Source organism: Cetorhinus maximus, chromosome 26 (genome assembly GCF_964194155.1).
Source record: "Cetorhinus maximus chromosome 26, sCetMax3.hap1.1, whole genome shotgun sequence".
Lineage (NCBI taxonomy): Eukaryota > Metazoa > Chordata > Chondrichthyes > Lamniformes > Cetorhinidae > Cetorhinus > Cetorhinus maximus.
In genome coordinates this window covers 38,952,496-39,096,674 of record NC_135904.1, presented here as the reverse complement: position 1 = coordinate 39,096,674, position 144,179 = coordinate 38,952,496, and the positions used below count along the sequence as shown (strand labels likewise).

At 46.5% G+C, this 144,179-nt stretch overlaps 2 protein-coding genes across 2 annotated transcripts in view; both read right to left on the bottom strand.

Moving 5' to 3' along the window:
- ankdd1a (ankyrin repeat and death domain containing 1A) overlaps positions 1-34,856 on the bottom strand; it is a 205,709-nt gene extending 170,853 nt beyond the window's left edge. Inside the window, exons 1-4 of the mRNA XM_078530501.1 lie at positions 34,757-34,856; positions 31,434-31,537; positions 12,858-12,956; positions 11,649-11,747 (exon numbers count right to left, since the gene is read on the bottom strand). Coding sequence (XP_078386627.1) covers positions 11,649-11,747; positions 12,858-12,956; positions 31,434-31,537; positions 34,757-34,790 — 336 coding nt within the window. The 5' untranslated portion in view covers positions 34,791-34,856. The remainder of the gene's footprint in view (positions 1-11,648; positions 11,748-12,857; positions 12,957-31,433; positions 31,538-34,756) is intronic.
- A 19,359-nt stretch (positions 34,857-54,215) lies between these two features.
- Positions 54,216-129,470, bottom strand: LOC144668165 (mitochondrial adenyl nucleotide antiporter SLC25A24-like). Its single transcript, XM_078529917.1, has 7 exons — positions 129,282-129,470; positions 119,681-119,848; positions 106,412-106,561; positions 97,287-97,394; positions 63,012-63,179; positions 61,353-61,503; positions 54,216-54,400 (listed from the first exon to the last, which is right to left on the bottom strand). Exons 1-7 carry the CDS (start codon positions 129,468-129,470, stop codon positions 54,216-54,218), a joined length of 1,119 nt encoding a protein of 372 aa, XP_078386043.1.
- Positions 129,471-144,179: the final 14,709 nt, after the last annotated feature.

The following is a 144,179-nucleotide window of genomic DNA, read 5'->3' as shown; positions in this document are numbered from 1 at the left end:
AAAGGAGGTTGACTAGATACCTGAAATGAGTGAGTTGTTTTATGAGGAAAGGTTGGACAGACTGAGCTTGTTTGAACTGACTTTAGAAGAGTAAGGGGTGGCTTGATTGAAGTATATAAGATCCTGAACAGACTTGGCAAGGTGGACATGGAAAGGATGTTTCCTCTTGTGGGTGAGTCCAGAACTAGGGGGCACTGTTTTAAAATTAGGAGTCACCCTTTTAGGACAGAGATAAGGAGAATTTTGTTCTTCAGAGGGTTGTGCAACTTTGGAAATCTCTGCCTCAGAAGGTGGTGGAGGCAGGGTCATTGAATATCTTTAAGGTGGAGGTTCTTGTTAGGCAAGGGAATTAAAGGTTATTGAGGGTAGATGGGAATGTGAAATTCGAAACACAAGCAGATCAGCCAAGATGTCATTGAATGGCAGAGCATGCTCAAGGGTTCGAATGTCTCATTTCTGCTCCCATTTCACATGTTCACTCGATGGACTGGTCACTGTGTCTGGATGGCAGAAAACCGCCTCCACTGCCAAGTCCTGTTTTCTCAACTCTCAAATGGCCAATGTTCCAGGGGAGGGAAAAGGAAATGCTTCAAACAAGCTCTTCTTGGAGCACGGCAGCATTGACATTAATGACTGGGAGGAGTTTGATGCCGATCATTGAAAAGGGAGACAACTTGTCCATCAAGCTGCATCATGCTTTGAGTCCAAGCATTTTAATGATGAGGCAGAGCAGCGACAGAGAAAGAAAGGAAAACAAGCAACATCCTGCACTCCAGATCCCACTACCTCATGGGATGTCCTGCCCCATGTGACCAAAGATCTGTGGGTTGAGAATCGGCCTGTTCAGTCACGTGAAGACTCATGAGAGAAACTGACGATCCTAAGTAGGCATCGTCCTCCAAGGGACATCATACCAACCACATTGCCATCATCTATCCTCTCTAATAGCTTATTAAAATATTCAATCAAATTAGTTAAAAAGGATTTGCCTTTATCAAGTCCATACTGCCTTACAATAATTAACACACATTTATCCAAATGTTGGCGAAGCATTTGCAGTTCTCCAGTCCTCTGGCACCACCCCTGTATCTAAGCAAATTTGGAAAATTATGACCAGCGCTTCTGAAATAGACTTAATGAATCAGAAAAAAATCTCCTAATTTCTGTCTTAAATGGGAGACCCCTTATTTTTAAATTGTGTCCCCTAGTTCTCATAGTCCTCTGTGCCTCTCTCAGAAGGGGAACATTCTCTCAGCATCCACCCTGTCAAGTTTCCTCATTGCTTCAATAAGATCATCTCTCATTCTTCTAAACTCTAATGGATACAGGCCCAATCGGTCCAAACTTTCCCCATAAGGTCACCCCTTCATCTTAGGAATCAGTTGAGTGAACATTATGAACTGTTTCTGGTGCAATTATATCCTTTGTTAGGTAAGGAGACCAAAACTGTACAATGAAAAATTTTTGCTCTGGGTTGCTGCTTCTCCTTTTCCATAGCTAATCTAAACCTTATGATACAATGATCACTGCCCCTAAATGTTCTCCTACTGACACTTGATCCACTTGGCCCACCTCATCCAGCAATGTCTCCTTCCTCGCCAGGTTGGAAACATACAGATGTAGACAATCTTCCTGAACACACTCTAGAAATTCTTGACCCCTCTGCCCTTTATAATATTACTATCTCACTCTATATTAGGATAATTAAAGTCCCCCATTATCACTACTCTATAATTTTTGCATATCTCTAATTTCCTTGCAACTTGTCCCTCTACAGCTTTCCACTAGTTGTGGCCTATAGAATACACCCAGCCATATCATGGTATGGTATCTCTATTGTTACTTAGCTCTATCTGAGTAGATTGTGTCTTTAATCTCTCTAGGACATTCTCTCTCTCCTCTCTCTTCGAATTTGGTCCGTGATCAGGGTCAGCGGGGTGTGACTATGTGTGAGGCAGGTACGGGGATCCAGAAGGTAGCAGTGGAGGAGCATCAACTCTTGCAATTGTTCAACAGGTTTGAGGTTCTTGAAGCTTGTGTGGACGAGAACAGGGAGGATGGGCAAACTGACCGTAGCATCGTGGCGTAGGGGGCCATTTAAATGGCGGAGTTAAAAGGAATGTAGATGCAGCAAAACTGGAGTCATTGGGAATCAGGGGCAAACTCTCCACTGGTTGAAGCCATACTTAGCACAAAGGAAGATGGTTGTGGTTATTGGAGATTAATTATCTCAGTCCCAGGACATCACTGCAAGAGTTCCTCAGGGTAGTGTCCAACCACCATCAGCTGCTTCATCAATGACCTTGCCTCCGCCATAAGGTCAGAAGTGGGTCAGACCCAATCACTGACGATTAAACAATGTTCAGCACCATTCATAACTCTTCAGATACTGAAGACGTCTGTGCCCATTTACAGCAAGACCTGGACAGCATTCAAGCTTGGGCTATAACATGGTAAGTAACATTTGTACCACACAAGTGCCAGGAGATGACCAGCTCCAACAAGAGAGAATCCACCCATCTCTCTTTGACATTCAATGGCATCATCATCGCTGAATTCCCCACTATCAAAATCCTGGGGGTTACCATTGACCAGAAACTGAACTGGACTAGCCATATAAATACTGTGGCTACAAGAGCAGGTCAGAGGCTAGGAATTCTGCAGACAGTAACTATAAGTCCATAAGACCATAAGACATAGGAGCAGAAATTAGGCCAATCGGCCCATCGAGTCTGCTCCGCCATTCAATCATGGCTGATAAGTTTCTCAACCCCATTCTCCCGCCTTCTCCCTGTAACCTTTGATCCCCTTACCAATCAAGAACCTATCTATCTCGCTCTTAAATACATTCAATGACCTGGCCTCCACAGCCTTCTGTGTCAATGAATTCCATAGATTCACCACTCTCTGGCTAAAGAAGTTTCTCCTCATCTCTGTTCTAAAAGGTCTTCTCTTCACTCTGAGGCTGTGCCCTCGGGTCCTAGTCTCTCCTACTAATGGAAACATCTTCCCCACGTCCACTCTATCCAGGCCTTTCAGTATTCTGTAAGTTTCAATCAGATCCCCCCTCATCCTTCTAAACTCCATTGAATATAGACCCAGAGTCCTCAAACGTTCCTCATATGTTAAGCCTTTCATTCCTGGGATCATTCTCGTGAACCTCCTCTGGACCCTCTCAAGGGCCAGCACATCCTTCCTGAGATACGGAGCCCAAAATTGCTCACAATATTCTAAATGTGGTCTGACCAGAGCCTTATAAAGCCTCAGCAGCACATCCCTGCTTTTATATTCTAGTCCTCTCAAAATAAATGCCAACATTGCATTTGCCTTCCTAACTACTGACTCAACTTGCAAGTTAACCTTAAGAGAATCCTGGACTAGGACTCCCAAGTCCCTTTGCACACCAGATTTCTGAATTCTCTCCCCATTTAGAAAATAGTCTATGCCTCTATTCTCCCTACCAAAGTGCATGACCTCACACTTCCCCACGTTGTATTCCATCTGCCACTTTTTTGCCCATTCTCCTAACCTGTCCAAATCCTTCTGCAGCCTCCCTGCCTCCTCAATGCTACCTGTCCCTCCACCTATCTTTGTATCATCTGCAAACTTAGCCAGGATGCCCTCAGTTCCTTCATCTAGATCATTAATGTATAAAGTGAAAAGTTATGGTCCCAACACTGACCCCTGCGGAACTCCACTAGTTACCGGCCGCCATCCTGAGAAGGAACCCCTTGTCCCCACTCTCTGCCTCCTGACAGACAGCCAATCCTCTATCCATGCTAATACCTTGCCTCTAACACCATGGGCTCTTATCTTACAGAGCAGCCTCCTGTGCGGCACCTTGTCAAAGGCCTCTTGGAAGTCCAAGTAGATAACATCCATTGGTTCTCCTTTGTCTAACCTACTCGTTACCTCCTCAAAGAATTCTAACAGATTTGTCAGGCATGATCTCTCCTTGATGAAACCATGCTGACTTTGCCTAATTTTACCATGCACTTCCAAGTATTCTGAAATCTCATCCTTAATAATGGGCTCTAAAATCTTACCAACGACCGAGGTCAGGCTAATCGGCCTGTAATTTTCCGTCTTTTGCCTCACTCCCTTCTTAAACAGGGGGTTACATTAGTGATTTTCCAGTCCTCTGGGACCCTCCCTGACTCCAGTGATTCCTGAAAGATCACCACTAATGCCTCCACTATCTCTTCAGCTATCTCCTTCAGAACTCTGGGGTGTAATCCATCTGGTCCAGGTGATTTATCAACCTTCAGACCTTTCAGTTTTCCTAGCACCTTCTCCTTGGTACTCACCTCTGCCCCCCGACTCTCTTGAACTTTGGGGATGTCACTCATGTCTTCCACTGTGAAGACTGACACAAAGTACCTATTCAGTTCCTCTGCCATTTCTTTGTTCCCCAGGTAGACTGGGAAAATCAGGTTGGTAGTGGATCCCAAGAAAAGGAATTTGTGGAATGTCTACGAGATGGCTTTTTGGAGCAGCTTGTGGTGGAGCCCACTAGGGAACAGGCAATTCTACATTTAGTGATGTGTAATGAGGCAGATTTGATAAGGGAGCTTAAGGTGAAGGAACCTTATTCATTTTCCAGTGGCCCAATGTCCGCTTTTGCCTCTCTCTTACCCTTTATATATCTAAAAAAAAAACTCTTGCAATCTTCTTTTATATTATTGGCTAGTTTACCCTCATATTTAATCTTCTCCCTCCTTATTTCTTTTTTAGTTGTCCTCTGTTGGTCTTTGTAGGCTTCCCAATCCCCCGGTTTCCCACTGCTCTTCGCCGCATTGTATGCTTTCTCTTTAGCTTTTCTGCTGTCCCTGACTGACTGACTGAATTTTTGCTGTGTCTCCCAAATTACTCCCAGAAACTCCTGTCATTGCTGCTCCACTGTCTTTCCTGCTAGGCTCATCTCCCAGTCAATTCTGGCCAGCTCCTCCCTCATGCCTCTGTAGTTGCCTTTATTCAACTGTAATACCGTTACATCTGATTCCAGCTTTTTCCTCTCAAATTGCAGGGTAAATTCTATCATATTATGGTCACTTCCTCCTAAGGGTTCCTTCACCTTAAGCTCCCTTATCAAATCTGCCTCATTACACATCACTAAATGTAGAATTGCCTGTTCCCTAATGGGCTCCACCACAAGCTGCTCCAAAAAGCCATCTCGTAGACATTCCACAAATTCCTTTTCTTGGGATCCACTACCAACCTGATTTTCCCAGTCTACCTGCATATTGAAATCCCCCATGATCACTTTCTTACACACCTTTTCTATCTCCTGGTGTATCTTGTGCCCCACATCCTGACTACTGTTCAGAGGCCTGTACATAACTCCCATTATGGTTATTTTACCTTTGCGGTTCCTCAACTCTATCCACACGGATTCTACATCATCTGTTCCTACATCATTTCTTGCTATCGATTTAATTTCATTTCTTACTAACAAAGCAACCCCACCCACCTGCCAACCTGCCTATCTTTTCAAGAGGATGTATATCCTTGGTTATTTAGCTCCCAGTCCTGATCCCCTTGCAGCCATGTCTCCGTAATGCCCACCACATCATACCTGCCAATTTCAATCTGCGCCACAAGCTCATTTACCTTATTTCGTATACTGCGTGAATTCAGATACAACACCTTCAGTCCTGTATTTCCCGTCCCCTTTCTCATTGTTGTCCCTTTATCTGATGTGCTTGAAGTTAGATTCCTAGCCCTTTCCAAACACTCTGTCCTATTTTGTGTTCTGGAGACTTTAATAGCCTCTCCTGGGCTCTACTTTCTTTTCAGTTTTTTCATAATTTTCCATGAAGTTGAATCCAACCCCTCACATGCTAACCTGCTGCTTTGTTTCCCATTAGTCATGCTTCTTGGAGTTTTACCCTCCCCCCCCCCCCCCCCCCCCCCACTTTCTAGTTTAAAGTCCTGTTGACCACCCTATTTACCCTTTTCACTAGAACATTAGTCCCAGATCGGTTCAGGTGGAGACCATCCCAACGGTACAGGTCCCTCCTGTTCCAATACTGATGCCAGTGCCCCACAAAATGGAACCCCTCTTTCCCGCACCACTCCTTTAGCCACATGTTTACTTCCCTTATTCTCGTGTCCCTATGCCAATTTGCACGTGGCTCGGGTAGTAATCCAGAGATTATAACCCTTGAGGACTTGTTCTTTAATTTAGTTCCTAGTTCCTGATAATGCCCAAACAGGTCCTCTTTCCTAGTCTTACCTATGTTATTTGTCCTGACGTGGACCACAACAACTGGATCCTCCCCCTCCCTCTCCAATACCCTTTCAAGCCGGTCAGAGATGTCCCTCACCCTGGCACCGGGCAGGCAACATACCATGCGGGACTCTCGATCCTGCTTACAAAGGATGCTATCAATTTCCTTAATTATAGAATCCCCTACAACTACCACTTGTCTTTTTGCTCCCCCCTCTTGAATGGCCTCCTGTGCCACGGTGCCGTGGTCAGCTGGCTCATCCTCCCTACAGCCCTCTTCCTCATCCACACAGGGAGCAAGTACCTCATACCTGTTGGACAAGGTCAAGAGCTGAGGCTCCTCTGTTCCTGAACACAGGATCTCTCTACCTGCCTCACTTGCAGTCACACCCTGCTGACCCTGACCACTGACCGAACTTGAGGTACTTAATCTACCGGGTGTGACCGCCTCCTGAAACAAGACGTCCAGGTAACTCTCCCCCTCCCGGATGTGCCGCAGCGTCCGGAGCTCTGACTCCAGCTCATCAATTCTGAGCCGAAGTTCCTCCAGCAACCAACACTTGCTGCAGATGTGGTCACTGCAGCTCGCAATGGGATCTGCCAGCTCCTACATCATACAGCTACAGCACATCACCTGCCCAGCCATCTCGACTTAGATAATTAATTTATTAATTAGCTTTGCAATTTTTTTTTTCAAACTTGGTGCAGATTTCCTCCCAACCAATCAGGTCACAGCTTTCCTGTGATGTCACTTTTTCAGTTTTGGCTTCAGTTACTCTGTGCCCCGAGGTCACCGCTCCGGTGCTCCTCCCTCCGAGTCTGCTCCCTAGAGACAAGGCCGCGAATCCCCGAGGTAAGCTTGATTTATACTCACCACTCTGGTGCTCCTCCCTGGAGACAAGGCCGCGAATCCCCGAGGTAAGCTAGATTTATACTCACCGCTCCGGTGCTCCTTCCTCTGAGTCTGCTCCCAGGATTACTCACCAATCAGCTGCTTTTTCTTTAAAATCCACTTTCAGAACAGTGTCCCTCGCAGGTCTGTTGCACTCCTGAAGGCACTGCCTCTTACTCTCTTTTTTTTAGGTTTGAGGAGGAGGGAGGGATGGAAACACTACAGCAATGTAATGTTTGGGGCCATTCTGTTCTTTGACAGTGGGTCCTCCTCGGTTCCCTCCTGAGTCGCGGTGGCTGTGATGACTTCTCCCAGAATGCTTCAGTCACTTCTCATCCGCGCCCTCTGTTGGATCACCTCCTCACTCCCCAAAGCCTTTCTCAAGGCTCAACTTTGGAGTGTGATGGAATGCTCTCCACTTGCCTGGATGCGTGCAGCTCCATCACACTCAAGAAGGTAACCTAGAAGGTCAAGGGCAGCAGATGCACAGAAACACCACCATCTTCAAGTTTCCCTCCAAGCCACTCACCATCCTGACTTGGAACTGTATTGCTGTTTATTCACTGTCGTTGGGTCAAAATCCTGGAAATCCCTCCCTAACAGCACTGTGGGTGTACCTACATCACATGGACTGCAGCAGTTCAAAGGTGGCTCACCACCACCTTCTCAAGGGCATTAGGGGTGGGCAATAAAAACGCTGGCCTAGCCAGCGATGCCCATGTCCTGCAAAAGTATAAAAAAGTAAGGGATAATATAGTTAGGGGGATAGATACAGTTCTCTGCGGCCAAAAGTGAGAGACCCAAAGGCTGTGTTGCCTGCTGGGACAAGGTTATGGACATCTCTCCAGGGCTGGTGAAGAATTTGGATTGGGAGAGCAAGGATGCAGTTGCCATGATCCACGAGGGTACCAACGGCAAGGGTAGGACTAAGAAGGAAGTTCCGCTGAGAGTCTATGACAAATTAAAAAGTAAATTAAAAAGCAAGAACCGGAAAGGTAATAATTTCCAGATTACTACCTGAGCTATGAACAAATTGGCATAAGGTAAACTAGATCAGAGAGTTGAATGTGTTGATCAAAGATTGGTGTGGGAGAAATGGATTTCAATTCATAGGACACTAGTACTGAGGAAAGAGGGAGCTGTACTTTTGGGATGGCCTTTACCTGAACTGTGCTGGGATCAGTGTATTGGCAAATCATATAACCAGTTCAGTGGAGATGGCTTTAAACTAAATAGTGCAAGGGAGGGTTCACATGAGGGGAGTTTCGAAAAGTTAAAGAAGAGCAGAAGGCAGGGTAATGACAGATGAAGTGATAGAGAAGATTCACTAAGCTGTTAGCTGCTAGTTCCAGGGAGCAGAGTCGGAGGGCGGAGTTCCAGAGCGGTGAGTATAAAAACCTTACCTCGGGGATTCGCAGCCTAGTTCCAGGGAGCAGAGTCGGAGGGCAGAGTTCCAGAGCGGTGAGTATAAAAAACTTACCTCAGGGATTCGCGGCCTAGTTCCAGGGAGCAGAGTCGGAGGGCGGAGTTCCAGAGTGGTGAGTATAAAAACCTTACTTCGGGGATTCGCGGACCTTGGGTCTTATAAAAAAAATTTAAAGTGGCGTCACGGTAAATCTGCGACCCGATTGACTGGTAGGGAATCTACACTGAATTTGAAACTAAAACATTGTTAAACTAATTAAACCAAATAAATTAATCAATAAGTAGGGGGCATCTAGACCAGAAGCAGGTGATTACTGTTCTTAGAAGTTAGCATTTATAGTAGAAATCTAGCCCTAGGGAACATATAGTTAATAAGGAGTCAATAGGCAGTTATTAGACTTAAATTAATTTATTAAATAGTTCTAGAAATGGCAGTTGCTGGGGTGAAGTGCTTCACCTGTGGGATGTGGGAAATCTGTGGCGTTTCAAGTGTCCCGGACAACTACATCTGCAGGAGGTGTACCCAATTGCAGCTCCTCACAAACCGCAGTAGTTGGATGCACTTAGGAGCATTCATGTGGCGGAAAGCGTCATAGACAGGAGTTTTGCAGACGTGGTCACACCCAAGGTACAGACACTTAGATGGGTGACCGCTAGAAGGGGCAGTCAGTCAGTGCAGAAATACCCTGTGGCTGTCCCCCTCTCTAACAGGTATACTGTTTTGGATACTGTTGGGGGAGATGGCCTATCAGGGGAAAACAACAGCAGTAGCCAGAACTGTGGCACCACGGCTGGCTCTGTTGTTCAGCAGAGGGGGGTCAAAGCACAAAAGAGCAATTGTCATAGGGGACTCTATAGTCAGGGGCTCAGATAGGCACTTCTGTGGTCGTGAAAGAGACACCAGGATGGTATGTTGCCTCCCTGGTGCCAGGGTCCAGGATGTCTCTGATCGGATACGGGACATTCTGAAGGGGGAGGGAGAACAGCCAGAGGTCGTGCTACACATTGGTACTAACGACATAGGCAGGAAGAGTGACGAGGTCCTGCAGCGGGAGTTCAGGGAGTTAGGCAGAAAGTTAAAAAACAGGACCTCTAGGGTTGTAATCTCAGGATTACTCCCTGTGCCATGTGCCAGTGAGGCTAGAAATAGGAAGATAGTGCAGCTAAACACATGGCTGAACAGATGGTGTAGGAGGGAGGGTTTCCGATATCTGGATCATTGGGATCTCTTCTGGGGCAGGTGGGACCTGTACAAGAAGGATGGGTTGCATCTAAACTGGAGGGGCACCAATAGCCTGGCTGCGAGGTTTGCTAGTGTCACTCGGGAGGGTTTAAACTAGTATGGCAGGGGGGTGGGAACCAGAGCAATAGGTCAGCAGGTGAAATAAATGACTGGGAACTAGTGAAAATGGCCAGTAGGACTAAGAGGAAGAGCAGGCAGGGAGAAATTACTGAACACAGTGGGACTGGGGGTCTGAAATGCATTTGTTTCAATGCGAGAAGTATAACAGGCAAGGCATATGAGCTTAGAGCTTAGATTAGTACTTGGGACTATGATGTTATTACTATTGCAGAGACTTGGTTGAAGGATTGACAGGATTGGCAGATAAACGTTCCAGGATTTAGATGTTTTAGGCAGGATAGAGAGAGATGTAGAAGAGATGGGGGAGGTGGAAATAGGTGGGAAAAGAAAAATCTATATAAATTATTGAAAACAAAAAAAAACAAAAGGGAGGGGGAGGAAACGGGGTGGGGATGGGGGGAGGGGGAGTTCAAGATCTAAAGTTGTTGAATTCAATATTCAGCCCGGAAGGCTGTAAAGTGCCTAGTCGGAAGATGAGGTGCTGTTCCTCCAGTTTGCGTTGGGCTTCACTGGAACAATGCAGCAAGCCAAGGACAGACATGTGGGCAAGAGAACAGGGTGGAGTGTTAAAATGGCAAGCGACAGGGAGGTTTGGGTCTTTCTTGCAGACAGACCGCAGGTGTTCTGCAAAGCGGTCGCCCAGTTTGCGTTTGGTCTCTCAGTTCGTTTTCAATAATTTATATAGATTTTTCTTTTCCCACCTATTTCCATTATTTTTAAATCTAAAACTAATACCTTGTCAGTCTTTCCACCCCACCCCCACTAGAGCTGTACCTTGTGTGTCCTGCCATCCATTCTTAATTAGCACTTTTCTTAGATAATATCACCACCTTCAACATCTCTTTGATCCTTTTGTCTGTGACATCTTTTGATTATCTGCTCCTATCACTGCTTGCTTATCCCTACAACCACCCCACCCTCAACTTCTCTCCCCCCGCCCCCCACCTTAAACCAGCTTATATTTCACCCCTCTCCTAACTATACTTCAGTTCTGTCGAAGGGTCGTGTGGACCCGAAACGTTGACTCTTTTCTTCTCCACCGATGCTGCCAGACCTGCTGAGTTTTTCCAGGTAATTCTGTTTTTGTATCAGATAAACCATGATCCTTTTGAATGGCTGAGCCGGTTCGAAAGGCTGAATGGCGTACTCCTGTTCCTATTTCTTATATTCTTCCAACCCTCCACCTTTCTCTCCTGCACGCCCTGTATCCAGAAATGTTTAGTACCTAGTCCAGCCTCTTCTGAGCCAGGACTCCATTATTGCCATAACATTATATTCCCATGAGACTCCCTGCGCATGCAGCTCACTGACCTTATTTACCAGGCTTCATGAGTTTACATATATGCACTGCAAATTTAGTTTAGACATTACTGCATTCCCTCTCACAATGACCCCACCTATTTCTTCCTCCAGTGCTTTCTGTCTCTCCCAATCCTTCATGCATCTTGCTTTTTCTTTCAAATGTTACATCCTCATTCCCATTATAAATGGGGAAAGGGAGGGGTAGGAAAAATAAAGTCAACTTACATAATGCCTTTAATCAACAAACATGCCCCAAAGGGGCAATTAGAAACAGCAACACCAAACCAAAGATACATCACCCCATGGGACAGATTGGCCCCTGGGAGATAGTCACACCTCACATCCTCTCTCCACCCCACGCCAGGACAAAGTGACCTCCCAGTAAATAGTCACACCCCTCCCGGACAGAGCGACCTGCAACCCAAAGATTTACTTACTTTGTTTTCAAAAGACAACTTGGCTCCAACGTTGACCAGTGTTCGAAGAACGTGGAGGTGACCAAACCAGGCAGCCAGAAGCAGAGCGTTCATCCCAAACTGTAGGAGCAAACTTACAGAACTCAACCAAATAGTGTCATTAACAACCTGACCCAGTTACACTGGGCTCCCTCTACATTCTCTGGAATACAGAATACAAAGAGTCACAAACAACTGAAGAAATTTCTCATCTCAGCCCAAAATGATGGACCCCTTACCCTGAAACTGTGCCCCACCCCCCACCCTCCCCCATCTCCCCCCCGTGTTCTAGTTTCCCCAGCTAGGGAAAACAACTTTTCAGTGTCTACTCTGACAACCCCCTTCAGAATCTTGTATGTTTCAGTGAGATCATCTCTCATTCTTCTAAACTCCAGAAAGTATAAGCCCAATTTAGAAAGCCTCTCATCACAGGACAACCCATTCATACTGGAACAAATCCAGTGAACCTTCACTGTACCGTGCGCATTGCGAGAATATCCTTCACTGTACCGTGCGCATTGCGAGAATATCCTTCACTGTACCGTGTGCATTGCGAGAATATCCTTCACTGTACCGTGCGCATTGCGAGAATATCCTTCACTGTACCATGCGCATTACGAGAATATCCTTCCTTCGAAATGGTGACCAAAAATGTGCACAGTTTTCCACAAAAGCCCTGTACAATTGTAGCAAAGACTTCCTTCTTATAGTACTCCATCGTCTTCCAATCTGTAACATGCCACTTGCCTTTCTAATTGTTTGCTATATCTGCATGCTAACTTTCTGTGCTCCTAGCTTTTCTGAAAATGAACATTTAGAAGTTTCACATCTTTTAATAAATATTCTGCATTTCTATTCTTACTGTCAAAGTGAATACCCTATAGATTGTAAATAGCTGAGGTCTCAGCACTGATCCCGGCAATAATTCCACTAGTCTGCCGGCACAGACTCGATGGCACTCTTTCAGCGCCATAAACTTTCTATGTTTCTATATTAACAGCCAGTTATAGGCTCCATCTACAATATGACCCAGTCACACTGGGGCTGCATCTATCTTGACTCAGTTACAGTGTTTGCGACTATATGCCTGCTGTGCTTGTGCTGATTTCTGGTGAGCAGATTGTTCCAAGTTAAACAGTCCAGAAATTGCAAAATTTCCATACATGAAGAGTGAATGTTTAAGTGACTTACACTGTCTTGATCATCCACTGAGGCATCATGGTCGAGAAGGAATTTCACAGCCTGTTCATGTCCAGCACCAGCTGCCCAGTGCAGAGCTGTCCGATCTATCTGAAAAACAACATTTGAAGAAGATTGGCTGTCTACAGTGCACCTCTCATCACTGCCCTCTTCATCAAACAAACAGGATTAGAAACTGGCACATCCAACATTTCACTCCATGCTCATCCTCCCACCTCACCCCCCAGGCACACCCCACCGCACCCACTCTCCCAACCCCAGTATGCCCAAGCCCACATCACTAGTCTGCCCACTCCTCAGGACACACACCAACCCTAAACCTGACAACACTCCAGCCCCAACCCAAACTCCTCTTCCTGATTCACTTGCCCTGCTGCTCAGCTCAAAATCCTAAAGATCAGCTGTAAAGGAGCTGGGATTAATTCATCCTGCCTCATTACCATGCAAGATTTACACCAATTACAATTCCCTGCACTGGGGAAACACACAAATATCCATGGCAGTGTAAAGGGCAGAGACCCCAATATCCAGGGCAGTGTAAAGGGCAGAGACCTCAATATCCAGGGCAGTGTAAAGGGCAGAGACCCCAATATCCAGGGCAGTGTAAAGGGCAGAGACCTCAATATCCAGGGCAGTGTAAAGGGCAGAGACCCCAATATCCAGGGCAGTGTAAAGGGCAGAGACCCCAATATCCAGGGCAGTGTAAAGGGCAGAGACCCCAATATCCAGGTCATGTAAAGGGCAGAGACCCCAATATCCAGGGCAGTGTAAAGGGCAGAGAACACAATATCCAGAGCAGAGACCCCAATATCCAGGGCAGTGTAAAGGGCAGACACCCCAATATCCAGGGCAGTGTAAAGGGCAGAGAACCCAATATCCAGAGCAGAGACCCCAATATCCAGGGAAGTGTAAAGGGCAGAGACCCCAATATCCAGGGCAGTGTAAAGGGCAGAGACCCCAATATCCAGGGCATGTAAAGGGCAGAGACCCCAATATCCAGGGCAGTGTAAAGGGCAGAGACCCCAATATTCAGGTCATGTAAAGGGCAGAGACCCCAATATCCAGGGCAGTGTAAAGGGCAGAGAACACAATATCCAGAGCAGAGACCCCAATATCCAGGGCAGTGTAAAGGGCAGACACCCCAATATCCAGGGCAGTGTAAAGGGCAGAGAACCCAATATCCAGAGCAGAGACCCCAATATCCAGGGAAGTGTAAAGGGCAGAGACCCCAATATCCAGGGCAGTGTAAAGGGCAGAGACCCCAATATCCAGGGCATGTAAAGGGCAGAGACCCCAATATCCAGGGCAGTGTAAAGGGCAGAGACCCCAATATCCAGGGCAGTGTAAAGGGCAGAGACCCCAATATCCAGGGCAGTGTAAAGGGCAGAGACCCCAATATCCAGGGCAGTGTAAGGGGCAGAGACCCCAATATCCAGGGCAGTGTAAGGGGCAGAGACCCCAATATCCAGGGCAGTGTAAAGGGCAGAGACCCCAATATCCAGGGCAGTGTAAAGGGCAGAGACCCCAATATCCAGGGCAGTGTAAAGGGCACAGACCCCAATATCCAGGGCAGTGTAAAGGGCAGAGACCCCAATATCCAGGGCATGTAAAGAGCAGAGACCCCAATATCCAGGGAAGTGTAAGGGGCAGAGACCCCAATATCCAGGGCAGTGTAAAGGGCAGAGATCCCAATATTCAGGGCAGTGTAAAGGGCACAGACCCCAATATCCAGGGCAGTGTAAAGGGCACAGACCCCAATATCCAGGGCAGTGTAAAGGGCAGAGACCCCAATATCCAGGGCAGTGTAAAGGGCAGAGACCCCAATATCCAGGGCATGTAAAGAGCAGAGACCCCAATATCCAGGGCAGTGTAAAGGGCAGAGATCCCAATATCCAGGGCAGTGTAAAGGGCAGAGACCCCAATATCCCAGGCAGTGTAAAGGGCACAGACCCCAATATCCAGGGCAGTGTAAAGGGCACAGACCCCAATATCCAGGGCAGTGTAAAGGGCAGAGACCCCAATATCCAGGGCAGTGTAAAAGGCAGAGACCCCAATATCCATGGCAGTGTAAAGGGCAGAGACCCCAATATCCCAGGCAGTGTAAAGGGCAGAGACCTCAATATCCAGGGCATGTAAAGGGCAGCGACCCCAATATCCAGGGCAGTGTAAAGGGCAGAGACCCCAATATCCAGGGCAGTGTAAAGGGCAGAGACCCCAATATTCAGGTCATGTAAAGGGCAGAGACCCCAATATCCAGGGCAGTGTAAAGGGCAGAGAACACAATATCCAGAGCAGAGACCCCAATATCCAGGGCAGTGTAAAGGGCAGAGAACCCAATATCCAGAGCAGAGACCCCAATATCCAGGGAAGTGTAAAGGGCAGAGACCCCAATATCCAGGGCAGTGTAAAGGGCAGAGACCCCAATATCCAGGGCATGTAAAGGGCAGAGACCCCAATATCCAGGGCAGTGTAAAGGGCAGAGACCCCAATATCCAGGGCAGTGTAAAGGGCAGAGACCCCAATATCCAGGGCAGTGTAAAGGGCAGAGACCCCAATATCCAGGGCAGTGTAAGGGGCAGAGACCCCAATATCCAGGGCAGTGTAAGGGGCAGAGACCCCAATATCCAGGGCAGTATAAAGGGCAGAGACCCCAATATCCAGGGCAGTGTAAAGGGCAGAGACCCCAATATCCAGGGCAGTGTAAAGGGCACAGACCCCAATATCCAGGGCAGTGTAAAGGGCAGAGACCCCAATATCCAGGGCATGTAAAGAGCAGAGACCCCAATATCCAGGGAAGTGTAAGGGGCAGAGACCCCAATATCCAGGGCAGTGTAAAGGGCAGAGATCCCAATATTCAGGGCAGTGTAAAGGGCACAGACCCCAATATCCAGGGCAGTGTAAAGGGCAGAGACCCCAATATCCAGGGCAGTGTAAAGGGCAGAGACCCCAATATCCAGGGCAGTGTAAAGGGCAGAGACCCCAATATCCAGGGCATGTAAAGAGCAGAGACCCCAATATCCAGGGCAGTGTAAAGGGCAGAGATCCCAATATCCAGGGCAGTGTAAAGGGCAGAGACCCCAATATCCCAGGCAGTGTAAAGGGCACAGACCCCAATATCCAAGGCAATGTAAAGGGCACAGACCCCAATATCCAGGGCAGTGTAAAGGGCACAGACCCCAATATCCAGGGCAGTGTAAAGGGCAGAGACCCCAATATCCAGGGCAGTGTAAAAGGCAGAGACCCCAATATCCATGGCAGTGTAAAGGGCAGAGACCCCAATATCCAGGGCATGTAAAGGGCAGCAACCCCAATATCCAGGGCAGTGTAAAGGGCAGAGACCCCAATATCCAGGGCAGAGTAAAGAGCAGAGACCCCAATATCCAGGGCAGGGTCCCCAAAATCCAGGGCAGGGTAAAGAACATAAAAACATACAACCCATCGAACCTGCTCTGCCATTAACTATGATCTTTGCTGATCTTGGGCTTAAACTCCACTTTCCCACCTGCTCCCATCCCTTGAATCCCAGAGAGACCAAAAATCTGACCATCTCATCCTTAAGTATGGATTCAAGAATACATTCAACGATGGTGCATCCACAACCCTCTCGGGTAGAGAATTCCAAAATCTCACAATCCTTTGAGTGAAGAAATTTCTCCTCATCTCAGTCCTAAATGATTGGTCCCTTGTTATATATTCCCCACTGAGGGCAAACAGCCTCTCAGTGTCTACCCTGTCAAGCCCCTTCAGATTTCTGATCCACTCCCATGTAAATAGTTTAAAAGTAATTATAAAACAAAGACAGCAACAGAATTACCTGGAAAAACTCAGCAGGTCTGGCAGCATCGGCGGAGAAGAAAAGAGTTGACGTTTTGAGTCCTCATAACCCTTCTACAGAACTGAGTAAAATTAGGAGGGGGTGAAATATAAGCTGGTTTAAGGCCGGGGGGGGAGGTGGTGGGGGGGGGGGTTGTAGGGACAAGCAAGCAATGATAGGAGCAGATAATCAAAAGATGTCACAGACAAAGGAACAAAGAGGTGTTGAAGGTGGTGATATTATCTAAGAAAATGTGCTAATTAAGAATGGATGGCAGGACACTCAAGGTACAGCTGTGGTGGGGGTGGGGTGGAAAGACTGACAGGGCATTACAGGTACAGATTTAAAAATAATGGAATTAGGTGGGAAAAGAAAAATCTATATAAATTATTGGAAAAAACAAAAGGGAGGGGGAAGAAACGGAAAGTGGGTGGGGATGGAGGAGCGAGTTCAAGATCTAAAGTTGTTGAATTCAATATTCAGTCCGGAAGGCTGTAAAGTGCCTAGTCGGAAGATGAGGTGCTGTTCCTCCAGTTTGCGTTGGGCTTCACTGGAACAATGCAGCAAGCCTAGGACAGACATGTGGGCAAGAGAGCAGGGTGGAGTGTTAAAATGGCAAGCGACAGGGAGGTTTGGGTCTTTCTTGTGGACAGACCGCAGGTGTTCTGCAAAGCGGTCGCCCAGTTTACGTTTCAGAATCTTGTAGGTTTCAATGAGCTCACCTCTCATTCTTCTTAACTCCAGAGAATATAGAATTACCTCAGCCTCTCATCATAGGACAACCTTCTCATCTTAGGACCATCTAGTGAACCTTTGCTGTACCATCTTCATTGCAAGTATATCCTTCCTTAAATATGGAGACCAAAACTGAACAAATTCTATGTAGAGACTTCAATATCCAGGGCAGTGTAAAGTGGCAAAGACCCAGGTATCACGGCAATGTAAAGGGATCACAGACACAGATATTTGGGACAATATAAAGAGGTAGAGTCTTAGCAGAATAAATCCCCATCCACTTTTTCCGAATTTATTTTCTCTTGCTCCCAGAGAATAGGGATCCACTCACTATGGAGCAAAGGTTAGGAAAATCTGCTCCCAAAAGTACAGATGGAACAGAATTTCCTTACAGAATAGTATTCTTTCCTTTTGAAATTCTACTTTATCAATAGTACTTGGACTGCAAAAAACCAATGATGGGAAAGCTATGATTAAGTTACTGATTTTACCATTCTGGACCCAAGGACTAAATGCTACTCCTTGCTCACAGTTCAGTTCCATCAATACCATTTTTAGATCTGCACTTTGCAGTGTGTATTTATATTGTACATTGCATGAACTCAGGACACCCTAAAGCACTATCTAACCAATGAAACACTATTGCAGTACAGTCACTGTAGTAACGTAGGAAACACAGCAGCCAATTTGCAAATAGCAAGTTTCCACAAACAGCAATATGATATTATACAATACAACTAAATAATCTATTTTTAGTGACATTGATTGTGGGATAAATATTGGCCTGAGCAACACTTCCCTGCTCTTCAACGTTAATAATCCTGATTGTGATGTGATCCAGCTTTTGATGAATGGGAGTAGCTGTGTGCAAATGAAAAGAATGGAAAATCCTGCTGTCTGTACAGAGTGGCAGAACTGAGCAGTGATGCACCTAGCTACCCTCCACCCACACTGAACATTAGTGTTTATATTACAGTCTTCCAGACTCAAACTGTGTTCTACAATTTCAGATCTTTCTGCTTCGTTTTATGTTTTTTTTAATTTTTGGACAGCAGCTGTTGGTGATTATTCTGCTTTTCCATTTATACCTCCTCGAGACAGTTTTTTCTCTGTCCCATTGCTTTGTCTTGACCATCATTCCTTTAGTCATTAATCTCTCCTGTCTTCAACACGATTATAGACCTTCTTGTGACCCCCTCCCCACTTTCTATACGTCTGTACACAAGTGTACAAGAATTAGGAGAAGGCCATTCAGCCCCTTAAGACTGCTCCGCTATTCAATAAGATCATGGCTGATCTGATTATGATCTCAACTCCATTTTCCTGTCCATCCCTATAACCCTTGACTCCCTTGTAGATCAAAAATTTGTCTAACTCAGCCTTGAATATATTCAATGACCCAACCTCCACTGCCCTCAGAGGAAGAGAATTCCAAAGACTAACAACCCTCAGGAAAAATTTCTTCCCATCTCTGTCATTGTGGGGAGATGTTGGCGTAGTGGTATTGTCCCTGGACTAGTAATCCAGAGGCTCAGGCTAATGCCCTGGGGACATGGGTTCAAATCCCACCATGGCAGCTGGTGGATTTTAAACTACATTGATAAATCTAGGCTATAAAGCTAGTCTCAATCACTGACTGTCATAAAAGCCCATCTGGCTCACTAATGTCCTTTAGGGAAAGAAAGCTGTTTATATCTGGTCTGGCCAACATGTGACACCAGACCCACAGCAATATGGTGAGTGGGAGCTGGATGAGTGTAGCTCCCACAACACTCAAGAGGCTTGACACTGTCCAGGACAATACAACCCACATGATTGGCACCCCATCCATAAACATTCACTCCCTCCACCACCGATGCACAGTAGCAGCAGTGTGTGTACCATTTACAAGACGCACTGCAGGAATTCACCAAAGCTCCTTAGACAGCATCTTCTAAACCCACGACCACTACCATCTGGAAGGACAAGGGCAGCAGATAGATGGGAAAAGCACCACCTGGAAGTTCCCCTCCAAGCCACACACCATCCTGACTTGAAAATATATCGCCGTTCCTTCACTGTCACTGGGTCAAAATCCTGGAACTCCCTCCCTAACAGCATTGTGGGTGTACCTACACCACATGGACTGCAGCGGTTCAAGAAAGAAGCTCATCACCACCTTCTCAAGGTCAACTAGGGATAGGTAATAAATGCTGGCCCAGCCAGCGAAGCCCACATCCCATGGATGGATAAAAAAAATGGTTGACTCTTAACTGCCCTCTGAAATGGCCTAGCAGGGCACTCAGTTCAACTGCAATTAGGGATGGGCAACAAACACTGGCTTTGCCAGCAATGCCCATATCTCAAGAAAGAATAAATAAATTAAAAAATGGGAGGCCCTATGTCCCCTAGTTCTGGATTAATTTTTAAACTATGTCCCCTAGTTCTGGATTAATTTTTAAACTATGTCCCCTAGAAACATCCTCCTGGTAGCACCCTATCAAGTCCCCTCACAATCTTAGGCATTACATAAGATCACTTCTCATTCTAAACTCCAATGGGTATTTGCTAGTACTGTGGGGGAGGGTTTAGCCTAGATTGGCAGAGGGATGGGAACCTGAGCGGAGAGACACAAGAGAGGGAAACAAAGATAGAAATGACGGACAGAAAAGTAGAAAGCAAAAGTGGAAGCCAGAAGAAAGGAGGGCTAGGAGCAACTAGGGCCATGACACAAAAAATGTGTAAATATGTGAAAAAGACAAGTCTAAAGGCACTGTATCTGAATGCATGGAGCATTCACAGTAAGGTAGATGAATTAACAAAGTAAATAGATGTAAATGGGTACGATATGATTGCAATTATGGAGACATGGCTTCAGGGTGACCAAGGCTAGGAACTGAATATCCAAGGGTACTCGATATTTAGGAAGGACAGGCAAAAAGGAAAAGCTGGGGTGGAGTTGTTAGTTAAGAATGAAATCAGTGTGATAGTGAGAGAGGATTATTGCTCAGAAAATCTAGATGTGGAATCAGTCTGGGTGGAGCTAAGAAGCAACAAGGGGCGGAAAACATTAGTTGGAGTTATATATAGGTCTCCAAACAGTAGTGCTAAGGTAGGAGATAGCTGAAGAGATAGTGGAGGCGTTAGTGGTGATCTTTCAGGAATCACTGGAGTCAGGGAGGGTCCCAGAGGACTGGAAAATCGCTAATGTAACCCCCCTGTTTAAGAAGGGATTGAGGCAAAAGACGGGAAATTACAGGCCGATTAGCCTGACCTCGGTCGTTGGTAAGATTTTAGAGTCCATTATTAAGGATGAGATTTCAGAATACTTGGAAGTGCATGGTAAAATTGGGCAAAGTCAGCATGGTTTCATCAAGGGGAGGTCATGCCTGACAAATCTGTTAGAATTCTTTGAGGAGGTAAGGGGTAGGTTAGACAAAGGAGAGCCAATTATCTACTTGGACTTCCAGAAGGCCTTTGACAAGGTGTCGCACAGGAGGCTGCTCAGTAAGATAAGAGCCCATAGTGTTAGAGGCAAGGTACTAGCGTGGATAGAAGATTGGCTGTCTGGCAGGAGGCAGAGAGTGGGGATAAGGGGGTTCTTCTCAGGATGACGGCCGGTGACTAGTGGAGTTCTGCAGGGGTCAGTGTTGGGACCACAACTTTTCATTTTATACATTAATGATCTAGATGAAGGAACTGAGGGCATCCTGGCTAAGTTTGCAGATGATACAAAGACAGGTGGAGGGACAGGTAGTATTGAGGAGGTGGGGAGGCTGCAGAAGGATTTGGACAGGTTAGCAGAATGGGCAAAGAACTGGCAGATGGAATACAACGTGGGGAAGTGTGAGGTCATGCACTTTGGTAGGAAGAATAGAGGCATGGACTATTTTTTAAATGGGGAGAGAATTCAGAAACCTGGAGTGTAAAGGGACTTGGGAGTCCTAGTCCAGGATTCTCTTAAGGTTAACTTTCAGGTTGAGTCGGTAGTTAGGAAGGCAAATGCAATGTTGGCATTTATTTCGAGAGGACGACAATATAAAAACAGGGATGTGCTGCTGAGGCTTTATAGGGCTCTGGTCAGACCACATTTAGAATATTGTGAGCAATTTTGGGCCCCGTATCTCAGGAAGGATGTGCTGGCCCTGGAGAGGGTCCAGAGGAGGTTCATGAGAATGATGCCAGGAATGAAAGGCTTAACATATGAGGAACGTTTGAGGACTCTGGTTCTATACTCGATGGAGTTTAGAAGGATGAGGGGGGATCTGATTGAAACTTACAGAATACTGAAAGGCCTGGATAGAGTGGACGTGGGGAAGATGTTTCCATTAGTAGGAGAGACTAGGACCAGAGGGCACAGCCTCAGAGTAAAGGGAAGACCTTTTAGAACAGAGATGAGGAGAAACTTCTTTAGCCAGAGAGTGGTGAATCTATGGAATTCATTGCCACAGAAGGCTGTGGAGGCCAGGTCATTGAGTGTATTTAAGACCGAGATAAATAGGTTCTTGATTGGTAAGGGGATCAAAGGTTACAGGGAGAAGGCGGGAGAATGGGGTTGAGAAACTTATCAGTCGTGATTGAATGGCGGAGCAGACTCGATGGGCCGATTGGCCTAATTTCTGCTCCTATGTCTTATGGGACGGTATTAAACAGGAAATTATATATGCTACAGTATTATACAATTATACACAAGGGTGCTACAGTAATCATGGGTGACTTTAATCTACATCTTTAATCTACACAGACTGGGCAAACCAAATTAGCATAATACTGGGGTGGATTAATTCCTGGAGTATGTACGAGATTTTTTTTCAGACCGGAACGTGGAGGAACCAACTAGAGGACAGGCTATCCTAGATTTGGTATTGTGCAATGAAAGGGGGTTAAGCAATAATCTTGTTGTTTGGGGTCCTTTAGGGAAGAGTGACCATAACATGACAGAATTCTTCATTAGGATGGGAAGTGAAGGAGTCCAATCAGAAACTTTGGTCCTAAATCTTAACAAAGGAAACTACAAAGGTATGAAGCATGAGTTGGTTAATATAGATTGGGGAACTTCATTAAAGGCGTGACAGTGGATAGGTAATGGCCAATTTTTAAGGAATGAGTGCATGCATTGCAACAGTTATACATTCCTTTCTGGTACAAAAATAACAGGAAAAGCGGCCCAACCATGGCTAACAAAAGAAAGATCCAAAGCAGAGTCATATAAAGCTGCTAGAAAAAGTAGCAAGCCTGAGGATTGGGAGCAGATTAGAATTCAGTAAAGGAGGACCAAGAGATTGATTAAGAGGAAAAAAATAGAATATGGGAGTAAACTCACAAGGAACATAAATGCGGACTGTAAAAGCTTCTATAAGTATGTAAAGAGAAAAAGATTAGTAAAAACAAATATAGGGTCCTTACAGTCTGAAACGAGTGAATTTATAATAGAGAACACGGAAATGGCACAGCAATTAAACAACTACTTGAACCATAGAACACTACAGCACAGAAAACAGGCCATTCGGCCCTTCTAGTCTGTGCCAAAATATTATTCTGCTAGTCCCATTGACCTGCACCCAGTCCATAACCCTCCAGACCTCTCCCATCCATGTATCTATCTAATTTATTCTTAAAACTTAAGAGTGAGCCCGCATTTACCACGTCAGATGGTAGCTCGTTCCACACTCTCACCACTCTCTGAGTGAAGAAGTTCCCCCTAATGTTCCCCCTAAGCCTTTCCCCTTTCACCCTAAAGCCACGTCCTCTCGTGTTTATTTCTCCTAATCTAAGTGAAAGAGCCTACTCGCATCTTCTTTGTCTATACCCCTCACAATTTTGTAAACTTGTATCAAATCTCCCCTCATTCTTCTATGCTCCAAGGAATAAAATCCTAACCTGTTTAATCTTTCCCTGTAACTCAACTCCTTAAGACCCGGCAACATCCTAGTAAATTGTAACACCTCACACTTTTCCGCTTGAGTTCTGTCTTCACGGAGGAAGACACAAATAATTTCCCAGAAATACTCGGGAACCAAGGGTTTAGTGAGAAGGAGGAATTGAAGGATTAGTATTAATAAAACAATAGTGCTGGAGAAATTAGTAACTGAAACTGAAAATTAGAAACCGAAAGCTGATAAATCCCCACTGCCTAATAATCTACATCCCAGGGTACTAAAGGAGGTGGCTTTGGAAATAGTGGATGAGTTGGTTGTGATCTTACAAAATTCTATGGATTCTGGAACAGTCCCGGCAGATTGGAGGGTGGTAAATGCAACCCCACTATTTAAAAAAGGAGGGAGGGAGAAAACAGGGAACTATAGACCGGTTAGCCTAACGTCAGAGGTGGGGAAAATGCTAGAGTCTATCACAAAGGATGGTATAACAGGACACTTAGATCAACACGATTAGACAAAGTCAACATGGATTTATGAAAGGGAAATCATGTTTGACAAACATACTGGAGTTTTTTGAGGATGTAACTAACAGAATAGATAAGGGAGAACCAGTGGATGTGGTGTATTTGGATTTTCAGAAAGCTTTTGATAAAGTCCCACATAAGAGGTTAGTATGCAAAATTAAAACAGAGGGATTAGGGGTAATATATTGGCATGGGTTGAGAATTAGTTAACAGCCAGGAAACAGAGAGTAGGAATAAATGGGTCTTTTTTGGAATGGCAAGCGATGATTAGTGGGGTACCCCAGTGACCAATGCTTGGGCCCCATCTATTCACAATAGATATCAACGATTTGGACAAGGGAACCAAATGTAATATTTCCAAGTTTGCACAACACAAAACTAGGTAGGAATGTGAGTGGTGAGGGGAATGTTAAGAGGCTTCAGGGTAATTTAGACAAGTTCAGTGAGTGGGCATTTTTAAAAATTCATTCATGGGATTTGGGCATCACTGGCTAGGCCAGTATTTATTACTCATCCCTAATTAGCCCCGAGATTTGGCGAGCTGCAGCCTATGTGGTGTAGCTACACCCACAGTACTGTTAGAAGTGTCTTTTAGTGCAAATAAAATGCAAGCAGAAGAGAGAAGAACTGAAGATTAGCAGACGTACTCTGGACAGGATAAAGAATGAGACAAACCAGTTACTGGAGCAAAAGGCAAGGTCAGGGAGTGCAGGGAATGGTTTACCATGTGATTGTAAGCTGACAAGATTCGACATAACGTAAGGGAAGTAGAGTTAAGACATGGCAGGGCAACTCAGTCAAGTGGAATGCGTGGCCTGTAATATGTGGGAAGTCATGGACAATACTGGTGTCCTAGGTGACCACATGTGCAGGAAGTGCTGTCAGCTGCAGAAACTTGAGCTCTGGATTTCAGAGCTTGAGCGACCACTGGAGTTACTGTGGCACGTCCGCGAGGCTGAGAGCTACGTGGATAGCGCTTTCAGAGAGGTGGTCACAGGGCAGCTTAAGGGTCTGGAGACAGAGAGGGAATGGGTGACCACCAGGCAGTCCAAGAGAAGTAGGCAGGTAGTGCAGGAGTCCCATAGGGTCCCGCTCACAAATTGGTTTTCTATTTTGGAAGTTGGTGAGGGTGCTGGTTCCTCAGAGGAGTGCAGTCAGAGCCAAGTTTGTGGCAGCACAAGCGGCTCGGCTATACAGAAGGAGAGGAAGAAGTAAGGAAGAGCTATAGTGAGAGGGGATTCATTGGTTAGGGGAACAGGCAGGTATTTCTGTGCCCATAGACGTGACTCCAGGGTGGTATGTTGCCTCCCTGGTGTCAGAGTCAAGGATATCACAGAGCGGCTGCAGGACATTCTTCTAGGGGAGGGTGAATAGCCAGAGATCGTGGTCCACATTGGTACCAATTAGTTAAGTAGAAGGAGGATGTGGTCCTGCAATCAGAATTTGGGGAGCTAGGTAGAAAATTAACAAGCAGGACCTCTAATGTGGTAATCTCCAGATTGCTCCCAGTGCCACGTTACAGTGAGTACTCAAACAGGAGGATAAAGCAGATGAATGTGTAGCTGGAAAGATGGTGCAGGAGTTTTAGGTTCCTGGGGCACTGGGACTGGCTCTGGGGGAGATGGCACTTGTACAAGCCGAAAGGGTTGCAGCTGAACAAAGCTGGGACTGAAGTCCTTGCGAGATGTTTTCCCAGTGCTGTTGGGAGGGCTTTAATCTAACTCAGCAGAGGTGTGTGAAGCAAGGAAAAATATTAGAGAGGAATAGCAGGGTGCACAAAATACTGGGAGGGATAGATAGCACTAGTATAGAGAATAGTAAGTACTGGGTGAAGTCAGGGTAAGGGAGAAAGTAAAAAAATCTAAATCAGGGTTACTATGCATGTGTGTGAATGCACAGAGTATAGTAAATAAGATTGGGGAGTTCCAGGTGCGGGTTTCCATGTGGAAATATGATGTTGTGGCGATAATAGAGACCTGGCTCAAGGAAGGGCAGAACTGGGTGTTAAATATTCCTGGGTACAAGGTGTTCAGAAGAGATAGGAAAGGAAGGAAAGGAGGAAGGGTGGCAGTTTTGGTTAAGGAGAGCATTGCAGTGCTGGAGAAAGAGGGTTCCAAGGGTTCAAAGACAGAATCAATTTGGCTCGAGCTATGGAACCAAAAGGGTTCAATTACATTACTCAGTGTAGTTTATAGACCACCAACTGGTGGGAAGGATGTAGAAGAATAAATCTGCAGGGAAATTAGAGAGACATTATACAGTTATAATGGGGGACTTTATTTACCCGAATGTAGACTGGGATAGTGGCAGTGTAAAGAGTGGAGAGGGGCAAAAGTTCCTAGATTGTGTTCAGGAGAATTTTCTACAGCAGTATGTGTCCAATCCACAATCCAAAACAACCAGTTGGATCCGGTTCTTGGAAATGAGGTGGGCCAAGTAGATCAAGTGTCAGTGGGGGAACATTTAGGAGACAGTGATCATTGTATTGTACGTTTAAGATGATGGCAGAAAGGATGTTGGGCAATCCAGGGTAAAAATAATTAACTGGACAAGGGCTGAGTTCGATGGGGCAAAAACAGAGCTGGGCCAGATGGACTTAAACGAAAGATTGGTGGGAAAAACTGTAGCTAAACAATGGGCTACCTTCAAAAAAGAATTGTTCAGGCATAGTCAAGGTATATTCCATTGAAAGGGAAAGGTAGGACAAACAAATCCAGAGCTCCCTGGATGAAAAAGGAGATTGAAATTAAGATAAAGAAGAAAAAGTGCACTTATGACAGGTGTCAGGTGGGAAATATAATTGAGGACCAAGGTTCAGAGGGGAGGTGAAAAAGCATATTGGACAAGCGAAGAGGGATTATGAGAAAAGACTGGCAGCCAACATAAAGAGGAATCCCAAAGTCTTCTATAGGCATATAAATAGCAAAAAGGTGGTAAAAGGAGTAGGGCTGATTAGGGGTCTAAAAGGGAATTTACACATGGAGGGTTAAACATGGCTGAGATATTATATGAATACTTTGCATCCATCTTTGCCAAGGAGATAGATGCTACCCAAGCCATGGTGCCAGACGAGGTAACTCTGTCACTACAAGGGTTCAAAACTGATAAGGAGGACACTCATTAGATTTCAGCTGGAATATTGTGTACAGTTCTGAGCTTCATATTATAGGAAAGATGTGAACACATAGGAAAGAGTGCAGAAGAGGTTTACAAGAATGGTTCCAGAGGTGAGAAAATTCAGCTATGAGGATAGATTGAAGAGGTTGGGGCTGTTCTCCTTGGAGAGAAGAGGGCTAAGAGGAGATTTGATAGAGATGTTCAAAATCATGAGGGGGCTGGACAGAGTAGATAGGGAGAAACTGTTCCATCTCGTAAAATGATCAAGAATGAGAGGGCACAGATTTAAAGTGATTTGCAAAAGAAGCAAGAGCGACATGAGAAAAAACTTTTTCCACACAATGAGTGGTTCAGGTCTGGAATGCACTGCCTGGAAGTGTGGTGGAGGCAGGTTCAATTGAGGCTTTTGTTTCTCTCTCAACAGGTGCTGCTAGACCTGCTGAGTTTATCCGGCATTTTCTGTTTTTGTTTCAGATTTCCAGCATCCGCAGTGTTTTGCTTTTATGACATTAAGTGATTATTTGAATAGAAACAATGTGCAGGGGTACAGGGAAAAGGCAGGGCAATGGCACTAGGTCATAATGCTCGTTTGGAGAGCCGTTGCAGACATGGTGGGCCAAATGGCCTCCTTCTGTGCCATTAAAATTCTGTGATTCTGTAAATTGAGGAATGCTATGTGTACGTGACTTAAGGTGTATATAAGGAGTGAATACTTGTTCAGTTGAACAAGTTGAGTGAACATCCGTGATTCCTCTGACACCCTACATCATATCAACAATTTCCAGTTCCCTGGCCCCAACCGCTTCCTCTTCACCATGGACGTCCAATCCCTCTACACCTCCATCCCCCACCAGGATGGTCTGATGGCTCTCCGCTTCTTCCTCGAAGAGGTCCGAACAATCCCCATCCACCACTACTCTCCTCCGTCTGGCTGAACTTGTTCTCACACTGAACAATTTCTCCTTTAACTCCTCTCACTTCCTCCAAATAAAAGGTGTACCCACATGGGCCCCAGCTATGCCTGTCTCTTTATGGGGTATGTGGAACATTCCTTGTTCCAGTCCTACTCCGAACCCTTCCACAGCTCTTTCTCCAGTACATCGATGATTACTTCGGTGCTGCTTCATGCTCTCGTCTGGACCTGGAAAACTTTATTAATTTTGTTTCCAATTTCCACCTCTCCATCATTGTCACATGGTCCATCTCTGACACTTCCCTTCCCTTCCTTGACCTCTCTGTCTCAATTTCTGGTGATAGACTGTCCACCAATATCCATTACAAGCCTACCGACTCCCACAGCTACCTCGACTACAGCTCCTCACACCCCGCTTCCTGTAAGGACTCCATCCCATTCTCTCAGTTCCTTCGCCTCCGTCGCATCTGTTCTGATGATGCCACTTTCAAAAACAGTTCCTCTGACATGTCTTCCTTCTTCCTTAACTGAGGTTTTCCACCCACGGTGGTTGACAGGGCCCTCAACCGTGTCCGGCCCATCTCCCGCGCATCTGCCCTCACACCTTCTTCTCCCTCCCAGAAACATGATAGGGTCTCCCTTGTCCTCACTTGTCACCCCACCAGCCTCTGCATTCAAAGGATCATCCTCCGCCATTTCCGCCAACTCCAGCATGATGCCACTACCAAACATATCTTCCCTTCATCCCCCCCGGCGGCATTCCGTAGGGATCGTTCCCTCCGGGACACCCTGGTCCACTCCTCCATCACCCCCACACCTCAACCTCCTCCCACGGCACCTTCCCATGCAACCGCAGAAGATGCAACACCTGCCCCTTTACTTCCCCTCTCCTCACCGTCCAAGGGCCCAAACACTCCTTTCAAGTGAAGCAGCATTTCACTTGCACTTCCCTCAACTTAGTCTACTTCATTCGCTGCTCCCAATGCGGTTTCCTCTACATTGGAGACACCAAATGCAGACTGGGTGACCGCTTTGCAGAACACCTTCGTTCTGTCTGCAGGCATTACCCAGACCTCCCTGTCTCTTGCCATTTCAACACTCCACCCTGCTCTCATGCCCACATGTCCGTCCTTGGCTTGCTGCATTGTTCCAGTGAAGCTAAACGCAAACTGGAGGAACAGCACCTCATCTTCCGACTAGGCACTTTACAGCCTTCCGGACTGAATATTGAGTTCAACAATTTTAGATCATGAACTCTCTCCTCCATCCCCACCCCCTTTCTGATTTCTCCCCCTCCTTTTTGTTTTTTCCAATAATTTATATAGATTTTTCTTTTCCCACCTATTTCCATTATTTTTAAATGTATTTCCATCCATTGTTTTATCTTTACCTTTTAGCCTATTTCAATTCCTTCACCCCACCCCACCCCCACTAGGGCTATCTGTACCTTGCTTGTCCTGCTTTCTACCCTTAATTAGCACATTCTTTAGATAATATCACCACCTTCAACACCTCTTTGTCCTTTTGTCTGTGACATCTTTTGGTTATCTCCACCTATCACTGGCCCTCTATCTAGCTCTCTTGTCCCAAACCCCCCCCTTAAACCAGCTTATATTTCACCCATTTTCTATTTTTCCTTAGTTCTGTTGAAGAGTCATGCGGACTCAAAACGTTAACTGTGTTCCTCTCCACAGATGCTGTCAGACCTGCTGAGTTTTTCCAGGTATTTTTGTTTTTTTGAGTACTGTCTTAGATTGCCTAAGACGGGCTCTCCCTGCATACACTTCAATAAATGATCGTAACTTGTACCTGAGTCTCCTAGTGGTTTACTGAGTAGCATCACAACAGTGTGATCAGCAAATTAAGCGACCATACATTTTATATTTGCTTAAAAACTGTAAAATTTTTCCAGTTCTGATGTAAGGTCCTGAAATATTAACTTTGCTTCTCTCTTCGTTTTACGAGATGGAACAGTTTCTCCCTATTTACTCTGTCCAGCCCCCTCATGACTTGTGTGCAGTTTTGGTCCCCTTATCTGAGGAAGGATGTACTCACCATCACCTCATACCACAGCTCCCACCACCACCTCCCCTATGAAGAGAAACTGGGGAGGCGAAGGCTGTTTTCCTTGGAGCAGAGAAGGCTGAGAGGGGACCTGAGAGAGGTGTACAAAATTATGAGTGACAGAGATAGGGTAGATAGGAAGAAACGTTTCCCCTTAGTGGAGGTGTCAATAACTAGGGCGCATAGATTTAAGGTAAGAGGCAGGAGGTTTAGAGGGAATTTGAGGAAAATATTTTTCACCCAGAGTGTGGTTGGAATCTGGAACACACTGCCTGAGGGGGTGGTAGAGGCAGGAACCCTCGCAACATTTTAGAAGTTTAGATGAGCACTTGAAACGCTATAGCACACAGGCCTATGGGCTAAATGCTGGAAAATGGGATTAGAATAGGTAGGTGCTTGATGGTTTAGATATTAATGATTTAGATGAGGGAATGAAATGTAATATCTCCAAATTTGCAGGTGACACAAAGCTGGGTGGGAGGGTGAGCTGTGAGGAGGTTGCAGAGATGCTTCAGTGTGATTTGGACAAGCTGAGTGGGTGGGCAAATGCACGGCAGATGCAGTATAATGTGGATAAATGTGAGGTTCTCCATTTTGGTAGCAAAAACAGGAAGGCAGATTATTATCTGAATGGCTATAAATTGAGAGAGGGGAATGTGCAACCTTGTACACCAGTCGCTGAAGGTAAGCATGCAGGTGCAACAGGCGGTAAAGAAGGCAAATGGTATGTTGGCCTTCAGAGCCAGAGGATTCGAGTACAGGAACAAGGATGTCTTGCTGCAATTGTACAGGGCCTTTGTGAGACCATACCTGGAATATTGTGTGTAGTTTTGGTTTTCTTATCTGAGGAAGGATGTACTTGCTATAGAGGGAGTGCAGCGAAGGTTTATCCGACTGATTCCTGGGATGGTGGGACTGACATATGAGGAGAGATTGAGTTGATTAGGAATATATTCGCTGGAGTTCAGAAGAATGAGGGGGGATCTCATAGAAAATTCTCTATAAAATTCTAACAGGATTAGACAGGGTAGATACAGGATGTTCCCGATGGTGGGGGAGTCCAGAACCAGGGGGTCACAGTCTGAGGATACGGGGTAGACCATTTAGGACTGAGATGAGGAGAAATTTCTTCACCCAGAGAGTGGTGAGCCTGTGGAATTCATTAACACAGAAAGTAGTTTAAACCAAAACATTGTATGTTTTCAAGAAGGAGTTAGATATAGCTCTTGGGGCGAAAGGGATCAAAGGATATGGGGAGAAAGCGGAAGCAGGCTATTGAGTTGGATGATCAGCCATGATCATAATGAATGGCGGAGCAGGCTCGAAGGGCCGAAAGGCCTACTCCTGCTCTTAGTTTCTATGTTTCACAGATGTCGCCTAATCTGCTTCCAGCAATTTTTGCTTCTGTTTCCAGAATGGACATTGTGCACTAAAAGTATTCATGTGATACACTGTAAATACTCAGTATGTCTTCCTTCAATGCTGTTCAACCTGGATATTAATGTACATCCCTGGTTATGGAAAAATTAATATTTCACCTACATTGTTTTTGACATTGATATTCACTCCCTTCTTCAAAAGCAGCTCCATTCTGGTCAGGTCATTCCTCTTTGCTGCATCATGAAAATCCTGCTCTGACCGCAGCACTTCAGGAAAGAAAAAAAAAGTTAAATATCAGCACGAGACAGAATCTTACAATAGCCCAGCAGAAAATTACAATTAACAGGAAAGAGTGGAGCCTTCTTAGACCATAGACCATAAGACATAGGAGCAGAAATTAGGCCATTCGGCCCATCAAGTCTGCTCCGCCATTCAATCCGCCTTCTCCCTGTAACCTTTGATCCCCATACCAATCAAGAACCTATCTATCTCGCTCTTAAATACACTCAATGACCTGGCCTCCACAGCCTTCTGTGGCAATGAATTCCATAGATTCACCACTCTCTGGCTAAAGAAGTTTCTCCTCATCTCTGTTCTAAAAGGTCTTCCCTTTACTCTGAGGCTGTGCCCTCTGGTCCTAGTCTCTCCTACTAATGGAAACATCTTCCCCATGTCCACTCTATCCAGGCCTTTCAGTATTCTGTAAGTTTCAATCAGATCCCCCCCTCATCCTTCTAAACTCCCATCGAGTATAGAACCAGAGTCCTCAAACGTTCCTCATATGTTAAGCCTTTCATTCCTGGGATCGTTCTCGTAAACCTCCTCTGGACCCGCTCCAGGGCCAGCACATCCTTCCTGAGATACTGGACCCAAAATTGCTCACAATATTCTAAATGTGGTCTGACCAGAGCCTTATAAAGCCTCAGCAGCACATCCCTGCTTTTATATTCTAGTCCTCTCGAAATAAATGCCAACATTGCATTTGCCTTCCTAACTACCGACTCAACCTGCAAGTTAACCTTAAGAGAATCCTGGACTAGGACTCCCAAGTCCTTTTACACTCCAGGTTTCTGAATTCTCTCCCCATTTAAAAAATAGTCCATGCCTCTATACTTCCTTCCAAAGTGCATGACCTCACACTTCCCCACGTTGTATTCCATCTGCCACTTCTTTGCCCATTCTCCTAACCTGTCCAAATCCTTCTGCAGCCTCCCCACCTCCTCAATACTACCTGTCCCTCCACCTATCTTTGTATCATCTGCAAACTTAGCCAGGATGCCCTCAGTTCCTTCATCTGGATCATTAATGTATTATTCTTCTTAAGAAAAGAATAGATTCAGAGATGACCTGACCAACATCATTTAAATTATAAATGTTTTGGTCAGTTAATATGGAATGTTTTCACTAGCAGAAGAATCCAAAACTAGGGCCTTAAAGACAGGGTGTTTATTAATCAATCCAGAAACTGGGGGAAACCTCTTTACTTCGAGAGAGGAGATGAGGTGGATGGAATGGCAGTAAATAGGAGCACAGGTTAGTTGGGTCAAATGGCTTGTTTCTGTGCTGTAGATTGTAGATAGTTCTATGCAATGGCTCACTCCAACCAAAACTCTCCTTCAGTGTTTCTCTGCACTAGTTATCAAGTCTGATCCCATTTCTTTTTCACTCCCCACTAGCTTCCACAGTATACCCAGACTAATCCCCAAATCTCCTGCTATTGACAATGTCTACACATTAACTTTTCTTTATTCTTTCAGGGGATGTGGGCGTTGCTGGCTAGACCAGCATTTTTATTGTACATCCCTAATTTCCCTCAAGAAGGTGGTGCTATTCCGATTCCACACACCCAGAACAACGGTGCCCAGAGGAATCTGTGCCCTCCTCAAAACCACACCAGCCGTACCTGACTCGCTAACTACTGCACCATTTCCCACATCCCATTCCTCTGCAAAGTCCTCAAAAAGTTCTGACATTTCTCAAATTTGTGCCCTCCTTTCCCACAACTCCATGTTTGATCCTTCGTAATCAGGTTCTCTCACAGCACTGAAACAAATCTAATCCAAATCGTAAATGCTATCCTATCTAACCTATCCAATTTCAGTATGAGCCATATTCAACCTAGCTACACCATTAGTCTGGAGGCCCTCAAGGATCTATCCTGAGCTCCTTCCTCCTCCACATATTGGCCCTCAGCGATGTCATGCACAGACTGTGGTGTTAAACGTATGCTTACTCTGCCAAGTTCTATTTCACTGCCATCTTCCTTGATCCCTCCATTTTCTACCAGTGAAACACTGGGAAGACCAGTCATCCATCCTGTTGGGCCATGGCCACACACACCCTACCTGCAAAATTGATTGCCTTCTCCGCCCTTCTCACGATCCCAATATCCTATTTGTTCCATGCTGAACTTTCAATCATTCAGCTTAATATATTGCCATTAATAGAAGAGGCATTGATCTTGAATAGAAGTCTTTTGTGCAATACCTCGTCAAATGCAATTCCAGTTTGTGTATCCCCCACTTTCTTCATCCCACTGCCTGCTTTTCTTCCTTTAATCCTCCCAAAAACTCTCTTCTCCTCTACCCCCTCACTCCTTGAGAACCCTTCATGAAGCCGACTTTTGACAAAGGTTTAGTTATCCGTGGCAAGAATGGAAGGTGTTGGGGTTGGGACAGAAGCAGAGAGAGGGAATAGAGAATGAATAGATGTAGAGCAGGGGTAGGAATGCTCAATGCTGGAGTATATTCTCATATAGGACCAGGACCAGGAGCCATTCAGCCCATTGGGCCAGATACCCACAGTGAACAATGACCCCCATCCCTTCAGCTTTCCTGCTGACCCTCTGAGCTTTGATCCATCTGATCCCAGGATTGTCTCTCTGGATTATTACAGCCCCCAGATTTCCTGTAAATGTCGCCTCAGGTCCGAGCTCCTCATTCCCTCGGATTCTCCATCAGGTTTTATATTTATTAAATTAATCAGCAGCTCGAGCTCACTGACCGGGTCAGGGGGAGGGAGGGGGGGAGGGGGCTGAGCAAAACCCCGACACCCCGGAACCCACCCCCCCCGGCGACCCGAGACCCGGACCCGGACCCCGGACACTCGGACCCCCCAGACCCGGACACTCGGACCCCCCCAGACCCGGACACTCGGACCCCCCCAGACCCGGACACTCGGACCCCCCCAGACCCGGACACTCGGACCCCCCCAGACCCGGACACTCGGACCCCCCCAGACCCGGACACTCGGACCCCCCCAGACCCGGACACTCGGACCCCCCCAGACCCGGACACTCGGACCCCCCCAGACCCGGACACTCGGACCCCCCCAGACCCGGACACTCGGACCCCCCCAGACCCGGACACTCGGACCCCCCCAGACCCGGACACTCGGACCCCCCCAGACCCGGACACTCGGACCCCCCCAGATCCGGACACTCGGACCCCCCCAGACCCGGACACTCGGACCCTCCGGACACTCACGCGCCTCTCCCTCCGACACTAAACCATCCGCCATTCTCTCCGCCGCGTCCCCGCCTCCCGGGCCCAGCGCGGGGCGGAGCCTCAATCCGAGCGCGGGGCGGGGGGGAGGGGAGGAATATAACACACTGACCCCGCCCCCGCCCCGCCCCGTCACTCCCCCCGCCCCCCCGACACTCCCCCCCCCCCGTCACTCCCCCCGCCCCCCCCACACTCCCCCCCCGTCACTCCCCCCGCCCCCCCGACACTCCCCCCCCGTCACTCCCCCCGCCCCCCCGACACTCCCCCCGCCCCCCCGACACTACCCCCCCTCCCGACACTCCCCCCCGTCACTCCCCCCGCCCCCCCCACACTCCCCCCCCCCTCCCGACACTCCCCCCCCTTCCCGACACTCCCCCCCCCGACACCCCCCGCCCCCGTCACTCCCCCCGCCCCCCCGACACTCCCCTCCCCCCCCTACAACACTCCCCTCCCCCACCACAACACTCCCCTCCCCCTACAACACTCCCCTCCCCCACTTCAACACTCCCCTCCCCCACTTCAACACTCCCCTCCCCCACTACAACACTCCCCTCCCCCACTACAACACTCCCCTCCCCCACTTCAACACTCCCCTCCCCCACTAGACACCCACCACCTTGGACACTTCCTGCCCCCCGCCCCAGACACCAACCCCTCCAGACACTGCCCCCCCGCCTCCAAACTCTCCCTCCCCAAACACTCACCACTCCACCCCCCCCCCCCAGACACTCACCCCAGGACCCTTCCCAGCCCATGGCACTTCTCTTCCAGAACACACCCCTCACCCCCAACAACTCTCTACTCCTCCCCGCCAGACAATTCCATCTACCCTGCTCCCTTACCCCTCCCCCCACCCATGGACACTCCCCCTAGACACACTCCCGAATACTGCACCCACCCCCCCCCCCCGAGACACTCCCCAATGCCTCCCCGCCCCCAAGACACCCACGGCCCTGGACAAAGCACCCCCCGAACACTCCACCCCCACTCCACGGACATTCCCTCCACGAACACACACCCACCCCCCCCCCACCGGGCACTACCCCTCCACCCCACCCTCCCCAGGACACTCCCCCCAGACACTCACCCCCAAACACTCCCAGCCCCATAGGACACTCCTCTGCACCAAACTATACCCCCTCCCAAAAAATAACTCCCCCAAACTGTACCCCTCCCCCCGTCGAACAACCCCCTCCAGAACATATGCCTCCCCCAAACCCTACTGGCTGAAAACCAGCCCAAACGCCACAAAACTCCACACCCCCCAAGATGCTGTCTCGCCCCAAGATGCTCACGTTGCCCCACAACACTCCACCCCCCCAAAAAACAACATTCCCCTCGCTCAACACTCCCCCCCCACCCCATGACACACCCTCCCCACCAAGGCACTCCCCCTGCCCAACAACAGCCCCGTGTGTACTGGATGTGTGTTTGCGTTGGATGTGTGTGTGTGAGCTGGATGTGCGTGTGTACTGGATGTGTGTGTGTGTGTGTGTGTTGGATGCATGTGTGTTGGATGCATGTGTGTGCTGGATGCGTATTTGTGGTGCGTGTGTCTGTGTGTGCTGGACGTGTGTGTGTGTGCACTAGATGCATATGTGTACTGAATGTGTGTGTGTGTGTTTTGGATGTCTGTGTCTACTGGATGTGTTTTTGTGCTGAATGTGTGTGTGTGCTGGATGTGTGTGTGTTGGATGTGTGTGTGTTGGATGTGTGTGTGTTGGATGTGTGTGTGCTGGATGTGTTTTTGCACACGCAGGCAACACCACCCCCACCACCTGCACAGATTTTTCCGGGTTTAATTGGCCCGCCCACTTAAAATGGCAGCGCGGCCCCGATCGGGGGCACTAATTGGGTTCACGCCCGCCCCTTAACAACCCCCCCAACAGAGAGAGATTTCTGCCCTATGTGCTTGCTGGACATGTGTGTGCGTTGGACGTGTGTGTGTGTGCTGGACGTGTGTGTGTGTGCTGGACGTGTGTATGTGTGCTGGACGTGTGTGTGTGTGCTGGACGTGTGTGTGTGCGCTGGACGTGTGTGTGTGCGTTGGACGTGTGTGTGTGCTGGACGTGTGTGTGTGTGCTGGACGTGTGTGTGTGTTGGACGTGTGTGTGTGTGCTGGACGTGTGTGTGTGTGCTGGACGTGTGTGTGTGTGCTGGACGTGTGTGTGTGTGCTGGACGTGTGTGTGTGCTGGACGTGTGTGTGTGTGCTGGACGTGTGTGTGTGCTGGACGTGTGTGTGTGTGCTGGACGTGTGTGTGTGCGTTGGACGTGTGTGTGTGCGTGCTGGACGTGTGTGTGTGCGCTGGTCGTGTGTGTGTGCGTTGGACGTGTGTGTGTGTGCTGGACGTGTGTGTGTGTGCTGGACGTGTGTGTGTGCGTTGGACGTGTGTGTGTGCGTGCTGGACGTGTGTGTGTGTGCTGGACGTGTGTGTGTGTGCTGGACGTGTGTGTGTGTGCTGGACGTGTGTGTGTGTGCTGGACGTGTGTATGTGCTGGACGTGTGTATGTGCGCTGGACGTGTGTGTGTGCGTTGGACGTGTGTGTGTGTGCTGGACGTGTGTGTGTGTGCTGGACGTGTGTGTGTGTGCTGGACGTGTGTGTGCTGGACGTGTGTGTGTGTGCTGGACGTGTGTGTGTGTGCTGGACGTGTGTGTGTGCTGGACGTGTGTGTGCTGGACGTGTGTGTGTGTGCTGGACGTGTGTGTGCTGGACGTGTGTGTGTGTGCTGGACGTGTGTGTGTGTGCTGGACGTGTGTGTGCTGGACGTGTGTGTGTGTGCTGGACGTGTGTGTGTGTGCTGGACGTGTGTGTGCTGGATGTGTGTGCATGTTGAATATGTGTGCTGGATGAATGGTGGTGTGATGAATGCAGTTTTGCTGGGTGTAGATGTCTTGGATAGATATTGATAGGGTAGATATATGAAGGATGGAGCACAGAATGGTTGTGAAAGAGTGTTTTGTTAATAGAGTGCTAAAGCAGGAATTTGGTGCAACTGGATATTGGGCGCAGAAGGTGACGGAAGTGCTGCTTTTATCTCTTTGTTTTACTTCTACTGGCTGGTGAGTTTACAGCTGGGAAACTGTGACTTGCTATTACTTTATTAAATTGGTAACTTAACTAGATAAACCAATTAATCAAACTAAAAGTGTCAAAATAATTTTTAAAAACAATGAATTAAGTATAAACAAGGTTAGTTAGACATGGTAGGGCTGGTGGTTGTGCCACTGCTGTGGCATGTCAGGGTTTTAGCATTTCAATTCTGGACAAACAGGTCTGTTGTAAACAGCTCAAGGAACTTCAGCTCAGAGTTGTTGAGCTGGGGCCCGATGTAGACATTGCAGGAGATTAAGAGGGGAAAGCGTTACCTGGACACTTGGTTCCAGGAAGCAATTGTACTTTGTGTTGGTCCATGGGCAGGAGGGTGTGACCTGCCAGTCAGACAGGTGTGTGATTCCAGGATGTAGTAATGGAGGAGCCTCAGTCCTTGATATTGAGAAACAGGTATGAGGTACTTATTACCAGTGTGGATAGAAACAGGTACTGAGGGATGGATGGGAAAACTGACCATACCACCATAGTGCAGGAAGCCATTCAAGTGTTGGAAGTGAAGAGAAATATATTAGGAATAGTATAGACAGGGGATACTGTTCTCTGCAGCTGTGAATGGGAGTTCCAAAGATTGTGTTGCCCTCCCATTGCCAGGGTTAAACACTTCCACTGGTGTTGTATGATGTTGTATGTGCCTGCATGCCATTGTAATGTAAAAGTGCTCAGCAGAGCAAGGGTTAAAGTGGGACTGGGGAGAATAGCACCACCCATGATATGTATAAAGTCACATGGTAATAGATTCAGAGAGAACACTCTAGAAGCAGCCCCCTGCATGGCAGCAGCACCAGGCATGACATTAAGTGGGATCTGTACATAGTTAAACATTAAGAATAAATGATTCATGTTTAAACATACAAGTCTCAAGTTCTCATAATTGAGACACCACAGCAATGGCACCTTAACACAACATGGTGGCAGCAGTGAATATGAAAGGTGGAATTTTAAACAAAAGCCTAGCTAAAGAGGTGTGTGCCTAAGAAGAAAAATTGAAGAAACAGTTGAAGAAGCTTTACTACAGATTTGGAAGTTGAGCAATCCACCAGGGTGAGTGGAAGTCCATTGCAAGCCCCCTGAGTGACACAGAGTAAAAAAGAAAAAAAAACCTGGTCAGATCACAAATGAGCAAAAATGCAAAATGTTCAAGACCCTGAGTGACGCAGTGTGAAGAATACTGGCTAGTTCAAAGATGGTGAGCAAAATTTTAAAAATGGCAAGACTCTAAGTGACGCAATGTGAAGATTACTGGTCAGTACACAAGACAGTGAGCAAAACTACAATAATTGCAAGACCCTGAGTAATTTAGAGTCAAAGAACCTCGTCAGTTCACAAGACGGTGAGCAAAAAAAATTGAAAAAGAAGTTTTAATTGCAATGTAGAATAGGTGGTGGTCCCAAGGGCTTATTGGGTTGCAGTTGCTGGAAGACAGCTACAAGTTTTTTTAAAAACTGCAAAATAAAAAGGCAGGTAGAGGAGAAGAAAAACTGCAGAGTGAAGGGAGAAACCTGCAGAGCACAGTAAATAAAAAGAGTGGGGGGGGAGCCTGCAGAGTGTAGGCAAAAGGGAACCTTCTCCATCAGGTCCCTGGCAAAAGGGAACCTTCTCTATCAGGTCCCTGGCGAAAGGGAACCTTCTCCATCAGGTCCCTGGCGAAAGGGAACCTTTTCCATCAGGTCCCTGGCGAAAGGGAACCTTCTCCATCAGGTCCCTGGCGAAAGGGAACCTTCTCCATCAGGTCCCTGGCTTCTTGTACAGAAGAGAAAAGTGCTGCAGAATTAACAGCTCATAACTTAAAAAATAACCACGTCCCTGCTGAAACTCTCAAAGTGCAGGATGTTCAAAATAAAAAGGACCTGCAAAAGTAAAAGAAAAAAAAGAAACACCCATGAAACAAATGCTACTATTTTGAAGTTTTAAAAATGTTTTTTAAAAAGGTCCATGATTGCTGGGGAGCCTGCCAAAACTGTGAAAGTGTGGGAAACTCACAACAAAGAAAAGCTACAGGCTGCAGGCAGCCTGAATGAAAAAAGAAACGGCTACTGCCCTGATAACCTTAAAGGGGACATGACATTTAAAGCAGTAACTACAAGGGAAGAAAATTAGAAGAGCCAGGCGCATTTTGGATGAGGAAATGGCTAAACTAGACCAAAGAGTGGGAGTCTTGGAGAAAAGAATTTTCAGTTTATAGGATTCAGAGCTACAGGATTAAATAAGGGATCTGAAGAAATGCAGGTTGACAAGTTTTTATTCCTGTTTTTTTCATTTGCGGGTGAAGTAGTCCACAGCCCACGTATAGATCAATACTCGACAGAATTTGGTGAGATATTAAAAGACTTTGACAGATATTTTAAACTCCAAGTTGTGGAGAATGCAGAACCTAGAAGAACATCTAGCTCACCCTCAATAAAGCACCAAAGCAACATGAGACCCCAGAGAGAGGGCAACTGAAAACCCCAGAGAGAGAGAGAGAGAGACAAAAGACCCAGAGGGAGGGAGACAGAAGACTCCTGAGCAAGGGAGACAAAATTCAAGTAAAAGTAAAGATGGTTGCCGACTATGTCAGCGCAATGAAATGCATGAGCCGAAGGGTTTAGTGCAGAAGAAAGAAATGGCTGAGAAGCAGCCAAAAGGTTAACTATAGATTTTTTAAAAATGCTGATTTGGTACCCAAGCTGCAACAACAGATGGCGATGCAGAGTGAGCAGATGGCTGCGAATGAATTAAAGCTATCTGAGGTAACTCAAAAGAAGCAAAATGTGCAAAAAGTAAATGAAGCTGTTCCACAGGGCAATGTTTGCATCAGAGCTGAACTGGAAGATTTGAAGCACAAGTTTCAGGCTGAGTATATACCTTTGAAAATGCATGATAAACAGAAGTCGTCAATGAACCAAAAATAAAAATACCTGGAAAAACTCAGCAGGTCTGACAGCATCTGCGGCATCTGCAACCCTGAAAGAATCCTTAAAGAATCAATATGTGGCCATGGAAAAGCATAAGGAGCTACTGAGGGTGTTGAATATTACTTCAGAAAAAGCTGCATTTGAACTATCAGCAGCAATGACAGAGTAATTAAGCAAGAGGTCAACAAGAAAATAAACAGGTAAAAGAACTGCTGATTGTCCTAGAAGATCAAATGCAAAAGGAATGCGTAACCATTTAGCAACATGAAGAAATTAAGAATGTCTTAAACAGCAGAATGGAAGCACAGCAGAAAAAACTCGAGGAGACTTTGCTGAATCACAGGAACGCTCAGGATGAAGCAAGCGAGCTTCACAGAGGAAAGGGGAACCTGTTGGAAGACCTTCACATGCTGCATGAATTCCTCAGATCAAAGTTTACACTTCTGGAAAATTGCAAAGAGAAGTAAAATGAATTTAATGTCACTCTGAACAAACTGAAGGACCAGTTGGTAGAGAAGACTCAGCAATGTTCTATATTCCAGGAGGAAGCCGAAAGCTACAAGAAACAGACTGAAGAGCTGAAGAAGCAGTTGAATGGAAAAGGAGGAGGCATTGAAAGGAAAAGTTGTTGAACTTTCCAAACTGCGAGCGGATAATGAAGCCATGAGTTGAACAGAACTGAAACAATTTAATCCTTTGCCGGACACAGACCTGGCTAACAGTGACACCAACATGAAAGATAAGGACAAAGTTATGTTGTAGACAACGAAAGAAAAGACAGAAATAATTTCAGGAAATCTAAATCCAACGCTGAAACACAAGCAACTTTAAGAAGAAAAAGCACTTGATATCTCAGTCGTACTGAGAACCACTGAGCTGAACGAAGTGATTGCAAAATGATCGCAAACAAATGTTTGGCTGAGATTGTGAAATATGTGGAAATGAAGGTCCCATTTGTGAAGCACCAATGTCCAGCAAGAACAATGCAGACACCAGGGAAAAAGAAAATTCGAATTGACTCTAGCAAAAAATAGAATGCATATTCCCCTGGGAAGGAATGGGACAAATGCACAGTGTCTGAGAAAAGCAGATAAGTTGTTAATAAAGAGAAATGCAACACAAAGGAGTACAAAAAGCGAATCAAATGGAGATAACCAAGTACCAGAAATAGAGTATTACAACCATTCCTCCAAACGTGACAGACCGAGATGTGGAAGAACTGTCAAGCCTCAAGTCTGAGTTTATGAAGTCAGAGACTTGAGGTGGGGGAGATGGGACAGCGAGTAAAGATTGTATTGTACTACTTCATTGCAAGGGAGGAAAGTTTTCTTTGGAGAAGAAAGGGGGATGTTGTATAATGTTGTATGTACTTCATGCCATTGTAATGTAAAGCTGCTCAGCAGAGTAACGGTTAAAGTGGGACTGGAGAATAGCACCTCCCATGGTATGATGTATTGAGCCACATGGTAATAGATTTGGAGAGAACACTCTAGAAGCAGCCTACCTGCATGGCAGCAGCACTATGCATTCCATTAACTGGGATCTGTACACAGTTAAACATTAACAATAAATGGTTCATGTTTAAAATACAAGCCTCAGGACACCACTGCACTGGCACCTTAACATGACATCTAGCAGCTGAAGAAGAACTTGGAGGGGGAGGATTCAGTTGTTGTGCAAACAGTACCAACAGACTGTTAGTTTCCAAGCCCCAGGGAGGTGTTGAAAATTTCAGATTATAAATGTTATACTTTAAACGAGCAACTTGATTCAAAGATAGTATAGAGTTGGAGTATAAAGGTTAGCTAATCCGAATTTCTATCTGGATACAAGGCCCATTTGATTTACATTGCCATGGAGATGGGCTCTGAGGTTACAGGCTACAGGCTTTCTAAAAATTATCCCTGAAAGTCACAGTTAGGGCAGTCTGCCAGGGTCCGAGAGAGAGAACAGATAGAGGTGGCAAGTCTCAGTGGTTCACTGCACAGGGATGTAGTTGGGAGCTCACACTTTGATTAAAAAGACAAAATTTGTGAGCATTTAAAATGAGGTTGGAAGATTCACCTAGATTTTAGGGAGGGAGAGAAAATCTATGAGAAAACTCTCCCCATGAAAGACAGCTCTGAAACTGAAAGTTACCGGGCTGAGAAAGGAAAAGAATGGAAGTAAAGCACTGGGAGCTAAGAATCACATTGGACTGGTACCTGGAGAACTAAATGTCTACTTAGGGGACAGCATAAAGTATAACTGTGAAGTGGGAGTTTCAGTTGTATTAATTGTAAAAAGGGAAAGCCCTGTTTTGTTGGTTAAAGTATAAGGTGCTTACAAAAATGATGTTTAGTCAATGTTGCTTTTGGTTGTTTGTTACTCTAAAAGTCTTACAACGTGAAATCTTGTGTCATCTTTCATCTTTTCACTGCATGTTTGAATATATTTTTAGAAAGTTATTGGTCTCTATGGGGGCCATAACAAATTGAGGGCTCTTGCAGGATTTTGAACCCACAGGCTGAGCTGAATACAGTGGGTTTGGCCAGAGTTTACACAATCAAGATTTCACAGTGACTTTTGCAGTGTTCATTAAAAAGTTAAAATGGCTATGTCCAAAGCTGAAGCATTTCTTGATAAAGAGGACCTGTCTTTGAGTGCCTTGCAACAGTTAACAAAGGTTAATTTGAGGGCAATAACATAGACGTTTTAAAAGTAAGCATTAAGAAAGCAGAATTAGTTGAAGTATTGTAAAAGCAAAATACTGTGGATGCTGGAAATCTGAAATAAAAACAGAAAATGCTGGAAAAACTCAGCAGGTCTGATATTGACATTGGACTTAACATTGAGTTCAACATCTTCAGACCATAAACTCTCTCCTCTATCTTCACCACTTTATTAATCCTTTTTTAAAATTTATTTTTATTTTTTATTCACTTAATTTTGTTTTTATTCATTTATTGATCATTTTATCCCCTTTTTAAATCTCCATTTTTATCCTCTTTTCTATCCTTTCTCTCCAACCACCTCCTCCTCCCCCCACCCCACCCCCAAAAGGGCCATATGTTACTTGCTCCATATTGTTCTTTTGCAGAATGCAGACCCATGTTCTGCTATTATCACGTTCTGCTTTCTTACCTTTATGCCACTATCAGCACCTTCTTTAGCCCTTACCACTACCATTAACATTCCCTTTGTCTTGTGTCCATGACATCTTGGCCAATCTCTCCTTAGCCCCCACCTATCGCTGACCTTCTATCCAGTTTCACCTGCTCCACCCCCCTTAAACAGTATAAATTCCATCACATTTCTACTTCACTATAGCTCTGAAGAAGAGTCTTAAGGACTTGAAACATTAACTCTGATTCTCCCTCCCCAGATGCTGTCAGACCTGCTGAATTTTTCCAGCATTTTCTGTTTTTATTGGTTGTGGTATTGGCTCAGCATCTGAAAGGAGGAAATAAAACACAGGTGTTTTGGCAAATGTGGCAATGTGGAAAATTGCCCAGGTATGTCCTGTACACAAAAAGCAGGACAAATCCAACCTGGCTAATTACCACCCATCAATCTGCTCTTGATCACCAGATAAGTGATGGAAGGGGTCATCAACGGTGCTATTAAGCAGCACCTACTTAGCAATAACTGTCATGATAGTAGTTGATTATAGTAATGGACTCCGGTATTAGATACTATATGGTACTCTGTACTGGATAGGGGGTCACCTGACCTGGGGATTGGAGGTCAGGTAGCACATGGTGGAGCCTGTGTTGATAGAGTTCAGTTACTGAAGATATGTGTTTATGTTAGGAAAATGTGTTATCAATAAAGGTAACTAAAGACAGCGTGTGTGCATCATTGAAACAAAAAACAAGACATGGTGTCAGAAGTAAACTAAATGCAATAATGAAGATTCTGAAACCACTGACAGAGCTCAGTTTGGAGGGAACTCTCACCGAAAACTGGAGGAGGTTCCGGCAGCGATGCGAGCTGTACCTCACAGCGATGGGCAGTGATAAAAAAGACCCTCAGGTACAGTCTTCCATTTTTCTTCATGTGGCAGGGGAAGCAGCCCTAGAAGTCTATAACACATTCACGTTTGAAAGTGATGAGAAACAAAATGACTTGAAAGAAATAATGGAAAAATTCAAAGCCTTCAGCAGCCCTAAGAAAAACATCATGTATGAAAGATATTGATTTTTTACATGCACACAAGGCAGTGACAACATTAGTCACTACATAACTGAGCTGAGAAAATGAGCTAAATTGTGTAAATTTGGAGAGCTTGAAGAATCAGTCATCCAAGATAGAATAATTTCTGGGATCGCAAATGACACTCTGAGAGAACGGCTTTTGAGAGAAATTGACCTCACACTGGAGAAAGCAATAAATAGCTGCAGAGCGGCAGAGACAACAGAATGCCAGATTAAACAGATAACAGAAGATGATAAGCAGCACATAGTCAAACAGTTAAATGCAGTTAAACAGAAATAGCCCTGGGTAAGAGCAAATAGACAATCTGAACATAAAAAGAACAAACCTACTACTATAACTTTTAAATGCAGCCAATGCAGAACAGAGTATTTACCACATAGTTGTCCAGCCTACAGAAAGCAGTGTAAGAACTGTTATAAACTAATTCACTTTGCCAAGATGCGTAAATCAAAGAAAGTGCACACGATTGCAGATGATAACACAGGCACTGAAACAACTTTTCGTTGGTGCAGTCACAACAAATTCCAAAGAATACGAATGAAGGTTGATTTAAAAATTGCGAACATGATGGTGAATTTCAAGCTTGACACAAGTGCACAAGTAAATGTCATTCCCATAAGCCTGTATCTCAAAATAAGCAAAGAAAAACAGCTAACTAAAACAAAAGTGAAGCTACCTACTTATATAGGTGAAAAAATTGCAGTAGGAGACAAGTGCACACTTGAAGTGAATGACAAAAAAACAGTCTCAAGCGCTTCCATTCATAATGGTGAAAACTGATGCAAAACCCATTCTTGGAATCAAAGCTTGTGAAAATCTGAAGCTAATCAAGAGAATAATGACTGTCACCACTGATGACATCCTGAGTGAGTATAAAGATGTGTTCCAGTGGATTGGCTGCCTAAAAGGAGAACATGTCATCAATATTGATGAAACTGTGACACCCAAAATACTCCCACCCAGGAAAATACCAGTAATGCTGAGAGATCAACTAAAGCAGAGTTGGACAGAATGAAGAAACTTCACATCATCAAGAAAATTGAAGGACTGATAAAGTGGGTTAATCCAATTGTAATTGTAGAAAAATCAGATGGGAACCTGCAAGTCTTCTGGATCTCAAAGACCTAAACCAGGCAGTAGAAAGAGAGCATTACCAGTTGCCCACAGTAGAAGAGATCAGGTGTAAGCTAGCCAATGTTAAATACTGTTTAGTCTTGGATGCAAGTTCAGGCTTCTGGCAGGTCGAACTGGATGAACTCAGCTCCTATCTCTGTACCTTCAACACACCATACCGGCGATACAGGTTTTTACGCTTACCTTTTGGTATTAATTCAGCTCCGGAGGTGTTCCACAGACAGTGAAGCAGGGTTAGAGGGTTTGGAAACCTATATCGATGATGTGCTGGTCTGGGGAGCCTCACGAGAAGAACATGACCACAGACTGAGGCAGGTGCTGGACAGAGCGAGAGAAAGGAACCTCAAGTTGAAGAAGGAAAAGTGAAAAAAAGGTCTTCGTGAAATCAAGCATCTGGGACATGTGCTAACAAGTGAAGGACTGAAGCCGGACCCGAGTAAAATCGAAGCAGTCATGAACATGCTACCCCTAGAATGTAAGAAAGACTTGGAGGGGTTTTTGGGAAATTCATTCTGAACATGTCAGACCTGACAGCACCTCTCAGAGAACTTCTACAAAATTATGTGGAATGGCGCTGGGAACAAAGTCACCAGGAAGCTTTGACCAATCTGAAGAGAACACTGACCCAGGCACCAGTGTTACAGTATTACGATATCAGTCAGCCAGTCAAGACCTCAGTGGACGTTTCAAAGACAGGCCTGGGAGCTGTCCCCTTGCAAAATGAGGCACCAGATGAGGCTTCAAAGGCAATGACTGAAACATAGCAGCAGTATTCCCAAATAGAGAAAGAAATGCTAGCAATTGTGTTTGGCTTAGAAAGCTTCCATCAGTTTGTCAATGGAAAAGACATAGAGGTAGAGTCTGATCATAAGCCTGTGGAATCTATACTTCAAAAGCTCCTGAACTGTGCACCACCAAGAATCCAAAGATTACTAATGCATCTGCAGAAGCACCAGTTAGAGTTAAATATAAACTGGGCAAGGAAATGTACATCGCAGATATTCTGTCATGTGTATACCCACCCATCACGGAGGAAGAGGATGAAGAAATGGAAGTACAGGTTCACATACTGTCAAGGAACTTATCTGTGGCTGTAATCAAATTGGATAAGATCAGGGAAGCGACCAAGAACGATGCCACCCTGAGAAAACTACAGCAGATTGTGCAAACTGGCCGGCCCATACATCGGAGCGGAGCCCCTTCTGCTGTGCAAGAGAACTGGAATTTTTGTGAGGAACTCCACGTAGCAGAAGGAACACTTTTTAAGGGAGAAAAGATCATAATTCCTGCAATGCTGAGGAAAGAAATGCTGCAGCGCATACATGAAAGTCACCTCAGCACAGAAACATGCAGGAGAAGAGCCCGATATGTAATGTATTGGCCTGGAATGGGAGCACAAATCGGGGAAATGGTGAATGTGTGTGCAGTGCGTCAAATCCACTTCAACGACACAGTGTTCCAGAGAGGCCCTGGAGTGAACTTGTTCACATTTAACAACAGTGAGTACTGACTAGCAGTAGATTATTACTCAAAGTTTTTTGAGTCTGTGCTGCTGAGAAATGATAGTAAGAATATCACTGGAATTAATCATTTAAAATCAATGTTTGCTCACCATGGCATACCTGAAGTGCTCATCTCAGATAATGGTCCACAATTCTCAGGCACTGAGTTTCACAAATTTGCACAGGGCTGGGAGTTTTGCCGCATTACATCAAGTCCCAAATATCCACAAGCCAACAGAATGATGGAACATACTGTGCTGATCTTAAAACACCTGTTGAAGAAGGCAAAGGCGGAGGGAAGAGACCCCTAACTGACTCTGCTGGATTTCAGGAATGTTCCATTAGAGGGCATTGGATCATCTCCAGCACAGCTCTTGATAGGGGTAAGACTAAGAACTTAGCTTCCAACAGTGCTCCAACTGTCATCTCCACAGCCAGTGAGCTACAGTGTGCAGGACCTGCTCAAACTGAGACAGCGGAAGCAGAAACAGTACTTTGATCGAGGCGCCCAACCTCTGCCTGACCTGAACATGGGAGAGACAGTGAGGATTCAGCATGAAGAGATCTGGACTCCTACTGTTGTCACAGGGATCACTGGAGAACCAATGCCTTACATAGTGCCGACTCCAAACAGATAACAGTACAGAAGAAACCGGTGGAGTGTCTTGTTCGTGAACTGTTTCCTGGTGGTGTGGCTATCTGGAAAGCTGTGGGAAGCAAATAGGAATGTAATGGTAGTAAGGCACAGTAGAGTGAGGGGGATTGACACTGTTCTCTGCAGCAAATAGCGACGGTCCAGAAGGCGGTGTTGCCTGCCCGGTGCCAGGGTTCGGGACCTCTCATTGGTCTTTGGTGGAGTGGCTGCTTTATTGGCTCGTCTCTGGAGGATTGGTAATTGGCAAGTTAGTCTCTGGTGGATAGGCTGGTTTGGGGGATTTTGCTTAGTTGGTGAGCTGGTTTCTGATGATTTTTCTAATTACCAAGCTGATCATTGGTGAATTAGTTAGGTACCTCAGTGGTCTCGGGTGGCTTGGCTAGTTGCTGAGCTGTTCCCTGGTTGGCACATTGGTTTCTAATGGATTGTTTTGTTGGAGAACTCATCTCTGGTTGATTGGCTAGTTGACAAGCTGCTCTCTGGTGGAGTACAGAGTTGCTGAGCTGTTTCTGTGGATTGGTTAGTTGGCGAGTTGATTTCTGGTTGATTAGCTCATTGGCGAGCTGGTCTCTGGAGCACTGTCTAGTTAGCCAGCAGGTTTCTGCTGAATTGGCTAGTTTTCAAACTTGCCTTGGTTTAATGGACTGGTTGGCAAGCTGCCTCTGGTGCCTTGGCTAGTTGGCGATCTGGTTTCTGGTGGTTTTGATAGCTGGTGAGCTGCTCTCAGATGAATTGATTAGTTGGCTCAGTGGCATCTGGCATATTGGCTAGCTGGCAAGTAGGACTCTTGTGGATTGACCAGTTGGTGGGCTGGTCACTGGTTAAGAGCTGGGTGGCAACCTGGTTGCTGGTGGTTTGGCAAGTTAGCTCAGTGGTCTCTGGAGGATTGGCTAATTGGCAAACTGGTGTCTGGTGGACTGGCTAGTTGGATAGCTAGTCTTTGGTGGATTGGCTAGTTGGTGAGCTGGTTTCTGGTGTTTAGCTAGTTGGATAGCTAGTCTTTGATGGATTGGCTAGTTGATGAGCTGGTTTCTGGTGTTTAGCTAGTTGGTAAGTTGGTTTCTGGTGGTTTGGCTAGTTGGCGAGTTGGTCTCTGCTTCATTGACAGGTTGACGAGCAGATTTCTGGTGGTTTGGCTAGTTGGCGAGCTGTCCTCTGGTTTGGCAAGTTGCAGAGATGGCCTATGATGGAATAGCTAATTGGGAGGTGGTTTCTGGTGATTTGGATAGTTGGCTCAATGGTCTCTGGTGGGTTGGCTAGTGGGGGAGCTGTTCTCAAGAGGATTGGCTATGTGGAGACTTGGTCTCTGGGGATTGGTTAGTTGGTTCAGTGGTCTCTTGAGGATTAGCTGGTTGGCGAGCTGTTCTCTGGAGCATTGTCTAGTTAGTGAATTTGTTTCTGGTGATTTGGCTAGTTGCTGAACTCTTTCTATGGATTGGTTAGTTGGTGAGCTGATTTCTGTTTGATTAGCTAATTGGCGAGCTGGTCTCTGGAGCACTGTTGGCTATTTCTGGTGATTTGGCTAGTTGGAAAGCTGGTCTCTGGTGGATTGGCTAGTTGATGAGCTGGTTGCTAACGCTGGGTTGGTTGGTGAGCTGTTTCTGGTGAAGGTACCATTTAACTAGTTGTTTTCTGGTGGTTTGGCTGGTTGGCGAGCAGCTCCCTGGAAGATTGGCCATTTGGCAAGCTGGTCTCTGGTGGATTGGCCGGTTGTCTCAGTGACCTCTGGTGGATTGGCTAGCTGGCTCGGTGACCTCAAAGGATAGGCTGATTAGAGAGCAGGCCTCTGGTGGATTGGCTGGTTGGCAAGTTGGTTTTTGGTGGACTGGGTAGTTGGATAGCTAGTCTCTGGTGAATTGGCTAGTTGGTGAGCAGTTTTCTGGTGTTTAGCTGGTTGGCAAGCTGGTCTCTACTTCATTGGCAGGCTAGTGAGCAGATTTCTTATGGTTTGGCTAGTTGGCAAGCTGTTCACTGATGGGTTGGCAAGTTGTCGAGATGGCCTATGATGGAATGGCTAGTTGGGAGGTGGTTTCTGGTGATTTGGCTAGTTGGTGAGCTGGGCTGTGGTGGATTGGCTAGTTGATAAGCTGGTTGCTGGAGGCGGGGCTGGTTGGCAATCTGGTTTCTGGTTAAAGGTACTATTTAGCTAGTTGTTTTCTGGTGGATTTGTCGAATCGCGACACAATTACGAGAACACTGACTTGTTAGAAGCAAAACTATATTTATTCAAGCATGCTGGGGAGTCAGGACACCACACGTGGTTCCTAGTCAGTCTACCACCCTGAACAGAGAATCCAGCGTCGTTTATACCCCTCATAACAAGAAATTCATACCATATAAAGTTCGTACATCAGGAAATCACAGTTATGTCATGGTTAGCACGTACATAGGGCGAGTACAATAAAACAATTACAGGCAGATGGGACCTTTCACGATAAGACAGGAGATAGTTTAACTACAACTATGTAGATAAAGATTACATAAATTACCATAGCAGCAGATTTAATCAGGGCACCATTGTTTCATCTAGCACATAATAGGATGCAGTTGTAACCACAAACTTTTCAAAGATACTCCACGTGATTAAAACAACAAAAAAAAACAAAGAAAAGTACAGCACAGGAACAGGCCCTTCGGCCCTCCGAGCCTGCGCCGATCATATTGCCCGTCAACTAAAACATTTTGCACTTCCGGGGTCCGTATCCCTCTATTCCCATCCTATTCAGGTATTTGTCAAGCTGCCTCTTAAACACCACTATCGTACCTGCTTCCACCACCTCCTCTGGCAGCGAATTCCAGACACTCACTACCCTCTGCGTAAAAAACTTGCCCCGCACATCTCCTCTATAGTTTTCTCCTCTCACCTTACATCTATGTCCCCTAGTAATTGACTCTTCCATCCTGGGAAAAAGCTTTTGACTATCTACTCTGTCCATGCTACTCATAATTTTATAAACTTCTATCAAGTCGCCCCTCAATCTCCATCGCTCTAGTGAGAACATCAGGAAATCACAGTTATGTCATGGTTAGCACGTACATAAGGCGAGTGCAATAACTCAGCGAGGGCCAAGTTTCTCCAACCTCTCCTCATAGCTAATAACCTCCAGACCAGGCAGCATCCTGGTAAACCTCCTCTGCACCCTCTCCAACGCCTCCATATCCTTCTGGTAATGTGGCGACCAGAACTGCACGCAATATTCCAAGTGTGGCCTAACCAAGGTTCTATACAACTGCAGCATGACTTCCCAGCTTTTATACTCAATACCCCTGCCAATAAAGGCAAGCATGCCATATGCCTTCCTGACTACCTTATCCACCTGCGTTGCCACTTTCAGTGACCTGTGGACATGTACACCCAGATCCCTCTGCCCGTCAATGCACTTAAGGGTTCTGCCATTTACTGTCTAATTCCTGCCTGTATTAGACCTTCCAAAATGCATTACCTCGCATTTGTCCGGATTAAACTCCATCTGCCATTTCTCCGCCCAAGTCTCCAAGCAATCTATATCCCGTTGTATCCTTTGACAATCCTCTTCACTATCTGCAACTCCTCCAACCTTAGTGTTGTCTGCAAACTTACTAATTAGCCCAGTTACATTTTCCTCCAAATCATTTATGTATACTACAAACAGCAAAGGTCCCAGCACTGATCCCTGCGGAACACCACTAGTCACAGCTCTCCATTCAGAAAAGCACCCTTCCACTGCTACCCTCTGTTTTCTATGTTTTCAGTTTTACACTGCTTGATTAGTTTATACTGCTTGATTAGTTTACATCATTCCTTACTGCAATATAATCACTTTTAGATCATTTAACCCTTAGACACTTTAGCTGACTAAAGCTCTATTCCACAGTTTAGCTGGTTGGTGAGCAGCTCTCTGGAGGATTGGCTATTTAGTAAGCTGATCTTTGGTGGATTGGCCCATTGGCTCAGTGGCTTCAAAGGATTGGCTGGTTGGCAAGCTGGTTTCTGGTGATTTGGCTAGTTGGTGAGCTGGTCTCTGGTGGTTTGGCCATTTGACGAGCTGGTGTCTGGAGGATTGGTTAGTTGGCAAGCAGGTTTCTGGTGGTTTGGTTACCTGACAAGCCAGTATATAGAGGATTGGTTAGTTAGCAAACTAGTGGCTTGTTTGGTTGGTGAGCTGGTCTCTGGTGCATTGGCTGTTTGGATCAGTGGTTTCCCATGATGGCTAGTTGGCAAGCAGGTTTCTAGTGGACGCGCTAATTGGTGAGCTGGTTTCTGGTGTTTTGGCTAGTTAGTGAGCTGTTCTCTGGTAGCTTGTTTAGTTGACTCAGTGGCATCTGGCTAATTGACTAGTTGGCAAGCATTTCTCTGATTAAGGCGTTCGTTGGTAATCTGGATTCTGGTGGTTTAGTTTGTTGGCACAGTTGTCTCTGGAGAATGAGCCGGTTGGTAAACTGGCCTCTGATAGATTGACAAGTTGGCTAGCTGCTCTCTGGTCGAGTGGCTGGTTGGCACAGTGCTTTTGATAAATTGGCTAGTTGGTCCACTGGTCTCTGATGGATTAGTTAGTTGGCCAAGAGGTCTCTGATGAACTGACTCATTGGTGATCTGGTGTCTCATGGATTGGCTAGATGGCACTGATCCAACCAGCAGTCTCTGGTGGTCTTTGGTGCATTGGATAGTTGGCAAAGCTAGTTTCTGATGTTTTAGCTAGTTAGTGCGCTGGTTTTGGATGGTTTGGCTAGACAGCGAGCTGGTCTCTGGTGGTGTGGCTAATTAGTGAGTTGGTCTCTGGTGGATTGGCTATTGAGTCTCTTGTGGACACTAGTCATCTCAGTGGTCTCTGGAGGATTGGTAATTGGCAAGTTGGGCACTGGCTGATTGGCAGGTTGACTCAGTGGCCTCTCGTGTATTGGTAGTTGACCAGCTGATTTCTGGTGGAACGGCCACTTGGCAATTGGTTTCTGGAGGTTTGCCTAGTGGGCGAGTTGCTCTCTGGTGGAGCTGCTGATTGGATCAGTGATTTCTGATAGATTGGCTAATTGGTGAGATCGTTTCTGCTGGATTGGCTTATTGGCGAGTTGGCCTCTGCACTGGTTAATTGGCAAGCTAGTTTCTGCTGGTTTGGCTAGTTGATGAATTGGTTTCTGGTGGTTTGGCTAATTAGTGTGCGGGTTTCTGCTGGTTTTGCTAGTTGGCAAGCTGGTTTGCTGGTGAATTGCCTAGTTAGCTCAGTCATCTCTGGTTGATTGGCTAGGTATAGTGATGGCCTATGGTGGAATGGCTACTTGGTGAATTGCTCCCTGGTCCAATGGTTATTTGGCAAGCTGGTCCGTAGTTAAGGTGGTATTTGGTGAATACCTCTTGTGTATTTGCTAGTTGACGAGCTGGTTTCTGGCGGTTTAGCTAGTTTGCAAGCTGGTCTCTGGGGGATTGCATATTTGTCTCAGTGGCCTCTGTTGGATTGACTAGTTGGCTGGACTGTCTCTGGTGGATTGGCAAATTGGCAACCATGGATTGGCTAGCTTGCATGCTAGCCTCTGGTGGAGGCAAGTTGGTCTATGTTGGTTTGGCTATTTGGGTCATTGGTCTTGGGTGAATTGGCTAACTGGAGATCTGGTGTCTGGTGGATTAACTAGGAGATGAGCTGGTCCCTTGTAGATTGGCTAATAGGTGAGCTGGCTTTCGCTGGAGAGGATTGTTTGGTTTCTGGTCTTTAATGGATGGGCTAATTATTTCGCTCTTGGAGACTATTTGGGTAGGTTCTGATAATTGACATGCAAATGGTTTTCTGGCTCAGCGCTGGTTGGCTGCTTTTTGGTGAGCTAGGTGCACTGGATAGCTCCACTAGATTTCCGATGTGGTTTCTGCTTATTGCATCTGCTAATAATCTCTCCATTCCATCAGGTCCTCCTTTTCTGGTTCAGGATTGAGGAGAAGGAGGGGAAGAGTGAATTCGTTTTTGACTTTTAGTGGCAGTTAATTTGAGTGGAGGCCGAGGAAGTTTTTCATTTGCTCATAAACAACGAAACTGATGCTCACAGCAGGGACTACTTTAATGCAATTAGGTGTGAATCCTCGATAAAGACCAAATAAGCCCTCTTCACGGATGATGTTGTAGAAGTGATTATGCATACTCACGTGGGGCCCACCTCCGACAATGGCTGTGAAAAGAAAAACTGCTGTGTATTACAGTACATTTGACCCATTCTCCAGCTTTCTCTTTCCTTTCCCATCCTGAAGATGCTAAAATGGGTTATAGGACCTGCCATGCCAAGATACAATCCCACATGAGCCAATGCCAAGCGGATTTCAAGAAACAAAGTTTGCACAGCAGTTTGACGATTGAGAATTTGCAGGCAGCACTTGCCCAAATTTGTGAAATTTGCTTCCAGAGGTGAAGGTTCTCACCACCCAAAGTCTCTCCAAGCTAGTAAGCCATGGAGGGCTTCACAGGTCAGCCCCAACCGATGACATACGCACACACGGGAGGCTCTGGCTCATGTTCTGGGGACATGGGTTCAAATCTCACCAGGACAGCTGGTGGATTTTGAAATCAATTAATAAATCTAGAATTAAAGGCCAACCTCAGCTATAACCACCATGAAACTATCATTGATTGTTGTAAAAACCCATCTGGTTCACTAATATCCTTTAGGGATGGAAATCTGCCACCCTTACCTGGTCTGGCCTACATGTGAATCCAGACCCACAGCAATGTGGTTGACTCTTAACTGCTCTCTGAAATGGCCAAGCAAGCCATTCAATTATATCAAATGGCTATAAAGTCTAATAAAAGGAATGAAGCCTCCCTCCCTAACAGCACTGTGGGTGTACCTACACCACATGGGCTGCAGCGGTTCAAGGCAGCAGCTCACTACCACCTTCTCAAGGGCAACTAGGGATGGACAATAAATGCTGGCCCAACCTACATCCCATGAAAGAATAATAAGAAGAAACACAATTCCCAACAGGGTACAGTAGACAGTGATCAGGAACAGGGATCCCCTTAATTTATTTCTCTCACAAGACTCCCCACTAGACTGTACTAATGGAGCAATGAGCAAGGCATTCTGAATCATTTTCATCTCGTTTTAGTTTGATAGCAGCTTCTTTAATTTCAGTCACAAACAGTTAAAAAAATGAATTCATTCAAAATCATATCACTAACCTCACTCAATATCAATGTGCTCTGGTTTCCCAAGTCACATTCAAAAAGAAACATGCTGTTAATTTATTCTGTTTTATCTATGACTGACAGTCACCTCTGAATTTGGCTGCTCCTAACTTAGTTGCAGCTTTATTGGATGGTATTTCTGAACAAGGACTGTTCTCACTCACTTTAGAAATACCAGAGTGGTGCTCAGTCTCACATGGAGTAAAATTATACCTTGAAAATAATTCTGTAAATCGTTCAGCTGAGAGGTTGCAAATATTTATTGGCGTTGCTTGTACTATAATATCTATAGCTAATACAAATGTACTGTATACTTTCAATTCAAGGTTCATTCCAAATATTGAATAATCACAGGGGGAAGCCATTTGGCCCATCGTGTTTGTGCTGGCCCTTTGCAAGGGCAAATCACTAGTGTGTGTTTATCTGAAGCCTCGCAAGTTTTTCCTCTTCTATGATTCTCTTTTGAAAGCACAGTTGAATCTGCCTCCACGATACGATCAAGCTGTGTATTCCAGATCCTAACCACTCTCTGTGTGAAAGAGTTTTTCCTCATGTTGTCATTGCTTCTTTTCCCAATCGCCTTAATTCTGTGCCCTCTGATTCTCAATCCTTCCACCAATGGGAACAGTTAGTTTCCTATCTACACTATCCAGACCCTTCATGTTTTTGAAACTCCTATCAAATCTCCTCTCAGCCTTCTCTTTTCCAAGGAAAACAGCCCTAGCTTCTCCAATCTATCTACGTAGCTGAAGTTTCTCATCCCTGGAACCATCCACGTGAATCTTTTCTGCACCCTCTCTAATGCCTTCTCATCCTCCCTAAGTGCAGCTCCCAGAACTGGACACCATACTCCAGCTGAGGCCAAACCAGTGTTTTATCCAGATTTATTATAACCTCCTTGCTTTTGTACTCTTTGCCACTATTTATTAAGACCAGAATACTGTATACTTTATTAACTGCTCTCTCAACCTGTCCGGCCACCTTCAATAATTTTTGCAGCTATACACCTATGTCCCTGTGCTCCTGCACCCCCTTTAGAGTTTTACCCTTTATTTTATACCCTTTATCATTATTAGTCAAGGACAGAATCTAATTGGCTAGAGCTAGGGAACAAAAAGGTGCAATTCCATTGCTCGGTGTAGTCTATAGGCCACCAACTAGTAAGAAGGATGTAGAGGAACAAATTTGCAAGGGAATTACAAAGAGATGCAGAAATTATACATTATATATTGGAGGACTTCACCATTGGCCAAAACTTTCCCATTGGCGTGTGGCAGCGGGCCCTGCACATCCACAAGTAAAATGACGGAGGTGATGTCAGGTGAGTGCCCCCATGTTACCTTGCGCCATCGTGATATTTGGGAAGGCAGGCGTGTATATGTTTGGATGCGCGCCTGCCATCAATTAATGGGCCAGTTAAGGCCCCTGAGGCAGCAACTGATCTCGATTTCTTGCAGCCTGTGCGATCTTCAGGACGTTGCACGGGCGCATCGGGCAGGTGGGTAGGAGACATTTGTATAAAGCTCACCCATGGGCGGGTTAAGGGGGGTGAGCGGGGTCACGAATGTGATGTTTGAGGTATTTAAGTGTGAAAGTAACTTTTACTTGCCTGTGTGAGCAGGAAGACTTCAAAACTCATACCAGCTGCTAGGACAAGGGTAAAAGCCTTGGTCAGGACTCTACAGTAGAAATCATTTCTGGGGCCTGCAGGTTTCAGGAAGCCTTCCCTTAGCCTGGGAATGGGAGCTGAACTGTCCACTGGAGGCACCTCCTCTGAGGAGGAAGGGAGGGCCAGAAGGGGGAGGAGGCCAGGAGTCCACATTCAGCCTCCAGGGGAGCCACCTTTGGGAGGAGAGGCACAAGGGGCGCAGGGCAACAGGAAGTGGAAGGTGGAAGGGGCTGCAGAAGACGTAACTATCCTGCTGCCAGGGTTTACAGGCAGCGAAGCAGCTACCTCAATATGTCTGAGGTGCAGTGCCGAAGGAGGCTCCGTCTCTCAAGGGAGACAGTCACCTCCATCTGTCAGATGATTGGGCCTGAGATCTCCGCTAACTGTGTGGGTGGACACCCCATGCCAGTGGCTCTAAAGGTCACAGCTGCCCTCCACTTCTTTGCCTCTGGCTCTTTCCAGGGGTCAGTGGGTGATCTTTGCAGTGTCTCCCAATCAGCTGTCCACACTTGTGTCAAGCAGGTCACAGACGCTCTGTTCAGACGTGCATTAACCTTCATCCACTCCCACTGGGACGATGCCAGCCAGGCTGAGTGAGCCAGAGGCTTCGCGGCCATTGCTGGCTTCCCCCGTGTCCAGGGTGCTCTAGACTGTACACATGTGGCCATCAAGGCGCCAGCAGGTGAGCCCGGTGCCTTCGTCAACAGGAAGGGCTTCCACTCCATGAACGTGCAGATAGTGTGTGACCACAGGATGCAGATTCTACAAGTCTGTGCAAGGTACCCAGGCAGCTCCCACAATGCCTACATCCTCAGACACTCCTAGGTGCCGGGGCTCTTCAGTGCTCCAGCCCGGCTGGATGGATGGCTGCTGGGTGACAAGGGCTATCCCCTCAGAAGGTGGCTCATGAAGCCTCTCCGCCATCCAAGAACAGAAGCTGAGCAGTGGTACAATAGGAGCCACGGCTCCACAAGGGCTGTGGTGGAGAGAACCATCGACCTTCTTAAGTTGCGCTTCCGATGCCTGGACCATTCGGGAGTGCACTCTAGTGCCCCCCAGATCGTGTCTCGGTGATAGTGACTGCATGCTGCGCTCTCCACAATCTGGCACTGGAAAGGGGCAATGCAATGGACGAGGAAGATGTAGACACAGCTCCGGATGCTCGCGATGAGTCCAGCAGTGAGTCTGAGGATGAGCACGCACAGGAGAACACTGAGGGCGTAGATGCTGACCCGGGCAGACTCCAGGGAGGCAGGGACAGAACCTTCAGCTAGCCCACCACAGATGGACCTTTAACACACTCCAGGGCTGCAGGTTCGACACTCAATACCTGAGAGCAACATCAGCCTGGATGGTCTGGATGATTTGTGTCCCAGGGAGGCAAGGGAGGAGATCGCAGGGGCTCTGGCCCAAATTTTTAATTCCTCTCTGGCCACGGGGGAGGTGCCAGAGGACTAGAGAACAGCTAATGTGGTTCCGCTATATAAGAAGGGTTGTAGAGAAAAGCCAAGGAACTGCAGGCCAGTGAGTCTCACTTTAGTGGTAGGGAAACTATTGGAGAAAATTCTGAAGGAGAGAATCTATATCCACTTGGAGAGGCAAGGTTTGATCAGGGATAGTCAGCATGGCTTTGTCAGAGGGAGGTCATGCCTAACAAATTTGATTGAATTTTTTGAGGAGGTGACCAGGTGTGTAGATGAGGGTAGTGCAGTTGATGTAGTTTATATGGATTTCAGCAAAGCCTTTAACAAGGTCCTACATGGGAGACTTATAAAGAAGGCAAATGCACATGGGATACAGGGTAATTTGATAAGGTGGATTCAAAATTTGCTTAGTTGTTGGAGACAGAGGGTGATGACAGAAGGATGCTTTAGTGACTGGAGTCCAGTGGCGTGCCACAGGGATCTGTGCTCTGTCCCCTATTATTTGTCATTTATATAAATGACATAGATGACTATGTGGGGGGCAGGATTAGTAAGTTTGCGGATGACACAAAGATTGTCCGGGTGGTTAACAGTGAGGTTGAGTGTCTTGGGCTACAGGAAGATATAGATGGGATGGTCAAATGGGCAGATAAGTGGCAGATGGAATTTCACCCTGAAAAGTGTGAGGTGATCCATTTTGGAAGGAGTAATTTGACAAGGAAGTATTCAATGAATGGCATGACACTAGGAAGTTCTGAGGAACAAAGGGACCTTGGCACGTGTGTCCATAGATCTCTGAAGGCAGAGGGGCACGTTAGTGGGGTGGTGAAAAAGGCATATGGGACACTTGCCTTTATCAATCGAGGCCTAGATTACAAAAGTAGGGAGGTCATGTTGGAGTTGTATAGAACCTTGGTGAGGCCACAGCTGGAGTACTGTGTGCAGTTCTGGTCGCCACATTATAGGAAGGATGTGATTGCACTGGAGGGGGTGCAGAGGAGATTCACCAGGATGTTGCCTGGGATGAAACATTTAAGTTATGAAGAGAGGATGGATAGACTTGGGTTGCTTTCGTTGGAACAGAGAAGACTGAGGGGCGACCTGATCAAGGTGTACAAGATTATGAGGGGCATGGACAGGGTGGATAGGGAGCAGCTGTTCCCCTTAGTTGAAGGGTCAGTCACGAGGGGACATAAGTTCAAGGTGAGGGGCAGGAGGTTTAGGGGGGATGTGAGGAAAAACCTTTATACCCAGAGGGTGGTGACAGTCTGGAATGTGCCGCCTGGGAGGGTGGTGGAGGCGGGTTGCCTCACATCCTTTAAAAAGTACCTGGATGAGCACTTGGCATGTCATAACATTCAAGGCTATGGGCCAAGTGCTGGTAAATGGGATTAGGTAGGTAGGTCAGGTGTTTTTCACGTGTCGGTGCAGACTCGATGGGCCGAAGGACCTCTTTTGCACTGTGATTCTGTGATTCTGATTCTGTGATTCTGACTTTGGAGGTTAATGGTTTATCCACTGTCAACACAGATGATTCTGGCATTGTCTAAAAGTTGACCATCTTGTACCTTCTTCCCAGTATATTAAAACATATAGCCTTCCCTTATATTAAAACAGATCCCAAAACATAACAATCTTATAAAACCTTGCATTTGAAACACACTCAAGACAGATCTCAGAAATACAGCAGGTAATTGTAATACCCAAGAACTGGTGTGCTTGGGTCATGTGAAAAATAAAACATTTTAAATTCTCAGCCTGACCCCAATCCATCTCCAACTCATTCATTTCTGGTTTTAACAGAGCCTGAACAGGGGTGGCAGGCAATAAGTCTGCTCATAGGATGACGGGCAAGGGCACAATGGGAAGGGAAACCAAGGATGCGGCTCAGTTAGTGGTTGTGTGCCTCCATTTTAACAATTCTATTTAACAATTGCCCTGGTTTCCTGAGGTGCGAGAATCATGGCAGGTAAATGGATGCAAGGAGAACCTGATCAATGAGGGATTTACAGCAGGAGTGTTTCCATCACACCCAATATTAAAACATCTGTACCCCTGCAATCTCCAACACACTTCCTGCAGCATCTCTGACAAACTCTCTCAATCCCTGACCCGCCCCCTCCAATGATCTCTGATCCCACACTTCGCAATCCCCCCCGGCCTGATCTCTGACTCTCACACCTTGATCTTGATCCACCCCTCACCCCAATCCCAATCCCCTCATCCCCACAAACTGTGCCAACTTGACAACCCCTGAACCCCTCCACTTCCTTACCATCCATACCTTGGCTTCTTTCCCACTTGCTAGGCAGTCAGTTCTGCAGTTTGTTTTTCAGACTTTCAGCATTTGCAGTACTTTGCTGGATATTATGGTCTGATATTATGTGTCCTCTGTACACATTGGCTCCTGCCTGGACACTGCCAGTATAGCTCTGAGACCAATGTTGAGGTAGATCATGAGGGCAACCTGGAGTATTAAGCAACTTAACAGACCAGGGTCACCGAGGGCCGGTCATAACTGAGAGCCCACCATAACCAAAGGCTCTGCATTACCAAATATCCGGCATAACCATTGAAATCTTTGGCTCTAGTGTTTCCAGCCTTAGGATCTAATGCATTCTATAAACTCTCCAAATTATCCATTGCCTCTTTGGCTGAATATTAATGAACTTCTGGATTGAACTACCCCTGATGCTTGGCTGCCTGCTACTACTACATACTTTAGAACCTGGAGAAAAGGCTTCAACAGTAACTCAGTGAAAAACGCCACTCTCTCATCCATTACGCACTGAGTTTCATTGAGGAAGGTCTACCTGAAATTTGAATAGAAGTGTGAGGGGTCTCACCATGTGCTTGCATCTTGGTCCTCACAAGTGCCAGGGGGTAGCTGCCCAACTGACCACAGGTGCTGGAAATGGTGCCACAGCCGAGATGAACAAAGATTCCAGGCTCACTTGGGTTTTGGCCATAGTCCTGAATATAGGCTTTCTTCACACTCTTGATTGAATGTGAATAAAATACACAAATAAAGAACAATTCACAGCTGAAAAGGAGCAGATACTCAGTTCCAATTTAAGATTACCAACAGACATATCAGTTCACAAATGTTTGTGTGTGCTTTCAGTTACACTATCATGTACATGCTGTCATTAGGATTTCAGAATAATGGAAGAGTGGGTTTATAAAATATTCCTATTAACCCCTGTGATGCAGGTCAGACTTTGCTCTTTAACCTTGGGCCATGCCTACTTGCACAAGTAGTTTGAGGTAATGACTTAAGAGTATCACTCGACTGTAGCAATGGATAACATTACGACTCTTTTCCACTCAGTGTGCATCAGTGACAGGACAACAATGATAGATGGAGACCTTGAGCACAGGGTCACCCATCACACACTTATGCCTTGTGTTCATGGAGGTGACTGGCAGGGCATCGAAAGCTCATGTGCGGTGTGATAGGATATTGACATGGAAGTGACTGAGTAGCACTGCCAGCATTTTCCAACACACACTGGGCACATGCCATTTCTAAGTACTGCCCAAATCAATGAGTGCCCAGGTTCTGAGCACTTGACCAAACAAAGTGTAAAGGGCCAGAGAGAGGTTTCATTCAATATTTGGAGGCCATTTCTGGCATATTTTCATTAATGAACATTTTTTGCTGACTCTTAGGTTTTGACTGTGGCTCAAAGGGTAATACTTTCACCTCTGAGTCAGAGAGTCATGGATTCAAGTCCCACTCCAGAAACTTGCGTACGTAGACTGAGGCTGCCAATGCAGCATGCGCTGTTGGAAATGCTATCTTTCAGATGGATGTGAATGATCTCACTGTACTATTTGAAGAGCATGGAAGTTCTCCCAATATCCTGGCAATATTTACCCTTCAACCAACATCGCTAAAACTATCTGGTTATTATCATATTGCTGTTTGTAGGAGCTTGTTGAGTGCAAATTGGCTGCTGCACTGACCCCGCTTTCAAAGTACTTTGTTGGTTGTAAAATGCTTTGGGATGTCCTGAGGATATGGAAGGTGCCATAACAATTTTTGCTTTTCTTCTTAATGTGACTCTAATGTTTCCAAGAGCCGTCACTTGTGTCATGTTTCCCAAAGGCTGTCTATCTATCTGACATGTTTAGAAAAAAACAAAGCACAAACTGAGGTACTGGACAGGTCAAGCTGCACCAGAGGTGCCCTGTGCCCATTTACTGGCACCTGAACACCTGCACATCATCATACATCAAACTGGCAGACTAGTGCAGGTGAACACACTGGCTCTGAAGATACATGGTGAAAACGTGAGGAGGCAGTTTGACATAAAGCCCTAAGGAGCTCCCATGGATACTATGGCAGTAAGATTATTTCCAAGTCACATCTGGGCCAAGAGCTCCATCATTCCATGTGTCCACTGATGCTGGATCAAACATCCAAATTATAGGAATTAAAAAGGATAACTTTTACAGGAAAAAGATTTCGCAAACCTACAGTATTTATTTTTGAAACTTACTTCATAGACAGCAAGCTCAATCCCAGCGTAAGGGATGATGCCCAGGAGGTTTGGCACATATCCTACGTAGAGGGCAGTGATGCCTTCATTTTTGATGAGGATCCTTGCACAGTCATTGATGCCCTTATACTGTCCAGTGGTCCCCAGTGCCAGTCTTGTCTTCAGTACCTAAAGCAGTAAGGATTCCTCGTTAGACTGCCAGCAATGTCAGTAATGTTTAGATTTCATGGACTTTGGGTTAGGGGGATTTTTCCAAACATAACATAAAATTCTGGAGATTTTATCAAGGTACCTGATACAAACACATGCAACAATTCAAGATACCCCGGGAAGGGAAGTGAAATAAAATGGAGAATGTTGATGAGGGCATTGCAGTTGAAGTGAATTGTCAGCAAAATTAAAGTTCATGGAATTGAAGGGGAGTGACATTGTTTTGCAGGCTGTAAGGAGGTACATGCTGCTGTTCCCCAGGGTTTGATATTCAGACCACAGCTCTTTTTGATATATATTAATTGCTTGAACTTAGGGCATAATTTCAAAGTTTGCAGATGACACCGCTGAGAAATGGAGCAGTGAGGCTAGAACCAGACTGGTGAAAAGAACAGACACACGGCAGATAAAATCTAATGCAGATAAGTGCAAAATTATATATTTTTCTATGAAAATTGGGGAAAAGCAATATGAACTAGATGATACAATTTTAAGGGAGTGCCAGAGCAGAGGTGTCGTGTATGTACACAAGTCTTAGGTGTCAGGGCAGGTTGAGAAGACTTTTTAAAAAAGGATTAGGGATCCTGGGCATTATAAATAGAGGCACAGGGTACAAAAGCAAGGAAGTTATGTTAAACCTGGGTTAGGCCCCAGCTGGAGTATTGTGTTCATTTCTGAGCACTACAAATAAGGCTTTGCAGAGGGTGCAGAACAGATTAAATAGAATGGTACCATGGACGAGGGGTTTCCACTCGGTCAAGAGGTTGGCGACGTTGGATTGTTCTACATACAGGAGAGAAAATTAAGGTAAGCTTTGGTCAAAGTGTTGGTGACTGGAGGGGACAGATTGAAGCTTGATTCATTGAATCATAGATTAGTATAACAGAAAAAGAGGCTATTCAGCCCATCAAGTCTGCTCTGGCTCTTTCAAAGAACTTTCCAGTTAGTCCCACTGTCCCACTCTTTCTACCTACTCCTGCAATTCCTTCTCAGACAAGTATATATCCAATTCTTTTCTGAAGGCTAATATTGAATCGGTATCCAGCAGCCCTGTTGCATATTTCCTCTTTTCCTCATGCTGCCTCAGCCTAAACCTGTTCACTCTGGTTATCAACCCTTCAGCCATTAGAAACAGTTTCTCTTTATTTACTCTAACTAAAATCAATACAGGAAAAGAAGCATAATAACTTTGTTATATGACAAAGGCCTGGACTAATGCTCTGGAGAGGTGAATTGAATGTGGGCATCACTGGCTGGGCCAGCATTTATTGCCCAGCCCCATTGCCCTTGAGAAGGTGATGGTGAGCTGCCTTCTTGAACTGCTGCTGTCCATGTGGTGTAGGTACACCCACAGTGCTGTTAGGGAGGGAGTTCCAGGATTCTGACCCAGCGACAGTGAAGGAACGGTGGCATGATTTCAAGTGCGGAAGGTGTGTGGCTTGGAGGGGAAGTTATAGATGGTGGTGTTTGCTAACTGGATCCATACCAGTTGGTGAAGTTAAACTAAGACACAGCTGCTTTCTTTGCTGGAGAGAGTTTATTGACTTAGTTCGCAGTCAACACTACTCCAACCTACCAGTATCCCAGCCATCCTCATTTATAAGTGTACAAATACCCATCACCTGTTTAATAATGTACCATTAAACCTTAACAACATAATTAATAAGGCATTGACAGTGCTCACTTGTGCCTGTAACCCTTGTCCTTCTAGATAGTAGGATTCATAGGTTTAGAAGGTGCTGTCTAAGGAGCCTAACACACGCTGCTGCTACTGTGCGTCGGTGGTGGAGGGTGTGAATGTTTGTGGATGGGGTGTCAATCAAGCAGCTGCTTTGTCCTGGATGGTGTCGAGCTTCTTGTGTTGTGGGAGCTGCACTCATCCAGGCAAGTGGGGAGTATCCCATCACACTCCTAACCTGTGCCTTGTAGATGGTGCACAGGCTTTGGGGAGTCAGGAGGTGAGTTACTTGCTGCAGAATTCCCAGCCTCCGACCTGCTCTTGTAGCCACAGTACTTGTAATTGTCCACTGGCATTCATAACTGACAGGAATGCAGAGCTCTTGGTTCTGGGATTGCCTGGCTCTGTCTATCACATCTGCTTTTGCTGTTTGGTATGCAATAAGTCTTATGTTGTAGCTTCATCAGATTGACAGCTCATTTTTATGTAAGCTTGGTGCTGCTTCTGGCATACCTTCCTGCACTCTTCTTTGAACCAGCTTTGATCACCTGGCTTGATAGTAATGGTAGAGTGGGGGATATGCCATATGACATTACAGATTGTGGTTGTATACAATTCTGCTGCTGCTGATTGCCCAGAGTGCCTTATGGATGCCCAGTTTTGAGTTGCGAGATCACTAGGGAAAAGGTACTGAAAAATTATTAGAACTAAAAGCTGACAAGTCCTCAGGTCCTGATGGGCTTCATCCTAGGGCCTTAAAAGAAGTGGCTGCTGAAATAGTCAATGCATTGGTGTTAATTTTTCCAAAATTCCCTAGAATCTGGAAAGGTCGCATCAGATTGGGAAATGGTGAATGTGACTCCTCTATTTAAGAAAGGAAAGAAATAGAAAGCAGGAACTACAGGCCAGTTAGCTTAACATCTGTCATAGGGAGAACACTGGAATCTATTATTAAACAGTTTATGACGGGGCACTTGGAAAATCTCGATGTAATCAGACAGAGTCAACATGGTTTTATGAAAGGGAAATTGTGTTTGACTAATTAATTGGAATTCTTTGAGGAAGTAACAAATATTACGAATAAGGAGGTACCTATGGATGTGCTGCATTTAGATTTCCAGGTTTGACAAGGTGCCACATCAAATGTCACTACACAAAAAAGAGCTCATGGCATTGGACGTAACATATTAGCACAGATAGAGATCGGCTAGCTAACAGCAAACAGGGATTTACAATTTATATTAATGATATAAATGTATGGCTGCGAAATTTGCTGATGGCACAAAGATAGCTAGGAGAGTAAGTTGTGAAGGGGACATAAGGAGTCTGCAAAGGGATATAAATAGGTAAGTGAATGGCAAAAATTTGGCAGATGGATTATAATGTGGGAAAACATGAGGTTGTCCACTTTGGCAGGAAGGATAGAAAAGCAGCATATTACTGAAATAGAGAGAGATTGCAGCAGTCTGAGGTGCAGAGGCTTCTGGGTGTTCTGGTACTTGAATCACAAAATGTTGGCATGCAGATACAGAAAGTGATTAGGAAGACAAATGGAATGTTGTTGATTATTGTAAGGGGAATGGAATATAAAAGTGGGGATGTTTTGCTGCAGTTGTGTGGTGTTGGTGAGACCACATCTTGAATAGTGTGTACAGTTTTGGTCTCCTTATTTAAGAAGGGATAGAAATGCTTTAGAGAAGGTTCACTTGATTAATACTTGGGGTGGGGGTGTTATCTTATGAGGAAAGATTGGACAGGTTGGGGTTTAGAAGAATGAGATGTGATCTTACTGAAACATTTAAGATCCTGAAGGGGCTTGACAGGGTGAATGTTGAAAGGATGTTTCTCCTTGTGGAAGAGACTAGATCTAGGGGACATGATTTAAAAATAAGGGAGATGAGGAGAATTTTTTTCTCTGAGGGTTATATGACTCTTTGGAACTCTTCCCCAGAGAGCTGTGGAGGCAGGGTCATCGAATATTTTTAAGGCTCAGGTAGATAAATCCTTGACTAACAAAGGATATCGCGGGGATGTGGAGTTGAGGCCCCAATCAGAGCAGCCTATGATGTTATCAACTGGCGGAGCAGGCTCAAAGGGGGCAAAAGGCCTACTCCTGCTCCCAATTCCTATGTTTGTATGAAATCTTTCCCAATTAGCTCACTAGTGTTGTCACACAACAGGATAGAGTGTATCCTCAATGTGAAGGCGGGTCTTCATCTCCAGATGGACTGTGCGGTGGTCACTCCTACCGATAGTGTCATGGACAGATGCATCTGTGGCAGGGAGGTTGGTGAGGATGGTGAAGTATGTTTTTCCCCCTTGTTGGTTCCCTCACCACTTGCCACAGACCCAGTCTAGCAGCCATGTCATTAGGACTCGGCCAGCTCGGTCAATAGTGGTGCTACCGAGCCACTCTTGGTGGTGGACATTGAAGTCACCTACCTAGAGTACATTCTGCACCATTGCCACCATCAGTGCTTCCTCCAAGTGGTGTTCAACATGGAGGAGCACTGATTCATCAGCTGAGGGAGGGCGGTACGGGGTAAACAGCAGGAGGTTTCCTTGCCCATGTTTGACCTAATGCCACGAGACTTCACGGGGTCCAGAGTTGATGCTGAGGACTCCCAGGGCAACTCTCTCCTGTCTGTATACCACTGTGTAGCCACCTCTGCTGGGTCTGTCCTGTCAGAGTGATAGAACTCAAGGTCATTGGAGAATTGAAAGCAACCTTCCAATATTGAGAGAACAAAAATCACAGAAACACTGGGTGATTCAGAACCAGAGTTATTCACTCTTCAACAGGAATGCCTGCGCTGGCTTGCAGCTGATTAGCAGAGTAGAAGGACTGGAAAGCCAAGAAAATCAGTCCAAAAACTTCAGAGCTGAGTTCCCACAGCTGTTCACAGGGCTAAGAAAGCCAGGAGAATTTTTTTCTCAGAGGGCCGTGAGTCTTTGGAACTCTCTTCCTCATAGAGCAGTGGAAGCTGGGTCTTTGAATATTTTTAAAGCAGAGCTACATAGATTCTTGATAAGCAAAGGCGTAATAGGTTAGCGGGGGTGGTTACAATCAGATCAGCAATGATAGTTTTGAATGGTGGAGCAGGCTCGATGGGCTGAGTGGCCTATTCCTGCTTCTAATTCGTATGTTTGTATATTTGTATGTATACATGTCACACAATCCCACTGTCAGACAGTACAGTGAGCAGAGAGCACACCTCAGTGTATTTGATGCTTTACTCATCTATGACAAGAGAGTGGTCACTCTGAGAGTTCTGAGACTTGATATATGGCAACAATTTCAACAAGGACATTTAAGCATTGCAAAATGTTGAGCCAGAGCAAGATATTCTGTTTGGTGACTAGGTCTCTCAAAGCCACTGGAAGAGATTATATTATTTGTACTATTCATTGTCAGGAGGCAAGCGAACCATTGATGTCATCTCCCTTCCCATTACACCTTGGGATGGACATCTTTGAACATAGACATAAGTTGTCATTGATCTTAATAAACTACTACTCTAGATGGTAGAAGTCAAATCACTGCATAGTCACCCTTCTGAGGCAGTGATTACATCACTAAAGGAGATATTTGCAACTCATGGAATCCCAGATGTTGTAATCTCAATAGACCACAGTTTTCCAATGAATACTTTAAAAAGTTCACAGTATTGTATAGATTTGTCCAAACCACCAGTTTACCAAGATACCCTCAAGCCAATGGTGAAGCTGAAAGATGAGTGCGTACAGTGAAAGCATCTCTGAAAAAGAACGATGATATCCAACTTCCGCTTCTGAGCTATCATTCAACTCCACTCCAAAATGGTGTAGCACCATGTGACCTCCTCATGGGAAGAAGACTGAGAAGCCAACTCCCAGTACTCTCCCACACACACTCATGCTGCGTGTACAAGCTGATGACTTGGATAAAATAAGAGAGCTATCATTCCAGTCAGATGTTGAACTAGGGATAAACATCACAAGGCATGCAACCTGCCAGATGTCCAACTAGGAGAGCCAGTTTGGACCTGAGACCAAGCTCATTGTGGACAAGTGGTTGAATAGACACCATACGCACAGTCCTACCTCATTCAAACCCAGCACGGTACGGAGAGGTGAAGCAGACGTGCACTGGCTGCCGTACAGAAGCAGCCTCCCACCCATGAAAGCAGTCATCTACCCAATCGAACTGGCCAAAGATGCTGCATTCATCCATCAATCCAGATGACAACCTGACTGGTGAACCTGAGTCCTCTTCAAATTGCCCTCCTGCCAAGCAGAGTCTGAGAGACCACCCACAGGACTCAGTGTTTAGTTCACTGGTTGAGAACTTTCTTTTCAATGTCTTTAACAGTGGTTTTCCTCTTTTCCTCTTTACAGGGGTTTCCTCAGAGAGAGAGAGAGCAGCGTATAGAGATATGAGGAAAAGAGATTTTTAGGTGTTTCTCTTTACACGCTAGGAGCTATTCTGCTGCACTGTTCTCACACAAACCCTGGTCACCTGGTCAGGAGCCAATTCAGATGTTGTTGTTAGGCATCTCCCTTGGTCCAGGACTCCATTCTGGCATCATCCTGTGTCTCATGGCACACTCTTGTTCCAGGACTACAGCATTGTATATATCTCTCATCCTGTTCCAGTAGACATGTCTTTCAAACTGCAGTCATTGTAGTTTTAAATCCACAGTCCAACTGAAATAGAGAAAAATGAAAAGGATATGTTCTTGATACATATCCAATGGGTCATTCTAAGCCCTCATACACTCGATGGGAGAGCACCTGCTCTCACCCCATAAGATGTGTCACATGTCAGAACTAACTCTTTTCCTTGTCAAAATGTACTAATAGGGTGGATGAGTGTAACAGTTGTTTCACCTTTGTGAAAGCTTTTTTCTGTAGTGTTTGTCAAGGCCAATGTTGGTTTTTCTTGAGTAGGTAATACAGGGGTGCCAGTTCTGTTGACAAATTACTGCCCTGAGGAACTCCTGCAGTGAAGTCTGGGGGCTGAATTGCTTGGCTTCCAACAGCTACAGCCATTTTCCTTTGTGCTAGCTATGACTGCAATGAATGGAGAGTATTGCCTGATTCACATTTTGGTGAGGCTTTTTGATGCCACAGGCAGTCAAATGCCTCTTTGACATCAGGGTCTATAAGTCTCACCTTACCTCATAAACAACTTATGTTAATTTTGGACCAAGACTGTAATGAGGTCTGTAGCCAAGTGGTCCTGGTGAAACCTAGTTGATTATCGGTGAGCAGGGTATTGCTGTGTAAGTGCTGCTTGATAGCACTGTCAAAAGCACCTTTTTTCACTTAACTGACAATTGAGAGTCGATTGATAGAACATTAGCCGGATTGGATTTGTCCTGGTTTTTGTGAACAGGACATACCTGGGCAATTTTACATGTTTGTCCCATAGATGGCAGTGTTGTAGCTGTACTGAAACCACTTGGCTTAAGTGTGCAGCTAGTTCTGGAGCCCAAGAGTACAGTACTACAACTGGGATGTTGACAGGACACAGGTTTCACTGCATCCAGTACCTTCAAGCCATTTACCAACATCATATTGAGTAATTCAAACTGGATGAAGTCTGGCATCTGTGATAGTGGGGAACTTGGTAGGAGGCCGAGATGGATCATCCACTCGGTGCTTCTGGCTGAAGTTAGTTGCAAATGCTTCAGGTTTGTTGTTTGCACTAATGTGCTGGCCTCCCCCATCATTGAGGATATTTGTGGAGCCTCGTCCTCCAGTTAGTTGTTTAATTGTCCACCACCATTCATGACTGGATATAGCAGGACTGCAGAGCTTAAATCCAATCCTTTGATTGTGGGATCACTTATCTCTGTCAATCACATGCTGCTTATGCTGTTTGACATCTAATCCTGTGTTATAGCTTCACCAGGTTGACACACAACACAATCAATGCTACTTCATAGTTCCCTGTGGCTATTTGCACATGCAGCTCACCAACTTTACTAACACACTCTATAAAAGGGAACATTTGCAGGGCTATGAGAAAAGACCGAACGGCAGCTGATATTTCCAAAAAGCTTCCAATAAGGTGCCACACAATAGGTTAAGAGGCAAAATAAGGGCTCATAGAGTTGGGGGTAATAGATTAGCATGGATAGGGTAATGATTAATGGATAGAAAACAGAGAGTGGGCATAAACAGGGCTTTTTCGAGTTGGCAGGCAGTGAATAGTGGAGTGCTGCAAGGATCTGGGGCCTCAGCTATTTACAATCGATATTAATGAGTTAGATGAATTGACAGAGAGTAATGTATCCAGGTTTGCTGATGATACCAAGCTAGGCAGAAAGGTAAGCTGTGGGGAGGACACGGAGAGGCTGCTAAGCGATATAGACAGGTTAGGTGAGTGGGCAACAAGATGGCAGAAGATGGATTATAATGTAGGGAAGTGTGAAGTTATTCACTTTAGTCATAAGAATAGAAAAGCAGAATATTCTTTAAAAGGTGAGAAAAAGCAGAAATAATTGAGGTAACAGCACAACATCTGGGATTGGAAGAAGCTAAAGTCAATCCACATTACAATTCAGTTTAATTAGCCGGAATTCAGTTGCAGATGAAGCAGCTTGAACCATAGAAAAGTTACGGTGCAGAAAGAGGCCATTCAGCCCATCATGTCTGCACCAGCCAAAAAAAAGGAGAGAAAGAAATGAGCCGTTCATTTTAATCCCACTTTCCAGGTTCCAGCGCTTCAGATGCAGATCCAGGTGCCGTTTAGATGAGGCGAGCGTTTCAGCTTCAACCACCAACTTAGACAGTGAATTCCAGACATCCACCACCCTCTGGGTGAAGAGGTTTTTCCTCATGTCCCCTCTAATCCTTCTACCAATCACCTTAAATTTGTGCCCCCTGGTAATTGACCCTTCAGCTAGGGGGAAACAGGTCTTTCCTGTCTACCCTATCTAGGCCCCTCATAATTTTGTACACCTTAATTAGGTCACCCCTCAGCCTCCTCTGTTCTAAGGAAAACATAGAAACATAGAAACTAGGAGCAGGACTAGGCCATTCGGCCCCTCGAGCCTGCTCCACCATTCATTATGATCATGGCTGATCATCCAACTCAATAGCCTGCTCCTGCTTTCTCCCCATATCCTTTGATCCCTTTCACCCCAGCCCATCTGATCTCTCCTCATAGCTGCGATTTTCCAGCCCTGGCAACATTCCTGTAAATCTCCTCTGCACTCTCTCCAGAGCAATTATGTCCTTCCTGTCATGTGGCGACCAGAACTGTAGACAACATTCCAGCTGTGGCCTAACCAACATTTCATACAGTTCCAGCATTACATCCCTGCTCTTGTATTCAATACCTCGTCCAATAAAGGAAAGAATTCCATATACTTTCTTTACCATCTTATCCACCTGTCGTGCCACATTCAGGGACCTGTGGACATGCACTCCAAAGTCTCTCACTCCCTCAATCCCTCTCAATATCCTCCCGTGTATCGAGTATTCCCTTGCTTTGTTTGCCCTCCTCAAATGCGTTACCTCACACTTTTCCGGATTGAATTCCATTTGCCACTTCTCCGCCTACTCAACCAAACCATTGATATCATTCTGGAGACAACAACTATCCTCTTCACTATCAAATATATGACCAATTTTTGTGTCGTCTGCAAATTTCCCAATCATACCTCTCACATTTAAGTTCAAATCATTAATATATTCGCAAAAACATCCAGCCGCCATTACCCTTTGTTTCCTGTTGCTGAACCAATTTTGGATCCAACTCACCACCTTCCCCTGTATCCCATAGGATTTCACTTTTCTGACCAATCTGTCATGTGGAACCTTGTCAAATGCCTCCCTAAAATCCATGTAGAAAACACCCACTGTTACAAATCCTCCTTTGTTACATCCTCAAAAAATTCTGTTAAGTTACTAAGACATGATCTTCCCCTAACAAAACCATGCTGACTGTCCCTGACTAACCCATGCCTTTCTAAGTGACAGTTTATCCTGTCTCTCAGAATTGATTCAATAATTTGCCCCCCACCGAAGTCAGACTGACCGGCCTGTGATTTTCTGGTCTATCCCTCACCCTTTTTAAATATTGATACAACGTTTGCAGATCTCCAATCCTTTGGTGCCTCACCTGTATCTCGTGAGGATTGGATTGGCACGTTGCCCTCGAGGTGGCTGTGGTGGGGAAGAGACCGTTGTTCACCTCCTTGTGGATTGTGCCTTTGCAAAGAAAGTCTGGAGAGAGATGCAGTGGTTGCTGTCGAGGTTCATCCCGAGCAGTTCTGTGACACAGGACTCTGTGCTCTACGGGCTGTTCCCAGGGACACACACCGAGACAAACATCAACTGCAGCTGGAGGATCATCAACTCGGTGAAAGACGCGCTTTGGTCTGCCCGAAACTTGTTGGTCTTCCAGCACAAAGAGTTGTCCCCGACCGATTGTTGCGGACTGGCACAATCCAAAGTCCAGGACTACGTGCTGAGGGACGCACTAAAGCTTGGGGCAGCTGCCGCAAAGGCGCAATGGGGAAGGGTCGCTGTCTAAGACCTTTCTACCACAGCGCACCGAGAGACAGGGAACTGTTTAGAGCCCCTCGGGCTGTACAGATCAAAATGAAAGGCTGTAAATGATTGTAATATTGTTTGTACTGATGCACCTGGTGATACATTTTGTAAAAGTTTAACCTGGATTGTACCCTTGTATTGTTGTTTTTGAAATGGTTTGGAATGTGATTGAAGATATTTTATGAATAAAGTATATTTTTACAAAAAAAAAAAATAAATCTCGTGAGGATTGGAAAATGATCCTCAGAGCATCCACTATTTCTTTCCTGGCTTCCTTTAACAGCCTGGGATACAATCCATGTGGCCCTAGTGGTTTATCCACCTTTAATGATGCCAGTCCCTCCAGTACTTCCTCTCTCATTACGCTTATTGTATTTAAGGGTGGAATTGTCTGTGCCCACTGATGGCAGGTGTCATGGTGGGTGTGAGTGGACAATATGGTGGGAAGGCCACAAATCGGTTGTAGGCTGAGGTGAAACCAGTTTGCTATTGTCCGCTCCGCCCGTCAATGACGGGCTGTGTTCCCTGCCGCTGGGAATTGGGAACTTCATTGTAATACATCTGCATATCCTTATATAAGCCCAGCTCACCGGAATCATTCCCCCCACATCAAATTTACTGCCCATCTCAGTGGGAAAACACGCCAGTGCACAACGCGTCTTGACAAATGTGATATGCAGAAGTCAGAACTTACTGTCAGGGCCTCGCTAACATCGCGGAAGCGGAGGAGCAGGAGATGCTGGATCCTGACAGCAGCTGGACTCTGGAGGAGCATCCACCACGTGCTGCATGGATTTTCATGGACATGGCTCCCCCATGAAGCAGCCGCAAAGCAGCCCACAAAAGGTGGAAAGTCGCCATTGAGGGTCTGTTTCAGGACTTCAGCGACTTGGCCATGGTCTGCGATGGATGATCATCGGCGGGAGGTGGGGGAGAGGAAGATGTAGCGGTTGGGGGGTGCGGTGTGCAGGGTGTGAGAGGAAGGTCTAGGTTTGACTGGGAGAGGAAGGTGTGTGGGGGGGAGTGGTGTTGAGGTTGGGAGGGGGTGAACAAAGGTGTCAGAGGTTAAGATTTGGAGGGAGGGAGTATGGGGGGGAAGAGGGAGTAACATGGGAGGATACAGCAACTGAGGAAGTAGGTAAGGGGAAAGGGAGTTGTAAGGGAAGGAGTCCAGAAGGGGAAAGGAATCCAGATGGGGGAAGGAGTCTGGAGGGGAGGAAGAAGTAAGAGGTGGGATGTCAAGGTGAACGTGCAAGGGAAGGGTCTGTGAAGACGATGACTGCCTCCTGGAGAGTGAAATCAGGGTGGACATGGTACGAGGGAATGGTGAGAATGAGAGAGGGCAGAATGAGGTGGGAGGGTGAGGGTGCAATGGTATCGGTAGAGGGGATGACGAGGGTGGTTTGTGGGGACACAGACCCAGGGGGTGTAAAGGAGGAGTCAGGGAGGTTAATGTGGATGGGGGTGGGATTTTTGGGAAGGTAGGGAATGTGGACCTGGACATCCAGGGTTGTGGCTGGTAGGTGACAGTGAGGAGGTGGAAGGTGATTCCTTGGGGGGTCGACAGTGATGGGGGAAAGTACCTGGGTGACTGGGGGAGGGAAAGGACAGGGGAGCTAAAGCAGAACGTTACACGCACCATGCTTGTAAATCTGAAAGTGAAATGGGAATTGTGGTGACTGAGATCAGGCACTGCGTGGGAGTTTGATCAGTCAGTGAGTGGAGATACCAGTCAGCTCAAATGGACAAAAATCAAACCCCAGCCGGTAGCATTGAAAATGCCCAGGACATTGAGGTGATTGTGATGTGGGAAGGATCTGCGTGTGTGGGAGAGGCTTGCACAGGGCTCCAAAAGGCCCTGCCACACACACAACTCTCCCTCCAGAATCACTGCACCCGGCTGTGTGCAGCTGAACTGCTAGAGTTGGGGGGGGGGGGTGGGGTTGCAGTGTGAGACTTGCGAAGCCTGTCAATGAAGCTAAATGACACCATTACACATCATTCTGTGAAAGTGAATATATTTTCAGATTATAAAGTACAAACCGTGTTCACCTGTGGAACCAACCGTGATCAGGGTTTCTTCACTTTTCTAGGCCTAACACTTCTAGGTGCTACCCTGACATCTGCAGCAGGGGTGGAGACAGCCTGTGCAATGGTCGGCCCTGTTACTTCTGATGACTTCAACATGGATCCTCTGGAGACCCAAGGTCTTGAGGGCTCCAGCTTACTGTGACTGTCCTCTGGTGGGCCAGCTGTCCCCTCTGTGGTGACAGAGGTCAAGGTTGAGGGGGGGTCACAGGCAAAGGGGGCTTGGAGGGAGAGGGCAGCCTCTGAGATCCCTGAGTGGATCCCAGGGGTGTCCAACTGCTGCTCCTCCACTTAGGTGCCCTTGTTCAGAGGGCATTTAAGAGTCATGTGTGGGTCTGGAGCCATGTGTAGGCCAGGCCAGGTAAGGACAGCAGATTTCCTTCCCTAAAGGAGCATTAGTGAACCAGATGGGTTTTTACAACAAATAGACCTTTTTGATTCCAGATTTATTGAATTCAAATTTCACTATCTGCCATGGTGGGATTCAAACCCGGGTCACCAAAGCAATACCCTGAGTCTCTGGATTACCAGTCTAGTGATAGAACCACTACACCATCACCTCCCATCTCCTTCCTAGCTGCTTATTTCCAGCTCTTTGATAAAGGGAGTGTCCTCTTGGTCAAAGGTGAGGAGTAGATGGAGCTGAGGGACTGACTGGCTGAGGGTGTTGGTCCCTTGGCAGAGCTCCCTGTGAATTAAAGTAGAGATTATTAGTGTAGGCAGCAGAGTCAAAAGCAGGAGAGAGAGAGAGCACTCACAGCGGCGTTGAGGGAGGGATGATGTGGTGCAGGATCCTCAGGTGGGTGTTCGTCGCCGACCTCCCCATCACCACAGGCACAGTCCATGCCCTCACCAGTCAGTGTGATGGCACATTCCTCAAAATGAGTGAGGGACCTAATGTGGTCCACTCCAGCCCCGGTCTGGGACCTCTCCCTGCTGTTGTGAGCCAGCTTCTGTACGAATGCAGATGGAGTGAGTGTGAGCAGGTCACATGGCACTGTGTGGAATGTTTGTGTGGTGAGCAGAGCCATGGATGGGATGAGGACGGGAGCTCGAGAGGATATGAGGCTGATGGAGATGTGACGGTGTGTGTGAGAGTTAGTGGTGTTGTCCCGTGAGATGTGAGATCCCTGTGGATGTGTGATGAGTTTGTGAGTGTGTGAATTGAGAGTGATGAGAAGAGTGACTTACCCTGGCGGAAGAGTTATAACCATTCATTCTGTATCCTGGGTGGCTGTCCTCTTTTGCAGAGCGGGGGTAGAGGACATCACGGTGGGCCTCCACAGCACCCAGAAGGCATTCCAGGGAGGCATCATTGAATTGGGGGCTGCAGTCTTCTTGCCTTTCAGGGCCATGTCTTCTGTGCGGCAGTCCTGAGCTGGAAACACTGAGAGGTGTGTGCGTGGCTGCACTTTAAATATGGCGCCCGGCATGATGAAGCGGCGAGGCAGGTGAATGAGAGCCTTCCCGCCATTGAAACGGCATGTTTCCCGGGAATGCATGGCTAATGAGACGGGATTGGGATGATACGGCATGAAAAGCCGCCATTGCGGCCGATGGATAAACACTCTCCTTTTCTGCCCGCTACTGCACTTAGTGGAAATCTGGGATGATTTCACCCTAATATTTCACACTCCTCCTCTTTAACTAGAATGTCTGCATCATCCCTCTCCTTAGTGAAGACAGAGACAAAGTACTCATCGAGAACCCTGCCCACATCTTCAACATCAACCCACAAGTTACCATGTACATCTCTGATAGGCCCTACCCTTTCCTTAGTTATTCTCTTGCTCTTAATGTACTGGTAAAACATCTTTGGCTTTTCTTTGGTTTTACCAGCCAATGTTTTTCCCGACCTTCTCTTTGCTTTCCTAAGTTCCTTTTTTACTTCACCTCTGTACTTTCTATACTCTTCTTGGCTTTCCACAGTATTAAACTCTTTGTCACTGTCATAAGCTTTCTTTTTCTGCTTTATCTTACCCTGTATGTTTCTGGATAACCAGGGGGCTCTAGATTTGGCAGGTACCACCCTTTATCTTCGTGGGGACATGTCTACACTGTGCTTGTAGAATCTCGCTTTTAAATGCCTCCCACTGATTTGACACTGTTTTTCTTTCTAGTAGCTGTATCCAATCCACTCTCGCCAGTTCACCTCTTAGCTTTATAAAATTTGTCTTTCCCCAATTTAGAACTTTCACTCCTGTTCTATCTTTCTCCTTTTCTATAATGATGCTAAATCTAACTGTATTATGGTCACCATCTCCAAAATAGTCCCCACTGCTACCTCATCCACTTGCCCAGCTTCATTTCCTAAGACTAAATCTGGAATTGTGCCCCCTCTCGTTGGGCTTGTTATGGGCTGGCTAAAAAAGTTCTGTTGAATTGAGTTCAAGAATTTTGTGCCCTTCACACTGTTCATATCCCAATTGATATTAGGCTAGTTGAAGTCCCCTATTGGGCAGACTTTTCTGCCTGTTGGGTGGGCTGTGGGGGAGTGGGCGCGGATGGGCACGGGCCCAATAAACACCCCCTATCAGGTCTGTGCCACCATTTTACGTGGGCGGGCCAATTAAGGCCTGCCCAGCTGTGTGCTCCCTGTGTGGGTGGGGCGGGGTTGCCTGAGTCGGGAGTGCATGCGAAAGAGCACAGAAATCTCCCTGAGGTACAGAGGTGCCTCAGGGAGATAAGTTTTAAGGTTAAACAGTTTAATAAAACGGTGAAAAAATTTTCATGACACGTTACCTCATGTGAAACTGTCATGAGCTGGGACATGTGCATTAATTTTAATAAAAGCTTTTGTGAAAATTTAAAATCATTCGTGAACCCTCATCCCGGGCAGCTCAGGTAATTTCTTAAGTGGCTTTTTAAATGGCCTTTGATGGTTTGGCATTCACCGAACTGAAAATCTAACTCCGCTTGCCGAGCCAAAGATTCTGCCCATTGTTTTTGCACTCAGAAAATTTACCTACATATTTGTTCTTCTATCTCCCTTCCATTATTTGGGGATCTATAGTACACTCCTAGCAGTGTGGCTGCCTCATTTTTTATTCCTGAGCTCAACCCAAATGGCCTGATTTGCTGCTTCATTTAATATATCAGCCCTCTTCACAGCTGTATTTGATTCTTTAACCAATAATGTTCCAACCCCACCTTTCCGATCCTGTCTGAAAACTCCACATCCAGGGATGTTGAGCTGCCATATTACCCCTCCTTAGGCCACGTTTCCGTTCGAATGATGAACTTGAAAAGGAAAAACCAATGGAGCAACTTGAGATGAAAAAGAAATTGAAATGATAAAGCTTGAGTTGGCAAAAGAGGAGAAAGAAGAAGAAAGAGAAAGAGCAATAGAAATGGAAATGTGAAAGCTTGAGCTGGAGTTTCAAAGAGATAAAGAAATTAAACGGTATGAACTGGCTAGCGAATAGGTTGGGGTATGGAGTGAAAGAGAGTCTAATAGTTCAGGTGAGGAATCAAGTCCCATTCCAAGCTTCGATGCAACAAAAAGTCTTCATCTATTTCCTAAATTCACTGAAGGCAGGGCTGAGAGATATTTTATCTCATTTGAAAAGGTGGCTAAACAATTAAAGAACACATCTTGCAAAGTATGTTGGTTGGGAAGGCTATGCATGTGTATTCTAGTCTTTCAGAAGAACAATCTTCAGATTATGGGATAGTTACAGCTGTAGTATTTACCAGCTTGTGCCTGAAGCATATCAGCTGAAATTTTGGACTTTATGGAAGAATCACAGAATCACACGGTGCAGAAGAGGCCCTTCAGCCCATCGAGTCTGCACCGACACGTGAGAAACACCTGACCTACCTAATCCCATTTACCAGCACTTGGCCCATAGCCTTGAATGTTATGACGTGCCAAGTGCTCATCCAGGTACTTTTTAAGGGATGTGACGCAACCCACTTCCACCACCCTCCCAGGCAGCGCATTCTAGATCGTCACCACCCTCTGGGTAATAAAGCTTTTCCTCACATCCCCCCTAAACCCCCTGCCCCTCACCTTGAACTTATGTCCCCTCGTGACTGACCCTTCAACTAAGGGGAACAGCTGCTCCCTATCCACCCTGTCCATGCCCCTCATAATCTTGTACACCTCCATCAGGTCGCCCCTCAGTCTTCACTGCTCCAACGAAAACAACCCAAGTCTATCCAACCTCTCTTCATAACTTAAATGTTTCATCCCAGGCAACATCCTGGTGAATCTCCTCTGCACCCCCTCCAGTGCAATCACACCCTTCCTATAATGTGGCGACCAGAACTGCACACAGTACTCCAGCTGTGGCCTCACCAAGGTTCTATACAACTCCAACATGACCTCCCTACTTTTGTAATCTATGCATCGACTGATAAAGGCAAGTATCCCATATGCCTTTTTCACCACACAATGAAACGTTTGTAGAATTTGCTAGGGAAAAGGAAATGCTGTGGGACTGATGGTTTCGATCACTGAAGTTAAAACAAAATTTTGGGAATGTGCGGGAGCTAGCGATACTGGAAAAATTTCAAAACAGCATCCCAATAGCTATGAGGTCACACCTGAAAGGCCATAAGGTTTCTAAGGTACAAGAAACAGCAGTTCTAGCAAATGGATATGATATATCACATGGACAGCTAGGGTGCATCTTAAGGGTTCCCAATGAATGATGAAAGACCAAGTGGATCAGAGACTGGGAGCTCAATCTTTTCAACCAGGGGGTAAAGTGTCGGTTTTATTAGCTTTTCTGGGTGAGACACTGAAGGCAAAATTTCGTGGTCCTTATTATGTTAAAAGGAAGCTCAATGCAGATAGAAGCTAGTCCACCAGTAAATGTACTTTTGGTTATGAAAAAAGGAAAAGAGAATATAGACACACTAGAGGGTTTACACAATGAAGCAGAGCTAGAAGGCTGCTATTCATATCCAATTGCTCAATGGAGGATTTCATCGATAGAGTGGGGAGTTTGAGCTTTGTTGGCAAGATTGACTTGCTTAAATGGTTTTACAAGTTCAATTTCCCGATCGGGCAAAATAAATCTCTGCATTCATAATGCTGGACGGTCTGTAACAATGCAAAGTCTCGTCCTTTGGGGTGAGGAATGCTCCTGCTACATTTCAACTGTTAACCAATCAGGTAATTGCTGGATTACATAATTGTTTGTTATATACCTACGATCTGTTGATCCATAGAAACATCTGGGGGGGAATATCTGCAACACTGAGGTGCCCAATTCGATAGGCTTCAAGGGGTGAATCTGGTGATCAATTTGGCAGTGAGTGAGTTTGGCTGGGCTAAAGTCACCTTCTGGGACATGTCTTGGGACAAGGTAAAGTGCCAGCCTCGAGAGGATAAGGTTAAAGCCAGTATAGAGTTCCCCATTCCTAAAACAAAAAGGGAAATCTTACGGTTCTTGGGAATGGCTGGATTCTACAGGAAATCTGTCTGAATTTTCGTGTGGTAGCTGCTCCTCTGACCAGTTTACTCAAGAAAAGCTTGAGGTTTACTTGGACCAAATCCTGTCAGACTGCCTTTGAAATGCTGAAGGCCATATTTATGAGTGAACCAGTTTTGGCTGCTCCAGATTTCAATGGGCTTTTCAAAGTGGCTGTTGACAGCATTGCGGTAGGCACAGGAGCAGTGCTGCTGCAAGAGGATCAGATGGGTATAGAGTGTCCCATTGGGGGTACTTGAGGAAACTTAATGTGTCAAAAAAAATGTTCAACCATTGAGAAGGTGGCATTAAACCTTTTGTTAGCTCTTCGCCATTTTGAAGTATACCTTTCAAATAATCCAGGGGGAGCCATTCATTTATATGGATCATAATCCCCTGGTATTTTTAGAAAGGTTTTGCATGACAAATAGTTTCTCTGCTGAACTTCAATGCTACAGCCTGTCAACTTGAAAATTGAGCATGTTTCTAGGAGGAAGAATGTCGTGGCTGATGTTCTATCCAGAGTTTAACGAAAGGGTGTAGGAGAAAGGCAGATTCTGAGTTATGATAATTCTGTGACATTTAAATCCTGCTAATCCTACTTGTTACATGTATAGACTTTTGTTTTGATTAACCTATTGTGAATTGTATAACACGACATGTGTATTTGTGAAACAAAATTAAAAGTTTATCGGCATAGTATGTAATAAGCTATTTGTTGAAAGTTATGATGTTAAAGAAACTGTAAAGCCATTATAAAGAAACCTTCACTGTAGTGAAGCTTTCTTTCTTCCAAGGAAAAAAGTGTCATGAAATCCATTGATCTGTGTGTGTCCCTGGGTGCTAAATTAGCCATCGATGGAGATTGTAGCATTTAAGGTACAGGATATTCCTATGCTTGTTACATTGGCTCCTGCCTTTTAACAAGGGTGGGACCCTCTGAGAGTGTTTTGATAGGTCACCAGAACAATTTAAGGGTCAGTGAACAACTCTTCTTGAGGCAGTCATTCAGTTTCTGGAGAGTCCGGAGCAGGGGAAGAAGCTCCATGCAGCCAAAGAATCACAGAATTACAGTGCAGAAGAGACCCTTCGGCCCATCGAGTCTGCACTGATACATGAGAAACACCTGACCTACCTACCTAATCCCATTTACCAGCACTTGGCCCATAGCCTTGAATGTTATGACATGCCAAGTGCTTATCCAGGTACTTTTTAAAGCATGTGAGGCAACCCACCTCCACCACCCTCCTAGACAGTGCATTCCAGACCATCACCACCCTCTGGGTAAAAGAGCTTTTCCTCACATCCGCCCTAAACCTCATGCCCTTCACCTTGAACTTATGCCCCCTTATGTCACCCTTCAGCTAAGGGGAACAGATGCTCCTGATCCACCCTGTCCATGCCCCTCATAATCTTGTACACCTCCATCAGGTCGCCCCTCAGTCTTCTCTGCTCCAACGAAAACAACCCAAGTCTATCCAACCTCTCTTCATAACTTAAATGTTTCATCCCAGGCAACATCCTGGTGAATCTCCTCTGCACCCTCTCCAGTGCAATCACATCCTTCCTATAATGTGGCGACCAGAACTGCACACAGTACTCCAGCTGTGGCCTCACCAAGGTTCTATACAACTCCAACATGACCTCCCTACTTTTGTAATCTATGCCTCGATTGATAAAGGCAAGTGTCCCATATGCCTTTTTCACCACCTCACTAACATGCCCCTCTGCCTTCAGAAATCTATGGACACACACGCCAAGGTCCCTTTGTTCTTCAGAACTTCCTAGTGTCATGCCATTTATTGAATACTTCCTTGTCAAATTACTCCTTCCGAAGTGTATCACCTCACTGTTTTCAGGGTTAAATTCCATCTGCCACTTATCTGCCCATTTGACCATCCCGTCTATATCTTCCTGTAGCCCAAGACACTCAACCTCATTGTTAACCATCCAGCCAATCTTTGTGTCATCCGCAAGCTTACTAATCCTACCCCCCACATAGTCATCTATGTCGTTTATTTAATGACAAATAATAGGGGACCCAGCACAGATCCCTGTGGTACGCCACTGGACACTGGCTTCCAGTCACTAAAGCATCTTCTGTTATCACCCTCTGTTCCTACAACTAAGCCAATTTTGAATCCACCTTATCAAATTACCCTGTATCCCATGTGCATTTGCCTTCTTTATAAATCTCCCATGTGGGACCTTGTCAAAGACTTTGCTGAAATCTATATAAACTACATCAACTGCACTACCCTCATCTACACATCTGGTCACCTCCTCAAAAAATTCAATCAAATTTGTTAGGCATGACCTCCCTCTGACAAAGCCATGCTGACTATCCCTGATCAAACCTTGCCTCTCCAAGTGGAGATAGATACTCTCCTTCAGAACTTTCTCCAATAGTTTCCCTACCACTGATGTGAGACTCACTGGCCTGTAGTTCCCTGGCTTATCTCTACAACCCGTCTTAAATAGCGAAACCACATTAGCTGTTCTCCAGTCCTCTGGCACCTCCCCCGTGGCCAGAGAGGAATTAAAAATTTGGGTCAGAGCCCCTGCGATCTCCTCCCTTGCCTCCCTCAGCAGTCTGGGACACAAATCATCCAGACCTGGAGATTTGTCCACTTTTAAGCCTGCCAACACCTCCAAGAACCTCGCAGTCTCTCTCCCCGAGTTCGTGAAGTATTCATTCAACACTCTAGCGATGTCCTCTGGCTCCACCCATAGATTGCCCTCTTGGTCCCTTATGGGCCCTACTCTTTCCCTGGTTATCCTCTTCCCATTGATATACTTATAGAATATCTTGGGATTTTCCCTATTTTTACCAGCCAGAGCTTTCTCATATACCCTTTTTGCTCTCCTAATTGCTTTCTTTAGCTCCACCCTGCACTGCCTGTACTCCACTAATGCCTCCACTGATTTGCTTCCCTTGTACCTGGTGTTTGCTCTGAGGAGCTGGGAAGAGGGCTCAGGGGAAGCCCTGGGAGTCATCTGTAGCTTGATTCGGGCTGGAGACTGAATTTCAGGGAAACTCAGGGGCAATGCCAATCCAGTGAATCTAGCTGTCTAGCAAAGACCTGAAATTACTCCAGTAAGCACAGGCTGAAGTGCAGACTCAGGAATCCAGGGAGGAGGAATCTTGGAAGGTGAGATTGAAACCCTGTGAGGTGGATCGTTGTTAAAGCCGTCCAAGTGGGAACGACTTTTGGAGAGAATTCCCAGGAGAGATCTTCAAAGACGAAGCTGGGAATTCCTCATGAGACAGAGTTTCAACAAGATTGTTTGACTTGGTGTTTACTGATGTCTGGGTGGGTTCTTGAGAAATCCATGGACCCTGTCTGGGTTGCATTTGCTATTTACCCTGTAGTGTGGTGTGTTCTGCACTGTGACAAATCTGTGATTCTGTGAGTGATTCAACCACTGTTTGTCTGTTAATTCACATGTGCCTCATACATACCCTGAATGTTTGAGTATAAGATCGATCATGTAAATTAGAACCATAGAACCATAGAAAAGTTACAGCACAGAAGGAGGCCATTCAGTCCATCTTGTCCATGCCAGCCCAAGGACACCCAGGTGCCCTTTCTAACCCCACCTTCCTGCACCCGGTCCATAGCCCTGCAGCTTACAGCACTTTAGATGCAGATCCAGGTACTTTTTAAAAGAGTTTAGAGTTTCTGCCTCTACCACCAACTTGGGCAGCGAATTCCAGACACCCACTACCCTCTGCGTAAAAAAGTTCTTCCTCATGTCCTCCCTACACCTTCTGCCACTTATCTTGAATCTATGTCCCCTGGCTCTAGAATTCTCCACCAAGGGAAACAATTTTATCCTGTCCACTCTATCTATTCCCCTCATAATTTTGTACACCTCAATCAAGTCACCTCTCAGCCTTCTTTGTTCTAAGGAAAATAACTCCAACCTATCCAATCTCTCCTCGTAGCTACACTTTTCTAACCCTGGCAACATTCTTGTAAACCTCCTCTGCACTCTCTCCAGAGCTATTACGTCCTTCCTGTAATGTGGTGACCAGAACAGCACACAATACTCCAGTTGTGGCCTCACCAGTGTTTTATACAATTCCAACATTATATCCTTACTTATATTCTATACCTCTGCCAATGAAGGAGAGCATTCCATATGCCTTCTTTACAACATTGTCTACTTGAACTGCTGCCTTCAGGGACCTGTGTACTTGTACGCCAAGATCTCTCACTTCATCTACCCCTCTTAGTATATTCCCATTTACTGTGTAATCCCTGTAACTGTTTAACCTCCCTAAATGTATGACCTCACACTTTTCTATGTTAAAATCCATCTGCCACTTTACCACCCACTCCACCAGCCCATCTATATCGTTTTGGAGATTATGGCTATCCTCTACACTATCCACTACTCGGCCAATCTTTGTGTCATCTGCAAATTTCCCAATCGTGCCCCCCAAGTTCACGTCTAAATCGTTAATATATAACACAAACAGCAAGGGTCCCAACACCGAGCCCTGTGGAACACCACTTGAGACAACTTTCCATTCACAAGGGCATCCATCGACCATTACCCTTTGTTTCCTGTTACAAAGCCAACCTTTTATCCAGTTTGCCACATTACCCTCAATCCCATAGGCTTTTACTTTCCTGACCAATCTGCTATGTGGGACCTTGTCAAATGCCTTGCTAAAATCCATGTACACAACATCCACTGCACTACCTTCATCAACCCTTCTTGTCACTTCCTCAAAGAATTCAATCAAATTTGTGAGGCAAGACCTTCCTTTAACAAATCCATGCTGACCATCCCTGACTAGTCCATGCCTTTCCACATGACGGTTAATCCTATCTCTCAGGATTGATTCTACTAATTTGCTCACCATCGATGTCTATAATTGTTTGGCATTTCCTTTGATCCCTTTTTAAACAATGGAACTATGTTCGCATTTCTCCAGTCCTCTGGTACCTCCCCTGTATCTAGTGAAGATTGAAAAATCATCCTCAGAGCATCTGCTATCTCCTCCCTGACTTCCTTCAGCAGCCTGGGAAACAATCCATCTAGCCCTGGTGACTTATCAACTTTCAAGGATTTCAACCCTTCGAGTACTTCCTCTCTCTTTATGACTATGCCTTGTACAGTTAAGTTTTTGTTTGTTCAAAATCCATGGAATCTTTGACTTTATTCCAAAAGCAGGTGCCTGGAATCTCAACCTTTATCTACTTTAAACAAAACGTTATTGGTCCTTAACCAAATCTCCCACACATCCTGGGGTCTGGCCAAGGATTATAACGGAAGGAAAATGGCATCTTGGCCTTTGTTGCAAGGGGATTAGAGTACAAGAATGAAGAAGTCTTGCTGCAGTTGTACAGGGTTTCGGTGAGAATGTATTTGGATTACTGTGAGCAGTTTTGGCCTCCACATTTAAGAAAGGATGCATTGGAGGAGGTGCAGCGAAGGTTCACTAAATTGATCCCTGGGTGAGGGGGTTGTTCATTGGTGAGAGGCTGAGTAAATTGGATCTATATTCTCTGGAGTTTAGAAGAATGAGAAGCAATCTCATTGAAACGTTTACATTTCTGAAGGGGTTTGATAGGGTGGGTGCTGAGAGATTGTTTCCACTGGTCGGGGAATCTAAAACACGGGGGCTCAGCCTCAGGATAAGGAGCCGATCATTTAGGACTGAGATGAGAAGAAAGGGTTGCGAATCCTTGGAAGCCTCTACCCCAGAGGGCTGTGGATGCTCCGTTGTTGAATGCAGTTAAGGCTGGGATAGACAGATTTTTGGTCTCTCAGGGAATTAATTTGGTCAATGGACAGGAAAATGGAATTGAAGTGCAATATCAGTCATGATTGTACAGGATGGTGGAGCAGGCTTGATGGGCTGTGTGGTCTACTATATATCTTCTATATCTTATGTTCTTATGTTCTAGCAGTGGCATGTGTGTGTTGCTGGGTGTGGATGTGATTGGATTTAGTGGTGATGTATTTTATGCTCAATAAGCTTACACCAATCACTAACCAAATTTACACGGTAATGGTCATTGGGTGAGGTGACAGAGGCCTCGGAAAACGTAAAGCAGGGAGGTGGTGTTTTCAGGAGAGGAAGGGAGGCCAAATAGAGCAGAGAAAGAAATATCAACTCCCATTGCCACCTCAGATGCTAGGTCATCTCAATTTACAGGGATCCCCCAACCCCCACCCCCAATCCCCTGGAATCCCCCTCACTTCCTGGCTTTCCCTTAACCACTCAGCATTACACCACATCCCAGGGTCCCACCACCTCACGGGATCCCCACCTCTCAGGATCCCTCCATCCCCGGGATTCCACCAGCCTCCTGGGATCCAGCGCTCAGCAGAAGAACATGAGAAATAGGAGCAGGAATAGGGCATTTGACCTCTGGAGTTAAGACTGATAGGGTGTGGCCTTAAACCCATATTCATGCTGCCCCACATGAGAGGAAACCTCCTCTCAGCATCTACCCTCTTAACCCCCCTCAGAATCTTATATGTTTCAATAAGATCACCACTCAATCTTCTAAACTCCAATGAGAATACTCCAACCTGTTCAACCTTTCCTCATAAGACAACTACTTCGTTCCAGGAATCAGTCAAGATGAATCTTATCTGAGCTGCCTCCAATCTAGATATGTGTCCCTCTTTGAATAAGGTGACCAAACCTTTTTTTCATTCATTCATGGGGTGTGGATATTGCTGGCTGGGCCAGCATTTATTGTCCATCCCTAATTGCCCTTGAGAAGGTGGTGGTGAGCTGCCTTCTTGGACCTCTGTAGTCCATGTGGTGTAGGTACACCTGCAGTGCTGTTAGGGAGGAAGTTATCTAAATTATCTAAATGGTGAGAGGTTCAGAGCTCTGAGATTCAGAGGGATCTGGGTGTCCTAGTACATGAATCAGAAACGGCTAGTATGCAGGTACAGCAAGTAATTAAGAAAGTTAATCGAATGTTATCATTTATTGTGAGGGGAATTGAATACATAAGTAGCAAAGTTATGCTTCAGTTGTACGGGGCACTGGTGAGACCACATCTGGAGTATTGTGTACAATATTGGTCACCTTATTTAAAGAAAGATGTTAATGCATTGCAAACAACTCAGAGAAGAGTAACCAGGCTAATACCTGGAATGGGCATGTCTTATGAGGAAAGGTTGGACCAGTTACGCTTGTATCCACTGGAGTTTAGAAGAGTAAGAGGTGAGTTGATTGAAACCTTTAAGATCCTGAGGTGCCTTGACAGGGTGAACGTGGAGAGGGTGTTTCCTTTTGTGGGAGAATCTAAAATGAGGAGTCACTGTTTAAAAATAAGGGGTCGCTCATTTAAGACAGAGAGGAGGAGAAGTTTTTTCTCTCAGAGGGTTGTGAGTCTTTGGAACACTCTTCCTGAAAAGGCAGTGGAAGCAGAGTCTTTGAATATTTTTAAGGCAGAGCTAGATAGATTCTTGATTAACAAGGGGGAGAAAGGTTATAGGGAGTAGGCAGAAATGTGGGGTTGAGGTTACATTCAGATCTGCCATGATCTTATTGAATGGCGGAGCAGGCTCGAGGGGCCAATTGGCCTACTCCTGCTCCGAATTCGTATGTTCATATGAATTGCAGGATTTTGAACCAGTGACAGTGAAGGAACGGCTATATATTTCCAAGTCAGAATGGTGAATGGCTTTGAGGGGAACTTGCAGGTTGTGGTGTTCCCATGTATCTGTTGTCCTTGTCCTTCTAGATGGTAGTGGTTGTGGGTTTGGAAGGTGCTGTCTAAAGAGCCTTGGTGAGTTTCTGCAGCGCATCTTATTGATGGTTCACACTGCTGCTACTGTGCATCGGTGATCGGAGGGAGTGAATGTTTGTGGATGGCTGCTTTGTCCTGGATGGTGTCAAGCTTCTTGAGTGTTGTGGGAGCCGTACTCATCCAGGTAAGTGGGGAGTATTCCATCACACTCCTTATGGTGGATAGGCTTTGGGGAGTCAGGAGGTGAGTTACTTGCTGTAGGATTCCTAGCCTCTGACCTGCTCTTGTAGCCACAGTGTTTATATGGCTAGTCCAGTTCAGTTTCTGGTCAATGGTAAACCCCAGGATACTGATAGTAGGGGATTCAGCGATGGTAATGCCATTGAATGTCAAGGGGTGATGGTTAGATTCTCTCTTGTTGGAGATGGTCATTGCCTGGAACTTGTGTGGCATGAATGTTACTTGCTGCTTATTGGCACAAGCCTGAATATTGTCCAGGTCTTGCTGAACTTTGATATGGACTGCTTCAGTATCTGAGGAGTCGTGAATGGTGCTGAACATTGTGCAATCATCAGCGAACATCCTCACTTCTGATCTTATGATGGAAGGAAGGTCATTGATGAAGCAGCTGAAGATGGTTGGGCCGAGGACACTACCCTGAGGAACTCCTGCAGTGATGTCCTGGAACTGAGATGATTGACCTCCAACAACCACAACCATCTTCCTTTGTGCTAGGTATGACTCTAACCAGCGGAGACTTTCATCCCCACTGATTCCCATTGACTCCAGTTTTGCTAGGGCTCCTTGATGCCACACTCGGTCAAATGCTGCCTTGATGTCAAGGGCAGTCACTCTCACCTCACCTCGGGAGTTCAGCTCTTTTGTCCATGTTTGAGCCAAGGCTGTAATGAGGTCAGGAGCTGAGTGGCCCTGGCGGAACCCAAACTGGGCATCAATGAGCAGGTTATTGCTAAGCAAGTGCCGCTTGATAGCACTGTTGATGACCCCTTCCATTACTTTACTGATGATCGAGAGTAGACTGATGGGGCGATAATTGGTCAGGTTGGATTTGTCCTGCTTTTTGTGTACAGGACATACCTGGGCAATTTTCCACATAGCTGGTATATGCCAGTGTTGTAGCTGTACTGGAGCAGCTTGGCAAGGGGCACGGCAAGTTCTGGAGCACAAGTCTTCAGTACTATTGCCGGAATATTGTCAGGGCCCACAGCTTTTGCAGTATCCAGTGCCTTCAGCCGTTTCTTGATATCACGTGGAGTGAATCGAATTGGCTGAAGACTGGCATTTCTATTGCTGGGGACCTCCAGAGGAGGCTGAGCTGGATCATCCTCTCGGCACTTCTGGCTGAAGGTTGTAGCAAATGCTTCAGCCTTATCTGTTGCACTGATGTGCTTGGCTCCCCCATCATTGAGGTTGGGGATATTTGTGGAGCCTCCTCCTCCAGTGAGTTGTTTAATTGTCCACCACCATTCATGACTGGATGTGGCAGGACTGCAGAGCTTAGATCTGATCCATTGGTTGTGGAATCGCTTAGCCCTGTCTATTGCATTCTGCTTCTGCTGTTTGGCACGCAAGTAGTCCTGTGTTATAGCTTCACCAAGTTGACACCTCATTTTTAGGTATGCCTGGTGCTGCTCCTGACATGCCCTCCTGCACTCTTCATTGAACCAGGGTTGATCCCCTGGCTTGATGGTAATGGTAGAGTGGGGGACGTGCTGAGTCATGAGGTTACAGGTTGTGGTGGAGTACAATTCTGCTGATGGTCCACAGCACCTCATTGTTGCCCAGTCTTGAGTTGCTAGATCTGTTTGAAATCTATCCCATTTAGAGTGGTGGTTGTGCCACACAACACGATGGAGGGTATCCTCAATGTGAAGGCGGGACTTCATTTCCACAAGGACTGTGCGGTGGTCACTCCTACTGATACTCTCATGGGCAGATGCATCTGCAGCAGGCAAGTTGGTGAGGATGAGGTCGAGTATGTTTTCCCTTGTGTTGGTTCCCTCACCGCCCACCACAGACCCAGTCTAGCAGGCATGTCCTTTAGGACTCGGTCAGCTCGGTCAGTGGTGGTGCTACTGAGCTACTCTTGGTGATGGATACTGAAGTCCCCCACCCAGAGTACATTCTGCACCCTTGCCACCCTCAGTGCTCCTCCAAGTGGTGTTCAACATGGAGGGGCACTGATTCATCAGCTGAGGGAGGGCGGTACGTGGTAATCAGCAGGAGGTTTCCTTGCCCATGTTTGACCTGATGCCATGAGACTTCACGGGGTCCGAAGTCAATGTTGAGGACTCCCAGGGCAACTCCCTTCTCCCTTCTATCCCACTGCTGGTGAGACAGGACATACCCAGGGATGGTGATGTTGGTGCCTGAGACATTGTCTGACTTGATTGTTTTAACATCATCCCTCCCTTTTGTCTCTTGATTTCCAACTATTCTTGGGTTGGTTTTTGTGTCTTCCACTTTAAGGATGGATGGAAATAAATGTTTAAATCCCTGCTATTTCCTTGTTCCCCATTATTATTTCCCTGTTTCACCCTCCAAGGGACCAATGCTCACTTCAGCTAATCTTTTCCCTTTCATATACTTGAGAAGCTTTTGCTGTTTGTTTTGATATCACTTGCTTATTTTCTCTTCTACTCCGATTTCTCTCTATTTATTATATTTTTAGTCGCACTTTGCTGGTTTTTAACATGTTCCCAGTCTTATGCTCTACCACTGATCTTCGCAGCATTGTACATCTTTTCTTTCAATTTGATAACCATCTTTAACTTCCTTAGTTAGCCACCGATGGTACATCCTTCTCATAGAGTCTTCCTCCATGGATTATATCTTTGTTGAAAGTTATGAACTATCTCCTTAAATGTCTGCCACCACATCTCCACCTTTTAACCTATTTTCCCATTCCACTTTCGCCAACTCTGTCTTCATACCCTTGTGATTTCCTTTTGTAAAGTTTAAGACAATAGTTTCAGACATTTTTCACTGTGAACAGAATGTGAAATTCTAAAATATCACGATCATTCTTGTCCAGAGAATCCTTTACTATGAGCTCCTTAATTAATCTTGTCGCATTACTATTGTTCATGGTTCAGGTTAATATTTTAGAGGTAATGTTTAGTTCTGGGGAGTTTATTGTTGTGAAGGTAAGATAATTAAAATGCTGGGCTTTACAAATTGCCAGGAAACCTAAAGAAATGGCAGTCCAAAAGATGACCCATGTTTGTTTAACAGAAGGACAGCAGAAGAGATAGCACCATTAACAGCAGGTGGGTTTACATAGCTGGAGAAATTGTAAAGGAGGGATAATTAACTTAAAGTGCAGTTTGAGGATAGCCAAGAGCAGTCTAGGAAGGCTTTCTGGTTTCCATTTATCCGGGTGTTTGTGGGGGGAGGGTTTATTTGCAGTTTGGACCCCCTGTGGTTTGCAGCTCACTGAGTGAAGTTAGCCAAAAAAAATGAGTTAGATAGACCTGCACTGTAAGCAGAGTAAAACTCTAACTTCATCATTGACCGCATAGAAGGTAGATGAGGCATAATCGCCACTTGAACTTTGTGAGGAACAGAAGCTCGAAGATTGCTTAGTTTGAAGTCAGTGGGAGAATCTACAGTGGGCCTCAGTGTCTTACTGCAAAAGAAAATGATTGGCTGAATTAGCTTAGAAGTGTTGGAAAGGTAACCAGAACAAGGGACTGAGGCCTCCACAGTCAAGAGAGCGTAAATGTAAGTTTTACCACTGAGCATAGCTGGAGCTGATGTAAACTCTCCAGAGGACTGTAGCATATTTATGGGTGGTCCCCATAGAAGTAAATAAGTTTAAGATTGATGTATCTTATGAGAGAATTCTTGGGAGAAGTAGGAAGTAAACCTTAGTGCATAACATATGGGGGAGAATTTTCTCCCTGTCGGGCGAGCCAGTTGGGAGCGGGCGTGGGTGGGCGCAGAGCAGATCGTCGCCCGTGATCAGTTGCACGCCGCCATTTTACGTGGGTGGGTCAATTAAGGCCCTCCCAGCGTGATGTGCACCTGGAAGCGCTCAGCACTACCTGTGCGGGCGGGGGGAGGAGGGAGGGTCGGGGCCTGCGCTCTTTCATGCATGTGTGCGAAAGAGCGTAGAAATCATCCTGAGGCACAGAGCTGCCTCACGGAGATTGAGTTCAGTTTTGAAGTTTGAAAAAAGGAAGGATAAAAATTATTCAGACACGTCCCCTCATGTGACAATGTCATGTGAGCTGGGGCATGTTTATGAATTGTCAAAAAATATTTCATTTATTTACTAAAACCTTCATGAAACCTCATCCCACCCGTGGATGAGGTTTCATGAAAAACACAAAGGCTGCTTGGGCTCTTTGCCTGCCGCTAACCTCAAGGTTGGACAGGCAGTCCCGTCAATTAGTTTAATTGGCTTATTAATGGCCTTAACAGGCCTTTGACAGTTCGTCCACTGTGCAGCCGCCTCCGGCGCTTGCCCGATGAACGGAAGACTGGAATGATGTGCGGTGACATCAGGACGCACACCACGCTTTATGCTTTGGCAGGCGGGTTTGTCCCCGCAAACTGAACAGATAATTCTGCCCATGTTGTTATAAACCATATTGTTAAGTTGATGGCGCTTGGTTTGTTTAAATCTTTTATATACAATAATATCTGTTTTGTTTAAAAAGGTGAAATGTTTTAGCAGCGATCATAATATGATTGAATTTTACATACATTTTGATGTAGAGACAAGTGTGTCCAAGGCTAGTATTTAAAACTTAAATAAGAGCAATTATGAGGGGCATGAAAGCAGAGCTAGCTAAAGTGAACTGGCAAATGAGGTTAAGGGATATGTCAATGGAAGTTCAGTGACAGACATTTAAAGGGATATTTCAGAATACACAGAATAGATACATTCCAATGAGAAAGAAACATTCAATGTCCATGGTTAACTAAACAAGTTAAAGACGGTAACAAACCTAAAGAAAAAGCAAATAATTGCGCTAAGACAGTGGCAGGTCAGGAGAATGGAAAGAATATGAAGAACAGCAAAGAATGGCAAAAAGATTGATAAGGAGGGAAAAATTAGAGTATGAGAGAAAGCTAGCGAGTAATATAAAGACGGATAATAAGATAATAGACATTTAAATAACAGTTAACAAAGTGAGCATTGGTCCGATAGAGAGTGAGTCTGGGGAATTGATAATGGAAATTAGGGAGATGGAGGATGAATTAAACAGGTATTTCGCTTCGGTCTTCACTATAGAGGATACAAGTAACATCCAGGGAATAACTGGAAATCAGGAAATGAAAAGGAGGGAGGAACTCGGGAAAATTACAATCACCAGGGAAGTGGTGTTGAGCAAATTGTTGAGGCTGCGGGTTGACAAATCCCCAGGTCCGGATGGATTCACCATAAGGCCTTAAAAGAAGTGGCTAGTGAGATAGCTGATGCACTGGTTTTAATTTTCCAAAATTCCCTAATTTGGGGAAGGTTCCATTAGATTGGAAAATAGCAAATGTAACTCCTTTATTCAAAAATGGAGGGAGACAGAAAGTAGGAATCTAACATCTGTCATAGGGAAAATGTTAGAAGCAATCAGGCAGGGTCAACATGGTTTTGTATAAGGGGAATCATGTTTAACCAATTTATTAGAGTTCTTTGAAGGAGCTACATGTGCTGTGGGTAGAGGGGAACCGGTGGATGTACTGTACTTAGATTTCCAGAAGGCATTTGATAAAGTGCCACATCAAAGGTTATTGCAGAAAATAAAAGCTCATGGTGTAGGGGGTAACATGTTGGCATGGATAGAAGATTGGTTAGCTAACAGGAAGCAGATAGTTGGCAAAAATGGGTCATTTTCTGGTTGGCAGGAAGTGACGAGTGGTTTGCCACACGGATCAGTGCCGGGTCCTCAACTTTTTATAATTTATATAAAAGACATGGATGAAGGAATGGTGGCTAAATTTTCTGATGACACAAAGATAGGTTGGAAAGTAAATTGTGAAAAGGGCATAAGGAGGCTTCAAAGTGACATAGATAGGTTAAGTGAGTGGGCAAAGATCTGGCAAATGGAGTTTAATGTGGTTAAATGTGAAATTGTTCATTTTGGCAGGAAGAATAAAAAAGAAGCTTATTATCTAAATGGTGAGAGATTGCAGAGCTCTGAGATTCAGAGGGATCGGGGTGTCCTAGTGCATGAATCACAAAAGATTCATATGCAGGTACAGCAAGTAATTAGGAAAGTTAATAGAATGTTATAATTTATTGCGAGGGGAATTGATTACAAAAGTAGGGAGGTTATGCTTCAGTTGTAAAGGCATTGGTGAGACCACATCTGGAGTGTTTTGTACAGTACTGGTCTCCTTATTTAAAGAAAGATGTAAATGCATTGGAAGCAGTTCAGAGAAGGTTTACTGTACCAAGAATGGGAGGGTTGTCTTATGAGGGAAGGTTGGACAGGTGAGGCTTGTATTCACTGGAGTTTAGAAGAGTAAGAGGTGACTTGATTGAAACCTTTAAGATCCTGAGGGACCTTGACAGGATGAATCTGGAGAAGATGTTTCCTCTTGTTGGAGAATCTAGAACTAGGGGTCAATGTTTAAAAATAAAGGGTCACCCATTTAAGACAGAGATGAGGAGAAATGTTTTCTCTCAGAGGTTTGTGAGTCTTTGGAACTCTCTCCCTCAAAAGGCAGTGGAAGCAGAGTCTTTGAATATTTTTAAGGCAGAGCTCAATAGATTCTTGATTAACAAAGGGGTGAAAGGTTATCGGGGGTAGACAGGAATGTGGGGTTGTGGTTACAATCAGATCAGTCATGGTCTGATGGATGGTGGAGCAGGCTCGAGGGGCTGAGTGCCCTACTCCTGCTCCTCATTTGTATGTTCATATGTTGTGGCAGTTCTATTGGTTAAAATGTGGAATTTGGATTTTGTTTTAAATGTTAACAGTCCCTAACCAGGTTGTAACATTACACATTACCAGGTCCAAAATAGCCTAGTCCCTGGTTGGATCCGCAAGCTATTGTTCTAAGAAACTGTCCCAAATACACTCAATGAACTCATCCTCCAGAATGAGTTTTGCCAAATTCCAATTTGATTCCTCCAATCCATGTGAAGATTAAAGTCACCCATGATTATTGTAGTACCTTTGTTGCAAGCCCTGATTATTTTGTGATGTATACCTAATGTGTAGCTATTGTTAGGGGACCGTATAAACAACTCCCGTCAGTGACTTCTTCCCATCACTTCCCAGGATTCCTCCACTTCCCAGAATCCACTCCAGTTCCTAATTTACCCCTCTCTCAGCTCCTAGGAACCCCCTTCACCCGCCCCACCTCTCAGGATACCCCTATCCTTCTCTCACTGGATTGGGCATCTTATAGTGGAATATCTGGCTTTTTCAGTTAGATGATTGTGTGACTTGCACCCCTGTTGTACTTGCTGGCCATAATTTAAATGAAGTGAGCTCCCCTGATCCCACATCCTTTGGTCTGGATATTTTCAGCTCAATTATCTTAAGGAAAGTTGATCATTTGGCCCAATTCCTGGAGGCCTCAACTGGAGGATTGTGCACAATTCTGGGCACCACACTTCAGGAAGAATGTCATGGTGAGGGCACAGAGGAGATTTACCAGGATGAAACCAGGGATGAGGGTATATGGAGAGATTGGAGAAGTTGGCATTGTATGTCTTAGGGCTGAGAAGGTTAAAAGGAGATTTAACAGAGGTTATCAAAATTGTGAGGGGCTTTGAAAGAGAAAATGGGGGAACCTCTTTCCTCTGACAAGTGGGTCACTAACCAGAGGTCATAGAATTAAAATAATTAGCTAAAGAACTGGATTTGAGGGAGAAATTATTTCGCAGAGAGGGTTGTTAAGATCTGGAACACATTACCTGGAAGGATGACAGAATCAGTTTCCAAAGGAACTTTGAAAAAGTAATTAGAAATATCTTTAAAGAGAACTAATTTGTAGGGTTATTGGGGAAAAAGTTGGGGTGTTGGGTGAATTTGGACAGTTCTTTCAAAGAGATGGTGAGAGGTATGATGGGCTGAATGGCCTCATTCCTTGCTGTAACATTCTATGATTCTAATCCATGATTCTGAGGTGTTGCTTCCTGATCAGGTTCTAATCTGTAACTTTGTTGAAGCTTTCCACATATAGACAGGGATAGTGAGCTGTTTCACCTTACCTGGCACACACACTGGGGTTTGTGGATAATGGCCAGGAGCAGGGACTCAAACCAGCTACCCTTCCTTAGCCATTTCCAGTCCCACCATCACACTGTGAGATCAGCTAACACCACCCATGGATCGCAAACGGGATCTTCCTGCTCTGACTGGCAGCATTTGACACAGTGTGGTGTATGTTACCCATGGATGAACCAGTCTGTTACCCTCTCTTCCCATATCTACTAATGGAAACAATTGAATTTGTTGGACCACAAGGTGTTGACAATATGAAAAAACGAAAGTTAGTAATTGCAACCTGATTTCTTCTGACCTGGAGCAGGCAGCCACTAATTAAATCACTTCCCTCAGCAACACTTAGTTTTAGTTTTAGTATTCGGGAGAAAACCAGAAACTCAGTGAGTCCTTACCTCCATTGGATAGACAATAGTCTGAGCAGTAACTCCAGCGAGAGACCCTGCGATGAAACGTTGGTGCAGATCGAGCTTGGAGTGGCTATCATCAAAAAACCTCTTATACTGTTCAAACATACACAGCAAGAGAATACCATCATTATAATCACACTTCTTCAATTCATTCAATAACTTGTCATGGGTTTCTGTTAATTTAATGAGTATTACAGATGTAACTAGTTGGCAGGATCAATCATGAACATAAACCACAGGTCAGCTGCAATCACTAACATTCGGGTTAATCATTGAAACCTACCAGTAAAGATGACCTCCAGTGAAAAAGGGCATCATATAGCCCAGAGAATTATAAAGTACAATGGGGCGGAACTGAGCTAAATGGACGGAACCAGGTTGAATGGTCTGTGCTGAGTTAACAAACCTGACTTGGGAATAGGAGTGCAGACTAAACTGACCTCAGGACCGGAGGCTCAGGTATCCACCAGGATCAGTGTCCAGTGACTGGAAGCACCAGAGAAATTGTCAGCTGTAGGAACTTTGGCCATGGAATCACAGCCCATGGGGGAACAAACAGCTTGTTGAGCCTCATCCACCAGGAGCAATTCCAAAATTGGTCACCAGGGAGGTTATCAGAAGGACTCTGGCAAATGAGCAACTGGAACAGCACAGGAGAAGCACAACAGGAAACAGGAGCTCAGCAACTGGAACAGCACAGGAGAAGCACAACAGGAAACAGGAGTTCAGCAACTGGAACAGCACAGGAGAAGCACAACAGGAAACAGGAGCTCAGCTTTCTGTGTTAGTGAAACTTTTCTCAGCTTCTGCTGTTCAATTCCACCCTATCAGTAATTCAGAAGTGAGAAATACCAAGAAACACAGGGATTGGGGAACGTGGAACAGGGAACGTGGTAATTGGGGAATATGGTAATTGGGGACCATAGTGACGGTGAACATGGTAATTGGGGAACACAGTGATGGGGAATATGGTGACAGAGAACACAGTGATGGAGAGCATAGTAATTGGGGAACACAGTATTTAGGGAACACTGTAACTGGGGAACATGGTGACAGGGAACACAGTTACGGGGAGCATGGTAATTGAGGAGCACGGTAATTGGGGAGCATAGCAATTGGGGAGCATGGTGATGGGGAACACGGTGAAGGGGAACACGGTGAAGGGGAACACGGTGAAGGGGAACATGGTGATGGGGAACACGGTGAAGGGGAACATGGGTAAGGGGAACACGGTGAGGGGGAACAGAGTGACTGTGAACACAGTAATTGGGGAACACAGTAATTGGGGAACATGGTAATGGGGAACACGATGACGGGGAACACAGTGATGGGGAGCATGGTAATTAGGGAGCATGGTAATTAGGGAACAGAGTGACGGTGAACATGGTGACGGGGAACATGGTACTTGGGGAACATGGTAATTGGGGAAAACAGTGACAGGGAACACAGTAATTGTGGAAAATAGTGATTGGGAACACAGTAATTAGGGAATACCATGATTAATATAATGAAGTAATTATTTAAAACACATTAAGAATGGCAGGACAGGTGATGTGTCAAGGCTGCAGCAGTGGGAGCTCCTGGATAACATTGTGATCCAGGGTAAACACGTCTACATTAAGGGTTTGCAGCTCGAGGAACTTCAGCTCAGAGTCACTGGGCTGGAGGCTGAGCTGCAGACACTGCGACACATCAGGGAGGGGGAAAGTTACCTGGATGCTTTATACCAGGGGGCAGTAACACCACTTAGGATTGGGTCTTCTGATTTGGATAGGATGGTGTTGACTGTGAGTGAGGCAGGTAAGGGGACCCAGAGGGCAGGAGTGCAGGAGAGTGAGCCTCTGCAATTGTCCAATAGGTTTGGGGTTCTCTCAGCTTGTTTGGATGAGAGTGGGGGCTGCAGGGTGGATAAGCAAACTGACTATGACACCGTGGGACAGGAAGCCATCCGAGTGGGGAGAGCAAACAGGAATGTAGTGGTAGGAGGGGATAGTATAGTGAGGGAGATTAACACTTTTCTCTGTAGCAAAGAGCGAGAGTCCAGATGGATGTGTTGCCTGCCTGGTGCCAGGGTTCGGGACATCTGCTCAGGGCTGGAGAGGAACTTGCTGTTGGAGGGAGGATGCAGTTGTCGTGGCCCATGTAGGTACCAAAAATGTAGGTAGAACCAGGAAAGAGGTTCTTTGTTTTTTTATTCAGGCCAGCATTTATTGTCCATCCCTAATTGCCCTTGTTCGGAGAGCATTTAAGAGCCAACCACATTGCTGTGGGTCTGGAGTCACTTATAAGGATGACAGATTTCCTTCCCTAAGAGCAATCAACAATGGTTTTATGATCATCATCAGAATTTTAATTCCAGATTTTTAATGAATTCAAATTTCACCATCTGCAGTGATAGGATACCGGGTCCCCGGAACATTACCCTGGGTCTCCGAAATACTAGCCTAGCAACAATACCATTACACCACCACCTCACCAATGAGCAGGAGGCACTAGTCACTCAATTGAAAAGCAGAACCTCAAAGTTGATAATCTCTGGATTATTACCTGAGCCGGACGCAAATTGGCAAAGGATACATAAAATTAGAGAGATGAATATGTGGTTGAAAGACCTGGTCTGGGAGAAGCGGGTTCCAGTTCATGGGGCACTGGCACCAGTACTCGGGAAAGGGGGATCTGTACTGTTGGGATGGTTTACATACATGAAGAAATATTGGGTGCTTGTGATAAAGGGACGGCAGTAATCACGGGTGATTTTAATCTACATATAAACTGTAAAAATCAGATTGGCAGTAGTAGCCTGGATGAGGAGTTCATAGAATACTTTCGAGATAGTTTCTTAGAGCAGCACATTCTGAAACCAACCAGAGACCAGATTATATTAAACTTGTATTGTGTAATGTGACAGGGTTAATTGGGGAGGTGATGGCATAGTGGTATTATCACTGGGCTAGTATTCTAGAGACCCAGGGTCATGCTCTGGGGACCTGGGTTCAAATCCCACCACAGCAAATGGTGAAATTTAAATTCAATAAAAATCTGGAATTAAAAGTCTGATGATGACAACTAAACCATTGCTGATTGTCATTAAAAACTCATCTGCCATCCTTACCTGGTGACTCCAGACCCACAGCAATGTTATTGACTCTTAAATGCCCTGTGATGCCCATTATGGATGGGCAATAAATGCTGGCCTAGCTACTCCCACATTCCATACAATCAGAGTAAAGCCACCACTTGGTGGCAGTGACCACAATATGATTGAATTTTACATTCAGTAAAATGTGGGCTAGTGAATAGATAGATCAATAGAGACATTTAAGGGGATATTTCAGAATACCTAGAGAAGTTGAGGAAAGCATCAAACTTAAGGAAAAAACATAAACTGCGCAAAGATGGGTGGCAGGACAGATGGTTGGTCAGAATATAAAGAATGGCAGAGAATGACTTAAAGGTTAATCAGGAGAAAGAAATTAGCACACGAGAGGAAGCTAACTAGAAATGTAAAAATGGATGGCAAGAGTTTCTACAAGTATTTAAAGAGGGAACGAGTAAGTAAGGTGAGTGTTGGTCCTCTAGAGAGTGAGGAGGGGGAGTTAATAGTAGATAATAAGGAAATGGTGGATGAAATAAACAAATATTTTGCTTTTGTCTTCGCTATAGATTATACATTCCAGTAATAGCTATAAATCAGGAGGTGGAAGGGAGGGAGGACTTGGTATAATTACCATCACTAGGGAACCAGTACTGAGCAAACTGATGGAGCTGTGGGCTGACAAGTCTCCGGGTCCTGATGGACTACATCTTAGGGCCTTAAAAGAGGTGGTAAACGAGATAGTAAATGCGTTAATTTTCCAAAATTCCCTAGATTCTGGAAAGGTTCCATCAGACTGGAAAGTAGCAAATATAACCCCTCTATTCAAGAAAAGAGGGAGGCAGAAAACAGGAAACTATAGGCCAGTTAGCTTGACGTTTATTGTGGAGAAGGTGTTGATCAATAGAGGGGCTGTAGTTGGGCACTTAGAAAAATAAAAGGTCATTGGGAAGAGTCAGCATGGTTTTGTGAAAGGGAAATCATGTTTAACCAACTTATTAGAGTCCTTTGAAGGAGTAACATGCGCAGTGGAGCAAGGGGAGCCTGTAGACGTGCTGTACTTGGATTTCCAGAAAGCATTTGATAAGGTGCCAGATCAAAGATTATTGCGGAAAATAAAAGCGCATGGTGTAGGGGATAGGAGATTGACTGGCTGGCAGAAAAAGAAAGTATGTATAAATGGGTCGTTGACTGAGTGGCAAGATGTGACTGGTGGAGACACACAGAGGTCTGAGATCGAGCATGAACTTTTAACAATTTACATCAATTATTTAGATGAGGGGAGCAAAGGTGACAGGAAACACGGTGCCTGGGGAACACGGTGACGGTGAACATGGTGACGGTGAACACGGTGACTGGGGAACACGGTGACGGTGAACACGGTGACTGGGGAACACGGTGACTGGGGAACACGGTGACGGGGAACATGGTGACTGGGGAACACGGTGACGATGAACACGGTGACTGGGGAACACGGTGACGGTGAACACGGTGAGTGGGGAACACGGTGACTGGGGAACATGGTGACGGTGAACACGGTGACTGGGGAACGCGGTGACGGTGAACATGGTGACTGGGGAAAACGGAGACTGGGGAACACGGTGACTGGGGAAAACGGTGACGGTGAACACGGTGACGGTGAACATGGTGACTGGGGAACACAGTGACGGTGAACATGCTGACTGGGGAACGCGGTGACGGTGAACATGGTGACTGGGGAAAATGGTGACTGGGGAACACGGTGACTGGGGAAAACGGTGACGGTGAACACGGTGACGGTCAACACGGTGACTGGGGAACGCGGTGACTGGGGAACACGGTGACTGGGGAACACGGTGACGGTGAACACGGTGACTGGGGAACATGGTGACGGTGAACACGGTGACTGGGGAACACAGTGACTGGGGAACACGGTGACGGGAACATGGTGACTGGGGAACACGGTGACTGGGGAATGCAGTGACGGGGAACACGGTGACGGGGAACATGGTGACGGTGAACACGGTGACAGGGAACACGGTGACAGGGGAACGCGGTGACGGTGAACACGGTGACTGGGGAACACGGTGACGGTGAACACGGTGACTGGGGAACGCGGTGACGGTGAACACGGTGACTGGGGAACACGGTGATGGTGAACACGGTGATGGTGAACACGGTGACTGGGGAACGCAGTGACGATGAACATGGTGACTGGGGAACACGGTGACGGTGAACACGGTGACTGGGGAACACGGTGACAGTGAACACGGTGACGGTGAACAGGGTGACTGGGGAACACGGTGACTGGGGATCATGGTGACTGGGGAACACGGTGATGGTGAACACGGTGACTGGTGAACACGGTGATGGTGAACACGGTGACTGGTGAACACGGTGATGGTGAACACGGTGACTGGTGAACATGGTGACTGGGGAACACGGTGACTGGGGAACACGGTGACGGTGAACACGGTGACAGTGAACACGGTAACGGGGAACGCGGTGACTGGGGAACATGGTGACTGGGGAATACGATGATGTGGAACACGGTGACTGAGGAACACGGTGACGGTGAACACGGTGACGGTGAACACGGTGACTGTGGAACGCGGTGACGGTGAACATGGTGACTGGGGAACACGGTGATGGTGAACACAGTGACTGGGGAACACTTTGACGGTGAACACGGTGACTGGGGAACACGGTGACTGGGGAACACGGTGACGGTAAACACAGTGACGGTGAACAGGGTGACTGGGGAACACGGTGACTAGGGAACACGGTGACGGTGAACACGGTGACGGTGAACACGGTGACTGAGGAACATGGTGACTGGGGAACACGGTGACGGTGAACACGGTGACAGTGAACACGGTGACGGGGAACGCGGTGACTGGGGAACACGGTGACTGGGGAACACGGTGATGTGGAACACGGTGACTGGGGAACATGGTTATGGGGAACACGGTGACAGTGAACACGGTGACTGGGGATCACGGTGACGGGGAACACGGTGATGGGTACATGGTGACTGGGGAACACGGTGACATGGAACAAGGAGACATGGAACAAGATAACAGGGAACACGGTGATGGGAACACGGTGACGGGAACACGGTGACGGGGAACACGGTGACGGGGAGCACCGTGATGGGGAACACGGTGACTGGGGAACACGGTGACTGGGGAACACGGTGATGGTGAACACGGTGACTGGGGAACATGGTGACGGTGAACACGGTGACGGGGAACACGGTGACGGAGAACACGGTGTCGGGAACACGGTGACGGGGAACACGGTGACGGGGAACATAGTGACTGGGGAACACGGTGACTGGGAACATGGTGACGGGGAACACGGTGACTGTGGAACACGGTGACTGAGCAACGCGGTGTTTGGGGAACACGGTGACGGGGAACACGGTGACGGGGAACATAGTGACTGGGGAACACGGTGACTGGGAACATGGTGACGGGGAACACGGTGACTGTGGAACACGGTGACTGAGCAACGCGGTGTTTGGGGAACACGGTGACGGGGAACACGGTGATGGGGAACACGGTGATGGGGAACACGGTGATGGGGAACACGGTGAAGGGGAACATGGTGACAGGGAACACGGTAATCGGGGAAAACAGTGATGGGAACACGGTGACGGGGAACACGGTGATGTGGAACACGGTATCAGGGAACATGTAATTGGGGAACACATTGACAGGTGACTGTGAACATGATGACGGGGAACATGGAGGCGGAGAATACGGTGATGATGTTGAACATCTCCAACAAGAGAGAATCCAACCATCGCCCCTTGACATTCAATGGCATTACCATCACTGAATCCCCCACTATCAACACCCTGGGGGTTACCATTGACCAGAAACTGAACTGGACTAGCTATATAAATACTGTGGCTACACGAGCAGGTCAGAGGCTAGGAATCCTATGGTGAGTAACTCACCTCCTGACACCTCAAAGCCTGTCCACCATCTACAAGACACAAGTCAGGAGTGTGATGGAATACTCTCCACTTGCCTGGATGAGTGCAGCTCCCACAACACTCAAGAAGCTTGACATCATCCAGGAAAAAGCAGCCCACTTGATTGGCACCACATCCACAAACATTCACTCCCTCCACCACCGACGCACAGTAGCAGCAGTGTATACCATCTACAAGATGCACTGCAGAAACTCACCAAGGCTCCTTTGACAGCACCTTCCAAACCCACGACCACTACCATCTAGAAGGACAAGGGCAGCAGATAGATGGGAACACCACCACCTGGAAGTTCCTCTCCAAGTCACTCACTATCCTGACTTGGAAATATATCGCCGTTCCTTCACTGTCGCTGGGTCAAAATCCTGGAACTCCCTCCGTAACAGCACATTGGGTGTACCTACACCACATGGACTACAGCAGTTCAAGAAGGCAGCTCACCACCACCTTCTCAAGGGCAACTAGGGATGGGCAACAAATGCTCAGCGAAGCCCACATCCCGTGAATGAAATTTTTAAAAATTTGATAAGGTGCCATCAAAGATTATTACAGAAAATAAAAGCTCATGGTGTAGTGAGGTAACACAATAGCATGGATAGAAGATTGGCTGGCTGGCAGAGAGCAGTGAGTATGCATGAATGGGCCTTTTACTGATTGGCAGTTGTGCGAGTAGCGTCCCACAGGGATCTGTACAGGGGCCTCAACTTATTACGATTTACATCAATGACCTAGATGAGGGGAGTGAAGACATGGTAGCTAAATTTACATTGGTAGGTAGGAAAGTATGTTGTGAAGAGGACACGAGGAGGTTGTAGATGGAAATATACAGGTTGAGTGAGTGGGCAAAGATCTGGCAAATGGAGTTTAATGTGGGAAAGTGTGAAGTTGTTCACTTTGGCAGGAAGAACAAAAAAGCAGAGTATTACTTAAATGGACAACGGCTGCAGAATTCTGAGGTGCAGAGGGATCTAGATGTTCTAGTATATGAGTCACAAAAAGTTAGTATGTGGGTACAGCAAGTAATTAAGGAGGCTAATGGAATGCTATCCTTTATTATGAGAAGAATTGAACATAAATGTAAGGATGTTATTCTTCAGTTATACAGGGCATTGGTGAGACCACATCTCGAATACTGTGTGCAGTTTTGGTCTCCTTATTTAAGGAAGGGTGTAAATGTGTTGGAGACGGTTCGAAGGAGGTTTACTAGATTGATACCTGGAATGAGTGTCTTATGAAGAAAGGTTGGACAGACTGGGCTTGTTTCCACTGGAGATTAGAAGAGTGAAGGGTGATTTGATTGAAACCTTTAAGACTCTGATGGGTCTTGACAGGGTGAATGTCGAAAGGATGTTTCCTCTTGTGGGTGAGTCCAGAACTAGGGGGCACTGTTTTAAAATTAGGGGTCACCCTTTTGGGACAGAGATCTTTTCTCTCAGAGGGTTGTGTGACTTTGGAACTCTCTGCCTCAGAGGGTGGTGGAGGTGGGGTTACTGAATATTTTTAAGGCGGAGGTAGATAGATTAGGCAAGGGAATCAAAAGTTATTGGGGTTAGATGGGAATGTGGAAATTGAAACACATAATCATCCATGATCTTATTGAATGGCAGAACAGGCTGGAGGGGCCGAATGGTCTACTCTTGTTCCTATTTCTTATGTTCTTATTCTGCCAAGTGAGTCCAAAGTCTCCGACTCTAAGTTGAGTTTTGGGGGTCCTGGAGAGCAGGGGAATTGTCCACCGGAAGCCCAAACTTCCCAGGCAATTCCTGCAGGGTTCTTGTATTGGAACTTGTGAGTGTATCTCCTGGTTAAACCTGGGGTATGGCCATCTGGAAATTGGAAGCTCTGGGTCATTGTATCATTGTGGATTGTTTCCTCCCTGCAGTTAGCTCCCCAAGCAAGGATTCAGAGGGGCCTTTAAATCCACAGAATCGACACAATTTACTGAGTTCAAATATTCAGTATTATGTTTATGGGGTAAATTTGGTCAGTAAAGAGTTCCAAAAAGAGATCGGGCCTACATTGGACAGGGCCAGTTACCTTTTCATAAGCTAGAAACTTGATGCCAGTCTCTGGGGCTACTTTTGTCACATTTATTCCATTGCCCCTCCAGAGTGAGAGGTAGCCACCTTCTTCCACCATCGCCTTCCAACTGCCCACCAAATTCAGATGTTGTTTTGCAGCATACACCTGGGGGAAAGAGGGAGAGGATTTTTTACATCCACACCCATTATGCTTTTTATTTACAGAATCACAGAATCACACAGTGCAGAAGAGGCCCTTCGGCCCATCGAGTCTGCACCGACATGTGAGAAATACCTGACCTACCTACCTAATCCCATTTACCAGCACTTGGCCCATAGCCTTGAATGTTATGACGTGCCAAGTGCTCATCCAGGTACTTTTTAAAGGATGTGAGGCAACCCGCCTCCACCACCCTCCCCAGGCAGTGCATTCCAGACTGTCACCACCCTCTGGGTAAAAAAGTTTTTCCTCACATCCCCCCTAAACCTCCTGCCCCTCACCATGAACTTATGCCCCCTTGTGACTGACCCATTAATGAAGGGGAACAGCTACTCCCTATCCACCCTGTCCATGCCCCTCATAATCTTGTACACCTCCATCAGGTCGCCCCTCAGTCTTCTCTGCTCCAACGAAAACAACCCAAGTCTATCCAACCTCTCTTCATAACTTAAATGTTTCATCCCAGGCAACATCCTGGTGAATCTCCTCTGCACCCCCTCCAGTGCAATCACATCCTTCCTATAATGTGGCAACCAGAACTGTACACAGTACTCCAGCTGTGGCCTCACCAAGGTTCTATACAACTCCAACATGACCTCCCTACTTTTGTAATCTATGCCTCGATTGATAAAGGGAAATGTCCCATATGCCTTTTTCACCACTCCACTAACATGCCCCTCCGCCTTCAGAGATCTATGGACACACATGCCAAGGTCCCTTTGTTCCTCAGAACTTCCTAGTGTCATGCCGTTCATTGAATACTTCCCTGTCAAATTATTCCTTCCAAAGTGTATCACCTCACTCTTTTCAGAGTGAAATTCCATCTGCCACTTATCTGCCCATTTGACCACCCAGTCTATACCTTCCTGTAGCCCAAGACACTCAACCTCACTGTTAACCACTCAGCCAATCTTTGTGTCATCCGCAAACTTACTAATCCTACCCCCCACATAGTCATCTATGTCGTTTATATAAATAATGAATTATAGGGGACCCAGCACAGATCCCTGTGGTACGCCACTGGACACTGGCTTCCAGTCACTAAAGCATCCTTCTGTCATCACCCTCTGTCTCCTACAACTAAGCCAATTTTGAACCCACCTTATCAAATTACCCTGTATCCCATGTGCATTTGCCTTCTTTATAAGTCTCCCATGTGGGACCTTGTTAAAGGCTTTGCTGAAATCCATATAAACTACATCAACTGCACTACCCACATCTATACACCTGGTCACCTCCTCACAAAATTCAATCAAATTTGTTAGGCATGACCTCCCTCTGACAAAGCCATGCTGACTATTGCTGATCAATCCTTGCCTCTCCAACTGGAGATAGATTCTCTCCTTCAGAATTTTCTCCAATAGTTTCCCTACCATTGATGTGAGACTCACTGGCCTGTAGTTCCCTGGCTTATCTCTACAACCCTTCTTAAATAGCGGAACCACATTAGCTGTTCTCCAGTCCTCTGGCACCTCCCCCGTGGCCAGAGAGGAATTAAAAATTTGGGTCAGAGCCCCTGCAATCTCCTCCCTTGCCTCCCTCAGCAGTCTGGGACACAAATCATCCAGACCTGGAGATTTGTCCACTTTTAAGCCTGCCAACACCTCCAATACTTTGTCACTTCCTATATCAATTTGCTGAAGAACCTCACAGTCTCTCTCCCCGAGGTTGATACCTTCATCCTCATTCTCCTGGGTGAAGATGGATGTGAAGTATTCATTCAACACTCTAGCGATGTCCTCTGGCTCCCCCCCATAGATTGCCCCCTTGGTCCCTAATGGGCCCTACTCTTTCCCTGGTTATCCTCTTCCCATTGATATACTTATAGAATATCTTGGGGTTTTCTCTACTTTTACCAGCCAGAACTTTCTCATATCCCTTCTTTGCTCTCCTAATTGCGTTCTTAAGCTCCACCCTGCACTGTCTGTACTCCACTAATGCCTCCGCTGATTTGCTTCCCTTGTACCTGCTAAAAGCCTCTCTTTTCCTTCTCATTGTATCCTGAATATCTCTGGTCATCCATGGTTCTCTGGGCTTGTTACTCCTTCGTATCACCCTAGAGGGAATGTGTTGAGCCTGTGCCCTCCCCATTTGCTTTTTGTACTGTGGTGCTCTCATGCAGTGTTGTAATGCAGTGTTATAAAGTGTAAGAAATAGCTATTTTTAAAATTGTATAGAAGGCCCATGGAATTAGATGGCGCAGCATTGAATTCTCTCTCTGTCGCTGAAAAAAATATAAACAATTTTAAGAAGTCAGGGAGAAAAACAAGGTAGAGATAAAACTCACAAAGATTGTGCTCCCCACATCAAGGTCACTCGACTTTACAAAGATCCCTGAACCGATAACAGAAAGCATCCTGGAACCCTGCGGACCCCAGTGACCTCAGACCAGAGGGGCCGGACTGTGGAGCAGGTTACCACCCGGACACCTTGGCTACCTGTTCTGTATCTATAGGTCAGAAGGGTTTGAATAAACACTGGGTAAGCTACCAGCTCCCAGAAATGAAGCATATTAATGAGTGCTCGTCAGGGGGCAACTCTCATCAGCATGGATAGAGGATTAGCTAATTAATAAGAAACAGAGTCAGCAAACTGTAACCTGTACAGTGTCACAGTGATCAGTGCTGGGACCTCAGGAGGGCAGAGCAGTGGCAAATGGAATTCAACCCGGAAAAGTGTGAGGTAATGCGCTTGGGGAGGGCTAACAAGGCAAGGGATTACACTATTTATGGTGGGACCTTGGTGTGCATATTCCACAGGTCCCTGAAGTTGGCGGGACAGGTAGATAAGGTAGTTAAGGAGGCATATGGGATACTTGCCTTAAATAGCCGAAGCATAGAATATAAGAGCAGGGAGGTTATGCTGGAACTGTATAAAATGTTGGTTAGGCCACAACTGGAATACTGCATGCTGTTCTGGTCACCACATAAAACAGCACCTCATCTTCCGACTAGGCACTTTACAGCCTTCCGGACTGAATATTGAGTTCAACAATTTTAGATCGTGAACTCTCTCCTCCATCCCCACCCCCTTTCCGATCCCCCTTTTTTCCAATAATTTATATAGATTTTTCTTTTCCCACCTATTTCCATTATTTTTAAATGTATTTCCATCCATTGTTTTATCTCTACCTTTTAGCCTATTTCGATCCCTTCCCCCCACTCCACCCCCACTAGGGCTATCTGTACCTTTATTATCACTTTCCTTAGATAATATCACCACCTTCAACACCTCTCTGTCCTTTTATCTATGACATCTCTTGGTTATCTCCACCTATCACTGGCCCTCTATCCAGCTCTACCTGTCGCCCCCCCCCTTAAACCAGCTTATATTTCACCTCTTTTCTATTTTCCCTTAGTTTTGATGAAGAGTCATACGGACTCAAAACATTAACTGTGTTCCTCTCCGCAGATGCTGTCAGACCTGCTGAGTTTTTCCAGGTATTTTTGTTTTTGTATGGGAAGGATGTGATTGCACTGGAGAGGGTGCAGAGGAGATTCACCAGGATGCTGCCTGGGCTGGAGGGTCTGAGCTAAAAGGAAAAATTGGATAGGCTGGGGTTGTTAGTAGAGGGGTCAATAGCCAGGGGGGCATAGATTTAAGGTGTAGAAGGCTAAGAGGGGAGTTGAGGAGAAATTTTTTCACCCAGAGGGTGGTGGGAGTCTGGAACTCACTGCCTGAAAGGGTGGTTGAGTCAGAAACTCTCATAACATTTAAGAAGTATTTAGATATTCACTTGCATTGCCATAACCTCCAGGGCTATGGGCCAAACACTGGAAAATGGGAATAGTGTAGTCAGATCTTTGTTGACTGGCATGGATACGATGGACTGAATGGCCTTCCTCTGTGCTGTAAACATCTATGGGTCTAATTACGGTCTATATTAATGACTTAGATGAAGGGGCCAACTGTATTGTCGCCAAATTTGCTGATCATACAAACATAGGTGGGAAGGCAAACCATGAGCAGGATACAAAGAGTCTGCAAATGGATGTAGGCAGGTTAAGTGAGTGGGAAAAACTTGACAGTTGGAATGTAATGTGGGAAACGGTGAGGTTGTCCACTTTGACAGGGAGAATAGAAACACAGAATATCTTTTTAAAAGAGAGAGACTGCAGAATGCTGCAGTACAAAGGAGTTTGGCTGTCCTTGTACATTAGCAAGACAGCATGCAGGGACAGCGTTAAGTGGAAAGGCAAATGCAACGCTGGGCTTTATTGCCAGGGGGATGGAGTATAAAATTAGGGAAGTCTTGCCACAACTGTATGGGGCATTGCTGAGACTGCACCCGGAGTACTGTGTACAGCTTTGGTCTCCTTACTTAAGGAAGGATATACTTGCATTGGAAGCAGTTCAAAGGTTAGCTCTGCTGATTCCTGGAATGAAGGTTGTCTAATGAGGAAAGGTTGAGCAGGTTGGGCCTATACTCATTGGAATGTAGAAGAAGGCGAGGTGATCTTATTGCAACATATAAACTTTTGAGGGGGCTTGACAGGGTAGATAGCTGAAAGGATGTTCCCTCTCATGGGGGAATCTAGAACTAGGGGACACAGTTTAAAAATAAGGGGTCTCTGATTTAAGAAAGAGGTGAGGAGGAATTTCTTCTCTCAGAGGGTTGTTAGTAGTCTTTGCAATTCTCTTCTCCAGAGAGCAGTGGAGTTGAATATATACAAGCTGGAGTTAGACAGATTTTTGAAATACAAGGGAGTCAAGGGTCATGGGGGACAGGGAGGTGGAATTAAGCCCACAAGCAGATCAGGATGTAACCGGATGGTGCAGAAGGTTTGATGGGCTGAATGGGCTATTCCCGCTCCTGTTTCTGATGAGTCTTCTGATTCTCTGAGTCCTAGAAAGTTGTTGGTATTGGGTTGTGCTGTCCATTTATTTGTAAGGTGGAAGGGAGTTGGGATCACAGCTAGCTAATTAGCATTTTTACCTAGATGCTGGCTAATGGGTTTGCTGTGGTGTAAAGAGCAAAGGGAACAATTTTGAGATCAGGTTACAGTCATTGCTAAAAGTTAAATAGGGAATCTCTTCACTGTAGTTCAAAGTATAAGTTGTCTACGAAAAGAAAACAGTGTTTCATCATAGTGTATTTTTTTTTAGTAATTTGTTATAGTAAATTTTCAAAACCTGAATTCTTGTTGGGATATTTGTTCAGCTAATAACTGGAAATTTGAATCTCTTTTTTTAAGTGATCAGTCTCTACAGAGATCGTAGCAAGACACTCGAGCATCAGTTATACTGAGGGAAGCCTGTGGTAAACAGTACTAATGATTGTTCTGATGATGGATCATCAGCCTGAAACATTAACTGTTTCTCCCTTCACAGACGCAGCCTGAACTGCTGGGTGTTTCCAACATCTGCAAAATTTTCATTTTGTAACTTCTCATGGTCTCCAGATACTCCTGCTTTCTACTGCACAAAATTAAAGAACCATAAACTGGCTAAAGCATAGAAGGAGGCCATTCTGGCCATTATGCCTGTGCTAGCTCTTGTCAAGAGCAAATCATCTAGTACCAGTCCCCCCAATCTTTTTCCCATAGCCCTGCAAAATTGTTCTCTTCGGACAATGATCTAATTCTCCGTGAACGCCTCGATTGAATCTGCCTCCACCACACTTTCAGGCAGTGCATTCCAGATCCTAACCACCCACTGCCTAAAATAGATTTTCCTCATGTCATCATTTCTTTCTTTACCAGTCACCTTAAATCTGTGCCCTCTACTTCTTGATCCTTCCACCAATGGGAACAGTTTTTCCCTATCTACTCTGTCCAGACCCCTCATGATTTTGAACACCTCTATCAAATCTCCTCTCAACCTTCTCCAAGGAAAACAGTCCCAACTTCTCCAATCTATCTACTTAGCTGAAGTTCCTCATCCCAGGAACCATTCTCATGAATATATTCTGCACCCTCTCCAATGCCTTCACATCCTTCCTAAAGTGCAGCACCCAGAACTGAACACAATACTTCAGCTGAGGCCGAACCTGTTTTTGATGTTCTATGTCTATGTTCTTTTGAAGTTTAACATTACCCTTCTCAAAATTCACAATACTTCCAAGTTTTGTGTCATCCGCAGTTCTTGAAATTGTGCCCCGTACACCATAGCCTAGTCATTATTATAGTTTCTAAAAGCTTCCCTATCACCAAGGTTAAACTGACTGGGCTGTAGTTGCTGGGCTTATCCTTATACCTTTTTTTGAACAAGAGTATAACATTTGCAATTCTCTATTTCTTTGGAACCACACCTGTATCTAAGGAGGATTGAAAAATTATGGCCAGTGCCTCTGCAATTTCCACCCTCACATGCATGTCATCTGGTCTTGAGGATTTATCAACTTTAAGTACAGTCAGCCTTTCTAACACCCCCTCCTTATCAATTTTTATCCCATCAAGTGCCTCAACTACCTCATCTTTCACCATGACCTGGGTAGCACCTTTCTTTGGAAAGGATAGATGCCAAGTACGCAGCCTAATGGGAACATTTTCTCCCTATCTACTCTGTCCAGACCCCTCATGATTTTCACCACCTCTGTCAAATCTCCTCTCAGCCTTCTCTTCTCTAAGGAGAACAGCCCCAACTTCTCTAATCCATTCCATTCCCTCATCCTGGAACCATTCCCATAAATCTTTTCTGCATTCTCTCTAAAGTCTTCACATCCTTCCTAAAGTGAGGTTCCCAGAATTGGAAACAAAACACCAGGTGAGGCTGAATCAGAATTTAATGTGGTCAAGCTGTTTGTAAGCCCCCGCTCCCCAGAGTATGTAACCCCCTCTCCCCAGAGTATGAAACCCCCTCTCCCCAGAGTATGTAACCCCCCTCTCCCCAGAGTATGTAACCCCCCCTCTCCCCAGAGTATGTAACCCTCTCTCCCCAGAGTATGTAACCCCCTCTCCCCAGAGTATGAAACCCCCCCTCTCCCCAGAGTATGTAACCCCCTCTCCCCAGAGTATGTAACCCCCTCTCCCCAGAGTATGTAACCCCCTCTCCCCAGAATATGTAACCCCCTCTCCCCAGAGTATGTAACCCCCCTCTCCCCAGAGTATGTAACCCCCTCTCCCCAGAGTATGTAACCCCCCCTCTCCCCAGAGTATGTAACCCCCCCTCTCCCCAGAGTATGTAACCCCCCCTCTCCCCAGAGTATGTAACCCCCTCTCCCCAGAGTATGTAACCCCCTCTCCCCAGAGTATGTAACCCCCTCTCCCCAGAGTATGTAACCCCCTCTCCCCAGAGTATGTAACCCCCCCTCTCCCCAGAGTATGTAACCCCCTCTCCCCAAAGTATGTAACCCCCTCTCCCCAGAGTATGTAACCCCCTCTCCCCAGAGTATGTAACCCCCTCTCCCCAGAGTATGTAACCCCCTCTCCCCAGAGTATGTAACCCCCTCTCCCCAGAGTATGTAACCCCCCCTCTCCCCAGAGTATGTAACCCCCCCTCTCCCCAGAGTATGTAACCCCCCCTCTCCCCAGAGTATGTAACCCCCTCTCCCCAGAGTATGTAACCCCCTCTCCCCAGAGTATGTAACCCCCCCTCTCCCCAGAGTATGTAACCCCCCCTCTCCCCAGAGTATGTAACCCCCTCTCCCCAGAGTATGTAACCCCCTCTCCCCAGAGTATGTAACCCCCCCTCTCCCCAGAGTATGTAACCCCCTCTCCCCAGAGTATGTAACCCCCTCTCCCCAGAGTATGTAACCCCCTCTCCCCAGAGTATGTAACCCCCTCTCCCCAGAGTATGTAACCCCCCTCTCCCCAGAGTATGTAACCCCCTCTCCCCAGAGTATGTAACCCCCTCTCCCCAGAGTATGTAACCCCCCTCTCCCCAGAGTATGTAACCCCCTCTCCCCAGAGTATGTAACCCCCTCTCCCCAGAGTATGTAACCCCCTCTCCCCAGAGTATGTAACCCCCTCTCCCCAAAGTATGTAACCCCCTCTCCCCAAAGTATGTAACCCCCTCTCCCCAGAGTATGTAACCCCCTCTCCCCAGAGTATGTAACCCCCTCTCCCCAGAGTATGTAACCCCCTCTCCCCAGAGTATGTAACCCCCCCTCTCCCCAGAGTATGTAACCCCCTCTCCCCAGAGTATGTAACCCCCCCTCTCCCCAGAGTATGTAACCCCCTCTCCCCAGAGTATGTAACCCCCCCTCTCCCCAGAGTATGTAACCCCCGCTCCCCAGAGTATGTAACCCCCTCTCCCCAGAGTATGTAACCCCCCTCTCCCCAGAGTATGTAACCCCCTCTCCCCAGAGTATGTAACCCCCTCTCCCCAGAGTATGTAACCCCCTCTCCCCAGAGTATGTAACCCCCTCTCCCCAGAGTATGTAACCCCCCCTCTCCCCAGAGTATGTAACCCCCTCTCCCCAGAGTATGTAACCCCCCTCTCCCCAGAGTATGTAACCCCCTCTCCCCAGAGTATGTAACCCCCTCTCCCCAGAGTATGTAACCCCCTCTCCCCAGAGTATGTAACCCCCTCTCCCCAGAGTATGTAACCCCCCCTCTCCCCAGAGTATGTAACCCCCTCTCCCCAGAGTATGTAACCCCCTCTCCCCAGAGTATGTAACCCCCTCTCCCCAAAGTATGTAACCCCCTCTCCCCAGAGTATGTAACCCCCCCTCTCCCCAGAGTATGTAACCCCCTCTCCCCAGAGTATGTAACCCCCTCTCCCCAGAGTATGTAACCCCCTCTCCCCAAAGTATGTAACCCCCCTCTGCCCAAACCATTCTCTCTCTCTCTAATCCTGCTCCCCCCTGACCCTCTCTGAAAGGCTTCTTTCTGTGGTTTTCTTGCCCCCAGAGTTGTGAGATGTTGGGAGGAGGTTTAAAGAGCTCCGGGAGAGCTGTCACATGTTGGGAGAGGCAGAGCTTTTGGCTCTCTCGATTCTCCCATCTCACAGCACTGTCACCTTCAGAGCTGCTGCCTGTGTTGTTTAAGGGACAGCGGGAGCCCACCTAGACCCTCAGGAACACACGGCCTGAGGGGGTGGCAGAGGCAGGAATTCTCACAACATTTAAGAAGTGTTTAGATGAGCACTTGAAACTCCATAGCATACAGGGCTAGGGGCCAAGTGCTGGAAAGCGGGATTAGGATAGATAGGTGCTTGATGGCTGACACTGACATGATGGGTCAAAGGGCCTGTTTCTGTGCTGTATAACTTTACCACTCTAAGCAGTGGCTTCAACCTGATAGCTATTCCCCAGCCAGGATCATGGTGTTGCTGTTAATGAATTGCTTTCTACCTGTCCTTCCACCACAGATCAGGTAGTGGCAGTCCATGCCCAAGAATTGATTGCGAGGCTGGAAAGACAAGTTTCTGTGGAGGAGCTGGTCAAATGTCTGTGCTCTCCAAACCACACAATCCTGGGCAACTCTTGAGTCCAAAGAATGGACTAGCCTGATAACCTCTAAGTACAGAAAAGGGACACTGAAGAGCAGTGAAGGGTTGTGAGGTTCAGGTCACCACAAATCCAAGAGTAAACAGGAAACCTGCAAAAATATAAAATAAAACAGAAAATGATGGAAGAACTCAGCAGGCCTGGCAGAATCTGGGAAGAGAGAAACAGAGTTAACCTTTCAAGTCTGTATGGCTCTTCTTCAGAGAGGGAGTCAGTGGTATGTATAGTGCTATTGTTGCTGGAATAGAGACCCAAGGGACATGGATTTCAATCCCACCCCGGCAGCTGGTGAAATTTGAATTCAGTTAATAAATCTGCAATATAAAGCTAATCTCAGTAACAGTGACCATGACAACTATCATAAATTGCCCTAAAACCCCATCTGGTTCACTAATGTCCTTTAGGGAAGGAAATCTGCTGTCCTTACCTGGTCTGGCCTACATGTGACTCCAGACCTACAACAATGTAGTTGACTCTTAATTGCTTCCTGAAAGGATTTTTCAAGGGCAATTAGGGATGGGCAACAAATGCTGGCCTTGCCAGTGATGCTCATGTCCCATCAAAGAATCATTTTTTAAAAATGCTGCCTGACCTGCTGAGATTTTCCAGCATTTTCTGTTTTATTTAAGATCTCCAGCAAATACAGTAAATACTGTACAAAAACAGAATTACCTGCAAAAACTCAGCAGGTCTGGCAGCATCGGTGGAGAAGAAAAGAGTCGACTTTTCGAGTCCTCACGACCCTTCAACAGAACTGACTCATCCGCAGTAGTTTTTTGTTTTTATCACAGTAAATACTGTGCCTATGAGAGTAGGGCAGAGGTTGGGAATCCTGCAGCGAGTAACTCACCTCCTTACCCCCCAAAGTCCACCATCTACAAGGCACAAGTCAGGAGTGTGATGAAATACTCCCCACTTGCCTGGATGAGTGCAGCTCCAATAACACTTGAGAAGCTCGACACCATCCCAGACAAAGCAGCTGCTTGATTGGCACCACATCCACAAACATTCACTTCCTCCACCACCGACGCACAGTAGCAGCAGTGTGTACCATCTACAAGATGCACTGCAGGAACTCACCAAGGCTCCTTAGACAGCACCTTCCAAACCCACAACCATCTAGAAGGACAAGGGCAGCAGATAGATGGGAACACCACCTCCTGGAGGTTCCCCTCCAAGCCAGACATCATCCTGACTTGGAAATATATCACCGTTCCTTCACCGTTGCTGGGTCAAAATCCTGGAACTCCCTCCCTAACAGCACTGTGGGTGTGCCTACACCACTTGGACTGCAGCGGTTCAAGAAGGCAGCTCACCGCCACCTTCTCAAGGGCAACTAGGAATGGGCAATAAATGCTGGCCCAGCCAGCGACCTCCATATCTTGGGAACGAACATAAAAAAGAATCTGGTCATGGCTAACCAGAAACATTGAGGAAGGTAGAATTCAGAACAGTTTATAAACAGGAAGTATATAAATATTAAGGGATCCAGGGAAAGGTGCGAGCAATGGGATTGAGAGCTGTGAGGGAGACAGCACTAGATCAAGGTGTAAATAGATTCTTTCTGTATGGAAACAATACTTTGATGAAGGAACTGAGGGCATCCTGGCTAAGTTTGCAGATGATACAAAGATAGGTGGAGGGACAGGTAGTATTGAGGAGGTGGGGAGGCTGCAGAAGGATTTGGACAGGTTAGGAGAATGGGCAAAGAAGTGGCAGATGGAATACAACGTGGGGAAGTGTGAGGTCATGCACTTTGGTAGGAGGAATAGAGGCATGGACTATTTTCTAAATGGGGAGAGAATTCAGAAACTTGGAGTGCAAAGGGACTTGGGAGTCCTCGTCCAGGATTCTCTTAAGGTTAATTTGCAGGTTGAGTCGGTAGTTAGGAAGGCAAATGCAATGTTGGCATTTATTTCGAGAGGACTAGAATATAAAAGCAGGGATGTGCTGCTGAGGCTTTATAAGGCTCTGGTCAGACCACATTTAGAATATTGTGAGCAATTTTGGGCCCCGTATCTCAGGAAGGATGTGCTGGCCCTGGAGAGGGTCCAGAGGAGGTTCACGAGAATGATCCCAGGAATGAAAGGCTTAACATATGAGGAATGTTTGAGGACTCTGGGTCTATACTCGATGGAGTTTAGAAGGATGAGGGGGGATCTGATTGAAACTTACAGAATACTGAAAGGCCTGGATAGAGTGGACGTGGGGAAGATGTTTCCATTAATAGGAGAGACTAGGACCCGAGGGCACAGCCTCAGAGTAAAGGGAAGACCTTTTAGAACAGAGATGAGGAGAAACTTCTTTAGCCAGAGAGTGGTGAATCTATGGAATTCATTGCCACAGAAGGCTGTGGAGGCCAGGTCATTGAGTGTATTTAAGAGAGAGATAGATAGGTTCTTGATTGGTAAGGGATCAAAGGTTATGGGGAGAAGGCAGGAGAATGGGGTTGATTGAATGATTGAATGATTGAATGGCGGAGCAGACTTGATGGGCCGAATGGCCTAATTTCTGCTCCTATGTCTTATGGTCTTACGGTCTTATTGATTCACTTGGAGGAATTGCAAGTTCTGAAAGGTTTTGAGACAGTAAAGAATGAGCCATTGTTGCCGCTGGCGACTGAATCATTAACACGGGAATAACACAATTAGAGCATTAGCAGTGGGAAAGTGAATGGAGAAGTTTGAAGAAATGTTTTCAGGCAGAGGATTATTAGAATGGGAATGTTTTAGCACAGGTTGCTACTGAGGGAGGATTGATAACATCAGTCTTAAGGGAGTCGATGTGCTTGTAAAGGAATAACATCAAAGCATCTGGGAAAACGCTGGTGGGTAGGGTGATGATAGATAGTCCAGTTCAGAGCTTTGCTGACTGGGCTACATGGCTTCTGTAGAATCATTTCTGTGAGTCACTTTATCACGGGCATTGGAGTGGAATTTGATTTTGCCCTGCAGGTGGGTTTACAGGCGGGGGAGACTGGAAAATGCATCGAATGGCCTTCCCGATGGCTTTCTGCCTGCCCCGGCCTGACTGCAATTTTTCAGGGGGACAGGTGAGGCCTGGGCTCACCACCCCGCCCTTACCCCAATTGAAGCCCTTAAGTAGCCAATCCTTAAGTGGCCAATGAATGGGCTGTTTCCCACCCAGCCTCAATTTGCAGACTGGTGGGAGGAGCTTAGGGACAGGGGTGAGCCCAGATATTGACCCTGCTCAGCCCTCGGGTGGGAAAGGGGAGGCACCTCCATCAATGACTTCACAACATCACACCCTCCCCCCTCCCCCACAAGGTCTGGGCCCTGTGGGTGCTCCCTCCCCACCAGCCTCTCCACCAAACACACCCACCCCCTCTACCCACACCCTGGGCCTCACCTCCCCTCCCTGGAGACCTCCACACTTACCTGGTCCTGGACTCCTGGGACTTGCAGTCACAATCCTGTACTACAGCTTCTGGTGCTGTTGGGACTAGAGTTCTCTAAGGTGGGACATTCTCCTGACTGAGGGGCAAAAGTCCCATCTCCAGTCAATTAACACTCCTTGGAGCATTAATACTGCTGGGCAGCCGGTATTGGCAGTGATGCGTTGGGCACTAACTCCTCAGGTGGTGTGAAGGGAAACCCTGCCATTCTAAAAACCCTGGCCTAAGTTCCTGGTTCCCACCATTTTTCATGTTTTACCTGGATGTAGATTTTGAGTCTGTCAAGGGGGGCAGTCGAGGTACGGGACACTGCTCCAGCTATCCCTCCTGCTAGCAACTGCTTCCACCAGGTTGGAGCATATGGGTTACCAGTTATAGAATCAGGGATAAGGAACCCTCCAAATGACCCAGAGCTGTAGTAGTGAAACTGTAAACATAAAAGATGAAGGTTAGAGAAATGTCGTTGTATCCTCCAAACTTGTTTCTTTATTCGCACTCCATTGATAACCCATCCTCTGGAGACCAGTATTGATGTTTAAGATCAATGTTCATATTGATGAACATCAGGAGGGGATGGACACCAGTAGAAGAGTCTCTCCGACAATGATTACCTCTTACTGACAGCTAGTAAGCCCCTCCATTTCTACATCACATTTAAAATTGCGTCTCAGTGCTTCTATCAGAGCCACATAATTAGGTCAAAGGGCAATTTTCTCAGTCTTCAGAACAGACACCAGCTGGAACGGTTACTGTGATATTTTATTCAGTTGCAGCCTGCACTCCCCCATCCCAGTCCCTACTACCCTAACCTTCCAATGTTACAGCAAATGGAACAGTTCAAATTCTTTCCCCTACACCCCACCCTCCTCCACTACACCTCCACACTCTCCCCATACCCCCATTCTGCCACTACACCCTCCACTCTCCCTTACACCCTCCACTCCCCCGAGAGAGCCCTCAAACTTCCCTCATACCCTCACTCTCCCAGGGATCAGTGCAGTTACATACATTTGTGGATGAAGGGACCAATGGTACGGTTACTAAATTTGCTGATGACATAAAGGTAGGTAGGAAAGTAAGTTGTGAAGAGGGCCTAAGGAGGTTACAAAGGATATAGATCGGTTAAGTGAGTGGGCAAAGATCTGGCAAATGGAGTATAAAGTAGGAAAATGTGAAATTGTCCATTTTGGCAGGAAGAATAAAAAAGAAGCTTATTATCTAAATGGTGAGAGATTGCAGAGCTCTGAGATGCAGAGGGATCTGGGTGTCCTAGTGCATGAATCACAAAAGGTTAATATGCAGGTACAGCAAGTAATTAGGAAAGCTAATAGAATGTTATCATTTATTGTGAGAGGAATTGAATACAAAAGTAGGGAGGTTATGCTTCAGTTGTACAGGGCACTGGTGAGACCATATCTGGAGTACTGTGTACAGTATTGGTCTCCTTATTTAAGGAAAGATGTAAATTCATTAGAAGCATTTCAGAGAAGGCTTACTAGACTAAAACCTGGAATGAGAGGTTTGGCTGGACAGGTGAGGCTTGTATCCACTGGAGTTTAGAAGAGTAAGAGGCGACTTGATTGAAACATATAAGATCCTGAGGGGACTTAATTGTGTGAATGTGGAAAGGGTCTTGCCTCTTGTGGGAGAATCTAGAACTCAGGGTCACTATTTCAAAACAAGGGGAAGCCCATTCGGGATCGAGATGTGGGAAGATTTTTCTCTCAGAGGGTCGTGAGCCTTTGGCATTCTCTTCCTCAAAAAATGGTTGAGACAGAGTCCTCAGATGCCTTTAAGGCAGAGCAAGGGGGTGAAAGATTATCAAGGGTAGGAACTCTGTACCCCAGAGGCTGTGGAAGCTAAATCATTGAGCATGTTTAAAACAGAAATCGATAGATTTCTGGAGTTGAATGACATCAAGGGATGTGGAGGTCGTGTGGGAAAGTGGCATTGAGGTAGATGATCAGCTGTGATCTCATTGAAGGGCTGAGCAGGCTCAATGGGCTGAATGGCCTACTACCCTTTTTATATTCATTCATGGGTGGCGGGCATTTCTGGCATTTATTTCCCATCCCTAATTACCCTTATTCAGAGGGCATTTCTAAGGGTCTGGAGTCACATGTAGGCCAGACCAGATAAGGACAGCAGATTTCCTTCTCAGAAAAGACATCAGTTAATCAGATGGGCTTTTACAACAATGGGTAATGGTTTCATGGTCATCATCAGACTTTTAATTCCAGATTTTTATTGGATTCAAATTTCACCACCTGCATTGGTGGGATTGGAACCCGGGTCTCCGGTGCATTACTCTGGGATTCTGGAATACTAGTCCAGTGACAATACCATTATGCAACTACTCCTATTCTTGTTTTCCTATGTTCCCACTCCTCTTACTTATGTGATTATAGAAGACTTTTGGGTTGTCTTTTCAGTTAGCTGCCAGTCTCTTCTCATTCTCTCTCTTTGCCTCTCTGATTTCCTTTCTCACTTCCCCTGTGAATTTTCTATATTCAGCCTGGTTCTCGCTTGTATTATCAACCTGACATCTGTGATATACACCCTTTTTCTGCTTCATCTGACTCTCTCTCATTATCTAAGTAGCTCTGAATTTTTTTGTTATTCATTCACGGGATGTGGGCGTCGCTGGTTGGGCCAGCATTTTTATTTTCCATCCCTAGTTGCCTTTGAGAAGATGGTGGTGAGCTGCCTTCTTGAACTGCTGCAGTCCATGTGGTATAGGTACACCCACAGTGCTGTTAGGAAGGGAGTTCCAGGATTTTGACCCAGCAACAGTGAAGAACTGCAACATATTTCCGAGACAGGATGATGTGTGGCTTGGAGGGGAACTTCCAGGTGCTGGTGTTCCCATCGATTTGCTGCCCTTGTCCTTCTAGATGGTTGTGGGTTTGGAAGGTGCTGTCTAAGGAGCCTTGGTGAATTCCTGCAGTGCATCTTATAGATGGTACACACTGATGCTACTGTGTGTCGGTGGTGGGAGGTGTGAATGTTTGTGGATGTGGTGCCAATCAAGCGGGCTGCTTTGTCCTGGATAGTGTCGAGCTTCTTGAGTGTTGTGCACTTATCCAGGCAAGTGGAGAGTATTTCATCACACTCCTGACTTGTGCCTTTTAGATGGTGGACAGGCTTTGGGGAGTCAGGAAGTGAGTTACTCGTCGCACGATTCCCAGCCTCTGACCTGCTCTTGTAGCCACAGTATTTATATGGTTAGTCCAGTTCAGTTTCTGGTCAATGGTAACCCCCAGGATGTTGATAGTGGGGGATTCAGTGATGGTAATGCCATTGAACATCAAGGGGTGATGGTTGGATTCTCTCTTGTTGGAGATGGTCATTGCCTGACACTTTTGTGACGTGACTGTTACTTGCCACTTGTCAGCCCAAGCCTGGATATTGTTCAGGTCTTGCTGCATTTGGACATGGACTGCTTCAGTATCTGAGGAGTCATGAATGGTGCAGAACATTGTGCAATCATCAGCGAACATCCCCATTTCTGACCTTATGATGGAAGGAAAATCACTGATAGAGCAGCTGAAGATGATTGGACTGAGGACACTACCCTGAGGAACTCCTGCAGTGATGTCCTGGAGCTGAGATGACTGACCTCCTACAACCACAACCATCTTCCTTTGTGCTGGGTATGACTCCAACCAGCGGAGAGTTTTCCCTCAGACCCCAATTGACTCCAGTTTTGCTAGGGTTCCTTGATGCCACACTCGGTCAAATGCTGCCTTGATGTCAAGGGCAGTCACTCTCACTTCACCTCGGGAGTTCAGCTCTTTTGTCCATGTTTGAACCAAGGCTGTAGTGAGGTCAGGAGCTGAGTGGCCCTGGCGGAACCCAAACTGGGCATCAGTGAACAGGTTATTGCTAAGCAATAAGCAAGTGCCGCTTGATAGCACTGTTGATGACCCCTTCCATTACCTTACTGATGATGGAGAGTAGGCTGATGGGACGGTAATTGACTGGGTTGGATTTGTCCTGCTTTTTGTGTACAGGACATTCCTGGGCAATTCTACATATAGCAAGGTAGATGCCAGTGTTGTAGCTGTACTGGAACAGCTTGGTTATGGATGCGGCAAGTTCTGGAGCACAAGTCTTCAGTAGTATTGCCGGAATATTGTCAGGGCCCATAGCCTTTGCCTTCAGCAGTACCTTGATATCACGTGGAGTGAATCAAATTGGCAGAAGACTGGCATCTGTGATGCTGGTGACCTCCGGAGGAGGCCGAGATGGATCATCCACTCAGCACTTCTAGCTGAAGATTGTAGCAAATGTTTCATTAGCACTGACGTGCTGGACTCCCCCATCATTGAGGATGTAGATATTTGTAGAGCCTCCTCCTCAAGTGAGTTGTTTAATCCACCACCATTCACAACTGGATGTGGCAGGACTGCAGAGTTTAGATCTGATCCGTTGGTTGAGGGATCACCTAGCTATGTCAATCACTTGCTGCTTGGCACACAAGTAGTCCTGTGTTGTAACTTCACCAGGTTGACACCTCATTTTTCGGTATGCCTGTTGCTGCTCCTGACATACCCTCCTGCACTCTTCATTGAACCAGGGCTGATCCCCGGGCTTGATGGTAATGGTAGAGTGGGGGATTTGCTGGGCTATGAGTTTACAGATTGTGTTCGAGTACAATTCTGCTTCTGCTGATGGCCCACAGCGCCTCATGGATGCCCAGTCTTGAGTTACTAGATCTGTTTGAAATCTATCCCATTTAGCACTGTGGTTGTGCCACACAACATGATGGAGGATATCCTCAATGTGAAGGCAGGACTTCGTCTCTATAATGACTGTGCGGTGGTCACTCCTACCGATACTCTCATGGACAGATGCATCTGCAGCAAGCAGGTTGGTGAGGATGAGGTCAAGTATGTTTTTCCCTCTTGTTGGTTCCCTCACCACCTGCTGCAGACCCAGTCTAGCAGCTATGACATTTAGGACTCAGCCAGTAGTGGTGTTACCAAGCCACTCATGATGATGTACATTGAAGTCCTCCACCCAGAGTACATTCTGCATCCTTGCCACCCTCAGTGCTTCCTCTAAGTGGTGTTAAACATAGGGGAGCATTGATTCATCAGCTGAGGGAGGGCAGTACGTGGTAATCAGCAGGTGGTTCCCTTGCCCATGTTTGACCTGATGCCATGAGATTTCCTGGGATCAGGAGTTGCTGCTGAGGACTCCCAGGGCAACTCCCTCCCGACTGTATACCACTGTGCCACCACCTCTGCTTGTCTGTCCTGCCAGGGATGGTGGTGTCTGAGACATTATCTGTAAGGTATGATTCCACAAGAATGACTATGTCAGGCTGTTGCTTGACTAGTCTGTGAGACCGCTCTACCAGATGTTAGTAAGGAGGACTTTGGAGGGTTGACAGTGCTGTGATTACTGTTGTCGTTTCCTGTGCCGAGGTTGATACCAGGTTTCATTCCTTTTTTGTGACTGCGTAACAACTGAGTGGCTTGCTGGGCCATTTCAGAGCCAAGCCAACCCACATTGGAGTCTGGAGTCACATGTAGGCCAGCAGATTTCCTTCTCTAAAGGACATTAGTGAACCAGATGGGTTTTTACACAATCAACAATGGTTTCAAGGTCATCATTAGACTTTTAATTCCTGATTTCTTACTGTATTCAAATTGCACTATCTGCCATAGCAGGATTCGAACCCGGGTCCCCAGAGCATTCTTCTCTGGATTGGAATACCATTACACCATCACCTCAGTGCTTCCTCCCGGTGGTTTGTTTGTCCTACCTTTCCCTCTGATGCAAATGCACCTTGACAGTACCCAAACTATCTCCTTTTTAAAGATACCCCCATTTGTTTCATTACAATTTCGCTTGCCAACCTTTAATTCAAACTCATTTGGGATGGATCTGTTCTTGCCCCACTGAGGTTGGCCCGCCTTCAATTTTTTTTTACTCTAAATGTTTCTTTATCCTGTGAAATAGCTAACCTAAACTAATATGATACTGTGATCATTGTTACCTAAAATTTCCCCGACTGACAAGTGATCTCTCTGACCTGCCTCATTCCCAGAACCAGATCCAGCAATGCCTCCTGTGGACATGAAATATTCTGACTAAGAAAATTCTCCTGAACACACTCTTCCCCCTCTGCCTTTTGCACTATTACATTAATTGTCTATATTAGGATATTTGAAGTCCCCCATTTTAACCACTCTATAGTTTTTGCACCTCTCTGTAACTTCCTCTTTTCCCACTAGTTGGTGGCCTACAGAATACAACCAGTCATGTACCTCTACTGTTTCTTATCACTAGCTGAACAGATTCAGTCCTTGAATCCAAGACATCCTCCCTCTTTTTCATTTATTCATTCATGGGATGTGGGCTTCGCTGGCTGGGCCAGCATTTATTGCCCATCCCTAATTGCGCTTGAGAAGGTGGTGGTGAGTTGTCTTTTTGAGCCGCTGCAGTCCATGTGGTGTAGGTACACCCACAGTGCTGTTGGGGAGGGAGTTCAAGGATTTTGACCTAGTGACAGTGAAGGAACGGTGATATATTTCCAAGTCAGGATGGTGACTGACTTGGAGAGGAACTTCCAGGCGGTGGTGTTCCCATCTATCTGCTGCCCTTGTCCTTCTAGATGATAGTGGTCGTGGGTTTGGAAGGTGCTGTCTAAGGAGTCTTGGTGAGTTCCTGCAGTGCATCTTGTCGATGGTACACACTGCTGCTACTCTCCAGCACTTAATGTTCTCCTTAACGCCCACTGCCACCTCTCCTCCTTTCGTTCTCAACATCTTTTATCCAGGAATATTTAGTAGTCAGTCCGGCAGTTTTTCAGCCAGTCTCCCATGATCACCAGAACATCATTTTCCCATTTGACTATTTGTGCCTGCATTACTTACCATATTATGTGTATTTTACATACATATACTGTAACCTAATTTAGACTTTATTGCATTCCCTCTTTCTCTGACCCCAGATAATACTCTTACTATTTCTTATTCCAGTGCTAGTTGCTTCTCCCAATCTGTTGCTCACCTTGTTTCTCCTTTCTAATGCTGCATCCTGCTTCCCATCCCCCTACCAAGTTAGTTTAAACCCTCCCTACAACACTGGTAAACCATCCCAGTAGGTCATTGGTCCCAGCTCCATTGAGGTGCGACTCACCTCAACCTGTACAGGTCCCACATCCTTGAGCACTGGCTCCAATATTCCAGTAATATAAAGCCCTCCCTCCTGCAAAATAATTCATGAGCGATACCAGTGACCTCAACCTAACTTGCAACTCACCAACAGTCCCGAGCTTCTTACCTTTCCTCTATCACTGAACATCACATTGTCCCCTTTCCAACAACACCAAAATAAAAACCAGTTGAAAATACACAATCGAATCCAATTTTATAAATTCAATAATTGCATACTGCATCCAAAAATAAACTAATCACCCTTCTGTATTCCTTGAGTGTCTGTATTCCGTGTGTCTTTCCCTGTCCTATTGCTCCTACTCAGTGCTTCTCCAGTCACTGCAGAGTGGCTGGTGGAAGGCTCTGACTTTCACTGGGGGAGACTGCAGATGGTCTTGGGGGACACCCTCCAGCAGCTCCGGGTCTAAAAGGCCTGGGTTCAGACTGCAGCATCTCGGCCTGGGCTGGAGCAGTCTGGGCTGACAGGTAACAGCAAGGTCACTGGTGGAGTGGAGCATGGATGCTGTCATCCTGAGAGAGGTCGGCAGATTCGTACTCCATGGAGCCGCTGTCTCTCCCGGACTGTACCTCAGCAATCCTCCTGATCTGTTGGCACCATCCTCTAATTGAGGGACATCTGATGATGATGACAAATAGACAATGGACTGGATTGCTGTGGTACCCTGCCCTTTCTCTCTCTCTACATCTCTCTCTATCGCTCTCTCCACCTTTTCTTCTCCATCTCTTCCTTTGAACAGAGGCATCCACAGCCATGACAGCAACTGTCTGAGCTTCCACTACAACACTAAGACCTAGGATAGAAGCTGTTTGTGCTGCAATGGGAGCTGTGATATTGGCCATCAGACACTGCATGGTGCATCCCACAGGTGTGATGATTGAGATAGCCCACAAAATGGAACATTTTGGAAAGGATGAAAACTCCCTGTACCAAATCAATGCTGGCTTCCTCCATGCTTCTCGACATTGAACCCAAGCTTTCTGGCAGGATTTCCAGTGATGAAGTATTTGGTTATGTACTCCCATCAGCCTTCACCTGTAACCTGGTCCATCAAAGTCCTCATGTGACTGCAGCAGAACTATTGTGTGACCTCGCTCTCCGAGGTACTGGCTCCTATATTACCCTATGGTGTTTAGTGAGTAGGAACTGGAAGTTGTGGGTGTGAAGCTTGTAACTGTGCTGAGTGTAGGAGTGTGAGATAAAGCATACAAATTGTAGGATTGTGTATTGATAGAGATTGTTGGGAAATGAATGATTGGATGTGGTGAATTGAGCAGTAGATGAGGCTAATGGTGTAGTTGGTACGATGTGGTATTTGAAGATGAACTCACTAACCTCAACAACTCACGTTATATCAATAAACTTCTTCCTGTGCTGTGTCCTGAAGTAACATCAGAAATGGCCCCAGCGTGTTTGGCAGAGACAACTTGAAACAAGGCATCCAGGAACTTCCAAATATTTATTAACTATTTACAACTATGCTCAGGGATAGATAGGCATGAGACTCCTTCCAGAAGCATCTCTCTCTGAGTTCCAGTGATCTGACATCACTGATGATGTATATTCGCTATTACCTTTTATACTACATCTGTCCCAAGTCTTTCATTCTGCTCATTACCTATTTACACACCCTACTCCACTTCCGCCCACCCCCTCCCCTACCACCACAGTCTCTGGCAGTATCAATCTCCAACTGCGTTCTCAGCTCCCTTGAATGGTGTGTAGGATGTATATTCTCCGTATTCTTCCTGGAACAGACTTTAATCAGTCGACAGAGACTCCTGTTTCTGGTGTACATCATAAAGATGATGAACAGATGTTTTCGTCAGTGGGGTAGACCATTTAGGACTGAGATGAGGAGAAAATTCTTCTCTCAGAGGCTGGTGAACCTCAGAATTCTCTACCACAGAAGCCTGCGGAAGTCATCACTGAATATATTTAAGGAGGAAATAGATAGAATTCTAGACTCTAAAGGTGTCAAGGAGCATGGGGAGAGCGCGGGAGTGTGGCAATGAGATAGAAGATCAGCCACGATCATATTGAATGGCGGAGCAGGCTCGAAGGGCCGAATGGCCTACTCCTGCTCCTATGTTTCTGTGTTTCTTCTCTTGCTTTGTATCCCAATTAGAGGTCCTGCTGCTGACAGCTCTTTCTTGAAGGAATGAGACTTGGTCAGCTTCTGGGAGGGTTTGTACAGCTGTAGTGGGTTTACAAGCTTCTGATCCAGCAATTTCATCGCCTGGCAAAAGTGTCCATTGCTTCAGTACATCTAATGGTTCCTGTACCCAGAATGAAGTGCTATGCACTCCCAATGTTTCATTTAAGAATTAAGAATAGTTAATAAAGATTAAGAAAGATTATTCTGAAGTGATAGTTAATGCTACTTCTGTTAATACTGTGGGGTTTTGTGTTTTTGCTTATAGTTGTTCGACTTGTGTACACACTGCTTTCACCTCAGTGTGAGCTTACTAAGGATTAGCATTGAGAGCTTCCACACTCAAGGCAACATCTGGAATAGAGCTGAGTGTCACCTCAGCCTCTGTTATCATATCATGTTTTACTCAGTCAGGTTGTTGTTCTGCTGTTTCGGCTAGATTCCGAAAAGTTACATTTCCTTGGACATGTGAAGTGTGTATGAGACCAGTCTCTAGTGTATCAGCAGTTTCAGTTACTTCATCTTCAGCCTTGACTTCAGAGTTTGGGGAATCAGCTTTGTGTTCTGCCGTTGTCTCGTTGGCCATTATTGGAGCTTCTATTCCTGGTTGCTCTTTATGAAAGTCAGCGCCTATACCAGGATGTTTGAGGTCATCGGTGTCCTTACCAGAATAATCAGGTAGATTGGCATCCCTGGTCACATCCATCAGTAATGTCCTGGTCACACTCATTAGTGATATCCTGGGTATCATCCTCATCCACTCCCTCTTCAAAAAATAGTGCAAGGCCCAGAATTTCTTCCTCTGATCAGTCACTGTGGTCAGTAATAGTCTGCTCTCTGTCCTCATCCACCTTCTTGTCAGAATAATGCAAGGTCCAGAATGTCCTCCTGTGGCTCCAGGTGTGGAGCTTTGTCTGTGGATACTAGTTTCTGTTCTGCTTTGACTTGGGTTTCCACTGCTACTGGTGAATAAAGGGACTGCAAAGCTAAACAAGGCTCTCTGCTTATTAAAGAGCAATCGAGATTGTGAATAACGGAAAGAGTGCTGGTAAGTTGTCTTCCATTATAACAAAGTGTGGCAGTGATCTGCCCTTGCATCTTGAGTGGAGTGGAGTGGAGTGGAGTGGAGTGCCCCCGGGCCACGGAGTCAAGTGGTAGATGGTTGGAGAAACTCAGGCTTCAGCCACTCTGCCATATCAGACAGAATGGACACATCTACCCCCATGTCCAACTTAAAATTGGTTTTATGGCCATTGAGTATGATCTCTACTCTCCAAAAGTTCTGCTTGGATTTTTCCCAAGAAAGGTACTTCATGTTCCTTTGTATCTTCTATTTCCTGGACACTGCCTGAACAGGAAGCTTGTGGATATGGCATACAGCTTTAAAATCACCCTGCCTCCAGCAGCCATGACACTCTGCATTTACAGTGGGCCTGTCTTCACACCAATAGGGTTTTCTCATGCCACAACTGAAGAACTGGATAATGGCAATGACTGCCTGCTCTTTTTTCTGGGTCTGCTTTTTAGTGGGTACCCTGGTGCCTCTATTGCTCACAAACTGGACTGAGTCAGTGGTCTGACTCCACAAATGTTCTCTATCAGCCCAGATTAAAACTCAATTCTGCTTCTGAAGGTCAGCCTGTCTCACTTGTTGAACAGCCTTGGATAATGTTAGCTCTTCTTTGGACTGCAGAAAGTCAGATAAGCCTTCATCAAGGATGCCCACTACAATACAGTCTCAGATGAGTTCCTCTTTTACAGCCACATACTCACAACTATCAGCTGAACAAGACAGGTCATTGATGAAAAAAATCAATACTTTCTCTGGCTTCCTGACAGCGCCTGTTAAACCTCACCCAGTCTATAATAACATATCTCTGATGACTGAAATATGAATCAAAGACCTTAATAACCTCTTCATAGATTGCTGTGTCCTCATTAATACCCTGTCTTACTAAAATGTCATCTGCGGTGCTGCCAATGGAATAGAGAAGTGTTCTGATCAACTCTTCATCAGGTTTCTATCTCAAACCTGAAACAATCCTATGCCTGTTGAATCTGCAACGCCAGTTTTGCCATTTTGTTGCATGGTTGGGGCCTTCCACATGGTCAAAGAAATCAGGTAACAGTTGAGCTTTTTCCATGGTTGTCCGTTGTATTTAATGACTGTCTTGGGGCTCTGTTGGTACTTTTCTTTCTGATTGCTCCAGTCATTCCCTCGCTAATTTAGTCTCAATGGCTTTGTCTTTCCCGCCACTGGCAGTTATGTCAGGGATCTTTATGATTTGATTAGTTAGTGCCATCACCATGAAATAATATCAGAAATGGACCCAGGATGTGTTTTATAGAAACTACTGTAAACAAGGCATTGAGGGACTTCCAAACATATTTACAACTGTGTACAGGGACAGAGAAGCACAAGGCTGCTTCCATAGGCATCTCTCTCTCTGAGTTCTAGAGTCTTGTGACCTGACATCACTGATGATGTATATTAGCTGTCAGCATAATAGCTATTAACCCTTTATATTACACATCCATGTTCTGGGAGCATCAATCTTGGCATTGATCTCCACCACTACTTCTTCCCATTGCCTCTTGAGTTTTTGACTGAAAGGTCTTCTGTTCTCCTATGGATAAAGGACACCTCTACTTCTTTCCGCTCTTCTACCAAGACCTCCAGTGCCATGTCTGAAAACCTTGGTCCCTAGTCCCTCACATGTTCAACATTGTTCAAAATATCATATCCCACATTCACTTTTCAAAAAACGCCCACCACTTCTCGCAGCCACTATGTACCTTCCCTTTTAAAAGGTTCAGGTTCCTTATCAGGAACACGAGACATGCACGCATCAGATCCCCTGGTGCTTGGTGCAGCCAATGAAGAGCAGGTTAATCATGTAATGCCATCCCCAAAAAAGGACTAAAGTAAGTTGTTCATCATGGTCACTAACACACAGACAACCTCACACAGCAAATAATTCAGAATAAAAGTTCATACTATTACCTCATCATCGTTGTCAAACAGCACTGACCGAGAATTTAAATAAAAGAAAATAGAATTGATTGGAAAGGAACATTTAACTGGTTGGTTGATTTTCTGAGGTTTGGGGCTAAAACATTTGCAGAAGCCGTCAAAAACATTTCTGAAAATCATTGTCCTTGTTATGTTCTTAAAGGTTCGTACTATAACTGCTTAAGAGCATCGGATAATGAAAGAGTGGGTGTGTTGGGAGGGAAACAAACTGACCTCATAATCCACATCCCCAGGGTCATAGAGCAGCTTAGTGACATCACCATCACATTGACCAGCTGAGTACATCATAGCTCAGCCAATCAGGGGAGCGGAAAGGAGGGCTGGTTGTGGGGGGGGGGGGGGGGGGGGGGGGTGGGATGGGGGAGCGGGGTGGGGGAGGAAGGATAAGGAGCAGGGGGGATGGGTGAGGGAAGGGGAGAGATTAGGAGAGTGGGAGGAGAGGGGTAGGAGATCCCCTCCTCCTCCGCATCCCCCTCCTCTTTCTCCTACTCCTCTTCCTCTTTCTGCTCCCCTTCCTCCTCATCCTACTCTTCCTCCTCCTTATTCTCGACCCTTCCATCTCCTTCTCCTTCTGGAGTCATAGCCCGTATTTTCGCTACCGAGGCCAGTGCACAGAGTCAGGAGATTTTCCAGCTTGTCATCTGCCTCGGGATAAAATTCCTCAGGATCTTCATTCTGGGGGAGGTTGTGTGGTTAAGTATCAGGCTCTCTAGTCCTCACTCTTCACACTCCCCGACCTACTCCCCACGCCTCATCCATGTCAACACATGTCAACCCATGCACCCAGCCACCTCGATTACCCCTCATACCATCCATTCCAACCCATGCCCCCCACTCATCCCTATGGCCCCATGCCATCTTAGTGCCAACCTATGTCAACCCATTCCCCCACACCCATACCCTTTGCCCTTACACCCTCCAACCCTCCATGTCAACTCACCCTATATCCACCATAGGACACATTTGATACAAAATAAAGTTCTAAGTATCTATTCTCATTGATAAAAGCCCATTCAATACATTTAAATCCTCTCAAGTACTTAATACCATATAAAAACAAACATTTATATTCGTAGCCCCACATCAAAGACAGCTATAACCCTTAATGAACTCTTGGAGCTGTCGATCAAACTGTGAATCTACAGGCCTCCCATTATGATATTGACAGGTTATGGAAGTATTCAAGCAGTAATAATACTATAAATAATACTATAAAGCAGCTGAAAGCCCCAAAGTTTTCAACTCAGAGACACAGCAGGCTGGTTTTTTTTTCAAAATTTAAATGGAAGGGGATTTAAATAACTTCACAGCTTGACAGTTCCACAGGCATTGGCAGGATTTTCCAGCCCCACCACCCCCCTTCCAGGATAGTCCCGTCCTGCCGAAAGTCAATGGGCTTTTGGCTGGGCCGCCCCATCCCCTGTGGTGGTTCCAACCATGACGGGGCCGGAAGATTCCGGTCATTACTTGCCTTTTATGAGCGTTCATGTCTACTTTTAAAAATTATAAGTCACACACTATGGGATAAGGCCCTCACTCCAATGAAAATGGGGTCACTGAGTTCAAAGGCCCTGCTGGGTTCAGGTTCCCCCATGTGTGAATCACATCTCAGCCCCTTTCCCCCACCAGCGAAAATTGGACCTGGAGGAAATGGGGTCAAGTCTTCCAGATCCAGGGTCCCAACACCATTTTGAACAAAGCACAGAGCCTCCTTGACTCCATGAAAATCCAGGCCATGGAGTTATTTACAGCACAGAAGGAGGCGATTCAGCCCATCGAGTCCATTCTGGCCCCCCACAGAGCAATGCAGTCAGTCCCACTCCCCACTCAGTCCCGGTAACTATGCAGATTTACTTCTTTCAAGTGCCCATCCAATTTCCTTTTGGAATTATTGATTGTTTCCATATTGTGGGCAGCAAGTTCCAGCTCATTACCACTCACTGTGTCAAAAAGCCCTTCCTCACATCACCCTGCATCTCCTGCCCAAAAGCTTATATCTGTGCCCCTAGACTTTGTACAATCAGCCAATGGGGGCAGTTTTTCTTTCTCTACCTTATCTGAACCTGTCATCGTCTTGTACACCTCCACCAAATCTCCCCTCAACCTCCTCTCCACCAAGGAGAACAACCCCAGCTTCTCCAACCTAACCTGGAAACTAAAATCTCCCATCCCTGGAAGCATTCCAGTAAATCTCCTCTGCACCCTCTCAGGATCTTCACACGTTTCCTAGTGTAATGATCAGAATTGGATGCAACACTATAGTTGGGGCCAAACCAGAGCTTTATAAAGGTTCAGTATAACTCTCCTGCTTATATACTCAATACCTCTATTTCTGAAGCCCAAGATCCCATATACTTTTCTAACCACTGTCTCCCTATGTCCTGCCACCTTCAAAGATCTATGAACATGAACCCCCTGGTCCCTCTGTTCCTCCACACTTTTTAGATTGCGCCACTGAATCTATCTTGCCTCTCCCCATCCCTTCTGCCAAAATATATCACCTCACACTTCTCTGTATTATATTCCATCAGCCACTTGTTTGCCCATTCTGCCAGCCTATCTATGTCCTGTTGGAGTCGATTGGTATAATCCTCATTGTTTACGACATTTTCAAGTCTGGTACATAGGCAAATTTTAAAATTTTACTCTGTGTTCCAATGTCTAGGTCACTTGCATATATCAAAAACAGAATGAGTGGTCCTAGCACTGACCTTCGGGGAATGCCACTATCCACCATCCTTCAGTCTGAAGAACAAACATTTATCACAACTCAATATTTTCTGCCCTTAAGCCATTTTTTTTTTCAATTGGACACTGGCTCTCCTATTACATGAGCCTCAATTTTGTTAACCAGCCTTTAATGTGCTATTTTCTTAAAATACATCCACCGCATTCCCTTCATTAACCTTCTCTGTTACTTCATCAAAACATTGAGTTAGTCAGGCACGATCTGCCTTTTATAATCCATGCTGGCTCTCCTCAATCTGGTCAAACCTCTGGAAGACCCTGACTTTTTCCCTGATTATTGTTTCTAAAACTTCACCCACTGCTCATGTTAAACTGACCAGGCTGCAGTTACTAGGACCATCCTTACACTCTTTCTTGAACAAGGGCTGTCACATTTTCCACTTTCCAATCCTCTGGCACCTCCACTCTGTATAGGAAAGATTGAAAGATTATAAAAGATAGATAGTTAGAAGATAATCTCTCCACTCCACTTCCCCTAGCAACCTGTGATGCAAGCTATCTGGACCATGTGATGTATCCACTCAGCAGAGCCAGGCTTTCAAGCAGATCCTGCCAATCACTCTTTATCCCACCCATTGGGTGGAAATTTCCGATCCTGCTGGGGGTGGGGGTGACAGGCGGCGTGTGTGTAAAATATGGCAGGACCCACTTCACGACGGTGTGAAGGCAGGTCGCAATCTTCCACTCAGCCCGCCGATGGAGGGCCGCATTTCCCACCATCGGTCGGCAGGGAGCTAATTGTAATAATTAGTATATAATTAAAAGGCCATCCTGCCAGGCTCTTGGAACCCGTCATATCGTCCGTCCACACCAGCGGGAAAGCACAGCGACGTGTTTCACAACAGCACACGGGTGACAGGCACTTTGAGGCCTCCACTTTGGGGGAACTGAGGTGAGTGAAGAACAGAGTTCACCACAGCTTGCCTGATGTTTACAGGCCTCAGGGGCACCAGGGCCAGGGTGGGGGAAACTGAACCTTGGCCGCGCAGGCGACTGCTGAGGGGTGGGGGTGGGGGGGTGTCTGGGGGTAAGTGCTGGCCAGTCTCGGAGGCGACTGCTGAGGGGTGGGGGTGGGGGGGTGTCTGGGGGTAAGTGCTGGCCAGCCTCGGAGGCGACTGCTGAGGGGTGGGGGTGGGGGGGTGTCTGGGGGTAAGTGCTGGCCAGTCTCGGAGGCGACTGCTGAGGGGTGGGGGTGGGGGGGTGTCTGGGGGTAAGTGCTGGCCAGTCTCGGAGGCGATTGCTGAGGGGGAGGGGAGGTCCAGAGCTGCCCTGGGGCTGTGTCCCGCGCATAGGCGATCGAGGTGGGGGGCAGGGTAAGTGAGGGGAGTGGCCACGCGTTAGGGACACCCCCTGTATAAACTGACCCATCCTCTCCAGCTGAGACAGATCAGGCACAGCCACGGTGATATGATTGGGGTCAGGTTCCTAGCCTGCCCGTCCATGTAAGCATCGCGGAGGCACCAAAGGGCCACCAAGCGCTCCAGACCCTACCCCGCCCCCCACCCCCAGCCCCTCCCAACACCCCCGGCACAGACTTAAAGTCCCCACCAGTTTATTGGACTGCGGAGCAGTTGGACTGCACACGTTGTACAATCTCCTCGCCCACACTGGCCATGGAGCAGTCACTGCTGGAGGTGCTCACAGCCCCATTGCAATCTCAGCATCCCGGCTTGGACCAGTGTCCCCCATGTCGCAGGTTGACAGGGCAGCCATGCAGCGCCCTCATCTCTGGCCATCTGAGGAATGACCAGCACTCTCTGGGAAGCATTAAGGGTGGTCACACAGGGCCAGGAAAGGTGCTAAGTACAGCCATGATAACCACGTCTCTCTCTCTCTCTCTCTCTCTTCCATGCTGCAGGAGGACCACGTCAGGAGCATGGAGCCTGGTGACCTAGCTGTGTGCCTGATGGCCTACAGAGACCATAGATAAAGGAGGAGAGAGTGACTGAGACACCTGGCCGTGCAAAGGCAGGAGCAGCAACCTCATGAAGAAGGGGCAGCAGGGGCTCCCACACACACAGCCCAGGAGTGACAGTGAGCCATGGATGGTCAGCACCTAGCGACACCCAGGGTCTATAGATACCGCCTGCCATGCCTGCAGGTGACTAACAACCACTGTCACCGACGACTGCGCATGTCTAGGGACCTGGTGGCTCACATCTGCCACTTACTGCAGGACTTGGCACCAAGGGGACAAGGAGGGAATCCACTACCAGTAGCTGTGAAAGTGACTGCGGTGCTCACTTTCTATGCCAGTGGCTCCTTTCAGGGCTCCACAGGTGACCCCTGTGGGATTTCACACTTCGCCACCCACAAATGCACCCATGAGCTCACGGATGCCATCTTCTCCATGGCAACACATCTTTGTGCAATTTGCCCAGGACTGGGACAGCCAGGATGCCAGGGCCATTGGATTCACCCTGATCTCGGGATTCCCACAGGTGCAGGGTGTGATTGACTGCACTCATGTGGTGCTCAGGTCCCTGTTGCTACACTCGGTGACTTCATCAACCGCAAGGGCTTCCACTCACTGAATGTGCAGCTGGTGTGCGACCACCAGAAATGCATCCTGTGCACAGTTTCCAGGGAGTGTGCATGATGCCTACATCCTGAGTCGCTTGCAGATCCCTGCAGTCCACCAGGGTCCACAGAGGCTGCAGGTTTGTCTCCTCGGGGACAAGCAGAGGCCGTGGCTGATGACACCCGTGCAGTGGCCTCAGACTGCAGCAGAGCAACGCTATAATGAGGCTCATGCAGTAGCTCACACCTTGGTGGAGCAGACCATCGGGATGCTGAAGATGAGGTTCTGGTGCCTGGACCGGTCTGGTGGAGCCCTGCAATACAGTCCGCAGAGGGTGTCACGCATCATCGTCACCATCTGCTGCGCCCTTTACAACCTGGCGCTGCAACGGGGTGAGGAGCTGTCTGAGGAGGAGATAGAGGAGCTGGAGGTCTCCTCCAATGAGGAGGACGCTGATGGGTATGAGGGTGAGGGGGTCCTCGGTGGTAATAAGGACGAGGATGAGGCCCTCACACTGGCTAGACAAGACTGACGCACTTGGGAGGCCCTCATAGCTGCCAGATTTGTGGAGGATGATGACGACATGCAATGAGGTGTCCCTGTAAATCCTCACATCACAGTTTCGAACATTTGACTCCAGTCTGGCTTATCTCAGTGTCAATACCCTCTGTGAGAATGCTCCTGTCATGGAGATGCAGTGGAGGCCCTAATAGTCACTCAATCGCAGGAGGATGATGACAACATACAGTGAGGACACTCCATAGATCTTCACACAGCCTCTGAGAATGTCTGACTCCTGTCTGGCTGAGGGCAGCTCGCTGGTGCTCCATGATCAGGGCCATCTCAGAGACACAGCCATGAAACTTTAGATACATCTGATGCTGTGTCCGCCTTCAGCATCTCACTCCTTCAGAAGCTGGTGCACAGCATCACTGGTCACAGATGCTGAAGAGATGGGGGCCAGCCCCACCTTAAAGGTGCTGAGAGCACATAGAGAGAATGAGAGAACTCTGTGACACCTGCCCACTACATTCTGGCAGCAATGACCAGCACCATCGAGGTGCAGGTATCAGTAATGTGTCCAGGGAGTGTGAGGCTGGTCCATCACTGTGGTCTGAAGGCTGCACAAAGCACAGGGACTGAGACACCTGCAAATCTTGTGCAGAAAGGTTTCACATCTGAGCGACACTGCTCACCAGAACAAGGAGCCACAGGCAGGGAGATATTCTTGAGAGTTTATTGACAATAGTGAACATTATGTACAAGTGATCAGGCTGTGCAACTAATTGTCCTTAACTTTCCTAACCCTGTCTTGGTGCTCCCCGGACAGCCACAGCGGAGATGGAGGCAGCCTGCTGACTGTGATGCCCTGTCTGTGATTACTTTGGTGGGCATCCTCTGGAGGGGTCCTGCCTACTTTCGGGGTCCTGCTGTGTGACAGTGGCTCCCTCTTCAGCCTGTGGAGCTGGAGCTGTTGAGGTCACAGGAAGAGGGGATTCGGATGGGCCGGACACTCCCAGGGTCACCTGGGCGAGTCTCCCCGGAGCGTGCACCTGCTGATCCTCCTACCCATGGATGCCTGAGGGCCCCTGGCTGACTCTGCGAGTGGAAGGGGTAGCTGGAGTGAGACCAGGCTGCCCAGCACCCATCTCGTATACACACTGTTGGAGGCCAACTATGGCATCAGCGATGGAGTTAAGCCCGCGCAGCAGTGTAGGAGCAACATCCTGGACCAAGGTCTCCATGGTAGCCGCCATCCTGCCAGTGTTGACCTTGGTGCGTTGACATGCCGGCGCTATCACCTCAGATTGAAGGTGGACGGACTCCTCCATCTTGCCTTGCAGTCTGAGGAGTGCAGTGGACATCCCTTCCTGTTGTTCCCGAGCTTGCCTTTGCAGCTCCAGCAACTGTGACATGACCGAGACTGGAGGCTCCTCAGCTGACTCAGACTCAGTAACGTTCTGGCCTCCAGCAGTCTGGGGACCTGGGAAGTCCCTGCCTCCACCTGCTGTGGATCAGACAGTGCGATGTGCTCACCAGATTGTGATCCCGAGGCTGCTCTAAAGCTAGGTCCCACCGAGGTGTGTGTCTCTGCGCTGGTGGAGGGTGTGGGTGACGCTGTGATGGGACTTCAGGGAGGGTGCCTTCAGATTCCTCTTCAGAGGTTTCATCGGGGCCTGACTGGAGGCTGTGGGTCATGGACTCTGTCAGCTGCTTCCCAGATGTGCCTGTGAAAGCAAGAGGAGATAATGAGTGCCTGGCAGTTGCCTGTGAAACAGGACACATCACTCACAGCCTGGTTATCTGATGGATGTTGCACTGCTGGATCCTCGCTTGGTAGAGCAGCGCCGACCTCACCGTCAGCACAGGACCGGTCCCGGTCATCGCTGACCAGCTGGATGGCTCTGTTTTCAAATTCTGTCAGAACTTTGAATTCCGGCATCTCTCCACCCGTCTGTGACCTATCCCTCCTGTTGTGAGCCAGTTTGTGCTGCATGGATAGAGATGGGAAGAGTGTATCAGGACGCCTGCCGGGCCAGATGATAAGTATACCTGGCCTGTGAGGGTGGTGAGTGGTCCCATGGACGGGATGAGGACAATGACGGTGAGTGTGAGAGAGTGAATGGTGATGTCCCTTGCACTGGCAGTGAGTGAGGGCCCTGTGGGTGTGTGATGGGTTTGTGAGTGTGTGAGTTGGGAGTGATGAAAAGAGTGACTTACCCTGGGGAACAGAGGAGATCATTCATCCTCTTGCGGCACTGGGTGGCTGTCCACTTCTGAAGGGCGTTGGCACTGACCACCTCTGCCACCGCCTCCCAAGCCGGATTGGTGACATTGCTGCCCATCCTGCGGCCAGAGCGAGGGTAGAGCACATCCTGGTGGGTCTCCACGGCATCCAGCAGTCGCTCGAGGGGCCCGTTGTTGAAGTGGGGGGGCTGTAATCTGTTTGCCTTTGCTGGCCATGTCTCCCGGGCAGCGGTGGTGAGCTGGTGGTGATGAGCACTTTGCTGGGGGCTGCCTTTTAAAGATGGCGGCCAGTGTGATGCAACAGCGGGGTGATGGTGAGCGGGCGAATGAGAGGCTGCTCGCCATGGAAATGGCGTGTTTCCCAGGAGTGACTATATAATGAGGTGGGCTCGGGAAGATACAGTGTGAAAACCCGCCATTTTCATCGGCGGGTAGGACTCCATTTTACCCGCCCGCTACCGCACTTAGTGCAATTGTGGGAAAATTCCACCCATTATCTCCACCATCTACACTTTTACCCACATTTTGTCAGCTTCCACTTCCTTAGTAAACACTGATACAAAGAACTCATCGAGTATTCCAGCCTTGCCCTGTGCTTGTAAATATATATCAACTTCCTTGTCTATAAAACACCCCACCCAACCTCTTACCACACACTCACTTACTGTTAACAGAAAACGTTCAGCTTCCCTTTTATATTAATTGTCATTCTGTTCTCATATTCTCTTTGTGAGTCTTATTTTCCTCTTCCCGCCCCCTCTCAACATATTGTATTTGCCTGACCCTTGCTTGAAGAATTTACCCAACTTGTGACATACACCTTTTCTCAGCATATTTTCTATCTTCCTCATCAGCCTTGCAGCCGTGGACGTGTTCACTCGAACTTTCCCCTTTTTAAGAATGTATCTGGCCTGCACCTGAAACAACTCTTCCTTAAAGATCACCCGTTGTTCCATTACAGTTTTTCCTGTCAGTCTTTGGTTCCATTTTACCCTGACTAGATCCCTTCTCATCGCAATGAAGTTATCCCTCTTCCAATTTAGCAGTTCGAGATGAGATTGTTGCTTGCTCTTCTCCATTACTCACCTATACCTTATTATACAATGATCGCTCTTACACAAGTGTTCTCCAACAGGCACTTGAGCCCAGATTTTTGCTTCCGTGGTGAGTGGAACACAGGAACAGGATTAGGCCATCCTGCCCATCAATCCTGCTCCACCATCCAGTTAGATAATGGCTGATCATCTACCTCAATGCCACTTTCCCGCATTATCTCCATATCCCTTGATGTCATTAGTCTCCAGAAATCTATTGATTTCTGTCTTGAACATGCTCGATGATTGAGCTTCCACAGTCCTCTGGGGTAGAGAATGCCAAAGATTCACCATCTTCTGAGTGAAGAAATTCCTCCTCCTCTCAGTCTTAAATGGCCTACCCCTTATCCTGAGATTGTGTCCCCTGGTTTTAAACTCACCAGCCGGAGAAACATCTTATCTACATCCACCCTGTCACACCCTGTAAGAATTCTGTAAGTTTCAATGAGGTCACCTCTCATTCTTCAAAACTCTAGGGAATACAGACCCAGTCCTCACAATCTCTCCTCATACGACAATCCCACCATCCCAGGAATTAGTCTGGTGAACCTCCCTTGCACTTCCTCTATGGCAAGTATGTCCCTCCTTAGATAAGGGGACCAAACCCTCTCAACAAGGCTCTATACAATTGTTGTAAGATATCTTTACTCCTGTACTCAAATCCCATCGTGATGAAGGCCCACATACCATTTGCCTTCCTAATTACTTGCTGTACCTGCATGTTAGCTTTCAGTGACTCATGAACATGGAGACCTGGTCCCTTTGGACACCAACACTTCCCAATCTCTCACCATTTAAGAAATACTCTGCCTTTCTGTTTTTTCCACCAAAGTGGATAACTTGACACTTAATTTTAATTCTTGCACGGGATGTGGGCATTGTTGGCTGGGCCAGACTCTTTACTCTCCATCCCTAATTACCCTTGAGAAGGTGGTGGTGAGCTGTCCTGGTATGTTACCTCTGGTCTTGGCCCACTCCCTCTTATTGAGGGTGTTCTTGTCCTACAGACAGACAGAAGGATTAAGTGTCATCCCAATGGGAGCAGGAGCAGTTTAGGAACGTGCATGTCTATGTCAGTTCCTGAGCCTCTGCAGTAAATGATTAATAAGCAGGATGTCCTGCAACTGATAGAACATTAACAGAATGAAGTAACTGCCACACATTCAGCGTATGTGTCCCATCTGCTGCCGAGTCCTGCAACCCTAACCTCTGTCTGACATCCCTGTGCCCTCGCACACTTACACTGCCTGATTCCTTCTGAGTGTCACTTTGCAGAGAGTAGACGGTGCCACTTACCCGGGCGGACACAGCAGATCATTCATCCTCTTCCTGTCCTGCTGGGCGTTCCTCTTGAAACCACCACCCAGGCCACTGTTGTCAGTGGAGGGCCTCTGGCTGCCATTCTTGGGAAACAGGGAGCTCCTGCCTTTCCTGGACAGCCTGGAGGAGAACCTGCGGGGAGGCTCCCCTAAACTGTGGGTGTCATATCCTGGCTGATACTGAGTCTGGAGCTCCTGGCCTGCTGTGAATGAATGGCTGCCCAGGTGCCCTTTAAATATGTCCCCCGGACCTTCACCCTGAGGTAACAGTAGGGACGGTGACTCTCTGCATTGTGTGCTCCACCATAAGAGTCAGTGATGTGGTGAGCTGAACAGCGTAAGATTGTGTATAGTTAGCTGTCCCACTCACAATGGGAATCACTCTCACCCCCGCGCCCGGCACTGAACTTAGACCCCAGGACAGAAGATTCCAGCTGTTAACTCTGTTTCTCTCCTCACAGATGTTGCCAGACCTGCTGAGTATTTCCAGCATTTTCTGTTTTTATTTCAGATTGTCTACACCTGCAGTATTTTGCTTTAGTTGATAGGGAGATAGGCATTTGAGTCTTCACCTCTTTTGAGGAGGAGGCTGCTGAGCTAGCTGGGGAGGACCAGGACCGTGCCTGTGCTGAAGGAGAGTTGCACTGTCCCAGGAAGCTAGTGAGGCTGCCTCTAGTCAGTGTTGTCAGATGCACCCGGCAAGTAACAAATAGCTTTCATTAAAGAGCCTGTTCAGGTATCACTAAATCTCCCTTTTCTCCAGTCCAGGTACCAGCAAGAAAGGGGGAGGCCCCACAAGGCACACCAGCCTCAGAACCAGCCCCAACCCCACCTCTGAGATAGGTGCCTTGGAACCCTCAGAGGGTGTACAGCATTCACCTGCACCCTTCACCAGCACATATACAGTCACCTCAGTGCGTACACATGCTAGATTAGGCTTGGGGTCACAATCTGGTGAGCACATCATGGGGCCACAGCAGGCGGAGGCAGTGACAGCTGAGATCTCCAACACTCGGAGGGCTGCTGGACACTAGGTCCCTGCTGAGCCTCATGCAGATGACGAGCCTCTGGACTGGGCTATAAGAGACATGTTAGAGATGCAGAGACAGGCAGGGAACATCAGGCAGAGACGCCAGAGGCCATGCACAGACTGGACCGAAGGCTGGAAGAGTTTGTCCACGTTCTCTCTGATGTGGTGGCTCCGGCATGTGATTGCTTGGCTGCCTCAATGGGAAGGGTGACGGCTGCCTTGGACATCCAGGTCCAGCTGAACACACAGAGGCTGCCGGATATGTGCTCGGACCTGCACACCATCACTCTAGCCATGGGTGCAGTGCAGCAGTGACTTGGCAAGAGGTGGACAGGGCACCTAGATCTCCCTCTAGGTGCCCCATCTCCTCAAGGAGTCAGGGAGGTGCCACCAGGCACCCGCAGGGAGGAGGAGTGCCAGTCAGGCAGCCTGGGGGCTTCAGCTGAGGTCACTCCACGGGCCCCCGGCCACTCGCCTCCCTTCTGCCAGTGACCCTGTCATCTCCAGTGGGTCAGAGGAGGAGGATGCACCTGCACCTGAGTAGGAGACCTTTAGCAGGCTGGAGCCCTCTAGGTATCAGGCCAGCAGAGGACACTGGCCAAAGTCATCCGAGGGGTCAGCAGGCTGCCTCGACCTCAGCTGGGAACGTTGGGGTTCCACCTGGATATGGTAATAGGGATATAAAGATCAGCCATGGTTTGTTTGAAGGGAGGAGCAGGCTTGACAAACAGCCTCCTCCTGCTCCTATAAAGCAGGTGACACAGGTGTAAAGCCATTGTATAGACTTTTGACACTTGTAAATATTTGTTCATTTGAACAGTTTGGAAGCATCCTGAATTCTATCTTGTTTCGATGATCATGGACATTTAAGTATGTGGAGTTTGGATGCCTATTACCTTGGGAGTCGGGGAGACGGACATG

Coding starts and splice junctions, on each gene's coding strand:
- LOC144668165 (XM_078529917.1), bottom strand. CDS start 129,470: ATGGATGTGACCAGGGATGCCAATCTACCTGATTATTCTGGTAAGGAC. Junction 63,180..97,286: donor CTATTGTCTATCCAATGGAG/GTAAGGACTCAC, acceptor TTACTGCTTTAG/GTACTGAAGACAAGACTGGC. Junction 54,401..61,352: donor GACCAAGATGCAAGCACATG/GTGAGACCCCTC, acceptor TTCTTTTCACAG/CCATTGTCGGAGGTGGGCCC.